At 40.3% G+C, this 127,988-nt stretch overlaps 9 protein-coding genes and 2 long non-coding RNA genes across 37 annotated transcripts; 7 read left to right on the top strand and 4 right to left on the bottom strand.

The window, feature by feature from the left end:
* Positions 1-6: 6 nt before the first annotated feature.
* On the bottom strand, positions 7-15,637 carry LOC111246567 (uncharacterized). 8 transcript variants are annotated; one of them, XM_086984672.1, is made up of 8 exons: positions 15,354-15,398; positions 9,694-10,823; positions 7,340-8,210; positions 6,809-7,068; positions 6,149-6,447; positions 3,500-3,689; positions 2,570-2,926; positions 7-2,309 (listed from the first exon to the last, which is right to left on the bottom strand). In XM_086984672.1, the coding sequence occupies exons 3-8, from the start codon at positions 8,022-8,024 to the stop codon at positions 2,178-2,180; spliced, it is 1,923 nt and encodes a 640-aa protein (XP_086840798.1). In that variant the 5' UTR covers positions 8,025-8,210; positions 9,694-10,823; positions 15,354-15,398; the 3' UTR covers positions 7-2,177. The 8 variants fall into 8 exon arrangements, with proteins under 8 accessions (XP_086840798.1, XP_086840797.1, XP_086840796.1 ...); XM_086984671.1 differs by lacking the exons at positions 9,694-10,823; positions 15,354-15,398 and adding an exon at positions 15,541-15,637; XM_086984670.1 differs by lacking the exons at positions 9,694-10,823; positions 15,354-15,398 and adding an exon at positions 15,504-15,550 and having other exon boundaries at positions 7,340-8,037.
* A 16-nt stretch (positions 15,638-15,653) lies between these two features.
* Positions 15,654-17,449, top strand: RpL4 (ribosomal protein L4). Its single transcript, XM_022796380.2, has 2 exons — positions 15,654-16,277; positions 16,683-17,449. The coding sequence occupies exons 1-2, from the start codon at positions 15,723-15,725 to the stop codon at positions 17,364-17,366; spliced, it is 1,239 nt and encodes a 412-aa protein (XP_022652115.1). The 5' UTR covers positions 15,654-15,722; the 3' UTR covers positions 17,367-17,449.
* A 2,837-nt stretch (positions 17,450-20,286) lies between these two features.
* On the top strand, positions 20,287-28,309 carry Sec3 (exocyst complex component Sec3). Its single transcript, XM_086982833.1, has 15 exons — positions 20,287-20,521; positions 20,932-21,145; positions 21,376-21,589; positions 21,881-22,097; positions 22,537-22,799; positions 22,941-23,106; positions 23,336-23,480; positions 23,641-23,754; positions 23,900-24,036; positions 24,337-24,681; positions 24,958-25,128; positions 25,462-25,653; positions 25,950-26,123; positions 26,425-26,621; positions 26,881-28,309. The coding sequence occupies exons 1-15, from the start codon at positions 20,486-20,488 to the stop codon at positions 27,074-27,076; spliced, it is 2,781 nt and encodes a 926-aa protein (XP_086838959.1). The 5' UTR covers positions 20,287-20,485; the 3' UTR covers positions 27,077-28,309.
* On the bottom strand, positions 28,287-33,047 carry RagC-D (Ras-related GTP binding C/D). Of its 6 annotated transcripts, XM_022795481.2 has the most exons (7): positions 32,628-32,872; positions 32,373-32,425; positions 30,820-31,102; positions 30,461-30,605; positions 29,986-30,235; positions 29,249-29,528; positions 28,287-28,941 (listed from the first exon to the last, which is right to left on the bottom strand). In XM_022795481.2, exons 2-7 carry the CDS (start codon positions 32,388-32,390, stop codon positions 28,769-28,771), a joined length of 1,149 nt encoding a protein of 382 aa, XP_022651216.1. In that variant the 5' UTR covers positions 32,391-32,425; positions 32,628-32,872; the 3' UTR covers positions 28,287-28,768. The 6 variants fall into 6 exon arrangements, with proteins under 6 accessions (XP_022651216.1, XP_086840800.1, XP_022651217.1 ...); XM_086984674.1 differs by lacking the exons at positions 32,373-32,425; positions 32,628-32,872 and adding an exon at positions 32,879-33,047; XM_022795482.2 differs by lacking the exon at positions 32,373-32,425.
* A 15,051-nt stretch (positions 33,048-48,098) lies between these two features.
* Positions 48,099-62,020, bottom strand: LOC111246227 (uncharacterized). 6 transcript variants are annotated; one of them, XR_015324530.1, is made up of 8 exons: positions 61,880-62,020; positions 55,938-58,591; positions 55,670-55,821; positions 54,730-55,066; positions 54,440-54,616; positions 52,986-53,114; positions 50,704-51,757; positions 48,099-49,899 (listed from the first exon to the last, which is right to left on the bottom strand). XR_015324530.1 is itself a non-coding variant. In XM_022795488.2 (7 exons), the coding sequence occupies exons 4-7, from the start codon at positions 54,833-54,835 to the stop codon at positions 49,789-49,791; spliced, it is 465 nt and encodes a 154-aa protein (XP_022651223.1). In that variant the 5' UTR covers positions 54,836-55,066; positions 55,670-55,821; positions 55,938-58,591; positions 61,880-62,020; the 3' UTR covers positions 48,099-49,788. The 6 variants fall into 6 exon arrangements, 2 of the variants coding, with proteins under 2 accessions (XP_022651223.1, XP_022651222.1); XR_015324531.1 differs by having other exon boundaries at positions 51,395-51,757; XR_015324532.1 differs by having other exon boundaries at positions 48,099-49,841; positions 51,395-51,757.
* A 92-nt stretch (positions 62,021-62,112) lies between these two features.
* LOC111246228 (ATPase inhibitor mai-2, mitochondrial-like) lies at positions 62,113-66,823 on the bottom strand. Its single transcript, XM_086984676.1, has 2 exons — positions 64,821-66,823; positions 62,113-64,297 (listed from the first exon to the last, which is right to left on the bottom strand). The coding sequence occupies exon 1, from the start codon at positions 65,754-65,756 to the stop codon at positions 65,370-65,372; it is 387 nt and encodes a 128-aa protein (XP_086840802.1). The 5' UTR covers positions 65,757-66,823; the 3' UTR covers positions 62,113-64,297; positions 64,821-65,369.
* Zw (glucose-6-phosphate 1-dehydrogenase Zw) lies at positions 63,189-97,506 on the top strand. 9 transcript variants are annotated; one of them, XM_086984668.1, is made up of 13 exons: positions 63,415-63,467; positions 75,890-75,927; positions 84,168-84,336; positions 89,038-89,146; positions 89,984-90,016; positions 91,571-91,794; positions 92,016-92,210; positions 92,547-92,736; positions 93,300-93,510; positions 94,055-94,260; positions 94,489-94,658; positions 95,152-95,987; positions 96,721-97,506. In XM_086984668.1, exons 1-12 carry the CDS (start codon positions 63,430-63,432, stop codon positions 95,804-95,806), a joined length of 2,238 nt encoding a protein of 745 aa, XP_086840794.1. In that variant the 5' UTR covers positions 63,415-63,429; the 3' UTR covers positions 95,807-95,987; positions 96,721-97,506. The 9 variants fall into 9 exon arrangements, with proteins under 9 accessions (XP_022651209.1, XP_022651204.1, XP_022651211.1 ...); XM_022795474.2 differs by lacking the exon at positions 84,168-84,336 and having other exon boundaries at positions 63,189-63,467; positions 91,574-91,794; XM_022795469.2 differs by lacking the exon at positions 84,168-84,336 and having other exon boundaries at positions 63,189-63,467.
* On the top strand, positions 84,343-86,066 carry LOC147756701 (uncharacterized). Its single transcript, XR_015324533.1, has 2 exons — positions 84,343-85,321; positions 85,686-86,066. It is a non-coding gene; the product is annotated as an uncharacterized LOC147756701 (long non-coding RNA).
* An 8,360-nt stretch (positions 97,507-105,866) lies between the features above and the next one.
* Positions 105,867-108,285, top strand: LOC111246924 (uncharacterized). The gene is made up of 3 exons (XM_022797318.2): positions 105,867-106,006; positions 106,530-106,724; positions 107,006-108,285. The coding sequence occupies exons 2-3, from the start codon at positions 106,576-106,578 to the stop codon at positions 107,181-107,183; spliced, it is 327 nt and encodes a 108-aa protein (XP_022653053.1). The 5' UTR covers positions 105,867-106,006; positions 106,530-106,575; the 3' UTR covers positions 107,184-108,285.
* Positions 108,286-118,991: 10,706 nt separating this feature from the next.
* On the top strand, positions 118,992-121,582 carry LOC111247214 (uncharacterized). The gene is made up of 3 exons (XR_002672012.2): positions 118,992-119,139; positions 120,241-120,409; positions 120,583-121,582. It is a non-coding gene; the product is annotated as an uncharacterized LOC111247214 (long non-coding RNA).
* Positions 121,583-124,745: 3,163 nt separating this feature from the next.
* Positions 124,746-126,580, top strand: LOC111247233 (uncharacterized). 2 transcript variants are annotated; one of them, XM_086983611.1, is made up of 3 exons: positions 124,746-124,818; positions 125,326-125,523; positions 125,878-126,580. In XM_086983611.1, the coding sequence occupies exons 2-3, from the start codon at positions 125,366-125,368 to the stop codon at positions 125,969-125,971; spliced, it is 252 nt and encodes an 83-aa protein (XP_086839737.1). In that variant the 5' UTR covers positions 124,746-124,818; positions 125,326-125,365; the 3' UTR covers positions 125,972-126,580. The 2 variants fall into 2 exon arrangements, with proteins under 2 accessions (XP_086839737.1, XP_086839738.1); XM_086983612.1 differs by lacking the exon at positions 124,746-124,818 and adding an exon at positions 124,833-124,992.
* The last annotated feature ends 1,408 nt before the right edge of the window (positions 126,581-127,988 follow it).

The raw sequence follows: 127,988 nt of genomic DNA, 5'->3' as shown, positions 1-127,988 counted from the left end.
TTGCTAGTTTTATGTACACATGTGCACATGAGCAAGTAAATTCTAATGCTTAGTATTACAAATAATAATAATCTTCTTTGTATAGCGCGAATGGTCGCTCCACATACTCAAGCGACATTATAAATTGTTAATGCGAAAACTAGTTGAATGAAGGTAGCCGATATCATCTAACTTGCCCTAGAGAGTGGCTACTTGCAGCCACACGATCTGTTTATAATCTGCTCACAGATGAAATGCTACAACTCGAGAGTAAGGGTCAGCTTGTACAGACTACTTGCCTAATCTTTACAGCTGCTCAAGCAACAGGATCATAAATAATGTTGATTTGTATACAAATTCATGACTGGCGTATTCGTCTTTATACTGGCGTTTTCTTCTGGCCTTTTTACAGTAAACATTCGTTTTAATGCGATTTGGCAGCTGAGTTGCGTTATTTTTCGCCAAGTTGCACTTTTCGTTATAGGACCTATCATTGACAATCTCTAGGTGTTCGCCACCGGACAATTTGAATTGCGTTCAGTAAGTCTTTTGGCTTTGACTAGGCAATAATTATTTATTAACATGATAAAAAGCCGTGTACGACGAGAAATAGGCTAGGGCATATCTCTCATCGTCTCACAAGCTTGCTTTTATTCCCTAGCGCTGCTATATGGGTTTCCTTTATCTTTTCGGTGACATGAGCAGCATCTAACACATTAAGCAAAAATTATGACTACTAATTCTTCTGGGTCCCCTGGAGGCAGTGTGCACGATTCATATGTCCAGGCATTACTCAGCTATTGCTTCTCGGCATTTCTGACTTTTCGTTTTTCTTCTACATTTATCCGAAGTGTACATGTACTGTGGATCGTCTGGTTATGAATTAATTTGATCAAATATATTTGGTCGTTTGTTCCGGCTTTTTGAGGCGGTCAAATGTTAGTGCCACAACCAAAATTGGGCGAAAAAAAAGCGGTTACTCACTATCACGGTAGGCCGGTCTTTCGGCTCTCTTCTGGCGCCATGCTGGACTCGATTGCACACTTTAGTTGAGTTGCACGAGCCGTCACATGCCACACAATGGACATGCCAAAAGTATGTTGAAAGTCGATCTTGAAGTTTTGTTTTTGGAAAATGCTAAACGCGACCCGGAGCTGTGACGAAGCTTGTGGGGTATATGGACCCAACACTATAACGCTCCGATCGAACGGTCAAGCAGTGGTTCGCTCATATACGAAGTGACGATCCTAGCATTATGTCAGCGCATGTGCAGGTCGACTAATTGGCTACAATGGACGCTGAAATTCTAATTATACGCGATCGGTATCTACGTATAAGGCTTAGCCAAATTGCAAAAGATACAGGAACATCTAAGTAGATATCTCTAGCCATCAACAATCACGTCAACCGGGCAGACACCTGGGTCACGAGTGTGTGCACAACCAAATTGAACTAGGACAACCGCTTTCTTGTAAAATGGTAACAGGTAATAAAAGTGGGCAACTTACGTTCAGGACAGATCAAATATGAGTTTAAATGTTTTATAGGTCTTATAGCCTCAACCTTGGTCATTCTGTTAATCAACTTTTCCAATCCTTACAGATCTATCTTAATGGGGAAATTTCGTATTTTTAAAGGGTTTGAAAAACCATATTGACCAGTTGATCACAATGAAAAATGTTTGCTTTTAAAAAAGAGAAAACTGCCTGAAAGATAAGCAAGAATAAATAACGGCCAGTATACCACTCCCTGAAGTAGTCTGCGCAAAGAATCGTTTTCACCTAAAGTTAAATGCAGTTACGAAGCCAACTTATGGGACGACCTAATATTATAATAAATTAATTATAATGGAGCATTCTGACAACAAATTCCAGCACGAATGCTGATGCTGCAAAAGCCATTCGAAAGCTTTCTTCTATTCACTCATTATTATTACTGGAAGAAAAGCGCTTTAACCTTACGCTATTAGAAAACACCAAGTGGGGTCTCATTCAGCGCAGGAATGTACTACACAATTAGTTTGACTCACCATCGTCAGCGTTTTCCATTTACTAATCCCGTTTACTATTGCCTATTATCACTTTTCTCTGTATTTTTATAGACTATATTATCGGAATTCGCAACTAGGAGCCTGCATTCGTTGTTTCTTAGATTTCTTTCTATAGTTTTGGCTATTATTATGAATGCATATGAGATTATTAGTCACGTATATAAATAGCAAGATCTGCTCGGGCAAGCTTTGGGTGGTTGAGTACGGCCACTACCCCAACTCCTTTCGTTGAGTGCCACACCATCGAGCGTCCTGTTGATGAAAGAGGAGTCTCGCTATTCTGTAATTGTGATTTGAAAAACATACCAATTTGCCAACTATCAGTTACTAACAAAGTACAAAATTTATTATGCATCGCTTAATTACCATTCGTTAGACTGAAACACAGTAGGTTCACATTCGCTAGTGATGGAAGCAAAAATAGATCATTATCTTTAAAAAAATATACATTTTAGGTTGCTTAGATGTTGCAAACCGTTCACTGAATAGAAGTAAATTACATTGTATGTATATAGATTTTCCTTTATCAACAGCACTTACTAGCACAGTTTCGTAAACGCTTCGCATCCAAGGTCGTGAATGCTGGTAGGCTTTCCAAAGAAAATCGACGAGACCCTTATCCCACTCATCTTCAGCGTCCATTCGGATATCTTGCATACGAAGTAGAGTTTCAATAGAACTATTGCCAAAATAGCCGTCTCGTAAAAGTTCGTAAGCTGGGCTCCCTGGTTGCACGTGAGGCATATGGCCAGCCACGACAAAGGCGTGAGGTCGCGAGTCCAGCTGCCGCATCAAGCAGCCAACAAGTAGCGCCGCCACGGAGGGGTTTTTCGTTTCCATCTGTACGTTGACCAAAGTAAATGACTTGCCCCTCGCAGACAAGGTGGCCACCATAAACTGTAATAATGAATAAATATTAGAAATCGCACCCTAGCGAATGTGTACTGCTATACAGAATTACTAATTAAACCAGAAAAACATTTCTGTATATAAAAGCGCTTTCAAACCTGTTTAGACTTCGGACAAAACATCAGAACTTTATTTAATCGACGTTTTTGTTCTTCGAAAACATCCGATAAATTATTAAAATAGTAATATTGTCACGACTAAATTATAGCTGCAGTATAAACAGGTGGAATGCATCTATCCGCGCAATAAGTAGTTTCAGCACCAAATGGAAAACAAGTAATAAAACACAAAAAATCTTTCACAACCATACTTGATAAGTAAATAAACGCATGTATTACTACTTATTACATTTACTACTTATAACAAAAAAACAGCATCGATCGCATTGTTACAATAGAATTTCTGTGAGAGGACTGCTGTCAAACAAGAACTTCCGTTAAATCCCTAAAATTCCGTCATACAAAAAACTTAAGCATCATCTAAACGTTTATATGAATCCACACAGAATACTCCGTCTAATAGCATGAAAAACGCGACGAAATAAAATATAGAATTAGGTACCTCGTCTGTCGCACAGCAGTGAGTAGCTAAATAAGCTTCAACATTGGCGCGATATGCCTGCGAGGAGAGGCCGTCGAGCTCCCGATGAGTAAGCGCCCCCAAAGATCCCGTTTCTACAGCACCGATCAGCTTGACATTTGAGTCCGGCTTGAGCAGCAGACGCGTTGCGCCCGAACCAACTGCTTTGAAACTGTGACACGATAGACAAACATGAGCAAGAAAGACAAAAACCAAAAGACAAAAGAAAAACGCGTCCCGCCTGTAGCTTAGCTGTGCTTCACCAAAGTGTTTAATGTAGGATCGGTTTACCGACCATAAATGGTTCCGAGCCTTTACCGATTAAATATATTTACCTACTAATCTTAAATAAAATGTGAGGCGTCGTTTCAACGCCTTGTCGAGTGCTTTCTTCAAAAGGTAACAGCTCACATAATGTGGCAAATCAGACCACAACTTTCCGTATCTGCTGCGCTTGCAGAAAAAAAATATATCTCTAATCATCTTGTCGTACCCTTGAAGCTATCCCACCACGACAAAGACCACGGACGTTATATCGTCAACCCTTGCGCCGATGCACAATGAACAAACACTATCATAACCTTATTAATCTTACCCGTGACCGGGCCACGCAATAAGTCACATTTTTGGCCTCAAGTCCCGGTCTGCATCCAACGATTTCTGCCCTGCCCACCTAGGGTTTTGATCCTACCTAGGACAGGTACCTAAATCAGGACACCGGCGTTTTGTTTATTTACGTTTTCCCAGTTTATTTTTTCATCATCTTACTTCATCTTCCTCACCATCACTCACTTCGTTTTTCATATTTCCGTTTTTCTTCATTATTATCATCTTATTTCTCCTTCTTATTTAAATGACCCTCTGTTCGCTTACTGCGTCACGCTTGCTTTACTTTTATATACGACTGTATATATATTTATATATATATATATTTATATATCCATCTCTTGGTCGCACAGGCCGTTTTATGTGCTCAATATAGTTTTTTGCCGTACTAATCCGCTCGTTTGACGGTTTTAGTTGTTGTTACTTATTTTGTTGTTACAGACGACATTCCTCGCCTTAACTTTTTCGTTCGCGTTGTAATCGCCATCTCCCCCTACACAGAAGCCGTTTGTCTTCATGGCTTCTCACTCGCTCTGTGCACTCACTTCTCCGATAGATATCTATAACCTGTATTAATATTATGTACTACTATTTATCGACTGTGTTTACGTTTCCTTTCACACATTTGCTAGCTTTCGTTAAATCACCTGTTTCCTTTCTCTTGCTGTCCAAGTTTTTGCTGTTGTCAATGCCGTGTATATGTTGTCTATTGTGGCTTATTCGTGTATGGTTCGTCTCGTATATGTGTATCTGTTATGAGATGATGACAAATAATGAAGCTGGTATCACCACTCATCTAACTGGTAACCGGCGATCGCTCTACAACATAACGGCGATACGCCACAGCTTGTACAGTACCACATCCCGTATAAGCCCTAAGAATTGGCAGGTATTGGATGTGGGAAATAGATTTGGTTAACCAGCCGTACGCGGCGGGTGTGGTTGCTTGTACCTATTTGTAGACGTGTATACCTGTAAATGTGCTAATTTAAATTCGTTGGTGATGCTGTGTTTATGCTGCAACTATATGTTGTTGGTATTGTTTATTTTGTTACTCGTTTCATGATTTTCAGTTTTATTACATTGCTGCGTATGCACTCCATATACTCATCAGTATTATTATTATCATTATTAATATAATTATTTTCAAAGGTGCCCGGAACAATACAGAAGCTTTGCCGCATTGAATCCCGATAATAATATTAGTTTATTCGTCCCTATTCTTTAAGGACGCCTTTGCCCTTCCCACATCAATGAATAAACGAATCAACGCGCTTAATGTAAATTACTACTGCTGTTGCTGTTCTTGACAGGAGTAATTCCCTGTCAACGCAGGCGTCTGGCGCAGCTTCGCCATGCCAAATATGTTTTATAATCATAATATTTTTTTTCAATAGATTTTTACGCAGCTTCTTCTTGAATTAACACCAAACTCCTGTTGGTTACTTTTTCCCGGGCACTTTTATCGCGCTCTGCCATCTCTGGCTCTGCCCTTTTCACGTTAACACAAATACGTACCTATTACCATTTTACCTGCAGTCGGTTTTGTTGCAGGACACGTGATTCGGTTGATCCCCTTGTTTCCTTAACCCAAACCTCCTACCTGCCACCCTTAATTAGTCAATAGAAAATGCACCGTTTCCGCAGTGCATACTCTATCAACTAATAATAATTAATAACCTTGATCGTAATAACTCACAGAAGATTCAACCCATAAGAGGAGGCCAAGCTACCATGTACCAACAGAGGATCAAGCTCCCCCCCTCCCCCCCCCCGCTGTTATGGTCTGTAATTTTGTCGAGGTGGTTGCTTATTGGGTAGTAGTTTAGCGTAGTAGTACATCATCATTCGACATCAATATTATCATTATAATCGTCATCGTGTTCTTGGGCTCTGCGTTTAACCTCTTTCTCCCTTTCACTCGTTTTATCTCTTTCTCTCTCTCTCGGTCTATCCGTTCTCATCTATTCTGCTGGCCGACGAGTTCATTGGCGGATGACTGACTGATTTACTCTGACTACCTACCCACAGGACTCGGCCGCCTCGGCCGCTGCCGGCGTCGCCTTCTGCACGGCGATTACTTCTGCTCCATCCGCTTTCTCCAGGATCTCCCGTGTCTCCTTGGCGACATCCCCAGATGCCCCAGATGAGGCCGTCGGTGCTACTACAGAGGCGACCGATAGATCCTTCTCCGTTGGGGCATCGGCCTTTGCATTGGGCTCGTAACCTGTCGACTCCTTTAATTCCGTTGAGCCCGATAATCCATTCTCTTTGGTCTTTTCTTTCGACCCAGGTTCTGTCGTCGGCGCCGACCCAGTTGTCTCCTAAAAAACAAAACAGACGCAAAGCGAACTCAATTAGCTTAGAGAGCGTTTTAAACTTGTAAGTTATTGACTTATGATAGAATGATTCGTTACTGATTATAAAAAGCGTGTACTCGTGAAATATATTATGATAATAAATCGAATATGTTTCTTGAAATTGTGACATAAAAGGTTACTCTTATATTAACGGAAACTATTCAAAGGTGTTAACGTGAATCTTATGTGAATTGAAATAAATAGAGAGACCAATTTAACGGGATCATGCAGTGATCATGAGGTGCTCATTACCTGGGTAGAAGACCACTTGAGGCCTAATTTCTCATCACTTGAATAAGCATTCCTTTGGTTAATCTTTGCGTACCTTAGGGACTTCAAGCTCTGAAACTGGAATCGGTGCAGCTGCAAGAGGTAGCTCTGGTTTCATCTCTTCTTTCGCTGCTGCTAAAGTAGTGGTAGGATCCTCTTTAGCAGGAGTAATCTCGGTCGTGGGCTTCTCAAGCTGGGCAACGGGTTTCTTCTCCTCAAATTTCAGTGTATCGGTACTGCTTGCCTTACCCAATTCCGTAGGCTTTTCTTCTCGAACTTTTTCAAGTACTGCTACTTCATCCTCTTTTTTCTCTCCTACAAAGAAAAGTATTGAAGCATAAACATAAAGTAAATACAATTAACTAATTGTCGGTTAATTTCGCAACAAAGCTACATCATTGCGCGTAAGCTCATAAGGGATTTTGTAGTGGTTTTTGTCATCATCTAAAATATAATATAAGCGTGTTAACAGTCGGGTTTCGAAGTTTCAAGATATCCGCTTGGCATCGATAAGCCTTATATATAATTATGTCGTTCAACGTCCGTTTTTGAATTTTGGCAATAATCCGGAACGTGGTTAACTTACCCGCAGATGAAGGCTTTTGTTCTTCTAACTCTGTTTTATCCAAAGCTCCCGTTTTTTTCTCGGTAACCGCTGCCGTCGTTTTTGCTACAGCAGCAGACGTCATCGTCACAGCGGTATCAGATGCTGCTGCTGTTGTTACTTTTGTTTCCGCCGCTCTTTTCTCGCTCGACTTCGCCCCTTCGTCAGCATCCTCAAACTTCTGTTTCTTCGAGGTCTTGCTATCTGAATCTTCAGTCAGGTGTTCGCGGGTCTTTTCACTGTGCTTGTCAGTGTTATCGTCTTGTTCATCGTCATGCTCTCTGACATCTTCATTTGCAGGAGCCAGCCGTTTTCGACCCCGTCCTCGTCCAGCAGGCTTTGGAGCAGGTGTGTCTTTGTGTTCGGCGGGCCTTCTTCCCCGACCGCGACCCCTCGCTGGTGTCTTCGGTTTGTCTTCTTCGTCGTCCACATCATCATTCGGATCGAATTCGTCATCCTTTGACGAGTCCTTTGACGGTTCATTGCTATTCTCCTCTTCCTCGTATGAGACCTTCGTGGCTGACGTACGCTTTCCGCGCGGCCTCTTTCGCGCCGGCTCAAGTTCAACCTCGTCTGGATCTATAACTGATTTACGCGTCCGCGTAGACCGTCTTGGCGGAGGTGCATCGGCCGCATCCTCAGCGGCCTTTTTCGACCTGCGTGGCATCCTCAAGCCTGTCCTGTAGTCAGGGGTTAAACAGCCCCAGAATGATTAGGTCGTTTCGATGGTCAACGGTAGTAGACAATTAAAGAGAGGCCGGCGTCCGTTAGCAAAACAATGCAATTATGTGGCAGAGCTGTTGCTCGCACTAAATCAAAGCGGGTCTTTTTTAAGATCACTTGTTGTATCAGCCTAAAATACATGATAAAAGGTACATTATTGCAACGTTATTCAAAAACTACAAATGTAATGTTTGTATATACTTCGACAATAAAAAAATATCGCTGGTTATTCGTTGGGTACTTTTCTTAGCGAGGAATGTCGAAAGCGAGATCAAATATGCTAGTGCATATGCTCGATATTAAAATCGTGGTTGAATTTCGATAAACATTTCAGTTAAACTGTCAGAAAAACAGATAGTACCTTTGGTGACCTGCACTTTTACTTGATACAGTAGGTAATTCGGAAAGGTTTCGTACGAATTTCAAATGTTGGCATGACGCATACACTGCTCAAATTATCAAGCTTCTCATCATAATTTACAACACCGTTTCATAGCGTAAGCAAAACGTTGTGCTTTGTTGACAACATGTGCGTACTTCAGTGTGATCTCCTTTATGATGACAAACATGAATGTGTCAATGTGTTAGCAACCGACGTCTGTTTTATCCTGCTTTTCCCTTGCATTGCGACTATGGCTATCTGTTTTTTAGCATGTCTGTTCCCGAACACTTTAGCCTCTTTAAATCCCCGGATGTTTTCGAGAGACTCTGTCGTTGTAATACTCTTAAACGGGTTATGGAAACCCGCAACTTCTCTAAACTTCTCCGTTTTTTTGTTAAAACGCCTCATCAGTTTACTACACACGAAACTTATAGTTATCTCAACATTACGAGCAGAAAAATAACACCTGAAGTAAAAGCTGGTGGTTGACGTTAGGCCTTGAGTGCACTTGCAAAAACGTTTAAATGCAAGCGTGAGTACGAAAATCACTCCAACCAGCTTATCTAAATAAATGTTTTGGCTAAAATGAGTGAAACTAAATACTAAAGATTTAAATACGTCATGAAATATATTCACATCTAATAATCACAATTCGAAATACCAAACATTTCAAACACCTTTTGCACAAATTCGTAGTTTTGCAAAAAAATCGTGTGATTTGACCAAATATTCAGAAAAATGAATGCTTATTGATAAATACGAGTACCCAGTCAGCGCTTTACTTCCATACAAAATTATAATAATTGCTCTCAAGGGTAGATCTCAGGACATCAATCTAGCTTCAATCAGTCAACAATATTCACCTTCGAACTCTGTTTTTATCTATCTGTACTTAATATAGTTCACGATTTTATGTCATCGAAAAAAACATCATGTTCCACGTCGAATCAACTTTTAACGAAATTGCACAAAAATCTTCGATCGCCTGAACACACTATACAGACGATAGGCGATTCGTGTTGCTGGCTCGGCGCCAAAATCGCTCCGCGCGCCAAAAGTGGAACACCGTCATCAACCGCCTTCAACTGGCTGATCGGCACCAACAGCAAGACCACTAGCAGAACAGAACCACAAATTCTCCTCCGCAGAAACACCCGCCTACACCGCTTTTGTCTATGGTTGACCCTCAACAGTGCACGCAACGGATATGGAACTCTCTATCGATACTTGCCTGCTCAACTACTACTTGCTTTTTGACTGCTACCTCTACTACCACCATTACAAAAGAAGAGCAAATCATCTCTCCGCAGAAACGCAAACACACAAGATTCAAAACACCGTTGATTTCTCTTTCTCATGCTACCTCTTTCTGGGGCTATCCACACCACAAAAGTCGAAACGGCTGTAAATATCAGCAGCAGTAACTGTAGTGCTAAGTTCCTGCGCTAGAAACCGCTCGAAAAACGCGCCATTTCTACCCGCATTTTGAGTCTTAGCGCCTTAACACAAACTCGCTCTCCGGCGCTTTCCCATGGTCTGAGTGGCCGAACGATGGCGACCGCTACGGTAGAGCGAATTGTTTATTAAACGACTTTCATATTCCTTGTTGTTGCCGCTGTCGTCAAAATCAATATTAGCAATAGCAAAACAGTCGTTCATTTTTCACCAAATCTTATAGAAATTGAAAAAGCATCAAACACGTTGTTGCTCGAGCCAGACAAACAGCTAATATGGCTGAGATTGCTAATTAACGCTGAGCAAAAACCATCGATTAGCAGCTAATCCCCGCTTCCATTAACGAATGAGTGTATGATAGAGAATTGCGAGCAGCAAAAAGTAATTCCACAATATCAACAAACAGTCTTTAAGAAAATTTGAGTAGAAAAATAACAAACGTTTAATACAAGCTTTCTTACAGGCATGGCTTAATACTAAAACCCGTGTGTCTATACACGAAGTGAATAGACACTTACATATGACTTATGACAACAAGATACTTTGCTTTATTCCTATTATATTGAAAAAACCTGCTATTTCGTTTTTTCAATAGTATCAAGACTTCGCTCGTTTATTTCTTATCGATATTATGATTACAGATCAAATTACTTCCTTGCGTATCCATTACCATGAACACGGTTACTTGGCCAATTCCTCGCTAAATTAAAGAGTCATTGTCGTCATCATCATCATCATCATCATCGATTAATGGCGATCATCTCAGTACGGTAGTTCTACGAGTGGCTGCTTCCTTGAGTCAGGGCGCAGCAGAGATAGCGCAGAGTGTCTACCGCCAGTCCCAAAATGTTTGTTAGAGAAGACGGTTGGCTGGCAACATTATGGAGCTCGTGTGCGGAAAGCGCGCTTAAGGAACGGACGGATAAACAGCTCTATCAGACAGACAGATCTTTGAAGAAATGGTTGTATGGCAAAACTTGGCGTACTATAACAACAAACGTATTTAGTTGTAACGAGATTATACGTCGTCAGCGTCATCACAGCGACAGGATACAACACGATGCTGTTGCTGATCATTGTTTGGCTATAATCAATTACAAACCACATTTTTTGGAAAGAACGTCAAGCTTGTCTAACAAACTGCGTGTCAAACTTTTACTTTATGATAATATCAAGTTAACAAAAAATGTGTAATCACTTGCCGTGTACGACCAGTGATATAGCAGGCAATAGCAACTTGTTTCAACAGATTATTCCGTTATTTTCAATTAAGAAACGCTCGATACTTGGCTAGTTCTACATAATGACCCATTGCGCTAAGACAACTAATTAAAACTATTGTTTTAATTAGCAGTTCAACTCTAAGTCATCAAACAAAGCTGATACAAAGCCTGAAAACATCGAGACAATCATGTGCGGCAACATGAACTAATATAGTTTTAGTATAAATCATTGTCAGAGTTGGCATAAACGTTAATACAATGGCCAGCACAATGGCCAAAACTTAGTGTAATTGCCTCAATTTTTGTTTTCCCCTCACTGGTCAATGGCCAAAATCGAACGCGTTATGTGGTGCATTGGTGTGCGTTTTACGACACCTTTAATTGAACCTCGTGATATAATGCCTGTAATTCGTATCTGCAATCTACTCTTAAAACGCATAATAAAGGGCATTAGTAGTTGGCGCCTTCTTCTGCATCAGCCGTATTCCGGGGCATCGGATCCGCCGAGACTGATGAACACAATATTCAGGAAAAGCATGATAAGCACTACTATAGTTACATACAAGCAAACGCCCGCACGCGCGCTGCAATAACAGTAACAGATCGGTGCGCAACCATAATGTCCTCTCGTTCTCGCCCGTGTTATGATGTAGACGGTCACAAAAACAAATACAAAATACGCGATGTTCGGTATAAGATACGGCAAATCACTTTCGCCTATTATTATTATTATATTATTATCATTATAACGATTACTACCTATGGAGACACTGCAACCGCTTTCATTTCACAGGCAGTTCCTAGCGTTGCAACCATTGACGTTATAGATCTTGACAAGTATGCACTATAAATACGTTAATCGGCCTACAAGCCACCAATCATCGCCCGTCTTCCAGCCACCGCTGTTATGTTAATAGCCCCTTGGGAGTCTGTGTGGATGGTAATGGAACAAACAACGCGCGCCAAACAGAGAAAGTAAACGCGTACCCACGCACGTTTACTCTGTTGTATCAGACAAGTGGCGCTTCTCTGTCGCATGTCCTTTGTACATTACTGGTCATATGACCTTCCGTTTAGGTTTATTCTGAACTACAGGACATACATTCATAGCGTATCATTTATTTAATTATATTATTAATAATTTATTTAATTATATTATTAATAATACTTCTGTTAAACTACATCCGAATGAAAACGTATACTTTGCTCAAGGCAGAAACATCGCGTCTCTTAATCGAACACTATATTTCTTATTCGCTTATGTAACTAACGGGAAGGTGCTTTGCTCACGGCTTTTACTCGCGACTCCAGCCAACTTCTACGGCGGCATCAAATAATTGCTGTTATCTACATCTTCACTGTGTACGAGCCAAAATTTACCAGGTTTTTATCAAATTCTCTAATTAAATATTTGTCACAAAACGTTCACATGCTCAGCACATGATTTGACCATTCGTTACCGTTTTAGCACACTTTTTAGAATATCAAATGAAACACCTTTTCGTTAATGACAACAACTTTCTGATGCATGTATAACAGTACTGAGTCCTATTGACCGCGCACAATACTTCGAACGCAGATACTAGCCGAAAACTTCGTTTTACCGACAATGACATTATATTCTGTATCTCGGTCATTCGCACGATTCATTTCTTTAGAGAAGGTAACTAATCTGGTTCTATCTTTTCACCAGCAGTCTGGAAATACGACAACAGCTGCTGATCTTCTAATATCTGTCGAAGATTCAATGACGAGCTTGTAATCTCACTCTAAAAGATATCTTACTAGCAGTAATAGTAACTGGCTCATTCTAGCGATAACAAATTTCGTCTAAATGGGTTCTATGGGTAATGTAGTTGTTTACAGTGAAGCCTGTTTCCCCGAAACGATATGACCGGCGTTGCTAATCTATAAAGCAACAGGATGTAAACGTTTCGAGAACATTTTCCCGCTACTACACATTTTCGTCTCACAACATTTGTGTCATGAGATTCTTCCTACTATAGGAAAAAAGAAAAAAAGCAAATCAACTCATAATATTTCACCACTCCAATATTGCTTGTTTTCCTTCAGAGTCGTAACACACTTAATGTTGCAAAAAAAAACCGGTGTTGGAAGAGGTATGTTGGATTCTGAGTTTCGGCGAGGGAGGACGCTGCAGCGACTACTGAACTAGATCATTATTGTGCCAGACACGCTTACATTAGTGTTTATATATGTACGCTGTGTTAGCTTTATTATTTTGCTACCAGCACGAGCAATATGCGACTCCAAAATCCTCAGTCAAATTTTATGTACTGGGGACGCAACAGAAGCAACCACAAAAGGGAACCCCGTCGAAGTAGCTCCAGCCGCCATCATCTTCCCGCCGATGCACCTCGCCAACAGCACTGTCTGGGGCATTGCCCATAGCACAGCCGCGCGCTACGGATGGCTTCAATACGACACCGATCTCATCGCTTTCGGATAATCACGAGCGGCTCCTCGGTTTTCTACTTACTCGGTTCGAACTGCTACTGCAGCCGTGGTACTGCTGCATCCACTCTACTGGGGCATGGACTGACCATTTATTTGCCCTGCACTTCTTGCACCGGCAGTTATTTCACTGTCATGTCACCAGTATAATTGCGATGGTGCCGCAGCTAGCTCCCGGTACTGTGCCATTGACTGCAGCAACGATGGCCGTTACGGCGGCCATAGTAGAGATAATAGTAATAGCTGCGATGCTCGTTTTTGCTACCGAGAGCAGATCATCACTATGCCTGTGCATGGCGCTATCGTGCATGCGGCAACAGCAATGGCTCGCGCCGCCTGCATCTATAAGCGATGCCCTTACTGTTCTCGCACTGCTGCTGTTACTGTCGGCGTTACTGTTGCCAGAGGCAACTAGAACAGATACTGAACTGAGTAAGAGGAGTCGGGCGCGGGGAGACTATTGCGCCTTTTAGGAAATCAACGGATACTCATGGAAATATCTGCTGTTGACTCCGCAGAAAACTGCCACAGCACTGTAAAACAACAGGTAGACAGCCAGTAAGTTCAATATAGAAGTATGCACACACACAGTGGCCAATGTTACCAGGATTGTTAATACACACGCCGAGAGGCGGATTTCGACAACTGCATCACCCCCATCGTATGAGTACAGGTGGCGGCGCTCATACTCGTCACACTCGTTCATGTTTACTTCACGCAACGACCACACAAACATTCACACTCGGCAAGCGCCAAGCCACGGCTCACATCCGACCTCACCACGCACAGCGACACAATCACAGAGGCTGCAGCGATAACCGCGACCACAACGGCCCCAACAACTATCGCCAGGAAACGATGGCGTTGCCCGATTGCCCCCAGTGGCACCGACAGCGACTGCCGCAGTGGTTCCATATGACACAGACACTGCAATCTGCTGGCTTGCGTGCCTGCTAGCTGTCCATGGCCCATCCACCAGCTTAAATTTACCGAAATGGTAGTAGAGCAGCGCACACAACATAAGGAGATGTCGTTGTTCTCTAATATATAAAACCACCCCAGACACCTTCTCTCCAAACGACATCTCCGGAGGGCTTATGATCCTCGTCAACACATATCCCTCCTATTAGTAGCCACTCCAGTACTGACATGGATCGCCACTATTTCTAGACGTTATTGTTATTATGCCGACGATATGTGCAGTTGCGATAGAATAAATACACACACAGTCACAGAGCTAGTAGCAAGTCTTCTATTGTTGCTAAATTGGTACACTTTTTGTATTTGTCGCTGTTTGTATTGCGTTGTCCCGTCGGAACGGCTAACGCCACAAGAGGTTTCAACAAAACATCGAGGGTAGCAGTAACAGCAACATAGCCAAACCATCGACAGCTAAAGCTATTCACCACTATGGTAAATGGCAGGCGGACACTAGATGAATGACCGTTGCGCGCCAACCGATTTCGCAATGATATGCATCTAGGGGCAACTAACTTCGGCCAGCGGCGCGCTCGACGCGTCGTTTGATCGACTCACGTTGCCGCTGCGAGTTGACACAATAGCCAAAAACTCGTAAAATAACGAAATTTCACTTGCCCCGTAGGCCTAACGAGGGCTACTCGAGACGCTAGTATATTCTTACATAATTTCATCTAGCGTTCACTAATCTACGTGAGACGAGTCGATGCACTGTAGACTGAACTTCCTTTCAAGGAAGAACTTGCACAGAAATACTCACTTTTAACGCGGAAACTGAGTAAAATCGTTAACCGCCGGCGGGAGACCACTGCCGAAGCGGGCATAAACAAGCCAATGAGTAACAAGCACAATTTATAAAAACCGCTCACATTATCAAGTGTGTTTTTCTCTACGTTCTCATTTGTCGTACCTGATTTTACAGTGGATTTCTATCCTAGCCATATTACCTTAGCACAATCACCGTAGCATATGTAATTTGATAATTCCTTTAGTCAAATTTCATTTACCAAATCGACTCAGGTACGCGATCAACACAAACCGAACGAGTGGTTTCGAAATCCGATGATGGGTCTTTTCCATCCCAGCCTCGTGGTGTGTCGACGTGTGCTGCGGGGTTCAAGTTGCTACCATGGGTGATTGTGTATGTATTAGGCCTTTGGCTACGGTTTACGCTGAAGATAATGAGCAATCGGGAACGAACGTTAGTATGCCTGCTGTTTTCCGGGTTCCGATTCGTCCGGACCTTATTTCGTTTGTGCACCATCAACTGTTGAAAAATAAACGCACCCCATACGCTGTGTCTAAGGAAGCCGGCCACCAGACTTCAGCCGAGTCATGGGGAACCGGTCGTGCTGTTGCCCGTATCCCGCGTGTCCGTGGCGGAGGTACCCACCGTGCGGGCCAAGGTGCGTTCGGCAACATGTGCCGTGGAGGCCGGATGTTCGCCCCCACCAAGACCTGGCGCCGTTGGCACCGTCGTGTCAACGTGACCCAACGCCGTCATGCCGCTGCATCGGCTATCTCGGCTTCCGGAGTCACCGCTCTGGTTATGGCAAAGGGACACGCTATCGAGCGCGTCAACGAGGTTCCCCTTGTTGTGTCGGACAAGGTCCAAGAGTATAAGAAGACCAAGCAGGCCGTCGCCTTGCTCAAATCCGTTAAGGCCTGGGACGATGTGGAGAAGGTGTGGTTAATGTGCTGTGATCGTATATATAGTCTAGTATTTGAGTGGTATGCCAGATGTGGACTAGTATTCTAAGGTCTAAACCATATAACAGTGAACATATTCGAATTTGTGTGTGTTGTAAGGGGAAGTTTCTATAGCGCTCGATTAATACACGTTTGTTGCCTAAATTTATTCAAAAGATCAAAAAAAAAAAAAAATTGAAAGTGGTTCTCAGAATGCAGGACTTGCTTCAATCGTTGCTGGGTTCTGGTAATCGTAAATCTAAGATCAGGGCTTCTTATGTTATTCAACAGGTTCTGTGAAAATATATCCACCTGCAGTGCGACGCCTAACCAACAGTAAAAAAGTAGAACATTCATGTTAACATTAACGCTAAGGATCACTTATCGACTGCCGTTTTAGGTTTACAAGTCAAAGCGCCAAAGGCCTGGAAAGGGTAAAAAGAGGAACCGCCGTTACAAAAAGAAATGCGGACCACTCGTCATCTACGAGAAGGATAACGGTATTGTTCGTGCTTTCCGCAACATCCCCGGTGTTGATACCTGCGACGTAAACGCGCTGTCACTGTTCAAGCTTGCGCCCGGAGGTCACGCTGGGCGTTTTATAGTATGGACTGAGTCTGCCTTCCGTAAGCTAAATGACATCTTTGGCACATTCACAAAGACATCAAAGGTGAAGAAGGGTTACAAGTTGCCGCGGCCAATGATGACCATCACCGATCTGGGTCGCCTCTTCAAATCTGAAGAGATCCGTGGCGCGCTCCGAAGAGCCCCGAAAAAATCGATTATTATCTCGAAGAAAAACAAGCCAAACCCTTTGAAGAAGATCCATCTCCTGGGTCGCCTTAACCCTTACGCTTTGGTCGAGAAAAGGAAGACTATCCTTGCTCAACAGGAGCAGAAGTCCCAGAGAGCCGAAATTCAAAAAAAAGCGGCTCTAGAGAAGGTGGCGGCTTTGAAGAAGGTTTATAAGCTTATGAACGAAACGGAAAAAAAGAAGCTGAAAAGGTTGCAAAGCCCCTTCCCTAAGAACCGAGGAGCCAAATCTAAGAAGGGAGGCAAAAAGGCTGCCGCAACCAAGAAGTAATCGTGAATCATTGGTAAACCTGCAACTGCCGCCTCTTTCCAGGTCTTCAGGTTTTCAATAAACTAATTGATTACACCTGTGAATTTAAGTTGTTGTTTGTGTAGCTATATCAATAGATTACTGCTTCAAGTTCTTCCCTGATTGATTTTTGACAGCGTAGTATCACATAAACTATAATGCCTGTATCAGTTACCTCTTCTAAAAAAGGACATTAAATTAATAACCTCGTCATATTTGGAAATATACGAACGTAATTGCCATATTGAGTTGTTGACATCTTTTCAATTCGTTTGAATAGTTACCGAAGGGAGATTGTTCAACAGGTCTTCAAACTATGATTAAACTGAATAGTTGAAACTAACATAACATAAAACAGTTTTGTGGAAAATCTTAGCTGAAAAAGTAATTTTTGGATGACTAGTATCCTATGTCAATGTATATTCAAAACGTCGATATCTTTTGGCATGCGCGCATTGTCCGACCTTGTGAGCTTTATTGGGCTCCATAGACGCAAATTCGCCACGATACTGCCACGTACTGACGTTTGTTACGCGTATGTGGTATTATTATTAGTAAAACCAATGCAACCTTTGTCGAATATACCGTGTGGCTAAAGGAAATTTTTTGATTCCTAAAGTTCGTCAATTTGATAATTCCATAAAAACGTACATATATATGCTTATAAAACATTTTCAAACGAACCAGAAATCTTTTATAAATAAACGTATATGTACATGAACTATATGAGTTCTCTTCGGTTGTTTGAAAATGCCCGAAAGATAGTCGCAGCTTTCACTCATAGTTAAAAGTTGCAAATATTGTTTCAACTATGAATACGCCTATAGCATAAAACACTTTCAAGATTTGACAGGGTCGAATACTTATAAAGTAGCATAGTTAAGCATGAGTATTGTTCTTAAACATTTTGAAAGGTCCAGCGTATTACAAAACAAAGGTCTGGAGTAATGTCAATTCGAAAATACATAAAGCCTATTATAGAAGCAAAGAAATGAGGCTGAAAAGAGAAATGAAAAGAGGCGAACAATGGTATATCTCATGTGCATTCATATAAAAAGTTATTTTCAAGTATTAGCAATAGTTTTATGATCATCTATTTGATGGCCGCAGATTGATTGAACATCAGTGACATCAGTATAATGCATAGTCGGGCAATTTTAAAGTCGATGATGTATTTTTGGAAAAATTTGTGCAACAAAAAATCAGGGAATAAATATCGATTACTGATATTGGTTAAGCCGCATATGATATTGAGAAATTGACTCATCGAAAGGAAACATCTACAGGAAAGATAAGGTTTGGTAAAGTATGATAAAGCCTGCACTATCTGACCTCTATTTGACTCAGTTTAATTTCATTAATCATTTAATTCAAAAGTTACCGGCAAATAATTATAATAACAGAGGTTGAAAACGTTAAGTGTTCATTTATAGGTCTACTGAAATTACGATTTAAAACAACTAGATGTGCTCTCTGTAAACTTCATTGTATAGTCTCTACAATTTTTGATCATTTGATTTAATAGGATTTTAATTCAACTTATATCTCATTCACAACGAAATACGAAAAACGAAAAGAAGTAGCTGGTTATCATTACAATAAATTTTAGGAAACTCTCGGAGGTCTTAAGAATAAAGGAAGATATCGGTCTGCTTATACCAGTACTTCGACTAGTAATCCTTGTTTATAATGCGTTAATATTTTTAATAATAACTTTAAAAAAAAATCCTGTTTTAGTATACACGTAGCCTTTTGTCAAGTACCTGAGTTGATACCTTTTACAATTAACAGTTAGGTACCACATGTACATTGTGTTTAGAAAGTTGTGTGACCCTATAGGAAATTAACCATTAACGAAAGCTATGAGGCGAGTGCGCATATTTAAGGACTTTAGCAGTAGTGAAACCCAGAGAATTCCAGAGCCGCTCGCTATGTGGCATTTCAAGCTTAGAAGGGTCCGCCTGAAATGACATAATAAAGGACTAACCAAAGTCTGATCGCTTGAAAGGTAACTTTCGGTACAATTTTTTTCACTTTTTGTCTGGTACAAAGTACATTCAGAAAAAAGAAAAGGAAAACATCTAGGCCAATGTATCTTGGAGACGCTTAAACTTCGATCAAAATAATACCGTTCATTTATTGTCGTTGAAGATAATTTGTCCGGATTGTCATCCTTCTTCTTTTATTTTTAAATGAACGTTATTATAAAAATACATATTTCAGAATAAAGTACAAATTACACGAAAGGTCACTCTTGAAACTGTTAAACTTTAGTTAATTTGCCATGAGTATTTCAATCATCCTTCACGTGTAACATTGTATTGCACTAATGCGTATCCTATTTATAGTTGGTTCGAAAATATTTTAAAATAGAAATATCCTTTGTATTCTTATTCATGTTGAGTTGATATATGTCATGATAAAAAAAAATTTGAATAAGATGTACCATAGCTTAATAAATGAACCGTTATCCCTAAAAGTAGCTTTAACTTGTCGTTCTATTATCTGCTACTTCTAATTATTACGTGAAGGATAAGCAAAACTCCCAAAAATTCTTCAAATATGAGTGACATTATTGCTATTGCTAGCTCTTATTTTTATTGCTAACACTTTTGAACGCTTTCAGTTATTAGGACAGCTTTTGCCGCTTTGGAAGAAGACTGCGATATTGATGATGCCCGGCGAATCTGCACAGCGATACGTAACAAAGCGTTGTATTTACTCCACATCCACCATGCAGCTTGTACACCATACCAAAAGAATACATTTCTATAAAATATCAACCGGTACTCGGCTCCACCACCCTGTATAGTATTGCGCGTTGGCGGGCGTCCCCCTCGATGATAATTGCCAACAACCCTCTCATTGATGATCTTTGTTTGAGCAAACTGAACGAAGGATATCGTCTGCTGATCGTTCTGTGTGTAGATCGAATCAATCGCATGAGTAGCCTTCGGATGACAACTCCCGTTGGAGTGTTTCAGAGGGTGCTGTGACCAGTAATGGTGTATTTAGTTCGGGCTCTCAGGATTATGGGTGTATAAGATAGAATCTGTTATCACTAACTCAGTGGCTTTCGTAGACAGTGAGCTTTGCCAAAAATGACAACTCACAGTAAACAGGAGCTTCAGACTCATGTAAGATGAACAAGTTGGAGAAATTCATTGCGGAATTTTTTCCCACACTGGCAGTGACAAATATGTAAAAAAAATTAATAAATATTAAATAAAAACTAGCCCGTAAATTGTGAAGCTATTGATATATAGTATTGCTAATTAGAGTGGAGGACACTACAAAACGAGTAATTTGAACCGTTTTTTTCACGAACGGAGCCATTCTTTCTAATATTCATACAACTTTATAAAATTAAATATATTATTTAATGCCCCTTTTTACTTTCATTAACTCTTCGTGGCGTAATGGGGTGTACTTAAGTGTGCATGTTGATATTCATCGTAACAGCAGCACCGGCCAGTACCCATTACTATTTTATTAATTATTTAGTTGCTAGGCCCCTAACCTAAGTGCTCAAGGTTACCTTTTGAAGGTCTTTACGGACGGAGACAAGTGTCGTCTGATCGACTGCGTTAAAGTTGAGGAGACAAAAAATCGGAGGAAGAAGTTTTCATGGCTCGCGTTAAGTATCGATGCTAGTTCAAAAGTCCACATCACTTGGATTAAAGGAAAAGATTATACGAAGAAACATAAATGGAAATTGCAAGAGGTAAAGACAGTTGACCTATGCCACAAGGATGGTAAAGGTGAGTAATGAAACTGGTTAATTATTTGATTTTTAAACCAGAGTTATTTGAAATTCCTTACGGTAACTTTTTGGTTAGGTAGTTGTACTTCTCTATTGGTCACTTAATGCCAGTTGTAGCTATATCGGATATAAGATGTTGGAGAAGCTCACTTCATCTTCTTCTAAATATAGCACTTTTTCCATCCAACACAACTTTATCAATTTCGTTTACCGGTAATTCACACGCAGATACGCCAGAGTTTGAAATGCATCTTGACAGTCTGTACAAGTGGTCAGCAGTAAGTATTGCTGAAAGAGATTCCTTCGTTCGAAGTCTTTACCGCTATGCTAGAAAACTGCTTCCGGCTAATGACCCAATACGATTCAAAAATTACCGAAGTGATCTCTTCGAAGATCTCCAGATGAGTGCAGAACTAGCAGCGAAACTGCAAGCTACCGATGGGTTTGTATATTGCTATGTTTCATTGTGGATGGAGATTTGCATCAAAGTGTCTCGGTGCGCATATCGATGCAAATACACACATAGTTGCATGAACATACCACCAACTGATATAAAATATAATAGCGCAAAATTACAATATTCTTTTGAGGTGATAGGCATTTTCGGCGATATTTTAAACAAATGGTGTGAAATCTTGCTGTTTGCTGTAGTAATCAGATTGATTGAAGGCCGTTTCAGCAGCAGGCCACTGCTGATACAACCATTATTAATATTTGATATTTTTGAACCTAGTGGCCGTGATCTGGATGTGGCTACCGAGTACCAGGCGCTTTCCGCGAAAGAAGAATCCGATTTAGAGACATTAATGATTAAATATGAATTTGCCATCTCAAACGCTGAGGCGTTCACAGAACAGTTAAACCGCGAACTCTCTAACCTTGACGCAGCAAACGTACACGCAATTATGGAGAGCGAACGAAAGGTCCAGAGCTTGATGGATATGTTCGATGTAAGGGATTCGACGATTAGCTTGAGGTTCTTTACTCTTGTACACTCCGAAAAAATACGCATTATTTTGAATCCTAAAAAGTGATGATCTAATTTTCTATCGCTATAATTTTCGATTGCATGGTTTGACTGGTTGATTTATAATATGTTCGACTTATTATATAATTGCGCTTCAAATCTTTTTTTCAAATTTGATCTTTATTTACATTAAACCTTGTAAACTACTTTCATATTGAAAGCGCACTAACGGTTATTTCTTCGTATATCGGTGATTGGTTACTGAACGAATCAACCTACACACTCATTAACTAAATCTTGGTAAAGCTGATTTGTGTAAAGCGATTCTTAGGTCTACGCAGATTAGCGTATGCGGATTTTTATCAACGCTATCGCGTAGACATTATTGTAACGTGTTGTTTCTGCATTGTGGGTACATCTAGACCGTTATTGGTGAGGTAACCCACTTAGAGGATCGGCTAGATGCGTATGATGCTCTCCTTCGAGAGGTTCGTGACTCCGTCCTTCGGATGGAAGAGAAGGATGCTGTCATCCACGTGCAAAACGACAATATTGAAAGATTGCGCCAACTTCTCGAAGGCATCGTCACTCGAAGGGATCTTATCCACGAACATGAGATGACTTTGCTGGGACCGAAAGACCTCGACACCGAAGAGGGCCTGGCTAGATGTTTTGAGGCAGCCATGTGAGTCTTACTAAAAAAAAAAACTTTGCGAAATAATGTTGTCTGCAGCATGACGATTCAAACAAAGGTCACTTGTCATATTTCTAGAGGTCTGATGTGGACATCTGTATTATTCATGTTGAGTGAATTTCTGAATTACAGGGCCTTAGAGGAAGCCATGTCCGTTCCAATGCATCCCGCCCTTAGTGAAATGACGGCGGTAAAAGACCGCAACAACTCGCTCGAAAATCTCAAAAAATGTGTTACGAGATGTCTGTCTCACTATATAAACGACCAACTGATTAAAATTAGCGTCGACTATGGATCGGTGAGAACCATTGAGTATGCTTACTACTAACTGCAAGTAATGTCTTACGATATACGGTTCGTCTACCTTCGTCGCGAGACAGCATAAGTACGAAGATGCATTTCATAATATAGTTTAATAATTAGCATTGTTCTTCTACTCTGTAAAACGTCTATTTGTTTGCTTACCTATGAGTCTCATCCATACGTTGTCTTTTCTCCTGTAATTTTGTGCGCATTTCTATAAATAGGGCCGGCGTACAATAGCGGCCGGGGAGCCTGTTCTGCGAAAGCACGAATTTGTGCATAATTCGTTGAAACCATTCTCCCCATTGATGGCATGGCTGAAACGAAATGATGACGTCACATATCAATTTATTAAGAATAATTATCTCGGTGAGTTCGCTTTCATTAAAAGGGTGTTCGTTTAAATCACTGAATTATTTTGACGAGTATAGATATTAGCATTCTGGATGAAAAAGTACACGCCGCAATACTTAAGCGTAATTTCCAATAACAATCATAATTGTTGGACATTCGGCGGCTGCAATTTCAGATCGCTTTGGACAAATCTACCAACAGGAAATCATTATATTTTTTGAGCAAGCTAATGCCAAACTTCGCTTTGAAGAATCGCGCAGCGCTAGCGGTATCCTTGACACCAAGAAGGGTATGATAGATTCATTTATATATGGTGTTTTTCCGTCCAAAAATGTTCAGTATTTTTCATTTACTACGTCAAGGTATATCTGAAGGTGCCGAATTTTTTTATAAGGTAGTAGTTGATTAAATAAAATCTTGCTTTATTTTTTTAGGGACGCTCGTTTTAAATGCTCAGGAAGGTGTCGTGAGCACGCCGACGAAACAACGAACCACTTGTCTCTTGGGGAAGTTTCACACAAACCTACGTTATTGCAAGATTGAACAGAATTACTTTGAACTCAACTCAATTTGAAATTTAAACACTGACGTCAATTTCTAATCTGGTTCCTCCATATTAAGGAGGCGTTTTTTTTATCCATAATGCTTCAAGTAACCTAGAATACTCGGTTTGGGCTTAATAAGGCCAAGTGAAATAGTTATTATGTGGTCTAAATGAATAGAAACTTGGCCTAGTCGTGAGCCCCAATAAATATAGTAGCAACAGAAAAATCTTTATCGAACACTTGTCAGCTATTCGCTCAAACCGAAGCATCAATTCAGGGACAAAGTAGATGCATGTTTAAATTAATTCGCAACTTCTGTTGTTTAACCTGCCATTACAACAGGTATGGCCAGCGAGTTGTTCTGCGCAGGAGAGGATGAAGTGGCTCGCCAAATGTTTGACTTATTTCTTGAACGTATTTTGACGTCTCTAGAACCAGCATACCTAGCTGAACAGCACTTTTGCATCCAATTCCTTGATCTAACAACCCAGAAGGGTACCAGGCTCTATGGTGCAGAGGGATTGGGCGTTTTAGATGGAAGTGCGATGTCTTCTGGTTCAAGGACGCCGTCGAAAAGTACGTCTGTCGATGAACTCGATTCAGTGTCCCGCACATCAAGTGACGAGATACTTTCCAGACTCAAGAAACGTGACAGAGATATTGGGCAAGAGGTAACAAGAGCTTTTTGTGGTTCATATATGTATATATAATCGGTCAATAAATTATTATGCTACCCGCGATGATTTCTTTACCTTGAAAACAAAAAATCCTATATCCTGCGCCACAACTGTGGACAGACGATTTGCTTTTTAAATGTATCTTATAAAAAGTAAAACGAACAGTTACTTATATATATATATATATATATATATATATATATAACATAATGTATAACGTAATATATATATATATATATATTTAAATGTAATACTAATTAACTTTTTCAGGTGAGAGATGTTATGGCTAAACTATTTGGATCGCTTGAGGATGAGCTAAACAAATTCGTGGCCGCGTATGACCAAGTCTACTCGATGTATCTATTGGTCCGGCTTTGTCATCATACGATTCAGACCCAAGACGCGGGGTCGTACCTCTGTAAACTTTATGGCATGGCTCTGGTAAAAATTTAACAGATATTTTTACGTTGTAGCCTAGTCTAACGACCGTGTAAAGTGGGATACAGTGAATACCATTTGTTCTCAATCATGCTTACTTAAAACATTTGTTTATTCAAGATTTAGATTTCATCCTGTTATTGTTTTATGTCTTACATCATGCCCATAGATGTACGAATCTATGGCAGTGCTAATGCTGCAATCATACATAAGGTCATATATTTTATCAGTTCACTTATATTTAGTATTTTGGAAGCCACTGTATTAGGGCGGGAATATGACTTGTGCTTTCTTGTATTTGAAATATGGTTAACGCCATTATCCACCTCGCCATAGGTGAACGCTAAGCGAAATTTTGACCACTACATGAGCTCACACATAACCAGTATCGCTGAGGCAAAACCTCCTCGAAGGAACAAATGCGGTATAATTTCATTTGTCTCAAACTTTGAAGAGTTCGCTAATCAGTGTGAAGCTGTCTTTAAAGGGAGCGACAGGAAAGGCGATTTGCAGAAGTGGTACTCGAAGGTTTGTATACCCAGTTAACGAAGATTATGTATCACCTCTGTTCGTAATAATTCGACACTCAAGTTATTACAAAGAGTACTACTTTGAGCTATCAAAAGATCCTGATAAATCCCATATGGCATACTGTACTTGTGATTAAACAGTTTTGAGAGGAGACCAAGTGGAGTTGTGTTAAGAGTCGTATATGCCGTATTAATTACTTCTTATGAATTGGATTTACTAATTACATGAAATGACAATCGATTTCTACATTTTGGTTTGAATAGGAGACACGACTAACCAAAAACCGATTTCAGATTGTTCACGCAATTTTCGATGGGATTGTTCGTATATCTGTAGAACATGGTCGAACACCACCCGAAGTAGTTCGTATGGAGAATTATCACCACATGCACGACAGTCTGTATAAGCTGAAAATACTTGAAGATGATAGAAAAGAGGCTAAAGAAAGATACAACAAAGCACTCAAGGTATACTAGCTCATTAATGAACAACGCGTGTCATAATTTAGTCATCCAGTAGTAGACACATGGAGAGCATTAGTACGTTATGCATTGCAGCACTACAGTACATATATTTGAAAATATATATAGAATCAAAATCATAAATCGTTTGTACTTATTGGACAACACGATTTTATTGCTATAATGGCCTTGCTCAGTTTTAGAAAGCAAATATAACGCAGTTACACCTACTAAGATGTAGTACTATAGTAAGCAGCCTTTACCTGGGTTCATATTTTTTTTTTTTTAATAATATTTGCGTTTGCAGTCCTATGTGACGAACTACTTTGGGCGTCCCCTCGAGAAGTTGAACGTATTCTTTGATGGCGTTCAGGCTCGACTGGATACCGGAACGAAAAAATCTGATGTTTGCTTCATACATCAATATTCGAAATCTGAACTACGAAAAGTTATACACGAGTTTCCCGGCAAGGAAGTAAAGAAAGGACTCGAAGCTTTGTACAAGTGAGTATGACGTAACAAAAACTACTGATAACCTGCAACATGTTCGCATGAAGGCAGCCGGTGGATCACAATGAGGTAGTGTAAAATATATTGGTGCTAAATATGTTATGAATAAGACAATGATTGAAAACGTTAATATCTCTTTGGTACGAGCTTTTTTGTGAAGTGTTGGTAACTACGGCACCTTTTGGTCATCCCATGTGAAAACAGCAACAACAACCTATGTCTCTAAATGGTCATCATGTGTATGGTCTTGCAGGAAAGTAGAAAAGCATTTGTCACCTGAAGAAAACCTGCTACAGGTGGTGTGGCGAGACATGCAGGATGAATTCATCCGGCAGTACAAAGCTATCCAGACGTTGCTTGATAGTTGTTATTCGGGATCTATGATTCAACTCGAGTTCTCCATCACAGACCTTCTCGAATACTTTTCCGATATAGCGAAACAGCATTAGTGTTTGGTAGTGAATAGTTCAGTCAAGTTCACACTACTTGATTTCTCCAGTGAAAACTTATTTATTGTTTACTTAGAACCTTAGTTGTAATACCCTCAATATTCAGACAAAAAACTAAGGGACAATTAGTCTGACGTTACAGTACGACCTTAAAAATGTAAGCATAATCTATAATGCCTGTGATAAGGTATTATATGATGAACTGTTAAATTGAGAGTCGCACCTTGTTTTTCACTCAAAAATTGATTACTCAACAAAATATGTTATAGGTAACGTCAGATACATATAGCAGGTTCTAGTACATAGGTAAATGCAAATGGTGGTTCAATATTACAGAACCAAAAGATGGAATCTACAAACGCTTTTAAAAAATATTGCTTCGGCATGAACGGCGATCTGGTTGTGAGCCGATAAAACAGTAGCTCCATTATGGACAGGCGTACAATATGGCTTAACAAGGCCTACTCAATATGCGTTTATAGAGAATATTACTATGCGTTAAATGGTACTACTCTGTTGTTTGCAACACTTCTCTGTATTTTATTTAACACCTTCGAATAATAACTAGCGATAACTAACACAGATACCTACTATATGGTTTGAGTTCATGAAAAATGTGTAGTTGTTGCAGGGAAAATGTAGGCACAAAACAAGCAAATGATGGCCATACGGTGATCATGCTGTACACTTGAACAACTCGCATATACAAAACCGTTTGTGAAAAAAGACTCTTTGTAACTTCTAATGTACCTATTAGGCTAGCTAGCATTTTTCCGAGGCTAGCTAGCATTTTTCCGTTACTTAAATAAGCTGTAATCAGCGTTAAGTCACACAGCGCAAACTGTTATATGCTACTCTAAAAATACAAAATCTGACTAGAAATATAGATACATATACAAATATTCTATGACCGACGGCGGTATACTAGCTAAGAATAAACTAATGTTAGTATAGTCAACTGAAAAATGTAAATTAAATAAGAAAAATGCAAATGAAGTATTTCCATATATATATAATAATTTTCAAGACTGCCTGGTTATGGGTAGTGTACATGGTGTTTTTGAAGACGATCGAGTTTTACTTTCGAACGTACTATTCGCAGCATACTGTGAGGTAAATTGAGTTGCTATTCACCCACCTGAATAAAAATATTCATCTTTTGAGTAACACGTAAATTACAAGATTTATAGATGTGAGAAAAGAGTGAATATTTTCATAAATATTTGCATAAAATTCGTGTCTTTATTTTCAGCATGTAGCTCTCTATGTTAGTATCAGAATTAAAGTTTTTACTATTATTAACATTATTAATACAAATTGACTTACAAGTATCGATCCATGCTGGTACCCCGCGTTTTCCTTTGACTTTTCGATTGTGCAAAGGCCAACACATGCCTCACTTGACCGCTATATATATATATATATATATATATATATATATATATATATATATATATTATAGGCCACGTTACTCTACAGAAACGTAACATGTCCAACAACGATAGGTTATACAATTGCTTGTTATGGTTCTCTTCGCCGAACGGTTGCAGGTATGGAGAAGCGAGCAGTTTGACACAAGTAACGTAATAACATCTTTCCCTAGAGTTGCGTGTAACAATACGCTGATATTCTGAAGCGTAGTGTCTTGGTGCTCGCGTGCTACATTAATTTTATGAACGTGACTCTAAAAATTTAGGCGACTGTATTAGGCGGCGTAGCAGGAGACAGGTAGACATTGTTACTCGTTTCGAGGTTATTAGAGAGATTGGAAGTATCTGGAGTCGCTGTTGAGTTCTCCTTACTGCGCAATCGAAACAGCTGCGTGACTCCTTGCTTGAAGCCATCAAAGTTGTAGTCGATCAGCCCTGCATGTTGGTATTGGGCAGGGCCAAGAAAACAGAAATGGTTAGTTTTACACAACGCCTTCCTGCAGCTCAATATAAGTGTTTCAATAATCACGTTTCACTACACCATTGGAGCTACGGTCGCAATGAGGTAAAATTTTCGTTTAGCGTCATTACTGAAACGTTAAACACCTGTAATTTGTAGAAAAAGAGAAGTTTTCTAAAAAAAAAAAAAATGACCTAATTTTTTTTTAAAAGTAAAGCACACTGGCCTCTGGTTCATAAACTATAGTACTTGATAGAATCATATCATAACGTTTATACGAACCATGATTTTTGAAGTTGTCCATTCGTATTATACAGACAAGAGCTAAGTCCTGACCCACTTCTCGAAGATATAGAACTGTCTCATTACTGAGCCGAACCAGTGATCCTGCTTGCTGGTCGAATTGACTACCAGGCCGACCATAAATGGTCGAGATGTCTGTTGCTAAGTCAAGCATGTCACAGCATAATTCGTAAAGCTGCATATCTACAGGGAAGACATCCGTTGCGATATAGATTTTTGACGGTAGGTCGAACAGGAAGCCTCGCTCGACTAGAGAATTCTGCGAAGAAGAACAGAGAAAATCGTACGAAAGATGAATATATAATCTTAAATAATAAATTAGGATATATTGCAACTGCGTTAACAACTAAACTTGCGTAGTCTTGAATTATAACTAGCTATGGCATTATACATTCTCTTATGTATAAGGCTTGAGAAATGTGCAGTTACGTCTGTGATAAAGATGTAACAAGATTTAACTTTGGCTATGAGAATAAATAAGGGGATGACATTTTACAGTTTTCGTAACTGTGGATTTAAAGCTGTCGTGAGTAAATAATAACGCAAAAATATTTTAAATTTTCAGTCCGGTGCTGGCGTTAAGCAAGCGGCTGGTCCCTTCCATCACGAAACGAAATGTCTCAATGCCTTGATTCGAACCCGGCTGTGACCTACGCCATTGCCTAAGTGTAACAGAAAAATGCAACTTTGCGGGAACAAATTTAAGTGTTTCCTACCGATATGAAGACGTTGAGTAGGTTTTCAAGCATTGGCAGCTGAGGTATCAATCGCTGGACGCATTTGGAGAAGGCCTCAAAGACTGAGTGGTCATAAATTGAGGTAAGATTAAGGGCTACCTGGGCGCTCAAGTTATCAGTGGCGGACTCGATCTGTGACTGAACTTCGCGTTGCGTTTCAATTTTTTGGTCATCCGAAAGACCGTCCACTTTATGGATGAATACATCTATGTTGACATTCGGATTTAGTCTGTAATGCAGATAGAAGTTAAAGCCTTATATTTCATTGATCTGAGATGACTCATTACCTTACATATCTTATGCGTATATGACATACTACAAACATAATCCAATCTCATCACGTTGATAGGTTTAGGCAATTACATGTCTCGACTGTTGCCAAGCTTTAAATCGGTATCACCTAATAAATTCTTCACGAGCTTTATAAGTTTATTGACATAATTACAACACAAACCTGTGCGCTTTATCGACTGCGAGAAGCATGGTATTTACAGCCTCTTTGACTTCGGACAGTTCGTTTTGTGCATCAATGACGAATACGATCCCATCGCAATCCTCGAATAGGCTTGCATTTTTCTCATCCTTGAGATCGATAGCACCTAAGCAATGTGTCGGGCAGGGCCCGTAAGAATTACACGGGCGAACGCAATTTTCAAACTGTGATGCTAATATCCTAGCATAATATTATCTAAAGACGTCAAACAGGCTTCAACGATAAATGGCAGTGGTCAAGTAGTTTACTAGCTGGGCACGAAAAACATAGTTAATTCACATTAGTGATATACAGTTATAGTGATCCGTGTTACATCTTACCGAAGATATCCCAGATTTCGAGCTGGACGAAGGGCGAGTTTTTTATGAACTCCTTTTTTATATCATTGTTGCTCTCGAGATAAAGAGTCTCTGTTGAGTTCATCTTATGAAATACTACTTCAATGATTGAGCTTTTGCCGCTACGTGTGTGCCCCATAAGCAGAATTTTAGGTTGACCCGATCCGCTACCCCGTTCTCCACCCCGTGCATCCGCTTCCGTATCACCATATTGAAAATCACGGGGAAACGAACCCGCGATTGAGAGATCTTCAGCTTGATATGACTGCAAGGACGATTATTGTTGAACGTATTTAACATTAGTCAAATGAGATACTAAACAGAACTTCAAATCGTCTGTAACGGTCAACAATTATATATTAATTGCACGCAAAAGCTGTATACACATTTCACAGTGATCTACAAGGGAACAAGGACTCACTGGCTAGAATCGAGGATAAACATTCCGAGTAAAAATTTTTCTTAGTAAATACGGCAATCTATGGAAAATGCGTATTTTCCGTTCATAACGTTAGTCACTTGAAGTCAGCGTCACCTTTTAATACTGTCAGTTACTAGAATACAAGTTCAATTTAACTGGGGAACTTCACGATTGCTTGAAAAAAACACGCGTCTTTACATTTTCGAACGAAACACCTTAACGAGAAATTAATTCACCAAATATCGATTTCATCAAGTGCAGTTCGGAGGCTGCTAATTAGATAGGGTAGAAGAGTTTCCGATTATTGCATTGCGTTAAGTCGATCTCTCGCTTTGTCGGTACGATTCAAACTTTTCATTCGAATCACGCCCCACTTAACGGGATATACCATACAACAATACAAGATATCACGAGGTTATACATTGATGAAATCTTACAAACACGTTTTCCATAGGGAAGTCATCGAACGCTTCCCAGAAACTTTATCACGCCGCTATATTGCCGTGCCAGATAGATAAAAAGGATAGTCGTGACTTGTCTCTAATCGACAAGCGTGAAAGAGAGATTCGGATTATCGGGTGACAGGTTGACATCGGAATACGCATAGCCCAAAAAATAACATCTTTACAAAATATTAAAGAGACTAACCTCTAAAATTGTTTAAGAAACATGAGCATTAAGCTCTCTTTGAATGCTGATTAAAAGACAAATCACCGTTTCCACAGTAATCTACACAATGTCCAGTCGGATAGTGGACGATGCTAATTGAATTATTACACATTTCTTTTATGCACATGTTACGACGAGTCAACGACATCTGAGACTAGAACTATGGGCGACACAATCCATTATATTGAGAACACCATTTGTACTACAATCAGAAATGATGTATGGGATAGGCTCGTAACTCATATTTAGGGCTTCCCGCTGTAAGTCAGTCCTGTTACATTCTCGTTACACCTTAATCGTTGATAATAATAACATGCAGTAGACAATAGTGTAAGACCGTGGGCATATTCTTACAAAACGAATAAATGAGCCGATATATTCGCAATAATAGAAGACACCAATTATTGTTTAAATAACCAGTAATTTTCCCCTACAAGAAAGCTACCTTGTACACCCGCCGCATCGTAACTTGGCACCGTTCCGCGGCAACAGGCAACTCTGCACTCATATAAAAAAAAAAAAAGATAATAGAACCGATCATGAAAATACAGTACACTATTTGAATATTTTTCTTAAACAAGAGATGACAGTAGTAATAACTCAATGATGGAAAGCGACTCGAATATCCCACAGCACTGACAAATTTAAGGAATGGCTGTTTTGAATCAAGCTTTGGCAGGCGCTGTATGTTCTATCATACCATGCCCTTTCTACATTGGTGATTACAGGATGAATTATCGCTACTAAGCGGCGCCTCTCAGCTAGATCAACAAGAGTCAATTTTCGATCCGCTGCAGCAACGCTTCGTCCATTGAGTTAACACTAAATCAGATGAAATCCGTTTGACTCGTCGCGCCGGACATCGTATTAATACACACTCCACCACAAGCTAATCCCCACTGCTAATGCTACTTTTCCATGCTGAAACAGACAGAATGTTCTATGACGCACCGGACACCTGGTGTTGTTGGCATTCGCTGAGCAGACGCCCAATGCGGTAAACGCGAGTCCATTGTGTAAAATGGCGCAGATTTCAAATCAGCTAGAGTACCGTAAAGCTGACGACTCAGTTGATACAAACCATAAATACAGGTTCGAATCCAAACTTAGACACACTCCATTTCATGCTGAGAGCCAGCCTACCCAACGTGAAACACGTAAAACGTTTCAGCAGACATTTACAGCCTATTTAAACAGCTAGAATAAAATCGAGGGCGAGTGCGGGCGCGCATCATGCGCGCGACTAGAGCGCCAGTAAGAGGTATTGCCTGTTTCTCGGGTACCGCCTCTGGCCTTTTTCGTGAGGTGACATAACATTCATTTAATGCATCGTTAACGGCCATTTAGTAATCCCCTTCAAATGGTGCCATATACCATTGTTTTAATAAATCATAATATATAGCGTAAATGATTTGATTCACTTGCGTAGCAAGGTTCATAAATTAATAAATTACTAAAACCTTATTGATCTTTAAACCGTGTAAAGCAACGTTTTCTTCACTATGCTTTCCATTCTATCTGCATATATAGCGTCCAGCTGATGCTTAGCAAACCGTCAATAATCGCTAGTGGTCAAATGGTTATTGGGTGATTCACCAAACATCCATTGACTGCTGGCACCCGTGGAGTCGACAATGCGATCGTCAAATTCCACAGTTATTTCCATTCAAAAACCCTTGTACCTCTATAATTTTTTCTCTCGCTCTCTCTTACTGTGCTTCACGTCAGTTTTTTCCTCTGGGTTCCCCTCTGCGGCCACTGGGAGCTCCCCAATCAGGTCTGTCCCTTTCTCACGAAAGCGAGGTCTGTTATGTTTGCGCCGGTGTTTTGTGCCCCTTCGTAGATGCCCTCTCCTCCTGAAGCAATCGGATTGCCCGTTACTTATGCTAGTCGCTGGCTGTCTGCCCTTTCATCGCCCGTGTCAGCCAGCTGCTTGCAGCTGCTGTACGAGGGGACTGTTACAGCCGTGGCGGCAGCACTTATAGCTGTGATGGCGAGGATTCGAAGATCGAAGTCGGTGAGAGGGCCGTTATTGTTGCTGGCAAATACGACAGGTCTCCCTTCTTCTCGTGCTCGTCGATAATAGAATTAGTAGCAGCGGCAACAACGAGTCAGCAAGCAAAACGAGCTGCTGTTACCAGCTAGCTGTTTGCCGGTCACGAAGAGTGGACACTTGTGGTTGCGTTCCAGCAGTTATAGGTTGTACGGCGAAAAATCTTCACGCAGTCAGTAGTGGCCAGACGATACAGTGCATAATGGTGTGTCCTCGTCTGTGCATCTAGTGCACACACTACTTTAACTACAGTGATCTATCGAGAGAGAAAAGAGTAAGGCATAAACGTAACTAAGTGTATTGAGCTGAACGCTGCTTTTCCGCTACTACTGTTCTTTTTTTAGCTTGCGCTAGCGAGAGAGAGCAAGTTCTTTCGGACAATCCTGTTACGTGCTACAGCAGATGTGACACCCGCTCTAGCATTTTGACACGACGGAACTCATGCGGCAGCTGTTCTAAATTGTGCGAGCAGTGCGCGAGCATATGAGATACGTTTCAGGTACAACGTTGTTCGTCTTTATTGGACTATCATTTACTGCCATGTTGTAGCAGATTATCTCAGACCAAGCAGCAACTGATGCATAGTACGTTATAACTTAGATGTTGTTTTTATCTTTGCTACTGTATTCTACGGTATAACGTGTTGATTGCAGAATCGTTTCTACTGGCTTCTTGTCCCACTGTCCATGCGACCCATTCTTATAATCTACTTTTCTACTGTTCGGCTAACAGTTGCTAATCACTGCAAGTCTTGCACTAAGAAGTTCATGTGAGCGCGGGAGTGACCGCGTTTGCCGGTTCTTTCGCCGTGAGCGTGTTTACTGCTCAACGTAATATATTAGAGCTCAGTCTGGTTTGTTATAGCCACTATTGTCACCGGAGGCTGAGCTTATGCTGCTGACGTACGACATGTTGTACGATCGGTTGATGGTTCCATTGGTTCATTTACTTATCCGCTGTCCGTACAAAGTAATATAGACTTTGACGTGTGCCGTCTTTTCTTGAATAGTAAAATAAAAAAGAATTCGGTAAATGTTGCGCCGTCAGTATACGCTACTACGACTGTTGCTGCGAGCTGAGTAGTACCATTTTGCCCTGATCGATGCCTATTACTATCTATTACATCGGAAATAACACAAGTGCTAAGAACGCATGGGCAATGCGCGCTCCACTAACCTTTAATATTAACAGATATATAGATTATCAAGGTTTGCAGAGATATGTAGGTGGAAATAATAACTTAATGGTTTTCTATATAAACGTAAAAGAGAAACGTACTGCCTAAATACAAATTCATAAGCAGTAAGCGTTAATGCAGAATTACTTAATATCAGTCAGTGTACTAGAGGTTCGATGCGAATCTTACGTTCGCCTGCAATCAACTTTCAAGTGATTAACGGCTGTTAATGAATAAAGGGCGTATAGACGATATATTTAATAGGGGCAATAATATTCAACTAAGAAATCAAAAAAGGATAAGAAACATATTGTAGTACGTGGTTATGGATAGCCAGTTTATTGGAACAATGCTTCTATATGAATCAAGTGTTTGTAACTAACTTGACATGTGTTAGTTACTAAATTATCGGTCAGATATATTGAAGTAACCTAAATAGCATATTAGTTATCAGTGCCATTGCTTTGCCATTTGGGCGATCTGTTTTGGAAGACGCATTTTTGCAGCGGGTTTGGATTTCTCGACGGACGTGTATTAGAGCTCTTTGTTTACGTTTACGAATAACAAAAATTAGGTAATAGTTGATAAAATTGTTCACTTTTGACTTATCATTGAATCGCCGTTCCGAACAACTAATTGTATCTAGTTTACAGAGTGTCGTTTAGTAGTGACAGGTACAATTTTTAGGCTCATAGTGTCGTTTGCAGGTATTAGCCAGATATTGAGAGACTTCAGGACCCGTTTTATGGCATAAAGTGCGCATTTTTATGGGGACACCATTCTAGTGGAGCAACTGCTCTAACGTTAATTACATGACCATATATATATATATATATATATATATATATATATATACATATATATATATATAGGGAGTAGTTTTGTGAAAACAGTTTTTCAACTTATGAATCATTTTTACTGTACTACTTTCTTAAGATTACTATATCCTGTTACGTGAAAAAACAATCGTTGATACCCTGGAGGCCTGTTGAGCACTGTTTGAGGGCAGAACCAGTAAATGAAATAAAATTTTTGGGGTGGAGTCCTCGGCTTCTTACATGGTAAATGAATATATTGAGTCACCACATACACACACACTCACCGAAACGAGAAAATTGGCTTAGACGAAATTTTAATTAATTTATTTGTTAGATATGGAAGACCATTCTAGAACTAAATCTTTACTTAACGGTGCTATAAGTAGTTTCTTAACAGTTTAAGGGTCATCATTTTCCATATGTATAATATATATGCCAAGTAGGTTTTTCTAGATTATTGCAAGACTTTGGTCGCGCGCTGTATATAAGCAAACAAAGATGGTGCAGCGAACAAACAAAAAACCCAAGAAAAAAGAAATCTATTCGAATTTTATTAGCATGTATGTCGAAACACGTTTTTCCAACGATATTTAAAAACGGATCTCCCCAGGGCTTTAAACAGCCCTAATGAAACCTGTGACTAAGAAGAATTCGCTCAAAGGACCGAAGCATAAAGGCGTTATTGATACTTACATCCTTTGGTTCATCCAAGTTATCTTTGAGACACGCGAGCAAGACGACTGTTTTAGCTGGATGTCTAAACAAACGGGTAAATTAGGTCCTTAGTTTAAAAGGGAACTTCTGTCGCGGGCGATTGTCGAACGAAAAGATCCATAGAGTAGCTGATGTCCTGTTTTTTTTGAAGGGAGCTAATTGACCCGCAAACAAATAGTATGATTTTCCTGCGCTGTAATTGGCCGAACAGGCCATCTATAGGTATAATACGAAAAGATCTAAAAAAGTTATAATGCTCTCTGGACTTGTCATATCACTCAGTTCAGCTCTTTAGGCGTTTGCCGTTTCGGTAGCAACCTTTTCATCTTTCAGTGGACCATTTCTGTTCTTTTCATTAAAACTTCGACTTATCTCACTTTAACTGAAAATGATAATCTGCATAACACATTTACGGCAAATCACTCCAAAGTTTTCATGGGTTATTAGTAGTTGCACTGAGATTGCGTTCAAGTGAAGTGCGACTCGCCTATCAGAGTGTTTTATGTTATTTAATCATTCAGTAATTTAATGAAGCCTCTGTAGGAGTGTTACTCTTAATACCCAAACGTAAATGGCCGCGTCTGTGCAATTGTTGATAAATAAATTCTATATAGAGCATTTTTGTCTATGTCCACCAGTGAGAGGAAAGAAATTAACGTTAGTATATATGTTGTTGAACCATACAACCTAATTTCAGTTTGTTGTTTGTTCTTACGCAAAGGCTTTTCTTGTTGCTGTTGTTGTCTGCTAGCTCCATTAGCCTTAATGTATTGCTTTCGGCCTAATAATCACCAATAAAAAGTCGACTTGGCGATGGTTAGCACAAATTTCGTTATTATTATTATTCGTTGTTTATATTACTATTGTTTGTATCGTAAATGTCGTGCTATTGTTTCTCGTCCTTATTCCTTACGATATAAAAATGAACAAACTTCAACAATGGACACAACAAAAAGCTGTCTCTCTAAGAGAGTAGAATTATTGCTGCCCCAGATATTACTTCCAATGATACAATATATTATCATTGTATGCCATATTGTACTTTAGTGGACTGCTAATGGAACTATCAGGACGACAAGTAAAGAATCAATAAAAATGACGATGGCCACATCATTATTATATAATAGACAGTCTGTAACATTAGTACAGGGGGTGCATGCACACATAGATACACGACAACTAATACCAAACTTATATAAGAATAGGAAGTGTTTTTTATTTATCAAATGAAAATGACTGTAACCGTTCCGTAACCCTTGAAAGATGCCCGATTGTCCAATGACTATTTAGTATTGGAAGATATCGTATTGTGGTGATAATAATAATAATAACAACTGGCTAGCTATAGTAAATAATCATTGATATAACCTTCGCTAACTAACCAAAAGGGTTTAGTTGCAGTTCTCAAACAGTATAATTGTCTTTTTTTTAATTAAGTTACACATTTTATGGAGGGAGTACAACTTTATTGGGAGCGTATTGATTCGGTCAGTTTGAGATCGACATCAGTTGCGCATGTTGCAACTTTCTGTCCTATCCGAAAACTCGTAGTTGCGTTTCACCCAGCAGCGCCGTAAATCTGTTTGGTCGATGCTAACATGGCCTATTCAGTTCTGTGCGGTATCGTGTCCTAGCGTCACCTTGTCTTGGCATAGGAAGTAGTAGATGCCGATCTCTTCGATCTACTACTATACGCAATGTCCGTTTTGTAATGTGTAAAAAGTGTTTACTTGCTCCAGTTCTAATCGTGGGTCTAATAACTTTACCTCTTAAGGAGTGAATAGGATCTATGCTTCTGGTACAACTGAACTCGAGGGGTGATGCGGTTCCGTGATCTGTGTTCCTCCCAACATTACCAGCCACTATTTTCCGTTCGTTACATATGTTCCATTTTCATATCCAGTGTATTTTTCACCTTTCTCTTCTGCCCTTGAAGAGTCTCTAGTTAAGGGGCGTGCCGTTAATGAAGTACAAGGTGGGCTTTTGCTAGTGAAATTACTGACAAATAGGCAACTGGAATAGCTATTTTAAACCCGTACTAGAAAGATCGGTAGCTCTGTTATGTGCAAACGTTTGTTCTAGTGTCATAAAGCACAGAAGCCATTCGCAAGTTGAGAATGGGTGAAGATCAGGTATCAGGCATGATTTGGCCGCCTTTTGCTATTGAAGTACTGATTAAAACGAGACAACCATCCCGTAGAGGAAGCCATCTCGGAAAATACCTTGCAACTACATGAGAGAAGTTATGCTCACCAAATTAACTGTTGTTCACGATGATTCTACTGAAGAGCTTGTTGCACTATTGGTTATTAATCGTGGTAACTAGAAGCCGCCATGTCTTGAAACCTTACGAAGACATGGTTAAGTTTCTTTCTTCTACTTTTCAGACGTTCCAGTAACGCGTCTGAATTGTATAACGTGAAAAAAAAACATGGAATTTCCATTTATAGAGCTGGATCGGCGCACTGAATTTTCTTGGTGTTGTTAAATGTTAAAATTGGTTTGGTGCCGTAATTAGGGTCAGACCCTATTAACCTAATATCTAATGGCACAACAAAGAAACTAATAGAAATAAGAAAATAAATAAACCATAAATTCTTATGATTTGGTATAGGATCTATTTCGAGATACTTATTCTGTTGTTTTCGTAAAAGTTTGATAACGAAAAGCAACGATTGTATGTAATTGAAGTTTCGTTCACTAACTGATATATGGTCGCGCCATCTCAGGTCTGTTCGGTTCTTATGTTAGTTTAGCGAATAACGAGTTACAATGAATATAGCTTATGCATCATCAGGTTATGCAATAGCTTTGCTAATCGTGTTCAATGCGGGTATATTTTTAGATACATGCATTCTTGTCCAAGGTTTCAAAACTTTTACAGATTTCTTTTCAAAAACACTCGATCAAATCGATGCGGCCCGCCAAGTGGCCTTAGTTTTCCACTTGTCGTTTTAATATTGGTAAGGCCGAAATCAAAAAGGAAAAATTAGAACTGAGCGCCACAAAGCGAAAATCAACTAGTTCTTTCTAATTCTATAATAACGAAGCATTCGAAAAATGTCAATATTTTAGTAACTAGTAATCATGAAAATAACAATGATTATAATAAATCGGCAATAGCTTCACTATCACCGCCATTGTGGTATCGGCAGACTGACTAGCGTCCGTTATGTCCAGTGCAACGGTAGCCATCATCTGGTGCGCAATACAATGCACAGGAGCTCGGGCTTTAAGACGTTGTCCAATTGGATACTGAACATAGTGTTTCTGACGGCTGCCGCCGCCGCTGCAATTATGACGGTGCCAAAAGGATCTTGGCAAGGTTATTTATGTCGCTGGAATCCAGATACAAACGACACTGCCCTGTGATAGTGTTAGCAGTGGCAAACATGGACGCACGACAACTATTCGCGGCGGCGGCGGCGGCGGCGGCTGCTGCTGCTGCTGCTGCTGCTGCCGCCGCCGCCGCCGCCACCGCATTAATAGTCCCCATTATCACCATTGCCACCCCCGTCATTGCAGCTGCTATTTTTGTAGTAGTTTATAGGCCAGCCAGGTACAGAGGTTCATCGACGAATTTCAACTTCGTCGTTTTTTTTTTCGTTGACTGTTGTTGTCATTGTTGCTGTCGTTGGTAGTTTCACTATGGGTAACTGTCGTGAAGAAACAACGTGGCTGACGCAAAACTGCGCTTGCTATAGCGGCAGCTGTTGTTGTTGTTATTGCAAACGTTACAGCCGTCATCAGACAGTTATCGTCTGAATAGGCCGAACGGCACTAACGCATTGGGTGACTGCTTTAGATTGGTTATAACAATCCAATGCGGTGCGTCTGCTCGCTTCATTGCTCCACTGCTACGTGCTATTGCTTCTGTTTTGCTGGGAGCCTCCTTGCGCTAATAGCAACTGCCCAGTTACTTGCCGGTTACCCTACTGTTACCGACAGTGAGGCTACCATAGGATAATAACGAGTGGACTTCTACGTGACGGTCTAAAGCAGCAATCGTTAGTAGACACCCGGACTAGTCGCTGGCACTAGTTTTGTCCGCTGTGGTGCCGCACCATGATTCAAGCGCAGGCCGGCTAAACAGTACGAGAGCTGGCCATACACAAAGTACTTCTGTCGATGGCCAGCTCTGTAGCCCAACAACCGATCCCATATATCACTATAGATACACACACACAGAATATAAACACGTGGAGTGCGAAGCAATTAATAGCGACGATCGGACAGCGAGTAAGGAGATTGCGCAAGATCAAGAAAAAAAAACAGGCGTTTGTCGTGTACATGCTTGCACATACATGCATAAATGCGTACATACATAGACATCTATTTGCTAATGTTATAAAGTGTCGAACAGAATCTGTGTGTTTTCTCTGTTTATATCTTATGGCGTGTCTGGGCCCAATTGGCTGCCGCTACCATTGGTGCAGTTCGTGCTGGAAATGCTGTTACTATAGTTTTACTGGCCAAGCTGGTTTTGGCGTTCGTACATCAAGCAAATCGCTCGCAATACGGCAAGTGTTTCAACAAGTCCCTCTGCGATATTCTGACCTAACTGGTAGCCCTCTCGGCGCTACAGGTGATAATGATAATAATTGCCCTAATGGAACTGCCCACGATAGCAAAAATTTGCTACCGGATATCGGAGAGCGATTAAACACTGTGTGGTTAACGTTGATAATACACAAAATAATAGATCGGTGAATGGTGAATTCAAGCTTATATATATATATGTAATTATCTACTCATGTCAGTACTGTATATATGTACGGAACGAGTAGGCTAAGTGTCGTTCGATAAGACTGTGGTGGACGTAGAGAACTAAAGAGTTTTTAAAGACGTGTGTAAGCCGAAAGCTCTAGATGTAAAGTATCGTTTTTTGATTTGAGTACAGCCACTTAGGAACTCTGTTTGGTCGTTTGGCGTCAAACATTATGTTTTAAATACTTTATTTATGAAAGTCAAGTTCAACATAATGCTGAAATTTTATTAATTCTACTATTAAAAAGTAGTCGAAAAGTAATGTCTGGATAGCCTGCGGGGAAGTGGAGCGTCGTCATACGATAAAAGCGCGGTTTACCTCTGCTCACTAATCGTTGGCTATTTAATACAAAGGTTTTTCATCATCATTTTTAACGGTTGAGAATACACATCAATCTTAATTGACGACGATCGATTGTAATATAAAATCAGATTCTTTTATAAGTCATGCAGGTATTTAACTGATTTTGTTTTTTTTTTTAATTTCCTTCGTTAATTTCTTTAAGATGAACAGTTATGGAATTCTATATGGTATAAGTCGGGCCTGATTGCGATGCATCTACTATGAGATGAGTCGGTGTCCACTGCAACTCTTAACTCTTCGTTACTCATCTTCGCAGGAATTTCCCACAAGATCTATTTTCGAATTCCGTTCTGGAATTTTTTACACCAATGACTCACGGTGTTTCAGTAAAGGCCCTCACTGAATACAAGGTTTATATTGCAAACTGTTTATGTCGCTGCAGCTTCTAAATGTAGCTCATACTCGTAAACCATTCAAATTTTATGTTGGCTAAGAACTTGAGTGGTGACATACGAGTAAAATGTCCTAGAATGTAAAAAATACAACCGTGTCTCGAAGATAGCGTCATCTTAAAATATGAAAGACTGCCTCATACTAACAGATCTAGTAGTTTTGAAATTTAGTTGATACAGGTACATAAGATATCGAGTAAATATTGATGTGAGAACCCGTATTCCTGATAGGCGGTGACAAATACTTGTTGTTGAGTGGACGTAAGAAAAACCTTATAGGTAGATGGTGCACATCATAATATTGTCTTGGGGACAGAGTTATCTGTATTTCATTTATTCCGAGAGTGTCTCTCGTACGATTTGGTCTTTTTTTCTGCAGGGGATGCTAATATGTTAATTGGTTTTATGACAGAGGAGAACATTGGCAAAGATCCAGGCGCCGTTTGGCACCAGATAGGTATGAGTATGCGAAAGTCTATAATGCTGACTAAATCATTCGTGCAGGTCACACATGTACATAGATTTATGGGCGGTTTATATTAATAAGAAAAGATGGTCTGAGCGATTAAGAGATCTAAAAAAAACGTGGGAATGATACTTGCTTGGACAACGAATGAATGAATCCACTCGAATAAAAAGAATAATATTTCACCCACAATAATAAGTATATCGTACACTTACGACTAGGTAAACTATGAAACACTAACAGAAAAATTGACCACGCTCTTAGTGTTCTATTTAAGTTGTAAAAAAGAGGAGCTGAAAGCTGAAGCGGTAAATGAAGAACTTGAGGTAAAAGTAGTCGTCTGTTCGTTGATAAAGCCCCCTGAGTAAATAGCACAGCAAATGATTTCCGTTTCCTTACGTGTGAAACCGTTCGGCTTTCGTTTTTCGCCAATGTTAGTGGATTTCTATCAATAGTTTTAGCACGCTCACCGATTAGTTGACGCATCACCAGTTTTGCGCCCACAAGCTGATTTTGCTCGGCCATTGGTACAAGGTTTGGCCACGATAATGTAGCATGATCAATACCCAATAGTATCGTCATGGGTGCGGAGATATGTAGTGTCTTTAACGAGCGGCTTTAGACTACAATAGCGACAGACTCTGTGTGCACCTCACGCAGTAAACATAGCCCAGGATCAGACTCTACGCGATGATTTACAGACATCACCGCTCGTCAGTTCATGGTCTGTGGACCATAAACATGGTCGTTAAACAACGGCAAGTCAGCAACATAAACTATAGGGCACTCTTTAACATAGGGCACTTTTTGGTGAGACGTCGAATGAAGTCGCGTAGACGGAGATTGCGAGAGAGAAGCAAGCGAGAGCAGATCTTTGCTAGCACCACTAACATCAAAAGTAACATTGGGGATCAGGGACTTCTGCTGCGGCTACTGCGATGGCCAGTGCTGCTGCCCGAAGCGCTGCGTAGCTGCCCAATTTGCTTTTTTTGGGGGCGGGGGTTAATACTGTTATTTGTTGTTGATTTTTCATTTGGTTGCTACCTTCATGGCTGTTGCCGCGTGCTGATCCGGTATCGCAAACGAATCCGACAGGCAAGACAGAGCGGTATTCGACGAGCAAATAGTGTCAGACCAACTGGCTACTACTGGCGATCTGCCATGCGAATCGATGCTGTCAAAGATCTGCACCCCAGCGCCAAACGCGTTGCTACGGTTTCTTTTTTTGGCCATGTAAAACTGCCTTCTCGATGGAATACGGTCGTGAGTGGCTGGTGTTAAAGCAAAACTTGAAGACTCTTTTTCGATTGACTTAATAGCAAGATACAACAATCCATCTGCTAAATGAATTTCTATTATTTGATCGACAGAGGTTCAACCACAATCGATCGTACAGTTCGGGTTTATAATCTCATCGCAGCAGGTGAAACATTTCCGGCAAAACAAACATTACTAAACACAAAACGTTGAAAGATAATGGAAGTCGCAGCAATTAACATTCTTCGTGCTGCTATTTAAAACAACAAAGGTCCCGCAGTGTGGTCAAAATGTCGTTGTAGTTGTGATCTCATGCGTAAGTTTGAAGTAACCCAATTGATCGTGTTCATTATCCACGACTAATAGCGATCGATCAAATGTGCAATGCCAACCGTAACTTTTACTGCGGCAGGCGGGGGTAGACCTTTGGAAATTCGGGAAGTTGATTCCGAAGTAGAAGGTAGAGTGATTGCTACTATACATCTTGTCGCTGTTGCGCTTGGCCCTAACAGCAAAAAGTCAAGGTGAAGGACATACGAGGGTGCAGGGACAAACAGGTATCGTTATGTAGACGTAATGTTTCTGCCCCTGCTAACGGTCCGATTGGTTGTGTCAATGAACACCGATGACGGCTGTTTATTCGAGCAGTGAGCTAGCGTGTGTTTGTGTCGTGAAAGCTTAGAAACTACGCCTTTCCTGGTATAGCCGCAAATGAAAACCGCCGGCTTTTCTGTGTGGAGCTGAAAACTACTAGAGTTGTCGATGGGCTGACTCATGTCTTCGTAATATGGATGACATGTGATGATGTCCAATATGAACCCTTTGGGAATTTTCATCTAAGCTGTATCGTAATTGCGATACACGGTACGATTCCTACGGCGTTGTTTTCTCTACGCGGTAGTGATACTAATGTAATTTGTTTGACCGTCGTACTAAAAAAAGTACGACGATTGATTACAAATCAATTTGGAAATTGCTCAAACAAACATGGATAAAGCAACTAAGCTTTGGAAATGTCAATATCAAGTAATACTCCTCTTTTTCTAAGGTCGACGTTATATATATATATATATATATATATATATAGATATATTAATTTATTCACGTTGTTTTTACATCTCGTTCTATGAACGGCTCCCCGACAGTCTACTAAAAATAATCTACAGCGCTCTATAAGGATTAAATCTTTGCAGGCAAAATCGCTTGCATTTATTGTGCCTTTCTTGTCTTTTTTTTTTTGTTTGTGAGACAACGGTCTCATGTCCTCCATGTCTCCATTACACTGGAGATAAAAAGCTAACGAGTTGTATCAAGTCGGTTGAGCTTTAGCCTATTAGTATTTAAAACCTTAAAAAGTGCAAGAATTCTATTTTGGACTTGCTTTTCTGTTGTGACGCTATCCGATACTCACGTTGAGTGGCAATGATAAGGGTCGCGCGATGGGATGCGCGTACGAGCTGGATCGCCCGATTACCCAGTCTTATATAGTCCAGATTGATAGTCTAAGAGGGGTGACTGGTGTTAACCCATTGCATAGAGATAGGCTAAAGCCTACGTTTGTTGGTAGAGGAAACGGATCTAAGCATTAGAGCTACTCGATACTTTACATATTTTCTGTCACGGGTCTGCTTTGCACGTTCTACTATGTACGTGTGTAAATAAACAGTTTACCATATAACGGATAGCAAGTCAAAGAGTGGAACATGCATACTTGTTGGGCGATCATCTGTCGTGTTGAAACTGAGAACATTGAAACGTGCATTAAATCGAGTCGAAGAAGGTACGGAGCCAAAGCATAGGTAAAAAACCAAAAGACATAACCTCAATTTTTTTTTGCTATTTGAAATATTGTTATAGTAGAGATAGAGAAATTGACTTAGCAAACGTTGAAAAAGACTCAAAGAGATCCTACCTACATTAGTTTGAAAAGCACATCTGTATTTGTGTGTGTCCAAATGTACCTACGGGATAGTTTGACTTTTTGTAGCGTCTGTTTTTGCCTCATGCGGGGTCATTATTGAATACTTCACTAGGCCCTGCAGATTACGAAAAAAGAATCTGCTATCGTTACGATCACCAGCTCATGACGGGTTCTTCCATTTCGTAACGTGGAGATATTTCATTATAGAAATGGATGCTTCGATAACTTTGTGGAGCGTCTCCATTTGACCGAATATTCCCGTTCATTGTGAGGGACGAATTAAATGCCTAAAAAAAAGAAATAAACAGCAGCAGCAAGAATCGAACTGATACACGGCAACGATACAAGCAAAATCCGAAGAAAAAACATACATTAAATGAAATACTTGCTGATATAAAAAAAAAAAGAAGAAAAAAAGGAAAAACTTGGTCGAAATCTTAAACACAAATTGCTTATATCAATACGCCTGTCGCTATGAACTGAATAATCAATGTTCATCGATCGGATTCAGCTGACAATGCGATCGAATAGAAAAAAAAAAGCTTAGGACACACGTTACATTCAAAGTAACAAGCAGAACATCCACGAGAGTAGAGACAATCAATCGTCCCCGCCCCATATGCGAGTTTCGGACTTTGTCAGATATTTTAACTTGGGTGAAATTGCCCTTTGGCGATTAATTTTTTTATGCGGCACGCTACACGGCATTTGTGAGGTGGTGGGCTTAACTGTGTCGGAGACGAAACTTCCGGTCGGGGAACAAGCGCCGATTAAAAAGTGCTTTGTACCAAGTTGACTGAATCAAATGGGGAGAGAAATAGGCGGTTAATTTTTTACCAATTAAAGAATTACCATTGTGAGTGCATGTTGGCATGGGGCGAAAATTTTCCAGATGGTTATTTTCTTCATATGAGTATTGCTTCACAATCTAGGCCGTTGTAGTATAGGTCGCACGTGAAACAGAACAGACTAATCAGAATTGAGACAGTAAGGACTCGTTTGACGGTTGTTTCTATAACAGGTGTCAACAATCATTTGACACATTTCAGAATATGGTGTAGATTTATAGCTTCCAGGCTTAAATTATTGGCAAATACCATACGTTATATTAGTAATTTACTTTCGGACATTTTCGTGCCTCATGAAACAAGGCGTTTACTTTTTATGTTATTTATTGCAAGCTAGCTGATTTCGGTATAGCCTTTACACCAGTAATAATTTAAAAAATTTCTCCAATATATCAAGTAGCTATAATGAAGAGCGATCAACATTTTTCGATTTACGAGAGTCATTGTGTACGTATCACACAGTATACGTGTGTGCATATATATATATATATATGGGTGCGCGAAATAGGACAGACAGCCCCTTCTCAAGTTCGTCAGTGGCATGTCTTAACTTTTTGCTTTAGTTTGTTTGTTTGTTTGTTTGCAAAGTAGAATCGGCAACTGCAATTATATTGATCCCGCAGTAGCGTCAACGGGTACGAGCTGGAACTGTTCTATTTACGTGTGTTAGCTTTGATGTTGATGAGAAGCTGTAGACTTATAGGATAACGTGTTAATATCATATAACTTTGTTGTCTGGACAAGTTACTCTTGGTACGAATAAGTTATCTGGCGACAAGCCAATCACCCGTGTACTAGGACAGATTTTTTCGATTTTCTTTTTGGCTCGAATAGTTGGCTGTATATTAACCCCTTATCATTTGGGTATGATCTCTTCCGATGTTTATCACGAAGATATATTGTATAAACAGACAGACAAGCGAGTATATATATATAGATACATGGCTGCCCAGCTGTTTCGTGTTTGCAATAGTCAGTTTAGGGACATGGCTATTCTAGTAAAGCTCGCGGTAAAGCAGAAATTGAGCAGAGCTAACGTAATTGTTCTAATTCGTTTTTCTCCACTATATATTATACTGGTCAACGTGTAGCAACATGTGCGTGGTTTTATTATCGAAAATCCCCGTTTCTTATATACGTCGTAGCAACAAGTGTGCGCTCTACATGAAAAGCATATGATTCGTCTAGGTTGCTGTGTCTGCTATGAAAAATGGTCCACGTTTCAGCTACGTTGGATCGATTGTACCTCTTCGGAGTTTCAGATTATAGCGCCGTGAGCTCGGCACCTTTAGCATCGCTGGAACAGAGTGAGATAAACTGATGAGATCGTTAGTATTCTTTAATATCTCTGAAATCGGAAGTAATAACAGATATGAAAAGACCACTCTTGTAAATAGTTTGTTTTCATGCAATTTATTTAATAGAAAATGTGCGGTATTTGCAAGTATTTTGAAGACAAAGTGTCACTGAATTATTTGTATTTTGCATTGGAGCTAACATGTTACAAGAATGCTCTCCCACAAGGTTTACTGATGCCGTGACGGATGATGAGCGTAAGTGTGCAAGTATCAACCTGGCGGCCCGGATTTTGTCTTAATTTTGGCGTTTCGTTAGCGCAACAAATGACACTCTCAGACGATGTCTCCCTGGGTATAAGTCTACTGGTCCATTCTGTACGTGAATGAACGTAGTAAAATAGAATATTTTCCTCTTTAATGAAACGTAAAAATAATAACAGCGCTAACTAATAAATTATTTCCGCAGTGATCGGGAGGTGCTGAGACCATGGCAAAACAGGGACGAAGGGGTCTCAGAGATGAAAATCTGTGATAACTTTAGCTTAGACGGAGGACGTTGGCTGCACGATTGAAATGTAGCGGCAAATCAACCGTCATCGATCTTATTTCTGTCGAGCATACTACTGATGAAGTAACAATTAGCAGAAGATACGGTAACACACCACTGGTGCTAGATATGCCCCAGCTGTTAGTCCAGCCGATGGGCAGCGTTGGTAATAATATAGCATTGTATTAAACCGGATACTGTCGTGTCTGTCTACTTCATTCAAGTGCTTTTTTTAAATCTATATTTTTTTCATAACGATGATTTGGTTAACTCGTTGAAGACAATAATAGTTTGCGTCTACGCGTGATTGAAGACCACTGCAGACAGTCGAGTGTTGCATTCTAGCGGTGGTATAAATATGGGAAGTGATTATTCTTATTCTGGTGTTAAAGGAAAGTTTCTCAACATCGTCGCCATAACTCTCTTGCATTCTATTTCGAATTAATACTGACTATCTTCATATATTTAATGAAAAAAATACACAATGGGAAGAATTTGCTATATAGAACTTCGTTTAAACACTGCAAACGATCAACTAGAATCAATCTTACTGTTTAAAGCCAAGTAAACGTGATTGCTATCATATATACATATATATATGATATCATATAAATAATCGATACAACGGTTTGTGCCTGGCTTTTTGTGGAATTGACTGTGTGCCTTCTAATCAGTGCCGATAGATGACAAAGGCTAGGTCGCCGCCTTTTCATACGTTGCTGCGTCTGTTTATTAAAACGGTTCTAATAATCGGATTCTATTGTGTTTCTCACAATACGATTGTCTACTGCTGGACAGATGAACGAACAGACCAAGTGATCAAGCGCAAGCTTTGCGGAGAAGCAGGAAATCGAAACCGTTAGGCCATGTGCTCCTTCAGTGAATAGTACTCTATATAAATGCTTGAAGTGGTACGTTTCATGCTGCCGTAAAGAAGACTGCTTCCCAGTACGGAACGAAATGCGTTTTCAGCCGGCTTCGTGCAGTCCTCTGGTTCTTGTGCGAATTAACAAAGGAGTTTCACGTATAAGCTAGCTCCATAGCTCTAAATTGGTGATCCGATATGCATCCAATTGGCGGGGCTCGAGGAGTCACAAAGGATTTGTGTTCTAGAGTCTCATTTGATCGGCAGTTACAACGCATACAGAATGATGAATCTACAGATGTACGTAGAATATTAACAGAAGAATCTCTCGACGCTCAGCAATAAATCCAATAATAATTGTAATGGGCTATTTGTCAGGGTTGTTTGGAGGCGCCTGTATTTTCATGGAGGTGAGCACTGCTGTCACCTGGTGCACAAAAATGAACGCACGCCTCGTTGAAGCTTAACTATTACTGCGATTATTTCTGAAAGGTTAATATATAAAGGGGGTCAGATAATAACATCACGATAATCTCTCTTAGTTATTATGTGCTTAGGTTTTTTTTATTGCTTAGCAGATTACCCTTTTCATAACAGATTCGTTAATACCCTCCAGACATTTGTTATAGCAAGCTTCGCACGGCATACGATGCTATCTATCGTGCCATTATCTAGAATACAGGCAAATTTATTACAATCAAATTGTGCCTAGCCATAACTATCACTGTCGTTTCCATGACCGATTCTAACATCCCGGCTAGAACAACCGTTTCATACAGAATAATCGTAGCGTACCGATGTTGTCGAATTTGTCGGCATTTCTAGTTGAAACTGTTGTAAAGAGATAAACCTTGAAACATCGTAGTGCTAGACTGATCATCAATTATATCTTGACACGGGCCCTCAGTTATATATATAATGACTATGGTAGAATTTTCATTCTCATTCTGTCAAAACAAAGTGCACTTAGCACCGGCTTCACGTGTATCGTCGTTTTTCACACAGTATTTTACGTTAAAAATAAACGATTACGTGATTTTGAGACAAATGCTACGTTTTTGTTATTCTGCCAATTTGTGGTGCCGAAGTCTCATCGTGATTAACGGTCGGAACGACGGAATGTATTGATGACAGCTTACGCACAGTTTCCTACCACGATTTGGGTATATTGTTACTTGTTACCGTTCAGCTTATGACGAGATGTTACGAGCAAACCTTATGCGGAGCGGAAAATTGACAACTCTTTTATGGCGAAACTTCATGCAAATATGTGTAGATACCTGACATACTTTTTTAAGCTCGATGTTTGTTAGCTGAGGTTACATGGTTTTACGGACAATGGAACTTTCAGTAACATTCGTCAAATGTGCATGTCATTGCGAAGTGAAACCCAAACGTGTTTGCTGCTCTCATTGGGCATAGCCGACTTGTATACCGTTACCTGTTATAGATACACAGTGCAGCGAGACAATTCACGACCAGGGTCTGATATTACTAAAGTAAATCATAAGTTTGTTAAATCTCATGTTATCGTCTTGGTAGTAGATTCTGTTCCAAATATCACAAAGTAATACTAACATATGGATACGACGATGGAGAAATAATGGCACCGAATCCGACTGCTTTTTGATCTCCATCATGACATTTATGCGTGATATCTTTTTGCCCTACGATATTCTCTACACCTACTCTGTTTATTGCATATGCCCAAGAAAATATTCGAGCCTAGGTCACACTTTCCAAGCGAAAACTATGTGTGCCTGTGCGCATTGATTGCAAAAACAAGATCATTTTTGGTAACAAAAGCTCACTATTTGCCTGTCATTGTCTACGCCATTCCGGGCAAATTTCAACTATGAGCAGCTATGTCCACCCGGCGCTACGAGCAGCAACTTGAATCAAAAGCGGAAAAATGAATAAGTGTACGAACTCTTTCAAAGTAGAACGAGACGTCTTATAAGGATTTACAACTGGACTTACGATCAGCAGGCGCTGGGTATAGTGCTTCCTATGGCTAGCAGGATAGACTGACTGTTCATGTTGGTAACGTTAGCGGAGTTGACTCTCAGTTTCATCGTGTATCATCGCACGTTATTTGTATTCGAATGAAAAGTTTGGCTTGCGGTAAACGGCGGCAAGGTAGTGCTGCTCCGTCAGACGGATCATGTTTGCTAACGCTGCGTATATATGGAGGAAAGGACTCGCGTTTTTCCTGCGGGCAGTCTCATTGTGGGTTTTCTATCCATATGGTGTAAGTGAGACATGGTTGCTTCTTGCTTCTAGCCCTGTTTTTCATGTTCACCATTAGTACGCGACGACAACAGTACCTTTGAGGACTACGCTCTGAAAGCGGGACAGGAATTATAGCGACTTCTTCTAAAAAAAGAACCTGCTTAATACGTCTAAAGTTTTTAGCTCAAAGTCAAAGTGAGCAATGCGTGATGCAAGCTGATGTGGAGGCGAACATTAGGCACATCATTATAGTTTCAATATTCTATATTACATATGATGGAACATAACTAGCGTTGCATCAATCACTTCATGTTTATATGACGGCCATCTTTAAGCGGGTCCTGCAACGGAGAAAACGAAATGCTGATGGAAGCAGAATAGAACAGATAGAAACTTGTTTTTTTATATGCTTAAACATTTTAGTTCAATTTGTTTAATAAAGATATAATGATTTTCGTTAATGAAGGCAAATAATTTACTGGCCTGTAAAAAATACACGTTCGTTGTTAACATGAATTTTTCCGAAAATGTCGTTAGCTCTAAACTCGTACGGAAGTTTTAAGCCAAGCTAAATCTAGTTATTTAGGACATATTAAATTGAGCACATAATAGATTAAAAAAAAACTAGCATAGGAGCCTTATTAGTCTAATCAGAACAGTTATAAACAGAGTACTAAGTTACATATTTTCAGGTATATAAGCTTAGATACAAACAATCTGCGGCATTATTGTAACACTGGTTTCGAAATGTCTGAATTTTATTTCCTGAATTTTTTGTGGTCACCAACATTTTTTTTTCGATGAAATTTACATTATTTTCGATAGTGTAAATGAAAAACGGGTGAAAACACATTATAAGAGTGAGTGCATACAACTCAGAGTTTTTACACTGTTATTATAGTAGAATCATTGTGATTGCCGTAAAGTGCGCGAAGGAACCAGTTTTGTAGACAACCAAAAAAAAAACAAATGCCTGACTGCGTTGAAACCTTGATTAAAAACAAACAGAATTTTGAACATTGATCCAATCGGCCAAGGCACTGTTCTTGTTCCAGCTCAGGTAGATTCCGTTTTGGGTCCATCAGTAGACAGATGAGTAAAATTTAGTCGAAAATAGCTACTATAAGAGGGAGTTAAACTGTTTTTGCGTGTGTTCAGTCATCGAAACTGGTCGGTCTTGACTGTCTGATGCCGAAGCATGACCCTCTTAAAGTGTCGGCCTTTTGGACAAGCCCATAGTAAAGGTTAATGTTGCTCAAGTTAGTAGTCGGCTTATAGATGTGGGTTCACTGCTCTATTATAGGTAAGTTGCTTAGTAATTATCTATGTTGTCTCTAACCGTATTCGTTTGGCTTCCCTGAGGGCCGCGTTTTAGTGGGCTCGTAACGGATCAAGAGATCTACAGTGGGTGCTTCGTCTTGCGTAACCGTGAGCAGTCGTGTCCGCTCCCGCCGGCCAGTCGTTACCGCTGGAATGAATTTGATGGGCGACAGCATAAGCTCGATAGTTTTTTTTCGCTGGGCTATTCAACTTCAAAGTGCTCGTACAATCTTTGACGACTCAGATATTTCCGAATTAAAGCCAAACCCTAGAAAAAAAAAACAAAAAACTTCTTCTAAGTCTACCCACAGCAAAAACAGTTGGATGAAAAGTTTCGGAGGACCGATTAGTTTACGTGACGTAATTGGTCCTGCGCAACTTGTGAACGAAATGTAACATGTTCTTGTTTGTGTGCAATAGTATTGTCTTCTGTTTACTAAACACTTAGTTTAACGACAACCGTGTCGAATAGTTCATGTCACCATATTACTGCTTTTTTCAGTTGACGTTCAACTTAACCTAACAGGAGTCTAATGAAATCACTTGTACACGTGCCTCAGCTTACCGAACTATGAAAACGCATACGTCTCATAAATACGCTGCGCTTATATAATATTTGTTATTGTACGAAGCGCCATGTTGGAGTCTCTCTTGCATGTTCAGCAAAACGGACGACTCAGAGGCCGACCAAGACGCGCAGCAATGCCACGAAGTAGCAAGTAAACGTTTTTATCTTAAAGACCGTAGTCTCTAAGCCATGACTGTTTTTTTTTTCAGATACAATACATCGTTGTTACATATCGTTTCAATACATCGTTGGCAATACATATTTGTTGATGACGCTACAGAAAAATTTCGCTTTTAGATGATGGTCTAACAAAGAAGGGACGAAGAGTAATTATAATAACTATTACAGTCACTTCTTTACCTCAGCAGGACTTCGTGCGTACGTTCGTCTAATGGGCATACATTTGTTTTGATCACAAAACGACATCTTGGCCGTACAAACGCATATATATGTTGCTTCTTTTTCTTACCAAGATGAATATTATGATAAAGCTTTTCGTGTTAATACACGCGCGCATAAACCAAAATACACGTTTGCTTGCATAGACTAGGCGTCAGTGGAGCTCTATTCCTGCTAGCTTGCTACGCGCTAATTGTCAATTGATTCTATTAAACAAATCAAGTGCTAAAAATCCAATAATAACAACAGCAGCAGCAGTGGTAACCGAAATCACCAAAACGCCAGCACCGAGGCCCCAATGGCGTCAACCGCAGTCGCTATCAGTACCATGAAACAACAACAACACCTCCAAAAACGTTAACAATAGTGACTAATAATGTTACATGATAGTGGCACAACCCAATCAGAAAAACCTGATAGGTAAAAGTCAGCAGCAGCTGTGCCTGGTCAGACGTACAGCTGGTGGCAACAATACCGTTGCCGTAATTCAGTGCCTATCTACTTACATTGCTGCATGCACTTAAAGTAAGAACTAGTGAATGGCCGCACGTGTTGTTGCCTTGGGCTGTGACTGCTGTTACTGACGACGATGTTACCCATGGTGACATGGAAAGACGGACAAGTGTACCACCGCCTGCTTGATATGGATCGCACGCCTGTGCCAGTAATAATCAGAACCTCCGCTGTTCGCACAGAAAAAAAAATGCTAGTTACTAGACTCTGTACGTGCCTAATGCTATATGATATGCGCAGTATGTTGTCTCAACTATATAGCGACTCCATAAGTTACACTTACTATCCCACTGCAGTGGTCGGCAGACAGCGAAGCCGCGTTGACAACCAGGCGAACCATTTACACCGTAGCCGTTTGCTTGTCTCACTGACACAGTATCTCTGCCCATATATTGATCTTTGGATATTACATTGTCTTTGATTTTGTTTACTTGTTCTCCTGTTATTTTTGAAGATCGCCGCCTACATTGAAGGAGCTGGATTTGGTCACGTTTGCCTTACTAATCAGCATTTCTATGTGCTGACCGTGTTCGTTCAGCCCAATTTTCGTATAGCACATCAGCAGACCGTACTAATCTTTACCATACGTTTATGAGGTCACTAGCAGCGCTCCTCTGTACCTGCGAATGGACGATAAGGATAAAAGAAACGCTGAAACGAGTCGAGCAATCTAACTGACGATGAGTGCAACAAATTCCGAGAAAAGAAACCAGCGCGTACTCGCATCTACCTGTTTTTTTCTTTATAGTGTATGTGGCTCGTCCATGACAATTGCACATACGAGGATGGCATTTTACTGGATAGAGAGGCCACAAATTATTATGATATCTTTGATACGATTTATTTAAACAGAAACAGCAATAGTCGTCATTCAGTGCCGGCTGCTTATGCAAAGTACGTTGCGGCGGCAGGATGAAATCGGCCAAGGAGCAGACGGCATCGATCCTGGCTGACACCTGCTAAGACAACGTTAATGACGGCAGAGTGCATACGCGAGAAAGGAAGTTGCACATTGCCATATAATTAAATAAAATTTATGAGTAGACGAGTAAACAAACGTTAATTCTAGTTTTCCTTGTTGCCACAGTCGGTTACTAAGGTAAATACGTGGTATATGATACATAATTTATGTAGTTATAATAAGCTTTTTTATCTATTCGGATATTTAGTGCGCGTTGGGATCGTTCTTAGATGGTTTGGAAAACTTGCAACAATAGCATTACTGTCAATCTCTGCTTGATGCCAATGGTGTCCAAGAAGGCCATAAAGGTAGGCCAAATCCGATAACCTCCAAAAAAATTGAGTGATCGTCGACATTCGAGTGTCGTCCGACGTCAACGTCAGTCGTGGAATACTGCGTCCGTTGTGTACCGTACTGGAAATACATAGACACAAACATATAGAACACGCAGTAAAATATAACATTGTCATCGTTCTCAACAGCAAGAACATTTCAGTAGCAGTAACGACTTACTGAAGATAATCTGTTACCTGTAGATATTATTGTACACACGCATTGTCTAATAGTCGTGTGCTCTGATCGTCGCCCTGCAGATATCGTTATCGCTGCATGACTGTTAGGTGGAGAGTTCGCCGTTTACTTCTATAGATGACTAGGTATTTTTGCTTGCTCTATATGGGTGCAGGTACTGCATTTTGATTTTGATCGACTGGCATCTCATCGCTGATATATATCCAATATATACCATTACGCTTCATTAAATAGAGGTAGAGATAAACAGGGAATAAATAACCATTTCCATTGCATTTGTAAATGTGTGCCAGTGTCCAGATAGTCGAATGGGCAGAAAATTGTTTTTAGCGTTTCCGTCTCCGTTCAGCGTAGTGACTATTCCTAAGTGTATTACTGACACACATTCCCAATCTCATTTACCATTTTAAATATTTCAACGCTTCTCAACCGATTGTAGGTATGTACAATCTTCAGCAGATTCGAAATTTAGATAAAGTTGACAAAGTTACAAGCTAGAAACGTATCGGTAATTGCTGCGCATGTCCTTAGCTTTGCCACGTTTTGGAGTGAGACCAATTATTAATAAAAGAGGGACAATTCCGTGTGGGAGATGAAGTCGCGCATCTGCTGGACTCTCAATTGCTCTGAGGTAGACAATGACAAATGTGGAGCGAACCAAGTGCTTGTCTAGTCAACTTAGAAGAATTAGTGATAGCGGATGCTGTCTGATTGAATCATTTCGCGTTCTAGTTGTGGTCACATTTGAGCCCTCCGCTTAAATTCGTTAGTTAGTACTATGGTCGAAACGTACCTTGTGTCTCTTGTTCTTAGACATAGATCTATAGCTAGTAAAGTCTTTAAATTGGTCGTCTCCCTACAATAGCCGACGTTGGGCGTCACGAGGTGGGCAGCACCGAAACGTAATGTTCAGTAGTTTTTGTGAATCAAACGAGATTAGAGTGAGACACGTACCGTATCGTTTCGTTCATATGATTCGTGTGTTGGCTCAGTAGCTAAATCTCTAATTCAAAAAGAGTCATTGCTTCAAGCCGTACATCGCAGACGCATCAACTTCGTATAAAATCGAAAAAGTCCAGTGATTCATTATTGTATATCGAGCATGAACGATCTGTATGTAATTAGTTGTTGGGTCCAATAATGGATCCAAGTAGTTTGTTGAAGGGACAGCATTATTCTAACGGTCCCCCAAATCGCCTATTTTCGATGCATGGCTCGTGCGATCTTCGTGAATCAAACTGATCTTTTTTTCGTACGGTCGATTAGCGATTCTCTGTGTATAACAATAGAACTAGTCATTAGTATTTTGAATAGAACACGACTGATCGCCGAATGTTGATCGAAGATCGGTAGATGATGAATCGATGATTAATTTGTGTGATTTGCCTTAATTACAACAACGGCAGGAGTAATGCTGACGACTTTTTTCATCTTGAACTCTTCTCATCCGGCCATCTCATGGCCTCCATTATCTAACTATTCGTGCTGCTGACCTAGATTTATTTTTACCTCTATCTATTCAGTATATAGCAGAATCGTGAACGCAGAATTAGTTATAAAACTTTAATTAACAGCTGATGGGATTGGATAGGTTTGCAACAGGCTGTCTGAGTAGGGTACGCGTTGCCTCAAGCGTACCTTCTAGCGCTTTGAGGAGGTTTATGCTACGACATTTGCTTCAGAGTTTTTAGCACTGATATTTTATTATTTATTTATATTATTATTTATTTTATTGAAACCGATACTAAATCATAGCATATAAGCTTGACAATGTTTGATGACTACTCACATATTATTATAACGAACAAACCCTTTGTTGTAGAGTTGTAGCGTATATTATCGTTGGCGATATATGGTGTTACATTAAATATATTTAAACGTACGACGATAAAAACCACACATCTGAGACGCATTCAGGACATCTGTAGCTGAGGGTTGTTTCTCACGATTGCTGCGATCCAGTACCCATATTGTGCTATTATCCACCACATGTTACGGTAGCAATCAAGGGTCGCATTTTGATTTTCGTAGACAAAGGTGAACAATGACAGATAAACCGATACGTCAAAATATTTGAAGACTTCTTCGACACTTATCGAAAAACAGGGAGCACACTGAACGCCAAAAAAAAAACACCATTATGGTACTTGTAATAAAACTACTCGCATACAGTTTATTTACGCCGGTACCACGCCGACCGTTGGCAACATCAGGCCCGCCAGCCAGTGCATGCAAATATACAACGTTTTGCCATTTATTCGTCCGTGTCTGTCCAAAGGATGGGGCACATCCTTCTTTTTGCTTCATAGTAGGACTGCTTTTTCTTTTGTGAACCGAAGGCGCGTATCTACATTTATTTATATAGGCGTATATTTATTATTTTTCCCCGGACTTTTCTCAGCCCTCGGGAGGGGATCACCGCTTATCGTTGGCCCCATCTACATTTACATGTCGTTTATTGTTACAACACCCCCCTCGGCTAGACATACGAGGGAACGGCAGATCTAGCGGTGCCGAAGCCGTTGTAGATACCGTCCAGTCCGTTGTACGGCTGAATTTACCGTCCCCGGCCCGACTAAGCTTGATCAAGCAGCTGGCCAGTTAGCTTCTGCTGTGAGGCCGCATAGACGAACATTAATAAACTAGGGTCCTCCTGTGAAAATCAAAATCGAATGACACAAGAAAAAAGAGAACGGGCCATACGGGTCCCGGCGATAAAATTTAACTTTCTTCATAGAAATTTAGTAGACGCTGTTCTAGTAGAAGAATCATTGTAGAATACTTGGCCGATCGCTTCCCGCCTTCGTTCGATCATGATAATTTCATATCGCTTTATACACACACACACACACACATATGTATGACAAGGCTATGAAGATTTTAAGCCAGTGTTTTGAAAAAGGTAATTTGCATTTATTCACGATCCAAATCGTTTAAATGTATGACGTGCCTATTTGGCAGAAAACAATGTCCCAGCTGGTCAGGTTGACACTGACGGATGTGTTGAACCGATACTGTCATAAAAGTGAAGAACATCGTAAAATTGAAGTACGCACGTGGCTGTTTAGCGTAAGTGTTAGAATTATCTTTTGTCAAATTTCGGCTTTTCTAATTTGACGCGGAGCCGATACGGGCAAAGCTAGCAATTTGTTGTTAGTCTTTTGCCATTAGCCATTTCTATGACGTAAGCCTATTTCTGAAAAAATTGAGCGTTATTCGTTTTAAGGAAAGGACTCAGCTGGTTCGTTTTCAAATGCCTTATCACATATAATGTATTCTGGGACAGAATAACTAACTGGCTGTATTCTAAATTGAGACTCTGTTGAATCGAAAGTTGGGAACTGAGCGGCACTTCCAAATGTAACATTTGCCGTTTGTTCCGCCCTTACAAGGCCGCCGCCATCATGGTGATCATTCACGTTAGAGGTAACATCACCGTTGGTAATTGACGCTGCCGTGCTTGTGATGATATTAGCAAGTAATTTTTCCTAATGGCTCAGCTATTCGCCAGACGGAATGCACATTTGTAAATAGCATCCGTTTGCAGCACTGACTCACTTCTAAAGACATCGGCACAGATAATATCCTGCTAAAAGCATATCATACTGTTTCGTCCCTCGCTTGTTTATCTCTTTCTGGTCCTTTTGCTTGCTCTTTTCTAGTTCGTTTTTTGTGTAGGTGTAATTGTTCAGTGAATAAGAAAAGTCTCGATGTCACTGATTTTCAGTGAACGCTTATCCTCCTAATAAATCTAGCAAAAACTAAAACGTAAAAGAAGCCCGAACCTCGCGTGTAAGGGGGAAGCGTTTTCCCCAAAAAGTCAGCCATATACTTTCTATTTGTTGCTGCAGAATTGTTCTGCTTAGCTGATAACAAGTTTAGCTCGTCAGTAGCTGACAAAAGGCACGCAATCGACGATTCGGTTTATTTCAATGATCACTGCTTTTAGTAGATGCAATTTTTTCATAACTTTATATGCAAGAGGCTGTCTTGACATTTGCGCCAAAACTGACGATTTCATCGTTGTAGGCCATCAAAGTGAGCCAAACTTCACGGCAAAATTATAGCTGTTTTGTGTGTAATACGTTTGACTAGGGGGAAAAGGCTGAACCGTCTCCTCCTGGATTATTTTACAGATTTTTCGACATTGTCAAAGAAGCAGTTGTCACGCACATAGATGCTCCATTTGCCGCTCTTGCCATAAGCTAGTCTTTGCCGGCTATTACATGAGTTGATTTAGATGTACCTCTTTAGAAGATTGATAGATTTGTAAATCTGCCTTCAAAGTTTCAAAACTTCATTATGGAAAAAGGTCTCGCTTCAGATCGCGCTGTATGCCCGTGTGTTTGAGGCGACGTATATAGCATATGTATGTTTACATAAGATGTATGGCAAATCACCTAAAGATCGCTTCAAAAACTTTTGAAATTTTTTTGAGAAAGATACGAGTCAGCGAGTCGATCATTCAATCGATTTATTAGTGATGGCTTCTGCATAAAAAATTGTCGTTGATTTTTGAGCAGAAACTATGAGTATTGGCGTTCACTTGATGATACCTTTAAATAATAAAAAAATAATAGGTAACCTAAATAAATTATTGCAGGCGGGATATATTAAATATGCAGGCGTTTGTTATCTAGCATGTAGTACAATATACTTTTGCTGCTAATCATGGCCGTATTGACCAATCATTTAAGATTTTTCCACCACCCGAATTTAATATGTGACAATTCTAGTTTTATTGGGACCGGTAAAAGTCCTTAGGACGGGGCTCGCTTCGTTTCGGCCGGTATCTGAAGGCGCGAAAAACGCTATTCTGATTAGACCCTTACCGTATGTTGACGCTGGCATAATACGGAATTTGCAACAAAAACCCGTTTGTGGACTTATCATCATACATGTGCACGTAAACATGCCTGCACGTGCCGTGTCATTATGACGACGCCTTCGATATTTGTGTGAGCACCGTTGCATGAATATGCGCGGACATCGAATTATTTCCAATCGGTGTGTCAAAATAGATTTCCCGCATGGCGTTGATCCGAGATGGAGAGAAACCGCCAAAATATCGAATATGATAAAAGCAGCGTTGTCGAACAATTACTATGATAGCTATAATTTGTCAAACGCGGCTAGATAATTTGGATCGAATCGTAAGAGCATCGTACATTAAAGGTGTCACCATTGAGTATAGCACCGATACAAAATGCATCGAATACAGCTAGGTATATCTATTCCTCTAGGTATTCGATCATGAAGCAGCACAAACTATTCGGTCTGTCGAGTTAGCTACGCTAAGCCTTAAACAACCCTAAAGTACTACTTATACGGGGCATGAATCATCATCAAAATCTAAAATTATTTACCACATATTTTATTACCGTTTTATTAACGTATCTCTCTAGGCCACAGAGAAAAACCGTTTTAGAGCTGTTACAACGATTAAAACTGGAAAAGTTTTAACATCCCGTTCATTGTGGAACCGACCAAATGCTTTCACACGAAGGCCGTCAAACACACATGAAATCTTTCGAGTAACATGAGCAATGTCAGTAGATCTACTGCACTGAGGGCAATAGTAGTTTCTAAGCAGCTAATAAAAACCGCAAGAACTCGGTTAGTTAGAGATTTGGTCGAATGTTGTCCGAATGATGTCTCGCGCGTAGTCCGTCAGCCGGTAGCAGCTAGCAACCATCAATATGAAAACCACCAATATGTAACTTAACGATACAATTGTTGTCTAATTATTGCGAATAAAATGTATAGCAAAAGTGTTTCTGTTGTACTGGAGTACTACGTTTCTACAACGGTCCATTAAGCAAGCACGCAGGTTGACGTTACGTCATCAAAAACTCTATTACGAACTGACAATACTTTCTAATTCAAGCAATCTAACCTGGTACTCGGCTGAACTTTGAAACCCGTAGTAGGCTTCTCTTACCATGTGGCTTATGTTGAGATCAACTGGTATTTCGGCGATGTGCGGAACTGTAACGCGCTATAACGACAAATGTGGAATTGTATTTGGCTTTTTTTTTTTATCAGTTTTATACGTATCACACTTCTCGTCTCCCGTCTGTCCGATCGGCATTATTAACGTTGACGGGAGACCTATATAAACGTATCCGCTCGTATTATTCTGCACACGTGTCACATAATCATAACACCTCAAGCTAGGCCATATCCACGTTTGTATTTATTACCGTGTTCACTGGGTGGGGTTTGTTGACTGCACATTGCTCCCCCGTGACACCAGCTGCTCTAATATGTAGTAGTATATTTCCACCCAGCAGGTGGTTAACACAGACACGAGTTAATGGTCACCATTGAATCTGTGAACTACCTACGCACGACGAATATGTGATGCGCATAGAGGACATTCCTCCTCACACCGTCCACATCTGCTGTGCCTGTCGGGCCAATGCGGTAGGCCGCACTTGTCCACCGCTGTGAAAAATTCCACTTTTTCCGCTACAAACATGCTAGCGGGCTAGCGACGGGTAGCAAGCATTTACGATAACGCCCTTATTCAGTAGGTCCTGAGTGTCACGGCGCGCTCCGTCGGACCAGAGAATCGTCCGCTCTTGTGAGCCTTTGTCTGAGAGGGGGGCCGATTTGTGCTTTTGGAGCGTGCATTTTTTGATTGCAGTGTCGGCACCAACAAGTGTTTAGCTCGAACAGACAAAAACAAAACCATCCGATTAGTTGACGTGCGTGTTAATGTGACCGCTTCTCCGCAGCTGTGGGTACCATCATTTCGTCAGCTCGTACCTGCGCGTTGAGCGCAATACAGAGAATGATTACTAACATATTTCGGACTATTAAGATGGCGCGTCAAATGCTGTTAAGTACGTATGCATGTGTGTAACTTTTCTTTTGTTTTTGCCCTCCGTGAAAGTTAATATTAGGCAGTCCTTTGTTTTAGTCACGCTAAATGCTTAATGTTTTTCGTTCTTTTTCTGTCTGTCTTCTCGGAACTCACAGGGAAATCCGCCTCAGGATGATATAATTATCTCGACAGATATCAGGAAGAACAGAACAACAAGGATAATTCGACGACAGTAAGGAACTCTTCACATAATCTGAATAGATTTCACCGGCGACAGCAGTTTATGTCGCCATCGCTGGTGTAGACGATCGACGACGAATCGACAGAGGATACCACATCTAAAACAACGAGGAAAGCGCTAATCCAACTGATACCCATAAGTCAGTCTAATAGTGAAGTAACTTTCTCGCAGCAGAGACACATGGGGGAGAGAAATACTGAAAGTGTCAGTGGAGAGGTAACATTAGGTGCGTCAACACAATTATTGGCATCAACAGCAGCGGCAGCAGCATCAAAAGGAGCAATGGCAGCCTACTTAAATGGCGCTCAGAATGGAAGCAGTGATGGTGGAAGCCTTGAGGCAGTCGTCGGCGCCCCCCTGTGTCCGCAGATGCTCGCACTCTTCCGTGAGGCCATGCGCTTCGACTCGTGTAAGAACAAGGATGTACCAGCTCACTCATTTGTTGTATTTGGAGCGTCTGTAAGTAAAATCAGTGTATTTATGGTTTATTGTTAAGGTTATCGTGACCGAGCGAGGAATAGACTTGGAACAGCTGTTAACATGCCTACCTCAGCGCTGTGCTGGTGATGCTTATCTAGATATCGTGTGAAATGAAAGCGACTTGTATTCGTTCGAAAAGTACCGTGAAAAGACCACGCTTCTACCTGAATTTTCTTACATCTTTATACCACCGTGGTTCAGCAACAATTCATCCGATAACCGTTAGAGTAAATGCTTTGGCGCTTGCTCAATATTTTCATGAAATATTACTTTGAATATACGATTCAAACACAACTTTACAGAAGAATAAACTTTTGTCCGATTCATATTCTTCACTTCTGTTCAGTACTTCAGATTGTGATCAAATTCGTTTAATTCTAAAGAACGCGAGTAAGCTGTTTTTTCGAACGAACACTTTTCACTGCATCTTTGTCGTCCAGTTCTGGGTGCTCACAATGATGTATGGGTCAAGCAGTTCGAGCCATCAATAGAGCTTAGTAGCTAAACACATAAGCACATAAAACCGATTTTTATTGTGGGTATTCGGAATTCACAATATTTAAAGAGTTTCCTTCAATCATCGTTATTGTCAAGCTGAAATTTGCGCTGAGCTGTTGTTTATGAAGACCCAGTCTACATTCGAAACTCCCTTCGGGCCTGGCTTGAACTGTGTTGGCAGAGCTGAAACTTGCAAAGCCGTATCCATCCGTCTGTCCTATATTCGCCTGAGTAGTTGTGACGCACAGAGGCTCTATACAACAACGAGCCTAGTACGGCTCTGATGAGCCACGCTTTACGGTAAACAGTCACTTGCGGGAATTTTTGAAAAGTGACAAAGATATGGGTCAATATTACTACATATATGAAATCTAACCGGGAAGCCAGAAATTCTCTATTCACAAAGACAGTATGTCAAAGATTCGGAGTTCAACACGAAAAATAACCTCCGTAATGGATAGGCTCCCTGTTATGTCAAGCACGCTTGCTCACAGTTACCTAGCATGGGTTGGGATTTTGACTTCGTACTTGCTAAGTGGATCCTTTGATTTATACCTAAATTTCACTAGCATAGATTAGCTAATTGTTATATTTCTACCCTTATTCCAGTTATTGCAAACTCGAATTTATTTCTGAATTGTGTTTTTAGACTACAAATATTTAAAAGGCAGTGCACTCCTATTGTTCTCGGTATTTTTTAAGGTTTAAATAGAACCGCTTCGATCAATATACCATTTAAAAAATTTCGTTCTTGACACTTGTTATTGACATGTTCGCTGACGAGATAAACATTCATAGTGTGTATTCTGACAAAGAAAACGACTTGATACATACCCAATTTCATTCAGATTTAGCCCGCATCGACCGCAAACGGAATGTTTGTGGGTTACCTTTCTCTTGTCCTTCGGTAGGCTTGCTTCACTCTTCAGGCGCCATATTGTCTTTTTTGTACATAAGAGTGATGCCTCGTTTCAATTCTCTGAGCTATTCAACAGAAACATTGCTAGCTGAACTTTCGGGATTAACGCAGTTACACACCGAAAATGTCAACCTTGGAAGCAAATTTAGTTTTAAATTCTGCTTCTATAACGATTAAGTATGAAATTCTCAGATAACTGTAAGCCATACGTGACAATCATAGTGCATAGTGAAAGTTACCAGCTAAGTGCAGTCACTCTCCAGTGCTACATTTTAATCCAGACGATGGATAAATGAACTTAAATTCTCTGAACTTTTGCTCCGACTTTCTCCAATGTGAAACTTGTAATATACATGAGCATTGCATTCAATTCAATCACCATCATTGCATATTAGAGTACGTACTAATTCAATCAAATTACGCTGTGTTATAGTCAACCTCATGCCTTCATTTCATCCAAGTCACTATCTGGTGCTGGTCTTCCTGAGCGAGTTGATTTTCATCTGAAGCCGTTTGACCGCTTCCTCGTGACATCGTACTTGCTTCCAAAGTTCGCGAATCTCGTCTTGAATGTGATCGTGCAACTGGCTCAGTTGTTCGGCCTGTTTTTTCCTAAAATATTGCTCCTCATGAGCAGCCTCACGTTTGCCGAACGCTCCGCCCGCCTCACGAATCGCGCCACCTGAGCCGCCCCCTCGGCCGGCGCCATTGCCTAAACCATCCGATGAAATCAGACGCGTGGTCGAAACGCCTGTGATTTGAGGAAGGGTTCGACTGATGGACACTAGCAAAGCCCCAGCAACGACTTTATCAAAACCTGCAAGTGCACCGGCTGCTGGCAGCCTAAGCATTTTTTGCTCAGCTAGACGAACGTGTATGTTCGTGGAAACTGGATGAACTGTGAAATTAATGTTTCTAGCTGCAAAAATAGTAACGACCTTGGTCTGATCGCAGGTATTTCTCAGAGCTTTGTATCGTTTGACTGATCCATCTGAGCATTGGCTGTAGCAAGCCTACTGGTTGTCTGCTCTAAATGCCTGCGTTTCTAGCGTATGATCAGAGCTGTGCGTTGCAATGTATTTCTCTTAATCTTTAGATATTTGAGATTATTATGGTAGAATAGATGTTAGGTGAATTCGAACGACGAGTCCATCGTTAGTTGTACGAGTCCAACGATTGTAGGATTGGGGATATGGGTAAGGGGAAGACACTTATTATTGGCAGCTTTTAACAGTTGTTTAGTTATGGGAAACTTTTTCTGAGACTTAATTGAATATTTACGTACAGGCGTAGAACTATTATTTACTCCAAGTAAAAAATTGTAAAGTATTTACGAATTGAAATTCATTACGCAATGATTAGTTGAACAAACATTGCGCCCGATCAAATGAGTTTTCTAAGAACTTTCTAGCATAGTATCGACTCTCCGAGCGAATATTTATCCTATTTCAATTGTCTTACGACGAAAACCATTTTCTATTATGGCGGCTAAATGTAAATGTAAATGCTAGAGGAGGGTACGCCATGGAAAAGATGGTAGAAAACAGGTGGCAGAGCGCCAACGCTCGAGTCTAATAACGTGTGCAGGGCAAGCAAAAACGATGTTACTATCAAACGCGCAGGAAGGACTTAAGGGCGTAAATGTGGCATGTAGATAATATAGTTCTTTTCATGTAAGCAAAGATAGCGGTTATGTAGCGAAATGTCTGCTCTTACAGCATTAGCGGTGTTATGTTATGGCATCCGTCTATTGATACTCGTAAACCACAGTCAAAAAATGGTTGTGGTTATTCAATTCTCTCTCTGTTTTTGGTGGTGGTCATCGATTGTGCGACCAGCCTTATCCACTTGGGCGTGTCTATAATATCTGGTGCGTCCATTTGTGCCGGCTACTGCGGTAACGTCAATCGGTAAGGGTGAAAGCGATCTGGTCGCGTTAAAGAGTTACCAAAAAATTGGGATGACAGCGGGTTTTTTTGTCGCGACCGCTCCTCTAGCAACGCCACACCAGATATGCGACCAACGACAGTAAATTACAGGCAAAGCAGAAACGTATTCGACCTTTAACTCCTGTGAAGTTGAACATGGAGAACTTCTATGCAAGTCACAACGTTGTTGTAGCGAAGGCGTCTACATTTTTTTCTAATATGCTATCTTAATTTAAAATGTAAACATTCTGCCGAGCGAGTGGAATGTTGTTTCGATGTTTAGCCTAAAAGAAGCGGAACTTTTTTGTACGGTTATTTGTTTTCATCGGAGTTTAGCTACCCGCCTCGTTTTCGTTCTTTCTCAGCATTCATTCGTTGCTAAGCAGCTGAAAGTAAATCGCAGCAGAAGACAAAGATGAAGGACAGACATCGAAGTGCAAAGAACAGGTTTTGTGTTTGAGGAAAAAAGGCTTATCTCTGAATGTGCCTGACGCCAATCGCACCGCTGTGGAGCACAGCACAGCAGTGCTAGTGTAGGCAGGGAACCGTTCTTCGACAAGAATAAGTATTTGACGAAACGTGTTGGTGTCTAACTACGTTTAACAAATGAGTTCCGATAACAAAGTATCTTCGGGACGCATGTGGAACGCCTCATGCACCTTAACCCTCTTTGGCGCCTCGGTAAGGATTCCAATACATATCATTTTCGTTAATTGGCTTGCCAGAATCAGCTAATTTATTGATGCAACCTTTTGGGCGAGGAATTTGCTTCACAAAAAATACGGTAATTGTTACGATCTTTCATCGACCACTGGAGGATCTAAGTTAGTCTACCATGAAGCGCACGGCAATGTTCTGCCAGATTAAAAAGAGGCCCACTTTATCCAATCGATTAATATGTATATATAAACTTGTATAACAAAAAAGTTAACACTAAACTATTGCAAAGCGGGTCAAGTTTTAAGAGTTAAAAAATATTGGTTGATTTTTAGTGAGGCGCTCCGAGTCTGGGTAAAATGACTCACTTATTTATGCCAATCAAATCTATAGATTACTCCAAAGGTAAAGAGGCATTTTAGCTAAATTATTGGCTACAGATTTTTTGAAATTTTACTATTTTCCATAAATTATTATAACATAATTAGAGATTATTGTTATTATATAATTATAGTTTAGGATTTGAAATATGGGTACCAATAGATCCAAATTCAAATGATCGCAAAGTAAGATGATTCAGCTAAAGCGAACGACGTTTCTTTAAGGAATCGGCTACGTAGTATCAATTAGAGCATACCTGATGAACTTTCTGGTCTTTCATTTCCGACTTGGAATTTATTGATTTCACCCAGATCTGTCAGATGCCAGCGTTTTTCATCATTGATCCTACTTGGGGCGCAAATAGACGTCAACTGGAATGAAATGTTTTTTCAAAATAGTTGCTTTATAGCGTAAGTTAAATTTCCTTTTTTATGTATGACTGTAATATATTGCATTTATTTTTCTATAATTTTCTGTATATAATAGGATTGGTTGTCAGTGTTTGTTCTGAACTTTTGAACGAAGCTTCATACAAGCCGCAACATTGGCCAATCGATTTATCATATCATGGAAGTGTTTAATGTTATGCCGGATCTTAGCAAATTTCCGGAGGGGATATATTTCTGACTAATATCGGTTGGGTCAAAGTCTTTTATGGGACTATCACAGAGTATGAAAATACCTGATTTACTCGAGCGACTGTAAGATATCTATTTAGCACATATGGCCATTGTTTAACTCCATAACTCAGGTCAACTGAAGAAAATGATATTTTATGGAAAATTTATTCAAATGCATGTGTTACTGTCATTTCTGGTCGTTAAAACATGTTGCGGTCTCAGTCAAATTTGTCTTGCCTTAGAGTTTCTTGATCACCTCATAGCTTCTTTATCTCAGGCGTTTCTTGAGTTTTGGGAAGGGAAAAGGTCACACAAGATACAGAAATTGCAGTTTTTTTTGCAAAGCTGCGGTGAAAAACCCGTGACTTGTTCTTTCAAACTTCAAATCAGAACATTTTGGTAAATGTTCTGATTTGAAAAAAACCCTGACTATAGGTACCCGACAAGAATTCATAACATAAAGTCCCCCGAAGGTTGAAAAGTACCGTGAAAGCTTGGTTTTTGACCTAGGTTCATCAGTTCCGTCTGGTTTGGGCTCGCCTATGAAACGATACACAAACGATTATGCTTTTAAGCCCATGTTATATTCTATACGTTGATTGTGTCTATCGCGAAGCCGTATCTGCCTGGTCCTCAAAAACCTTGTGCAGTATTGTGAGCGTATGATGTAGTTGTTAGCAGCGAAAATAAAGCACGTCCGTTAATGCTCCATTTGCACCTTTCGAAGAAAATTAAAGCTGGACAATATTCTTATATATATATAGCAGTACGACTAGTAAGGCTATAACGGACATGACTAAGATGGATGCAGACAAATAAAAGACCTATATAACAGTTATTCAGAGAGTTGTCGAAACAGCATGCGGTCCAAATATAGACAAGTATATCGTGTTAAAATCACATAGTGTACTAATCATGATGACGCCGTACTACCCCCGAGGTAGTACCCATGCATCGGAGAGTCAACGTCGCCTTGTCCGCTAGAGCAAACATTTAACGAAGGGAGTAAATTAGTTATTAATTAACTAATTTACGCTCTTCGTGTGAAGCGGTGTTACTTTAGCCTTGGCAAGTATTGTTATTTCACTATATCGTATAGTACTGCGTAGTAGAGTCCGTTTAATTTGTAGAATGGCATTGTATGGGTCAGATTTTATAATACTCGCTTAGAATATCCAGCCTGGGGTGGCCCTGTCGTTTTATCACAGTGTCAAACAAGATAGGTAGTTTATTTAAAAAAAAAAAGTTATTTGTCGATTTTTCGTTGAGAGATCTTAGTTGGGCTGACTGTAAATCGATCGACTTAATTGGGTCAGTGCGGAATTGACTAGCGTGTCCTGCTAATTATTCCGCAATAGGTCAGTCAACGGCCACGTTGATCGCTAGCCCACAAGATTTTGTTCATTTTGTTTTTATTCTCTTAGTCGCAATGTATTAGGTAATTCTACGGGTTGTATTATGGCAATGTGGCTTCGTGCTTAACACGTTATCGCGTTCGCAAAACGATTCATTCTGACCTGTATTGATTTAGCCAAATATAGGTACTGGTCTTCGATTATTCTGATAAATCTTGCCGTCGTGCACCTACGTAAAGTAGACGAAAATTACGTAAACACCTACAACGGAATATGGTTGAATTTTCGATATCTCATTGCAATAAAAAGCGCTATCGTTTATGTATGGGGTAAAATCTATGGTAGTATAGATTTAGTTAACCCAGAATGGCTAACTTCGGTGGACTGCCCCACGTACCCGATTTACCATTGGTCCACTCGTTTGTGGCCATTGCGTGCTGTAGGAAGTTATTCTATCAGCTATTGGGTGAGACCCTTAATGCGGATTACACGGAAAGGTTTTATGAGAATGCTTTTCTACTTTATATTGATTACTAATATTATATTTCACGACCATCTACTCTTATCGCAAGGGGCATTGAATAGACGCTATATAGAAAGGTTACCGTCGTATGTGACGGCACCAAGAACAGCTCCAGCAGTATTATTCAGAAACAATAGCGGGATAAAAGGCGGGCTCAGAGTTTAAAGCACTTCATCGACGCCGGCTTGATGTAAATCGAAGCGGATTGTTTATCGGCTATTGCTTTCTGCTGATTTTACTGATTAGCTGACACGACATTGGCCATTTCGTTCAAATCTTTTCGTTATTATAAATCGGGTAGGTGGGAAATTCGGCGGCTGTACCACAAGGGTAAAAAATATACCGACAGTTATCTATTATCAGAGCCAATTTTGCTCCTCTTGTGTAGACGAGTGAGTTTGCGAGCATCAGCCCAACGTATGTGGGGGGATCAACGACAAAGCATTAGTCGTCAGTTAGAGAAATGATACACTAATATATCACAGTATTATCAAGGTGCGCGAAATGGTCAGGCGATACAGGTGTCGTGGTTTCTTTTAGCGCCTTGCTAGCAGCAGGCTAACGGGTAAAATGTAATGGTACATTTAAGCAACGAGAAAATAGTGTGCCATTTTTATGTTATTGTAGGCTGCGTTTAGTCATACTGTCTATGATAAGCCGAAAAGCCTCGTAGAAATACACGAGTTCGCTGAACGTGCATTTAGCTTGTCGGCGTGAAAGCCGGTTAGCTCAAACCGGGTCACAACGGAGGTTCAGTAATAAACAAGTTTCAGCTTAGATAAATTTCTGATTCTTCGAAAATTCAAGGTAATCGCAGTGCCACAAGGGAACAGCACAATGATGACGCTAGTCAAATTTTAAGACGGAAATCACGTTATCGGATAAAGCGGGAGTCTAACGTTAGTTTTCAACGTGTTAGAGGCCTCGCATGGTGATTTATGATACCAGCTATACAATTACTCGAGGCTACACTCACCTTGAGGTTATTTTCAACCCCTTTATTGAAAACGAGTAATTATTCTGGAAGACTGTGGGCGATGAATGCAGCCTACGCTGCACGCATTCAACATGAGTCGACTGATTAGGCAAAAGAGCCTCTGAACTTGCAAGATTGTTAATGGATGTATGTGAAACATAGACACATCATAGATGTTCAATGATTCGTAAAAAGTACAACAAGGATGTGTGACCGTAACCTCTTGGTCTCATTACTATATTTTCAATGCAGCTGTTGTCGATTGCGCACTGAAGTGTGAGATAGTAGAAAACTAATTTGGTTCTGGTCGCATGTGGTTGTTCAGGACGAAGTCTTAGTAGTATCGTTTCTTGGCATATACGACACTGTTTAGAATTGCTTCTTCTGTTTCTGCCGTCTTTGTTTTTATAGAAAAACAAACAAGTTCCTTTCCGCGCTTCGATGATCAAGTTGTCATGTTAAAGATGATCAATGGTAACACAGGTGACACGAACAATTAGTTACCTGCGCCGGTCTTGCATCTACTTCTATCTCGTACGTATTGAGCAGTACCGCGTCGAATTCAAACAAACTGATTGGCTCACTGAATACGTCCATATTCCAGTTGAATGCTACCATTGTGTTGTCAAATATGGAAACATCTGCGTACAGCGCATCGTATGTGTACATGGTGTGTACATAAAATGTTCATCTATGGGTATAATAGTGTTTGAATTACAATCCAAAGTTATTTTCATCATTATTACTGTGTTCAACAAGCCGATCTTTTATGTGTTCCACGTCACGATGCTGCCGTCGCCGTGTACAATGTTTCTATTAGGTCTTCGTATATGAAGTTTCATGAGACGCTTGAAGTATTCTGATTCAGCGGTGAAATTTTACCACTGTTCGATGCGAATTTACAACGTTAAGGTGGAACAGTAGAGCTACTTCACTTACCATTGGCTGACCGACCATGATCATCGACAGGTAGTTAACCACCGCGAGTTCAAGATCCTACATGTCGCATCAGAGCTGGATACGGAATAATGCGGCCATCAATAAATAATCAAACTGAACGAGGAAGTTTGTAGATGTCACCGTTGACGGCGTCACCGCTGTGAGCCATCGTGCAGTATTTCGGTTCTTTCGTCAGCAGAAAAGAACACACTCAGTTTATCCATCTATCTTGCTTATTCGGCCAAAAAAGCAAACAGGACAAACCGAAGCAGTACACGTGCGCAAGGCCGAACGTCAGTGGCTGTGGCCAACAAACGTATGTACACAATCGGAATTGGAGAAACTCTATGTAGGTGCACAAAGCGAAGTGCAACAAAAGGCGATAACGCTTTCAATTTAATTATTTTAAAACTAGACGAGGATGTGTAAGAAGGCCGTGGGTTATTTCTTGCCCAGTCTAATGACGCTCTCTCTGCTTCTTTGTTTTGACTACAGTATAGTGCTCAGGTATCCTGATGCATCATTAACTTCGTCCTCTTAGCACTACACCGTCTGATATTCGCGCGGTGCGCGACTCGAGTGAGCAGCATAATTAGCTAAGCAGATTGACACTCGCCTGACCCCCAGTCGACTGTGCCCCTATAACAGCTACGTAGTAACCTGTGTTGCCTGATGCTGGACACTGTTACAGTGTGTACTTAGCACATGCTAAATCTTTACATCAGTAATGCCAAACTAGGTGATTCAGCATTTTTTACTTTGCGTAGAGCATTGTCCTTAGCATATCAGGCGAAGCCCCGATTCCCTAAGTCCTTAGTTGTAGTTGACGCTGTCGACAAGTGCCAATAAACGCTTCATTAATATGGGAACATTAGCGGCTACTTATGTCCTCTACTAATAACTTCAGACATGACGGCATCAGCAGATTATAGTCATCGTTGCGACAATCGGGTTTGCACCTGCCCGCACGAGAAGACTGAGACAGAAGAAAGGAAAAACATAGCGGTACCAGCAGCAAATACGATTTGATGCATCATCTTTTTGCCGTCCTCTATGGTGACGACGGAAAATGTACGACAAAGGTCGCATGATTTTCGCCGTTAGATTAATTGAAAGCGAACGTCGGGCCGATTCGATGCTAGACGCCTGATAATGCGACCACTGTTGATCCGTGCCATTGCCACTGTTAGGCCGTCAATGAAGCGGGGAAAATGATGAACTTCTTTCAGCTTTGTCAATAAATCTTACTTTTTGCCTCCTTCCCGTGTGTTGCATTGCATTGCCTTGCCTGGATTGGCCTGGCGTCACCTTGAACTTCCTCCCGATCCTTTTCATCGTATAACAGTTCTTACAACAACGGCACACGTGAGCAGCCGAGCGTGCTTGGCAGGCCAATTGGACAAATGAGCGAACCAATGACGGCGGATGCCGGTTGAAGCTTCTTATTTTTTTTATAGATCTCACACCATATCGACATGCAGCCACAGCAGTAGTTGTGCAGAAATCCACATGTCTTTTTGCTACCGGTGGTCCATACTACAAACATTATTGTTACCACTAGAAATGTCTCAACGCATATCGGATATGTGTGATGCGACTTACGTGGCAATACAGTTCAACACGCGTCGGGTGGCTTGGCTGTGTGCGATGTCATCGATGCCCTCCTCTCAATTCTGTCGTCTGTTTTGGTGCCCCTTCGTGCTCTTTGTCGAGCGAGGCGAAACGAAAGCAAACGGCATGGGAAGAGCAGAAGAAGAGCGCTGCTGAAGTGGCAAATGAAAAGAACGTAGCACTTTATCATTTGATGACGATGACGACAAATGTGAGTCGAAGGCCGTATGATCTTCATCGTTGAAGTAATTGAAACAACGTTGGTTCGAGCCGATACTAGACCTCCGGTAATGTAGCTACTAGCAATCTTTTGCGTTGTCGCTAAATTGCTGGACAACGATTTACAAAAAATGGCTGCAGGTAATCAACGATTTCGTTACGCTGCTGTGTGTACGGATGCACATTTACCATCATCACTCATAAAACTGTGCCGGCAACGTAGCAATTTACATTCAAAGTCCTATTAAAGTTTAGGGTTCTGTTTGGACCCTGTTCTACTCGGTAATATTTTGTTCTTTTCGTTTGTGTTCTATGCTTTCCATCTTGAATATAGTGCATTTCGAAAGAAAATAACTACTAATATCGATGAATAGTTAAATTTTTATCTCATCCGTAAGCTGATCGACGTGACCATGAAGAAAGTCTGAAGATTCATTGATAGCAATGTTTCGATGTTTAACGAGCGTGTCTCTATTAGGGGTATATGTGTAAGCAATAACTTATATAGTGTAGAGGCTCACTTATTTCTGTCAATCTACCAGGTCTACATGTTTAGCCTCCGTAACGAAGTATGTGAAACCGGAATTGGATTACTAATTATAATCCAAAATGCTCATATATGATTCGAATAGTTGCTTGGGGTAAACGGTTCAACATGAACCGCTTCGATAAATGAAGAACTTCCCCATTAGACTATGGGGTATCATTGATTGTATGTCTATCCTACTTAGAGCTTTGCTTTTATTAGGTTATGCATTTGGTTCAATAACCAAGATGACGACGCCACGGCTCCAGTATATTCATGTCTACTATCAGTAAAAGCGCATGCGCATGAACGAGTAGGTGGCTGCTTATGGAACGAAAACCCGACATGTTTCTGACAGGGACGATGCCTGCACTAGAATAAGGAAGGACCTTTAAGCGGCCTATTTCACTTGAGTCTGTTTAATGAACATAAGGCACACCGTAGCGTAGCGACATTGAACAACAGTTCATGACAAAGCCAATAAATCATCGACAATTGCGATGTATTTCTTAGCTTAGTGCATGCAAAGGCTTTCCGTGATGATGCTAGTACCTGAACAAGGTGCGACCGTAGACGTTTCGAACGGAATGCAGTAACTGTACTAACTTAAGAAGACAACTTACTCGTGTGTTTTGTTCGATGATTAGTTCTCAGAGGTATCTGACGATGAGGGATTTCACTCTGATTTTGATTGGCAAGCAAGCTTTATCGCCCGAAAGCAAATTGATTGCTAATCGTGCCATTATAATTTAATTTAGTTCTATATAGTAGTGTTATTTTTCTGAATATAGATTTATGTGGGCTTGTTCTTTGATGTGTCGCACAACTTTGCATGTTCATCACCAGGTTTTACGATGTACTACTTCTTACAGCTGTATAGTATTTGCCTTATTAACACACTCGGGACACTACTATACGGTTTTATTTAAATAGGTACATTATTAAAGTATAGGCATTATCTACTTTAAACTGCTGATAGGTTTCCTGACAGTGATCGTATCGCCGGTGGGCACTGTAATACCAACGTCTGAGACAGCCGTATAACTTCCGACGAGTATAGTAAACAAACCAAATAATTAAACACTCTTTATGGGCTGTATAAAAAATCCAATTATTATTTTATGAATGAACGGAAGTTTCCAATTTCAAATATCTTCATTAGCGCTATTCGATTTTAGTTAGATCTTGTGAAGCTTTATATTTGATTGGGAATGACTAACCGGGCTGATATTTCGTGTCTCAATTACAGGGTGACCTCGCGAAGAAAAAAATCTATCCAACTTTATGGTGAGTATCTGATGTACATTACCGGTAAATCGTATTCAATTGTATGGATCGCTCTATTCTGAGCTGTATGTGCACAGTGCTGATTGAGTTGGTTATATATATATATATGTATATAATATATATATGTAAAGGATGTATGCCGAGAATGCTAGCTAAAGAGGTCACTGACGACACAATTACAATTCTTAATGAAATTTTCCGCGCGAAACAAGTCGGTCTTATTTCGCTGGAGAAAATGGTCACTTTACCAATGTTGCGAACTCCGACAGGATGATATAAAACAAGGACTGAATCAGAATTCGTTTCTTCATTTATCGCTTGAGTCTCTTCCAAGTTGACACATTAATAACTGGTTCAGGTGATATTTAATCGTCGTTCGTGTATCTAATTGCAGAATTCGTGGCTTAAGGGGGCGATTATGTTCCAGGTTTGTCTCACAGGTAGTGTTGTGATGTGTTACTTGGGGTTTCTTCTCTGTCAAGTATGGGGCTTTTTCTAAAAAAAAAAATAATAATAAAAAAAAAAACAATTTATGGGCTTAATTTCTGCCTGCGCGTCATTCCAAACAGAATTACGTACGTCTACGTATCTAGTCAAGGTCATGTGCGCCATTCCGTTGGCGCGTGCCTGTACTTCAACGTATGGCCGTGTATGTGTGTGTGTGTGTGTCACACTTAACAAATATCATACCTGGGGCCATAGCTCGTGGTGAGCGCCGATGCTATCAGTTACCGACCACTTCTGCCGCTGCTGCTGCTGCCGGTGCTTTTACGGCCGGACAGCGTGTAGTCTGAGTAGTCATGTTGTTCCCGTTCGTTGATGTTGTCTGTCATCAAGGCCTGCTCTGGCCTCAGTCGAACGGAACTGAACTGTACGCCGTCAAGGTGTCACTAACGGCATGGTATTGCGATGTCGCTGCGTAATATGGGATAATGTCTTGATAATTTCAATGTCAAGTAACCTCTTGTCATCGCTGTCGATTACGGCGCTGCTACAAGCATTACTGCCAACAGCAACGGCCGCCATCATCCCGGTGATGTCGATCGCGATCTCCTGCCAATAGATCTTCGCCAATGTAAAGACGTAATCGTTGTTGGAGCCTGCAGATTTATTATTATTATAGCATTGCGTTACGATAGAGACAGTCAGGGGGAGATGCTGCTGTTCAGCCGCAGTCACAGACATGGTCGTTGTCACGCCTAATGGTGGTAACGGAAGTTTCGGGAATATGGCTTGGACAGAGTGCGGTAAGCAGGACTATTATATAATTATTATTGAGAAAGAGCTGCAGTCATGGTAGCGTGTCAAGCGGTGTGTTTAAAGATATCTTAGTTGGCGTGGTAACGAGGTGGATTGAATGGAGGTCACCATCTAGACCCTTCCCCGCCACTCTGTCCTGCTCACTTGACGTTTCTTGCAGATGGTTCTTGCAGACGATGATTCAATTGTAGCGCTCACAACAGCGGAATCGTCTGAATGATTGATTCATAGTGTTATTAGCTCTGGCTTTGGCTCGAGTATCCGATGTTAGTTGTGGCAGTGGGCTCCTGGTCACCGATGGTCCTGTGCCTTTCGTCCACTTAGGGCCCATTACGCTGGAATCTGTCATAAGTGTTCGGTGGAAAATGGGCTTCACCGTTATTTCTAAGCTCTCCTATGACGACAATGATAACAGCTTATGGCGATGAAAGCGTGGATCGTTTGTATATTGTAGTCTGTTGGTTAGCCAAAACGAATGTGACGCAAACTGAAAATGATAAAAACTTGTCAAGACATGGAAAGCATGGCCGAGAAAGCCGAGAATTAGGTTACATTTTAACGCTCTTCTGTTGAAGTTTGTAAAAAATTAACGTATAAAAAAATCAACATAGTATAGGTTTGCTGACATGATAAGGTATAGATAGAAAAACTACATGCGTATATTTATCAATTTAACATACTTTGACTCGTAAATAGTTGCTGATCGTTGTTTAACTGATTGACTTACTTATCGCTTCATTCAACCTTTCGTATCTACTAAACATTTAAATAGAGGCGTTCATTCGAAGTTGCCGTAAGGATTGTTTCGCGCAATTTACGCACGGTCATCTATACATGGAAATTTATTATAATCATTATTACGAAGATATCCGGGTGTAGCATTGCGTCGTCTTGTCGAGCGGGTCTAGGCTAAAATGTTTTAGTGAAATATAATGGCATTGTTTTAGAATTTCCGGTCACTGCGGAGATATCGTAATTCTCTTTGTCAGATTCGCGCTGCAGCTGAAACAGCACTAACAGTGAGAGAAGGTTACATTGAGCGAAAAATAGCCAAGTTTATAACGCTATATATATATATACACATAAATCAGATCATGCTTTTTTAGAGTTTGTGGGGACAGTATCAGCAATCGCTGTTTTGTAGTCCTTGTTGGAATCCGTACCGATTATCTGGGTGTACTCAAAATCCTCGGTGTTGTAAGACTGATTTCACAAAGTGAAAATGAGTGACTCAGATGGTCTAAGTAAAAGACTAACGAGCCGGCACCGATATTAGTAGACAACGAAAAGATTCCCGACAAGATACCCAAAGCGTGTCTATGGCACACATCGCATTGTTCCCATTGTCGTTGCCGCCGCCGCCGATTACTTCAGTGACGGCGGCCCTCACAATGCTTCGAAATCACACAGAGAGCTAAAACAATAACTATGTCGAACAAAATGTTTGATTTTATCGATTAACTCAATGTCACCTTGAATTTGACAGCCGTTTGAGCGAGACTATGAAAGAGAGTGACAGAGAAATCCGAACCGACTGAAACGAAAACAAGGAAATCATCTTATTTCAAAAATGTTTCTATTTGATAATAGTAAAACACTTTGTTGCGAAGCCTTGCACACCTGCACATAATTGCACAGTCACTGTAAAGCCCTTGCGAGAACAAATAAAGGTACATATTTAGCGATTTCCTTCTATTTATCATTTTTATTTATATTCATATGAGGTTAGGTGTTAAAAATAACTCGATTCCAAGTTTTTGCTATAGTTTCAAATAGGCTCGAACTGCGATGATGAAAATGTTTGTAAACGTAAAAGTGGACGAAATCTAAAGATAATTCATAGTAAATGGAACCAATAAAAAAGTTTATGAGAATCGCAAGCCAGACAGAAAAAAAAGGGACGTCAGGTGCGAGCGATAGAAATTTTTGATGATTTTATGAGGTTTTTTTTATGATAAGTTCCTCAACAACTGATTGTCTCGGTCCCTTAATGTTTCATTCGCAGTTAACGTTTTTCAGTTACAAAGATGCTATGCATCGAAAACAGCTTCACGAACTGGTGCAACAGGACAAACACAAGTGAAGAAGAATACAAGTGAAAAAGCAAATGGTCAATAGTTTATTACGGTTATGTTGATAGTGATTCTAGTGTAAAAAATGGCTAATTTTCGGATGACTGTGATAACTTGACTCAAAGAGCGCTACGCATACGGGAAAAGGGGGTAGATTAAACAATAGCCTCAAATAAATCCTTAAACCACACTCACTAAGTAGTATATCAAGGAAAACTGAGTGGAGATGCCAGGAAAAGTTGAAAAGAAATATTCTTGAATTTCGTGTTTGTTTACAAATACCACGAGACTAATCTCATTAGTTATAGGTAAAGAGAGTACGAAGGATCTGTCGTGAAATGTTGATCAACAATAGCAGACGATTACTGTGTGTTGATATAGGTAACCACAATGAAAAACTGCGCGGAAGTACTTCAAACGGTTTGCAATTTGGGTTGTTAAACAAAAACCGGTTTCATTTGTTTAGCTACGTTAAAATCAATATGATACTATCCCCAAGTATTGTATCTAGCTCCAAAATACGATGGTATAGGAAATAGCTTTCGGTGGGCGTAGAGCATTTTACATTTTTTTTTCCATTCTATTAGCAGATCCAACTCCGGAGTATCTAACGTAATTTTTTTCCTTTATTTACTCGACGTTATGTTGAACGTTCTATTAAGTCTACAGTAAATTAAATGCAAGTACTTCGAATTACGCGAATACCTTCGGCTTTATAAATTTACAAAAAAATTTGTCGTCATATTAAGCTCATGTGTGTTCAAGCTACCTTCACAGAAACGGTACAAGGAAATACTTTCAGAGTGAGCCCAGTAACAATCTTTCTCGTTTCGAAATTATTGTAGCTGCTGAGTCAAGCCTTTATCAAGCAAATTAAATGTGGTATCATTTCGAAACTACAATTAAATGGGCCAAATTTGAGCCCGGTTTTTTCAACGAGTTGTTGTACCCGTCTTGAAGGGACTGCGTCACTGATTTTTCTCTCAGTGATTATCTCTTACGATTCATCTGTAGAAGAGCAATGTATGTACAGCGAAGACATGTGAACGGCCGATAAAAGGGATACACCGCAAAGGTTCTAGCGTAGCGATTACCAGCGGCAATTTATACTGGGAAATTAAGAAAATTTATCCGCTTTTCAACTCTCCTTCGGACCCCCCCCCCCCCGCCCTTTTTCGACCGCTGCTTCTACGCCGGACGCCAACTATCGCTTTGACGGGAGGCACGTGAATCGAAAGAAGACGATAATATTAAGAATGCGAATTGTTGCACTGTAGATTTATATGTGACGACAAAGGCTCGTTTACCGCGACTAACAATCACTGGGAAAATCGTATTTCGACAATAAGAGATCGATTTGCAACTATATGCTAAGTTTACTAAGGTAATGAGAGTAGTATCAAGCCGATGAATTTATCGAGAATTCCCTAATGCAATGATCGGGGTCTGCGTTAAGAGATATGCAAAAGATGCTTTAATTCACACAATATGGATGGGTTTTTGGTGTCCCTGTATCGGAACGACGGCGCCCTAACGAGAAGGCCAATAATTATGCCTCTTCTGGTTGATCTTCTACAACTAATTTGTATATTATTATTGTACACGGTTTATCGCTGTTCATGTCAACGGGATCAGGTTCATAGCGCATAGCGGCATGCATCTCTATATGAGACCAGCAGTTTGCTTGTGTTTACGAGATCAAACACTTGCGAGACAAGGGAATCGACTTCCTTCGCAAGGCATTATCGCTTTATTTTGTTGACGTGTTTATATTGATTGCATTCATTCGCGGGCGTCTTGTCTGAACCTCAGGGGGTTTCCGGTTTATAGTAGCCGTACATTTACACAACAGCAAGAACATTAAATTATATATATATATATATATCATACCTATAAACCTCTACGAAATCGTCAGAATAACTCAAAACCATTGATTGTGCCAGTAGATGAACACCTCACTTCCGAGCGATTATAGTCCCATCGAATTCTCCGTGATCCGCATTTACATCATTACATTGGTCGGCAATGTATGGCATATTGCTGTTATTGGGGCACGTGATTGCATAGTGACTATGGGTGGGGTTCTCATATATATTACGCAACGATCAATTATTTTTATTAGTGATAAAAGTAAAAATAACTGTAATGACAAATAATCAACAACAGTGGCGATGGACAACCTAGACATTCTCAATGAATCCACACTTTGCCATTTGGCTATCTGGAATGGCATCATACAGCCGCCCATAGACGGTCCTGGTTTTTCGCGCCCGTTTGCAAAACGCTTCATTAGCGTCGCGCCTTCGTACGCATAACCACTGTGGTTATTGTCATTACTAATGAAATGATTGCTTTACAATAAGGATCCTAGCGGGAACAATTTATTCCGGAACCTAATAGACAACTTAGCAAATCAGCGGATAGTAACGGCGATATTGCAACCTTCGCCAGCGGCGATAATTTTGCTCTTTCTTAAGTTCCGATGGACCTTATGTACGTCGTCCCGTAATGCGTTTGTGCTATCTCGAATGTTGGCTGAAATATTATGGTACGGGGATGCCAGCGAACGGACAGCTCGAGCGCCCGGAGTGGTTCATTATCGTCGAAAGATAAGCACTAAACAAACGGATTTTACGTAAAAAATTAATTATCTTTTTTGATGACTTTCTTCATTGATTTGGTTTGTCTTTCTGCGAAAATAGATTTTTGGTAGTCATTTAAATAATCGCGATTTCAGCTGTCATCATCAATCGTTATGCACCAGCAAACTATCAATTATCTTGCCGTCCCGCTTCTTGACAGGATTTTTCCAACCCGTACGTTTCATTTTTTTTTATCACTGTCTTCCAACTCATCAGCCTAGCGACAATGCTGGCCAATTTAGAAATGAAAAAGCATCAAACATAATTGCTACACTCGATATTTGGTTTCTTAAATCTTTTTTTATCGTTTTAGGAAATATTACGACGTTTTTATTTCGAACTCACGTTGGCTACGTTAGTACGGGCTCATTATGCATTACTAAACGAATAACGCAGACATCTACGTATGTATGTTTGTCCAAATTTCTTTGCACCAGCAACGGCCACAAAGGAAAATTTTGCTTTTGTTTGTTTGAAATGAAAACAGGGAGTATAGCCAAATCCGTTATCTAACAATTAGGAATAACTATACCGTTTTTCGCGTTTTCGTCATGCAACATACATTGTATGCAAGATGGGTGTATGTACATAGATTCTTTTCATGTCTGTGTACTTTTGCCTATGGATCATCATGCAATTACACTAAAACGTGTGATAACGGCAACATTTCTATTTATCTTTTTCGTGTCGCTGTATGTAAATGTTATTGCCGTTATTCTTGCGGGGCGATATTAACTGTTGTTATAATTAGCGATCCACAATTTTCTACCCCCTGTACACCACACGTAACGGCTGAAATCGTCGAACTGGTCTGAATAGCGATAGGTTATTATCTTATGATTTTCGTTTTGATCATTATCTATTAAACTGTGTATAGTGGGATCTAACACAGCAGAGTTTGTTCGTCGGTGGTGAAATGATGATGTCAAGCAAAAAGCATCCTCGACCTCCTGTAGAAAGAATACGCAGGTAGACAATCGCGTTTCTGTTATCGTTACTATTACTATCAGCGCAACCACAAACAGTAGGGTGGGCAGTATAATAGCTTATAGTCTTTTGAATCACGCGTGTTCCGTGTAGCTAGCATCGTTCTTGGCACTATAGACAAAAGATCGAGCCTTAAAATTTACTCATCAAAAGTATGAAGTAGGCATCCGATTCCGTACATCTTCTGTCCTTAAGCCGTTTCAAAATTCTCTAAATTCATTCAAGCCATGCCCACTAGCTGTGGCATAGTTGCTTCGACCTGGCCTGTCTTTAAAACTCGTTGACGTTAGTAACAAAAGACCATTGGTAGCGATAAATGGGTGGTGATGATTAAGTTCCCGTATTTTGATCCCATGATTCCGTTCGCCCATAGTCGCGTTTCTTCAGTGTTTCGCTGAACCATTGTTATACAAAAGATTCGCGATTGTTGCCACAGTTGATATGCGCTGAAGAAACCCGTATCTTACGGCTTTACTGTCTCCAACGGCAAGATACTGAATCGGCAGTGATTTCAGAAACGTGAATAAGTGTAGCAAGACATTGGTTTTAAGCATGTCGATGAGTCAAAGCACATCACTACCTGTATTCTATGGAATAAAAATCCACGTTGCTCATTAACAACAACGTCGTAGAAACGCCGATAGTCGAGACTAGCTAAACTTCTATCCAAGAGAATCTAATATAATATAATAATAATATAATAATGTCGGATGCTTATACTTTAAATGTTGTTAAATAGTGATCGATTCAGCTTATTCAGGCATCATTAGAACCTTGTTCGTACTTACTTCGAACCCGATTAAAACTAACGCCATATAATTTTTCGTCGTGCCCATCTTCATGGCTCCAGTCATACAGCTGAGCATGTTTGAAAAACAAAATCTAACTACACATAGTGGAATCGTTATCACTTTTCGACGATTCAAAAATTACTCTCGTTTTTTTTGTTTTTTTTTTTTGTAGACTTTCGACCAGTCTTAGTCGCGATTGCTACACAATTTTCAGCTTCTGTATACCGTGTACGGTACATTAGTCGTCAAATTGTTGGTCGAACTAGGACACTTGGCTACCGCTAGTCATAGTTACAATAGCTGGTCATCTAAATGCATGTTTTAGCATTTATTAAGGAAGACCTTCAAAGTCTTGATAAGGGACCAATTGCCTCTAACGAAAAGTAATTCGAATTTCGTAATATCGAATCGGCCAATCATGAATCAGGATAAAACTGCCAGTAGCCTGATTAGAAATCGATTTTATATCCGAGTTCTTGTAAAAACAGGTGATAAAGGCACTTGTTCGAGTGGAAAGTTAGTAAGCTGGGATCGTCGTTTAAGCGATGCGATGGATGCCTTCTGCAACTATCCAGACATAACCAGACTGTTATTAAGTAGTAACAGCTGTTTGTCTGATAAATCAGGAGCACAAACGGAGAGAGCAAAACGACAAACGTATGTTGATCATCAGCTAAAGAACAGCTGCTTGAATTGTTTAACATCCATCATAGGAGCAAGTGTAATAATAATCTCAACCATAATAGTTGAATAAAACAGCCACGAATTTTTTCTGTTTTTTTATGATTGATCATTGTGACATGTAACGAAGTGGGTAGAATGAACTGAAGCATAATCTTCGTTTCGTCCGATCTTTGGGGTACGATCATTCTTCCACTTGTATATAAAAGCAAGATCTAATCCATATACTAAGAAGCTAATCTAAAACTTGAAAGCTAAGATACGTACACACTGACGTATTGTTTCGGTTGCTTGGTTCTTCGCAACATAGTCAGTGTTACGGTATCGTATGGATAGAAACAATGTTTGCGAACGGCTAATATGCAAACAACTGATATTGTCTGTCTGAGTTTTTCTTAAATTACTTTGTCATTGATCGATGTTATAATATAACGGGGAACCCCTGTCCTATCGTTGTTGTTGTTGTACCGGGCTCCGGAAACTAAAAAGGCAGTCACAGTTGTTACTTTGCCTGATCTTTAGAAAGCTGACACGTCAACTTTTTCTACAGCAATGAAAGCTAGAATATACATAAGATATCCATGGGCCTGTATTTAACGAACATTTCCGACTCTTTAGCGCAGAGGCAAAACTAGGTGTTTGTCTGTACTTATTGCGTCTATTGTGAAGTTGTTGTTGGAGTAGAAAAAAAAATCCAATGAGCCAAGCTACAAACAAATACCGTTGTTTATATGTTGTTACTGCGGATGTATGAGTGTTGTATGTGGTCTTATAGTTAGAATGTAAAACATGTACTAGTTAATTGCTTACGTACCTATGTTTTTAGCCGATTTCTCGCGTTTATTAGTCTCAGACTAGGGCAATTTTTACTATAGACCTCTTCTTATTTCATGCACGAATTACGCAGCCAGGCCATCTACTGATTAGATACATCAAGTCTGATCCTGATTTTTTACTATCGGTTAGTATCGCTCGGTTTTTATATAGATGTGGAGGTTCGTTCCATTTCAAACTTGCGTTTTATAGACATCTGTGCCGGTCGTTGTTCGCATAACATTAACTAATATCACATCAACTGCATAGTATCTCACTTGGAAAAAACGTGTCACCCAAAAAGGCCATCTGGTTGTGTTGATCGTCCATATTGATTGTTAAAAATGATAAGCTAATTGAAATTTCTGCATGTCTGATAAGGAGTAGGATGGCAATATACATTCAAAGATAAGATTTATCTCACTTTTTCGTCCATGATCACACTTGCGCCTTTAACGTCATTCAAAATTCTAGGCTTCTCGAGTCTTGTCGAATTTCTCGTTCTCGAACAGGCGCCGAGCATTGAACAGCAGCAGCAGCGGCGGCGGCGGCGGCGGCGGCAAATTTCGAACAAAAGTAGACCAAGGTCCAGCGGGAGTCCATTGACGGCAGCCGCGCTGCGTAGGAGCACACAACTTGCCTGCCGTTGTTGGTTCAGACCGTCTCAGATTAGATACTCGATATTATGGAACGTGTGACAGCGGCAGGCCGTAGCGAATTTGTCAAATTGCAGTGGTTTGTGTTGTACGGGGCACCGATCTCAGCATTCCGAGACGAAAAGTTCCAATGCGTTACAGACAACACAGGAATCCGAAAGATGATGCCAATAAGTTATCGAAGTACAATAATAATTACATAATACGACCTCATAAAAATAGTAGGTCGCGCTAAAATTTTTCTGTTTTTATTTGATTTGAGGTTTGTTTGGGGTGGCATTACGCTTATACGTCAGCAGCAACAACAACGGTCATAGTATCTGTATTAGTGTCGGGATGTTAGATATCTAGCCATAGTATATCGACAGGTAGAAACTTACCTAGCCCTGCGTTCTCTGAGAGATCGTATTCGGCGTATTTTAATATCTTAATAGCAAACAATAGGGAGTGGAGCTGATTTCACAGAAGCGTGAGTAATAAACTTTAGAACAATGCACCCAGGTACGTTAAAGCTTTTGACCAATTTTTAATTGCAAGTATATTTTTGATGGAAACATGTTTCTTTGTAACATCATTACAAAAAAAAAGAAAGAAAGAAACGTACGCTGGCGTACCGTCTTATGTATAGGCCACTTTTATTTAGTTTCTCATGTTGTGTAGTACGTGCCGATGATGGGCTCGACCCAAGTGCCCCCAGCTTCTTCAATATGTATATGCATAATAGACAGTTATTAATATCTTATTAACTTGTGGACACACAACACAGCGTTAGTTCCCCGATATTGTGTTAGTTATAGTTTGTATAGTGACGATCAGCCCGCAAGTCATTACCATATGGCTTGTTGGTACTTTTATTAGTCTTCTGCTAGCCACTTCAGTGCCACAAAGGACTCTATCGACTATGAGTGATCAGGGCAGCTCTTGATTTGATTGCCAATAAGCGCCATTCTGATGAAGATACACACACACACACGATCATTCATCATATCCGATCATTCGGAGATAGGAGCCTCTGCCATTGCTGTTCATGCCTTCCTTCTGAAGCAAATAGTGTTCATTGGTATAATCATTATAATTATTTATGACACAAAACAACGTAAGATCAATAATTATGACAAGGTCTGATGCCTAAAAAAACCCGGACGAAGATTTTGGCGGGATAGAGGAACAAGAATTGGGTGAGGCAATAGATAATGAAAACCACAAGAAGACTAATTAGCTTTAAAGGTTTTCACCAAACTGTGATCGTTGGAACGTTATAAAGATACGTATACACATGTGAGATACGGAGAACGATACATTTAGTTCGTTAGGGGTAATTCCGGTGCCAAGCCAGGACGAGTGCATCGTAAGGCGGCATCCATTATCGCATCGCATCCCGCGTCATGAATATTGTGAAGATAATGACTGGTTTTTGTTATTAGTGCGAACGCATTTCATATTAGCGCAATATATATAATCCCCAATTATGATATCATATACATTGATAATGAATCGATGTAGTCTCAATCAGCCCGTGAGGAATCGTCTTTCCAGAAGACTCATGCGCCACTTTTGCTTAGTAGTTCTGAATCTTCATGTTGTCGTAGAACTTCCAATATTTTCGTGTTTACTCTGGCGGCAGAGGTGTTAATGAAGTCTTCTTATTACAGGGCTACCCGGGCCCATTTTCATCTAATTTTGGGTCCCTCGAAGATACTGCGTTCTTTTTCGCAGTTGTTCGCCTATAACTGAAAACTATATATATATATATATATATATATATATATATATATATAGATTGATTGATTGTATGTATGTTTGTTGAGTAGAACTAAAACAGAATTTATACTAAGTAAAGTATTGGTTTAATGGCTTGGTAGCAAAGGAAAAGGTTTTTCTACGTCAGATTGATACGCTTGTATCAGCCCGTTTTGTGAAAGTATAATACATTTGCGTCTGTACACAGTATAAAAGCGACTCTGTCTAATCCTACGGAACGTATCTAGGCAACTGTTATAAGATGTAGGAGTAAAAACTAATTTAAATATTTTCACGGCCATAACAGGGCTGTCACCGTACGGTACATATTTTTATGAAGAAACAGTTAGCCAGTTTTACGGCTCCATAGTCGTCACAAAACCGAAAAGCGAGACAAGGTCATTACTACTGACGACATTATTATCAAAAGTTTTTTTATTTTAAAGTTGATAGGAGGTCCCGGGCCGCCAAGTATCGTTGCTTCCTTATTGATGCCGCGTCAGACCTTCCCGGCTACAGTGCATAGTTAAATGCATTGTATTCCCTCCATGACGGAGTCTTGATATCAATAGAAAAAGCAGTCGCTAAGACTTTGTCTAGCTTTTTTCTCGTGTTAGTAGTAGTAATAATAATAATAATAACAGTAGATCGATGTACATAAATCCTTTCTCACTTTCATAACGGTAGAAGCTTGGCAGACAGACCCGATAAACAAAACCATAGGGCGGTGCCCGTACATCCATAGAGTAAGGATACGGTCGCAATGACAGCGGTGTTAAACAAGGGGGTGTAGTGATGCACGTTTTAAACGTCTGCGGATCAGCTGATGTTGGCCAGACGGGAGTGGACACAGCCGGGCCTGGGCCAAAGGTCAATTGTCTTGTCCTTAAAGTAAAGCCGCTTTTTTGTATATGAATAAAAATGCATCGATGTTATACTGCGGTCGCATATACCTAAGAACGCTGCTCGCTCAAGGACAAAGACACAAAGCGAATAATTAGCACGAAGTTTCAGATAATTAAACATTTTTAACCCGTTCCTTTGTTTCTCTATCGACACTCAATGAACCGCGACGTTCTTTGAAAATGTTTGTACTTTCAGCTTAAACAATTACTAATGATATGTTATGAATATATACTATATATTTTTTCTATTATATATATATGTTTTTCTATTTGGTTTCTGTTGGAAAAATACAATAGGTATATAATGCATTGTTACTATCGAAATTTCATATAATGAATTAAACATTATATGGTGTTTCAGGTAGGTCATCTAACTTATTCATGATTCTCCATATAGGGTGCGGTGCATGGATATTGAATGATATACTACAAATCAATTATTTATTCATGGATGTACCTATTTTCAGCCTCTCAATATTTGGGAATAGTGAAGCAAGACCTCATTTTCACAAAAAGGAGTTTATCTTCAACAGATACGTTGTCTTTATTACTTGTCTTTCCAGGGCTCTATTCCGTGACGACCTTCTACCCAAAGGCACGAAAATTATCGGCTACGGAAGATCACCGCTAACGATCGAACAGCTAGAAGAAAGGATTCGACCATACATCAGGGTATGGAGATAGCAGAATGATCATACTTAGCAAAACCTTTATCTGAACCTTTTATTATTACATACCGACTTAAAGCGTTGCGTACCATCGTTCTGTAGCCCGTACTTATACTATTAATTATATTAGAAGGTTATATCAAATCCCATTTGTGTACAAAGATAATCCAATTAGTATAGAAAAACAGTGCTTAGAAGAATTGCATATCACGAGTTATTGAAGTATCCGATATGTCTAATACGTTGAGCATGAACAAGAAGTTTTGATTGAAAAATCGAAATAGTCCTTAGTAATGGCAAAAGGAGGTTAAATTCTCTTGAACCAGACAGGCTTGAGTGGTAATCGTCAGAACTGTGAGGTATTTTTTTGCATCACGAGAAAAGGCACCCTTATGCAACTGCTGTGTTGTTAAGACGCACATTTAAGAAATCTCGCGGCACTATTTGAATTGTTAAAGAATGGTTCAATTAAAAAATTTCCATAGGTGCTAGAACGGGTTTACACAGGAATAGTTATACGTTTTGTGCATTTTTAATACGTTATGCATCACGACATGTTATTTCATACTATTTCTTCGATCCGTTTAAGACGTATTCCATAACGGGGTACAAATTTTAAACTACTACGCCATGGATTGAAGGTCCCTATTAGACGAGTTACTACTATACCAACTAATACACTATGGATAAAAACGACACTCACACATGCGCGCACAGTCTCACATAACTTACGTGTACAAAAAAAACATACGCAAAACAATCAAATACAAGCTGGACGTGAATGATAATGACGGAATATTCTGTGTATCCCTCGTGTGCTCTTGCTGGCGCCATGCAACAGTTTCGTGATACAAATGAAGACGGTCGAGCTCAGGTATGAACGAAAAAGGATTTCTTCAAATCACGATCATGTCCCACATTTTCGTACTACTTTTCTACGTTTTCGTGTTTTCCTGGCAGAACTATGTCTCTCAGCGCTATTTGCACGTGGCGCGTTTCTATGCACATCTGTGACCTGTTCTTGTATCTTGCAACAGTGGCTCAAACTGATCGGTTCAGCCGTAAGCTGTAACTAACAATAGATGGCAAACAGTAAGCAGATCTGGTCCTCGCCTAATCTAGTTGATTAAGCGAAGAGAGACAGAGAGTCTAAGGCAAGATGTTATTTTGACAACAAACGTATACGCTTCTAATGTATTAGCAGGAAACATTGCTTAAACCAATTTGTCATGCATGATTCTGCTCTGCTGGATATGTTAATATTTAATCTAACCGAAATGCAATGGTCGTATGTGTTCGATATTAACTACTTTGTTCCAGTATCGACACTTTCCATGGACATCCTGTCCAATGTCTGGGGATGCGTGGCTTTTACTATGAAATTCTAGCTCATGTTTTCCATTCAGACTATTCACTAAAATTCACTAAAATATTCCGCTGTTTATACGGAATCGTCTTAACCGTTGTTTTTAAATTCTGGTTATAGCGGGTGCCGAAAAGCCGATGGTGATCAGCAAATCGTACTTTTGTCTTCTCTATAAGCGAGTACGAGTTGCATCTTGAGACCTGTATCGGCAATTTGTATTGAACAGCACCCAGATCGTAATCTCAGAATCAGTGTATGTACGTACTGCAGGCATGTCTTGACAAAAATATCAACATGTCTCTGGAACCGTCCAATGTATGCACATTATTAGATCTGTCGAGTTATTAAGCAACACATCAACAACAAGTATCTATGTAAGCGGATGTCAATGTGTTAGATTTTTTTAGCATATAAATTAGTCCTTCCAGCTGCTTATTCGTGCTGTTATACTATTGTCACTATTGTTGTCTACTATTGTTACTACCTGTCATCTTTGTCATGTCTTGCGTTCGCTTTTTATCTTCTGCACTCAAACTGTGTGAATATAACGAATATTCCTTCTAACTATGCGTGCCAGTTTTACGTGTAAGCCACTGCTTTTCTCCGTTCCGTTTTTACTTTTAAGGGTAATCAATAAATTGATGACAATGTTCTATTTAAGTACAGGTGAAGCCTTGCACTATTGTGACGAGAAATCATTGGCCTATCCACAGTTTCCGCAAGGACTAAATTCTATTCGATCCCATTTTATCTCTCATTATCTTAATACTTTTGTCTAAGATTTTGGTTAGCACTGCGGGCAGAAACGATCGTAGAGGCCAATCTGATAATGTTCGGCAGTTTGAGGTTATTAGAGGCTGAGACTGCATGTGTTTAAGCGTAATGCTAAATACTTTCATGCTATGTATAACGAGTTGCTTACAATCGAATGCAGCCGTCGTATTAAACAGTTACTGGTAAACTGGTCTGATAAAAAAGATCCGGGATTCAGTAGCCGCCTGGATATTTGAAAAGACCGATTATTCATTCGTGACTAATTGTTCCCCTCTAATGTGTTAACAGCAGCTACGAGAATCGGATGAAGTTCTCTTTAAAGAGTTCTTCACTGCTAACAGCTACGTCACCGGCAGCTATGACGAAGCGTCGGCCTTCGAAAATCTCCAGGCCCATTTATTGGGCCTTGAAGAGGGCAGCATGGTTGCAAACAGGCTTTTCTATCTCGCTTTACCGCCAACTGTCTTCCAGTCCGTTTCCAAGATGGTTAAGCAGTACTGCATGAGCTCGAGGTAATGCAGTCCACATCGAATTTTTGCAGATATTCTGTAGTCAGTTTTTTCAGTAATGTATACGAACTCATTACCTTTACGTGCTCTACTTTGACGTTATAATTCACTGTTTTAATGTGCATTTATTTGGAATGATCCCTATATGACGAATTTTCACTGAAGTACAACAGGGAATCAGCGTTATTATTTCGTGAGCGCATATTGTTTGTAAACGATTTCAGTGGATGGTCCCGACTAATTATCGAGAAACCGTTCGGGCGCGATCTGAAATCCTCTGCTGAGTTATCTCGTCATCTTGCGTCAGTCTTCAAAGAAGAACAGATCTATCGTATAGATCATTACTTAGGAAAAGAGATGGTCCAAAACCTCATTACCCTTCGATTTGCTAATAGGATCTTTGGACCGACTTGGAATAGGTGAGTGTTTCTGTACAACCCTAAGCTACAACAAAAGTTCACGAGCTATTTGTCTCTGTACATACGCTTTCCTCATCGACCTTTGACTCGTGGGTCAGATAAAGACATAATAGATGTGTATTACTGAAAGACGGTTATTTTGAAGCTGTCGACAATTCATTGATGCAACGAATAAAGCCCTTTTAATGCCTGTTACAGATGATCTGCAATTCGGTTTTCGACAATCTAAAACATCAATATAGACGTTCAGCGTTTTTAAAATGTCGTTGTTATCGTGTAAAATATCACTGTTTTTTGCATTTCTTTTGTATACACGTGTTTTCCTCATGCTTACAGGGACAACATAGCCTGCATTGTGATCACCTTTAAGGAAGATATTGGCACACAGGGTCGCGGTGGTTACTTCGATCAGTTTGGAATCATTCGTGATGTCATGCAGAATCACTTATGTCAGATTCTCAGCATTGTGGCAATGGAGAAACCCGTATCCACGAAGGCCGATGATATTCGAGATGAGAAAGTTAAGGTAACAACATTAGAGTCCCCTTCCATTGTTACTCTATGACGATTCAAGACCGCAGATGCTGTCAGTTTCTCAAAGCAATTAGTATGTATTAATTCTAAATAAGGAATATTGCATTTATCAGGATGAGCTTCTCACTGTAGCGTACAAATTTTCAATTAAATCGCGTAAAATTTAGTTCGTATTAAACAAACTTATTTATATGATAATTTTCGCTAGCTAAAAATAACGGACTGCTCAGGAGCAGCTCCTCCAGGTTCCTCTATTTCTCATCGAGAGTTTTTTGGGCCTTTTAACTTTGTGCGCTCTAAACACTGCGCAGCACCTCAAATAATCATATATTTCAGAAACGGAGTCCAGGAGTTAAATAACACTGTCTATACGATACGCTTCCAACGCTCTCAATGTATTTTTATGTTCTACTAAAGGACATCGCATACGGCTATATGTATCTTTATCTAATCTGGTTGTATCCTTATGTGCAATGTTGAACTTTAAAATATGTTTTACACACCTTTTACAATTAAAAACAAGCTTGTAATACTTCTATAATTTTGCATTATTAGGTTCTGAAGTGCGTGTCCCCGATTCGGCTAGAAAATGTAGTTCTCGGTCAATATGTGGGTAATCCATCGGGCACTGCAGAGCAGACGCAAGGCTATCTTGACGATCAGACAGTGCCTCGTGGTTCCATTACTCCCACGTTCGCTACAGCCGTATGTTATATTAACAATGAGCGTTGGGATGGTGTTCCATTTATTCTGCGATGCGGAAAGGGTATTTATTGTTCGATAAAAAAGTATTTATTTGTTATAATAAACATAACGATTATTAATTATGCTCGAGTGTGGGTTAACACCCTCGGGATTCTCATTGAGAATATTCTTGTCTTGATAATGCATAAAAACCAAACCCAAGATTATCTTGACCATGTGGTTCCCTCACTCTCAAGTTTGCTATAGCGCTATTTTATATTAACAAGGAACGCTGAGAGAGTTACAATAAAGTTACTCAAGTCATATAAAATTATATATAAATCATCATGTCACACCTTAAAACTTAACAAACTATGCGTCTTTCACTCAATGGCTGCAATACATTCATTGTGGGTATGTAGAGTGGACATCCGCCTGGGCGTATTGGGTACTTTAATACATTTATAGCTCGCGTATAAATATGAACTATTAACATTAGAATGGTTTAAAAATCCTCGACGAGACGAATAAAAATTCATTTTCACACACCGGTTCGTTGGGGTTGGTTCGTGTGCAGTCCGAACACGCGTTTAATCCATTATCTTTTTAACCCGTTTCTACTCTAGCACTGAACGAACGCAAGGCCGAGGTGCGTATTCAGTATCGCGATGTTCCTGGTGACATCTTTGATGGACAAACAAAACGTAATGAGCTTGTAATGCGCGTACAACCCGGGGAAGCCGTCTACGTGAAACTGATGAACAAGAAGCCAGGAATGTCGTTCGGAATCGAGGAAACCGAACTAGACCTCTCGTACAATAGCCGATACAAAGTAAGATCAGCAAAAGCATTCAGGCTGGGTAATAGTTCCATGAATGTCTTCCGCTTCTCGGGATAGAGGACAAAGAGTATTCCATTCTCGTTAGCCCAGAACCTTCCCTAGTAGTAAAATTGTATAAGCCAAATATTGCTAAAATACATGAAATTTATTGCATCTGTTATAAAATGTTACTGGCAAGGTAGTTATTGATTTTCTTCCCTCTACATGTGGCAACATTAGGGTATGGTGCTTCCGGATGCTTACGAACGACTTATCCTTGACGTCTTCCTTGGTAGTCAGACCAACTTTGTACGTAGCGATGAGTTGGCCGAAGCCTGGCGTATCTTCACGCCGTTGTTAAAACGAATTGAAGACGATCGCGCTAAACCAATTCGATATGTTTTCGGAAGGTGAGTAATACTTGTACATTAAAAGCTCCATCAGGCGATTGAAAAGCTTCGTGTTCGCCCGACTTCCTCTTCTGAATTGTCTGGCTATCGATATCTCAGTTATTGGGGGCTTTAATTAGTTGCTGTCACATTCAGCGTGCGTATCGTCATTTCGGTTCGGCTGCAATGAAAGATTATACAATTTAGAATGGACACGACTGAATGGTGGGCGCGGGAACTTTTTGTTTCTGTTTCTCTCTCTGTCTCTTTTTAGATATATGTATATATTATGTAAGTGGCAGTTTTTTTTTGATGGGGCTGGCGCGAGTAGAGGTGGGTTTCTCTATTTCATTTTGTGTTTTCTTCTGTTGTCCGGTGGTCTGGCTCGTCACACACCTCATTGTCGATTGCCGGTTATCCTTTCTCTGCTGCATGCCACCTTCTTTTTCCGTTATGTTCTTGGTTGCTGTTGTTGTTGTTCTTGTTGTTGTGATTTGTTCGTTCCGTTTTGCAGACCTAACTTTAGTCTGCGACCAGATCCCCCTCCCATGGCCTCTTCTTCTTCTGTCCACGCAGCGCAGCGATTGTCACACTCAAGTCCTCAGTCCTTCAGCCTTCCCTCAGTGCACTCCCCCAACTATGCTGCGACATCCTCGCCTCGTTCGTCTTCCACCTCCACCACCGCCTCTTACTTCTCTACCACAACCTCGTTCCACCGCTCACCGACGCTTCCTGCTATTATACCCGTCCTTCACGAGGAACATGTCGTACATCAGCAGCAACAACGCAGTATAGATGCAGTCGAAGCATACTCGAACTCAGCGTCAAGCCAACAACAACAGCCCTCAGGCTCCTCACAGACTGTCGCGTTAGGCGCAGTCCAAAAGCAGCAGAAGAAAGTCCGCCTCATTCAGGTCCCCGCGTCTGAACTACCATCGGGGGGTATCAACGGACCGTTGAGGCCGCTCCGATCGACTCGACTAAGGCCTCGGCCACCCCGGCACCCGCCGTTCTCGCCGATTTACCAGCTGCATAAGGAGGTTAAGCATTTGTCGTTCCTTTTGCTCATGGTTATTCTGGCGATCGTCATCTGCGTTCTGCTTTATTTTATGCTTAAGCAACGCCGCGAGCTGACGCGCAGGTTAATAAAGGACCGCTACTTTACTTGAACGTCCGATCGAAGGAGGTCACACATATGGGACAGAACCACGTTGTTGAAGAGATGGAAAATTTCTACCTTCCGTTGACCGACTATGAGTTCGTGTCTGGTGGATCGGAACATGCTGATCATATACGGGCCGTGTAATGTCTATGTGTGTGGCAAGTAGCGAACCCAACTTGTCCAATGAGGTACTAGCCTTTCCCCCGTTCAATCTCATTGACGATATTGTGTTTCTCGCCCGACAAAAGTCAGCACGATAGTATGCATTCGACGATTGGGCGATTATGGGTTTCGATCGGTTACACGGCATATATACAAAATATACTGACGAACGGCTGACGATTAAGGAGTTGGTGGAAGTTGCATTAAGCGATTTTTGAATCAATCGTCAGTGTCGCTTGTTTCGCGTATGTTGCTTGACTTATTGTCACGACACCGGGATGCCTTGTAGAAAAGGCGTATGATTCAGCTGAGTCACTTTTGCGGATGAAGCAAACATAAAAAGCCTTCAGGACGTGTCTGAATAGGTTCTTAAAGGCATTATAGTTTATCATTTCTATATCTATTTGGTGTGCATGGTTGAGGTGTTGTGACTTGCTTTATATTAAGGATTGATTCTGCTAAGAGCCTCAGGACGGCTTGCTTCTGGTTTATCTTGTCTTTACCTTTGGGAATGCGTTATGCTGTCTGCGTGCGATGTGTCTGTGCTGTATTGTTTGAAGGCATTAACCTGTATTAATCGCGTACCTCCATGCATTTTAAATATACTTATTGAATAAGAATTTGGAAATTATCTCGGCTCATTATCCTAAATTAGTTAGGAGTTATCGTTGATAAGTTGATGAGTTCGTTATTAGCACATCTGTATCGACCAAACCAGGCTTGACTCTTCTAATTGATGAATGCCAAATGACGTTTCAGTCGCGGTCCCAAGGAGTCCGATCTGCTGATGAACTCGAAGGGCTTCAATTACTACGGAACCTACCGTTGGGACAGGAACTCCAAGATATAAATCCGTCTACAGAGGCACGGTCACAAGAGCGTCTAGTCGACTGACGGGGTACGTCCAAACAACATCTACTGGCGTCAGACCGCACGTGTCTTCGAGTAGCTTTAGAGCACTTACCACATCACCACGTTGTGGTTGCGTCGCGAAAGCGCACCTGACGTTTCGGAAGGCGTCGTTTGTCAACTTTAGGATTGCTCTTCACGTTGGACGGCACCCTCTTCGCGCCCTGGTCACAAGTAAACCCTGAGGCAGCGGTAATAAACTACGTGTCTCGTTGCCCGAAGTGCCCTGCTCACACCGAACCTCCCCTCATCTGAAGTGGGAAAAAATTATTGATACTATTTTAAACACAGTTTACTACAGAGCGTCATCAGGCAAACTATGCTTTTTTTGTCCGTCGGGTTTACTTCAAATGTTCGTGTAGTTACATTCTCGTTACGTCAACTTTTTGTTTTTAAATGGTAACTGCTTGTCTAAGTGGAACCTTAATACACCACCTGGCAGAAAAGGGGTTGTCGACGTACAGCGTTCTTTTAATCGGTTATTACGTCTTCTGAATCATTAACCTAGATGAGTATGATATGATAACAAGTTCTTGTAACAAACTTATTCACGATTCCAAGACAAGAGATAAACGGTTTAAAGTGGTCATGTTTATCGATCTCTGAATAAACTGAATAATAATGTCACTGTTATAACAGTATGTGTTGTCAGTCAAATCGATAGTGTGTCAATACGTGTAGATAGATACATGTACGTCCAAAGCGTATCGATAAGTTGTATAGTCCGAAACGAAATGCCCATTTCTATTCGGCAGTACGATTGTACTGGAAGATGAGCTAAAACACTTTTCCGAGTTTCCCGAAAAAACTGCGATATTCAATAATTGATATTTCAAGTTCCAGTTACCAAATATCTTTCTTACAGAGTTTTACGAAGCTCTAACAAATCTCGACTTCTCCTTTAAAATATGGAGGCTTTTTTAGTTTGGTTAGCAAGGTCACTCTGTCCCCTGTTCGAAGATGCGTAAATGATAAGATACCATTCATTATAGTTACGGATGCGGTAGTTTGAACCGCTTAATATTAACATCCGTTATTAACCTATATACGTTTTGAAGTAAATCCAAAGTTGTATACCGTAACTTGCGTACAGATATGCATATAACGTACCGTATGGACCGTAGAAATGAACGAACTGGAAAGACATTGCTTCTTAGCATTAGTCTTATTTAGGCTGAATTAAGTCTTATCTCAAGTTCACCTTATGCTCCGCAATATATTACTTACTATTCCTGCTTTTTTAGAATAGCTGCTTTTATAGGGATGCATGCGTATCACTAGCATGATAAGGGAAGATCGCACATATACTTTTCCCTCGGTACTCAGAAAGAACGCTTTGGAGGTACCGTATAACATCGTGGATTTAAGCTTCTACTCATAACAGCAACGCAATCGATGTATTTTTATGATTTGTTGTCAGCTTTAAAGGAAAAGATGGCACAGGTTTAGGTAAGGTATAAACATGGCTTAATAAGCTCTTTCTGATGACCTACACACCCAAACGGCATCAACAAAGCGACGTTCGCACAACGCTACACAGCCAGTGGTCCTTAAATGTGTGTGTGCTTTACGGATAAAGCTATACGACAGAACCTTCAGACGGAACTTTGCTAGAGACCAAAAAGAACAATAGAAGAAACGCACAATAAGAGGCAGACGTGAGACGTTTGACAGGCTGGATTCACATCTATGAACCAGCACACGTAAAGGTAAAGAGCGCGTATCTTCGGATCCTGCCTGTTCATGAGCTTCATACAATTCAGAGGCAACAGGGCATTTATCCGTCCAATATCGCTTACGAAATCTGCTTTTTGTGTTTAGTTTACTAGGACATTAAAAAAAATGTTTAGTGATTTCAGATTAGCGTAACTTATCTACCTGACACGTTTCAATGCAACTATCTAAAATGTTGACTGAGATAAAATCGACAAGCAGACAACAAAGCATCATGCCTGTTGAAAATACTACTGTGTTAAATGAACGTCGATTTCCATCGGCCATAGAAAGGAAAAGACAGACGAAAATCTAGATACAGATAAAATTGTGCATTGATTCCCAAGACTACCGATAACCCCTGGTAGTGTAGCACAACCGTTCGATAATATCTCCTCTCATTCTTTGATTTATTTTTGTAAATAGAACTAGTTTTACCGTGATATAGAGGATATTACCGTTCATCAAAGATGCTTCACTATAAATACTCTTCTACTTTCGATTTTAAGGTATACATGCACTCGGTTACAAGTTACGGTACTACAACTTCGCTGATATTTTTGGAATTATATTTACAAACGCAAATGATTGCGATAAGGGCTTTATTACCATTGTATATACAATTTATATAGGTAAGTAGATGATTTGTTTCAACCTGGACAGAATCGATAATTTCACTACGTAGAATAACTGTCGTCAGTTTTCGTTGTCGTCTGCTACAGCCGGCACTTGATCCTTATTACAGTCGTGAGACGGGCTGCCTACTGCGACGTTCTACGTTTTTTCTGGCTGATTTGCCCAGGTTGCACTCGTCAGATTTGCTCAGAGAGAAAACTGGTCGCAAAGGCCGTAGGGGATCACGCCGCTATTTTCGAAGAAGAGAATCGCCAACCTACCAATGGTCTTTCATAAATGCTCGTTCTATGGCTTGGCCTCTTATTCGCTCAGTGGCTTGCTGCCGAGACGAGCAGCTACCTTTTAGTGAGCGTTTATTAAGTATCCATTAGAATACATTAATCAGAGTGCATTATTCAGATACGTCATTTTACCTTACGTTTGGATAAGCAGCGCGAAAACAAATCATACAATTGCCTATATGTGATTGGCCTTTTTTTTGTCTTCATGTAAAAAAAACATCACACAAAAACTGGTCGGAACTACAGACCGACAGCTGAAAATAGCCTACGATAATTCACATCTTTTTGAAGTTGTGCTGTGACTATATCAATAACAGAGTTATCTGGGTTATACAAATTTCCTGAGTAGTAATGGTTGTTTTCTGTACCGGATTCACTGTTACTGAAAAATTATATGCTCATTGACCAGCGGCACACGGTCCATAATCTAAGGTATTAATCAATTCATTTGTCGAATCGAGTACGTCATGGTATCTAGATAATACCTTTGTATGATACTGGGGAACGTTCAGCATTTACTGAGTAGTACATAGAAAAAGAATCAAATTATCACTGATTTCGGTGCCTTGTTCCTATATATTTGTCTGTTATGATTTATAAATAATTGATGTGCAGCGTTACGTCATGTACTTTGGGCGCCAGATGTGACATTTAGTAGCGGGATTAATCTGACTCCAGTGGGAAATCCGATGAAGTCTATTTGAAGTATTATGCGGATATTGATCGAAAATGATCGCCAGATCATCGACACAAAGGCATCGAATAGGCGATCAATATTGTTTACGAGAACGTCTCAATGTGTACACAAAATTTGATAGCCTTTATCAGGCTATAGACGCCACTCCAGGGAAGTAAGGAACGGCTCATTTTAACGCACAATGTATTTTATAGATCTGCTGTAAGTAAACAAACGCCAAACACACGAAACGTAATAGAATCTCCTGGTAAATATTCTAGGTTAGTGTTGTTTGTGGAGGTTTTATCCAAACAAAGAGAAAAAGATATTTCGATGGAACTTCTCGCAAGTGCTAAAAATTACATTTCCTGTCATGTACATTCGACGTAGGCACCATCAACCGCAAGAACTTCAACTTAGGACCTATACCGCTCACATTTCCAAAATATTCTTTTCTTCATTCCGCAAATCAGTTTTCTATAATAACGATATGTCAACGATATATGTAAGCGGAAACTCGGCAAAACATCGCTCAAACACGCTACATAAAAGATTCAAGCGGCATTAAGTTTTGACCAAAGGACATGATACGAAAATTTTAAAGGCTTCAAAAATTCTCGAGTGAATAAATGAAAAAAGGTGCGAAAAGTCGTAAAAACATTGCTTGTACGAGCTTATCTGGACGACCCTATTGGTAATCCATATTCTGTTCTTACAAACGACCGCTCATATTTATACAAAATATTCAGGTGTATTAGCACTGGCTTTTGGGCTATTTTGATGAATTTTCAAATCCTTTAAATATACACTCTGTTGAGGATTTGCCCCCTTAGAAATCCTTCTGGATTTTTCAGAAAGCACATGAAAGCAACCAACAACGCAGATTATTGATTTTGGCCAAAAAAAGAAGTTCGTCGGCTCAGTAGGTTTCGTCCTATGTAAACACATCATATAATGGCTGATCTTTGGTTAAATTCTGAAAACGACATATTTTTCCCATAATAAATCTGCTCGGTGGTCGAGGAAAGAAATTTTCTTCTGGTACCAATAATAGCGAGTATACGCATGCCCGTTACAATATCATAATTTGTCCGAATTTAGGTGCTCCCTAGTGCATATATAGTTCTGGTTGTTTTTTGCAATGCTAGCTATATATAAAAAACATTTCCCTGTTACATGGCTTGCTTCTTGTTCTCTCCCGTTTACTAACCTATTATAGATTTATTTATCTATAATTTTCAAAGTCTCATTATGCAGGCGGCGTGCTAAGGGCTAAGCTGTCAGTGAATGTGTTATCGTTGCCAACATGTTGTTCGTCTGTGTTGCCTTAAAGACTATTTAGGCATTGAAATGTCAATTACTATACATTTCGGTCCTTCTACTCCTCTAGCTAAATGGGAATAGATGCTTCTCTCCTTTTTTATGAATCGAATTGACATTGACGGTCGATGCTGATAATGCTATTGCGGTTGTTGTTGCCCTGCTCATTAGAAAAATTCTGCCGACGGCAGCATTACCTGGCATCGGTCGTTACTGAGTGTTTGGCTATCGTCCGTTTCGTTCATGTGCAACGTCGTAACTACCACAGCGACAGCTAACTTTGGTGGGTTTGTTTTTTACGAGTGTTTACGGGGTGTGGCCGACCATCACAACTTTCCTTCTTTCCAGGTTTCATTCCTTCCCCCGCAATGGCCACACTACCGTCCGGTGCTGTGATTACCGGACACCCGGCGGTACACGAAAGCAATAATAATAATAATGTTACGTAATCAAAGAGAACGCACTAATGCGGTAGGCCCGACAATTTTACTCTTGACTTATCAATCGATTGTGTCTGATGGATCCGTTAGACTAGTTACTGTCTCGCCATAACCCAGACATATTCAGCGCCCCTGGCGAACGGAACAAGAAGCACAACGGGAACAACAATAACACGATCATTAGGCACATTCACAAGTGCGCTTTCTCTTACATATATAGATCACAGGTATCGCATAATTTCTATTTCAGTTTATCATTGATATTATTCAAATAACTGGATGTGTCGTTTTCTGCCATGTAAGCACAGATTGCTTACACACAAATGTTCTACAAAGGGCTGGCAAGCTAGCGCGGTATTGGGACTCGAGGAGTAGAATTAGAGCTTTTTCCCGCACATTCTATATGTGTTTCTCTCTATTCTTGAAATTTATTTGGATTGATTCTGTATGAGGGCTGCCACCAAATAAAATTCGATTTATCAAATCGGACTTTTCAGGGAAATCGTACAAGTGTGAAGGAAGGTATACGTCTAATAAGGACATATTATTTCACATTGCTCCTTCGATGTCGATACAAGCCAAAGGCCATCTTAGGTTGTTCTTAGCATTGTTTTGCAACAATTTTTTTGTTCTAGTCTATATATGCTAGAAAAGCGACAACCGCTTTGTGATAAGGCTAAATAAACAAGTAACTGACTGTTTATGTTCGACGAGATCCTATTCCCTAGTTCATTACATTGCTAGAGCGTATGGGGGGGGGGGGAAGCAACCTTAAAAAGCACCTGTTAGAAAGCCTAATATGACGCCCCGCGTATATCTATATTTTCGATATGCTATTTCCAAATCAATGAAGTGCTCTCAGCATCGAGTCGATCGGTTCCAGTGAATGCTACTGAAGTTATCGTGTAGAAGCAAACTCCTCTATGTCATCACTTTCCCAACGCGTTTGTATTAGATAGGTGAAATAAGTTGTGAAAGAAGGAACAGTCGACCTTTCGGATCAGCTACTGTCTTTTTGAGTTCTACTCCACTACTTCTATTTATGTGCTTATCTGCAACAGCCTAAAGTAATTAAATTGTGAATAGCAAGTCACTAACGTATATGTGCGTTATTCGAATTAAGACGGCGTAATATTTCGCCTATATATGAGCAAATTCAACAGTCAACCACTGTTTTCTCTACTGCTCGGTTGAGAAGTTATGTAAGTTATAGAAGTTGACTTTTTTGGAAAAACATGTTGGACAAACACAACTTGAGTAATCGGGTAACGGTCAGATTGCAGAATGGAACCTTGCTTATCAAACGCGCTGTCCGTCTTTCAAGGGAAGCCACAAAACGTCGGGAAATTTTTCCTCACCTCTAGCTTAAAAGCAAACCTACGTGTCGTTTTTAATCATCATACTTACGGACCACCGCTAATATCTAGATAGAGTAAATATAGATCTCCATCGACTCTGATTGTTTTTATTACTGTTGTTCAAGTTGGCTGTGGCCAAGACCTTCGCAATGTCTGCTCTATTTACCCTTTTGTCTTAGGCAGAGCGGCCGCACTGGGAATGTTGTCGATTTGATGGACTTCGGCCTGTCTAGCTGACTGAACTGCACGTGAATGATACCTGCAGCCTGTAAGCATAAGAGGATCGGCTGCCGTTTCTTTACTACGCATCGAAAGCCCACCAAATTATAAATGGATAATAATATCATTTTGCTTCACTGGTAAGAAGTACAATACTACACTAGAGTGCACTTTCTGACCCAACCTTTCTGTTATAGGGTTTAGATAGTCCAAACATACGCACTAGCCGTTGCCTTTGAGATTAAATATGGCATCAAAGTGCCTTCTAGACATTTGAGGGTGAATGCGTATACTCACAAGAGTGCATTATTAGAGCCACATTGAACGAATGGAAAATCGTCGTGCAGTGTATGGGGTAATGCCCGTTTTATACTTCAATTAGGTTAGAGTATCTCGTGTCGCTCGAAAGATTAAACACCATTTCGAAGGGCGGGCCTATTTTCTACCAGTTTTACGAAGATCGCAGATTGTTCTTGGTGGAAAACTCACCTTCTTATAGCAAGCCCAAATTTCCAACTATTTTTGGAAAACCTACCTTCTGGTAGTAAGCCTAGATTTCAAACTGCTTTTCGATCGAGCACTTAACTTGCTGATTTTCTATTGTTTCGTGGGAAAGTAAAGTTAGAGAAATATAATTGATTTCAAACTACAATTGCTTAAACGGTTTAAGATACTGACACATTGTTAAATATGGTCTGAAATATAAAACAGTTCGTTCTGCGCACGATAGAAATATTTTTCCTTTAATAGTGATTACTAGTACTGTGAACAATTCGTCTTCCGGTTCTTATGGTACTAGCTCTTTATGTCCTTTATATACATTTCCTTTACCATATAGCCGTAACCTTTATGAGTCATATTCCACGTCAGAATATGTGTGTATATTTGTGAATCTGTGAAAATCATTCATGGATAACGCATTCTATCTAGGCGTGATACAGCAGGCTTTCTCATTTCCTTTCCCGTATCGTTGCGTAAAGTCTTAGTAGCTTCTCAATGGTCCTCTAGTTGTTCCTGTGCATCCCTAAAAAGCAAATCAAACATCAACACGTTTTCGTCCTGTAAAAACAGCGTCCCTGCTAAAGCAGGTACCATAACGGTATCAACGATTTCACATGTTTTATGTTGCACCAGCGTTCTTTACTTTGATGCCTCACACTCTCGCGCCAGCTTGTTCTGATCTTCTCTACTCGTCGTTGGTGTATCACCATTCCCATCCTTGATCATGTCGTCGGCGGCATACTGAGGAAATTCCTGTGGCGCGCCGCTTTGAATCAAGCACGGCTTATCTGTTCAGAGTTCTGTTCACTGGAAAATCCGTTTCTTTAAAAAAATATAGCTCTCGCGATATTTTTTGCTCGGCTTACCATTGCGGCTCAGGTAGCGCTTACGACGATCGCAATCGCGATTCAATGACCGAAATGAAGGCTACGGACTTATTGATGTACTGAAGGCTCGTAGTGAACCTGTCGCCAGCGACGGACACCCGCTAAGGTATGGCTGGCCAGTACTAACCAGTGCTTGGCAGTGTCCTGTCGTATGAATACGTCTTCAGCTGCTGCTACTGCCGATCCCTCTTTTACATAAAATCCCAGCAGCTTCAGCCGCCGGCCGCATAGTGGGGTAATCATATTGCTGGTGTAGAGAAGTGGGTGAGCAGTACGAAGCAATCCAAACTTGTCCGGGGCAATAATAATGATATGTCATTGCACCGTAGGAGCCGCAGCTCCACAGTGCCGTTACCAGGACTCAGGAGAGTTCCCAGGGTTTAAACATAGCGTCTACGAGCGAATAGCAATTGGCAACGTAAAGCAATATATACAGCTGACGTAGTGCTTAGCGCTGTCGGCAATGGTAAACTAATACATATATTGTCCAGCAGCATCTGTATTTGTATCTATATGTGTATGCGGCTGATATGGGGGGCACGTACCGCCTGCGACTGTCGTACCGTCCACCCGTGCCGGTTCATCATCGCCGTCATAATTTTTTCGACAATAATCTGCTAACAGCTACAACAATCGCAGCTGGTACGATTCAATGACGATGCTTGAGCGTCTCTTATGTATTGCAAGCGATAGTGAAAGAGGCGGTAGACGAAATAGTGAAAGCGACGGCACACGGTAACAATTGCCACCGTATGTTGCACCGATACGTTGCTAGTACGTGGGTAAGCACAGCTGCTACTTCTCTGTTGAGGGCTAATGGAATATACATTTACTACTGCTAACAACGCATTACGATCGCCGTATAATGCTGACACAGCGGTTGAGCTAGAAAGGAAAAACGACAGCAGGCAGCATGGGCCAATCGGAGGATCTGAATGACGCGCCAATTTGCCGGTACGTTCATTCGATCAGACGCAATGATCCCCCCTGCCCACCCCGTATTGTCGAGGGTGGGGGAGAACGTGACGTTTCAGGGCATGGTCAAACCGTTAAAAACGTCCCAACAGTTGTAACCGCCTGTCAGTATCCACTCTACCTCCGTCCGGTAAGGATGCTTGCTTACTACTTGTGCTGAACGCTGTTGATATCAGATCGAAATGGACAACTCAGTGTGTACGCCATAGTACTGCTATGGAGTATTGAGGAATCTTAATGGGAGCCGATTAGTATTAATAGTATAGGTACGCTAGGGAAGCAGGTGACTTAGAGAGGAGGTGCCGGTCAAGTCGAGCGTAGAAAAAAACGCTATCATTGTGTACCAATTAGTGTATTTGAAGTTAAGTGGAATTAGGATTTTCGAAGGGCAGTTTCTTTCGTTTTGACCCTGTGCTGTGTCTCAAGTCAGTGGCGATTGTATCGTAATAACTTCCGAATTATACGTCTACCTAAGTAGTTGTTAGTAGCATTGTAGGAACTTACAAATAGCAATATTAAACGTGAGCCAATTTAACGACGAATAAAGAGGAATCGCTCAAAAAGCATCTCAGAATCACCTCTGATGAGTAGTTTTGTCTACCATAGACTTTAACAGGTTTAAATCTCCGTTCTTATCTACTGCGATATTTCAGTGTGACTTAGAGCAGAGTATAACTAGGGAGCTTTTACAAGGACGTCATGAAGCTCCGGCGATCATTTCTTCTTCTACTTTCAGCGACCTTATGCCTTGTGTTTCCAGTTTGTGCAGGCTTTAGGTTAAAAAAACTCGCCAAGGCGGCCCTTCTTGGAGCAGCAATTGCCCCGCGATTCGTCCCAATACCCATCCCGTAAGCATCTCTGAACGGTCTTTAAACAAATGTTATCAAAATACTGTATGTATGAGGAAGGTTGCCTTGTACATATGTGTTCGTACACGATTCCAAACCTATTGTCTAGAAGCAAACAAATTTAACAGAGCTTTGCACACTTGCAGTAATTTTTCTAATGATCTACTATGTAAAATTAGCCGTTTGATTTTCTCGAATTGCAAGAATATCTTGTCATTGTTATATTGCATTTTACGCGCTCGTCTTATACGCAATTTGTTGTTTTCTAACCATGTTTTCAGGCATCACGTGCATAAGAAAGAGCATCATGGATGGAATAATCATGGCTGGGATCAGGGATGGGACCACGGAGGCTGGAATAGTCACGGCCATGGACCTCTGCCAATCACATTCACCAAAGGTGGCTGGGAGAAGCATCATTCTGTGCACGACGCCTCCTTGGCGAGTCACGGCTGGTAGATGGCGTGGTAGATAAAAAACTAGAGACACTGAGAGTGTGCGACAAACGAACGCAAAAAAATATCACGCGATGCGTCGTTTCGATGTTTCAAACTTGGCATAAATGTTAAAGTGTCTCCAGTCGTCGTATCACGTAGGCATTTTTCAGTATTTCAAAATTTTTATCGAAATCGTTGTGTGAAGTCACAGGTCTATATGGAGAAAATGCAGAACAGTCCAAATAAGTACGTTTTACTTATTTAGTCGATTCCTAAATGAAACGATTCGCCGTTGTACGACCGACGCACACAGAGAACCTAAACGTGCTGCATGATTCCAGCATGTAGCCGCCATGCACAGTGCCTGACCGACTGGTACTTGTGCATTCTTATCAATAGTCCTATATAAACCAATTTGTAATATTAATGTAGCAGCATATTTATAAAGGTTCATAACATCAAATCAAGAGGTGGTTATAGCACAATAGCCCCCGCAGCTAAAGCAAACAGCCACCGTAGAAATAATCTTCCTATGTTATAAAATGAGCGTGAAGATCTCTCGCTGTGTGTGTGTGTATGAGCGAGAGCTTGCTTGTCTTGTTTGTTACCTTGTTAAGACTGCTGTGAATGTGTCGGGGCTGGGGGATGTTTGTTACATGTCCACGGCTTACGCCGACTATTGATGACCGTCGACTTTTAGTCACCCGTTGTATGCTTGTTTTATGATTCAGAGAAATTTGAGGTTCATGTGAATCGTCCTGCCCGTTATGGCAAGACAGAAAACAATGTGCACTTTGGCGAGTAACACTGGAGGTCGTCAACGGCTTCCGTGTTTATATGCCAACGTCTGCTAATTGTTCATGCACTGTTTATCGTACAGAACCTCCCAAGAGGACTCTCCATTTCAACAGCATTGTATTTATTTTCGTTGATGTCTCGTCAACGTGTTTTATTAACTACTACTATTATATGTAAGAACGTACGTACATTATGTTTAATATTAAGTTATTGTACAATGTAGCATTAGGGTAAACGTAGGATTGTCAAATAAATGTTACTGTATTTGTAAATTAAAGAAACTTTTTATTCCTGAATAAATTCCTTTATAAATGGAAGTGTCGTTAGTGGGCAAGCTTATATTTATTTAGTCCTAGAAGCAGTATCGCATTTTCAGTGAGTAATGAACTTTCTTTGTAACTGAGCGAACGGCTTTAAAAAGTTCAATTGAAATATGAACATAAAACCTCTGTGTTCAGGGACGGGGCGCTTTTTGTATGTGTTATTTCCACCTAAGCTATCGGCACTTCACACCTGGATCCTTTGAAAGTATACTAATGTAAAACATTAAATTATCTTAGCATTGAATTAAAATGGGAAATTATAAATAACTGATGCCCATATTTTAGTTTTTATCAGAAATCTGTATCCTTCCATTTCTATTCCCGGTTAATCTAAGCCTGAGCAAGTATATGTATGGATAATAATAGTACTATTATGCGATTCGTATTTCAAGACAGGAGAGGTTTTTGTTAAGAGAATTTGTCACAAAGCGCAACGAATGTCCTGCTTGTAATAAAGATATGCTCCTTGAAGAGCCTTTTTTTAGTTATTTTTTCGAATTTATGAGATGTTAAGTTTTTTTCTAAAAAAGATATTTGTAAAATCCATCCGAGTGCTCTTTTGCAGCGGTTCATCACTCTGCTTCGGGGGATCGTGAACGTTTATATTATATGATAAGCCCGTGCATTCGACAATAGTATGAAGTCTGGTCTTAGCTTCGACGCGATAGCCCTTCGTGTACGGTAAGGATTTACTACATTATTGGAAATGTTGAGATTGTACGTACTTCTTTGATCCCTAATGTTTTTTTGCGTCTACGACTGAATTAAATAGATATTCGTCGATTTTTGACACTATAGCAAAGTTGTACATCCTCGATTGCGAAAAAAAAGCACAGAAGTGTGCCAGTGTTTCAGACTATCGTGGGTCTGTTTTCAGCGGACTGACGGCGCTTCATTTGGACAACCTACGCAATAGACCTTGAGTAGTCTCGCGTCAGTTTACGGGTCAAAAGTCGTAAGGGTCAGTTACTGGAAAGGTGAAAAGTCTAGCGTAATACTGTTCAACCGAAGTCGTCATTTCCGGTCCGTATGACCTTAACATTGATTCATATGAATGCAAACGACCTGACGACCAGTAACACAGTGCCGGGAGGCATAGGGCGAGTGGTCTTCCCATAGCGTGATCTGCATATGCACAAAGAATATAATCGGATCCAATTAGCGTGGACTGTGTCGCAAAACAATTGCTAGGTTTATGGAAATTTAAGCAAAGAACAATGCACTATTTAATAATTCTATGCCAACCGGGTTTATTAAATTTCCCTGGTCCTCGTTTACAATAGAATGTTGGTAGTCTTTCATAACACTTTTCTAGAACAGTTTCAATATCATTTGTTCAAAATGAGATTAAATCATGGGTTGAAATGCTATATACAAAGGAATTATCGTCGTCTAATTGGTTTATCCTGTAGTATCGGCTCTTGCCGTCTGTGTGTGGCAAAGATATCACACGATGTTTAGCCTGAAGATGAAACATGTCAATCTTCGTAGCCATTTCGACGACCTAAAATCTACTCGGTGTAAATAGTCGAGTAAAATCCGTAAAAGGTTAGGACTTGGTATAGGTTGGCAGTCCTCGGAAATGGATTATGACCGTGACTGAGTTATAGAAATTTCTGCTAATAATATGAGACCGATACACCGATCGAGACAAGGTCTGTTTCGGCTTAACATTACGTTCCGTAACTTAAAATAGTAAATTTTAATTCTTTCGCACTACTGTTTTTATCATAAAACTATTGTTTTAATCCCGTTTAAAAAGTTTCGACTTGATACCGTGCTCAATGTGCCTGAAATTTCCTCCGCATCCAGGGATTTATGACTCTTCAAGGTAGTTTATAAAGTGCTTAATCAGTTACCTATATTCACATTATCATTATCGATTGCACCTGATAGGGTCCGATCATATCTTTCATATAGCTAGGATAACCTTTTCTCTATGAAGGGACAGACTTTTAGCATGCGCCTAAAACTGTAAGCGCACATCTCAAAGCTAGAAAGCGAGATTTGATAGGCCTGGCATTTAAACCTTGCTTGGGCATTTTGCACACTGTTATAGCAGTATAGATGATATCACCATCAGCACGACCTGTTAACAAGCGCTTGTGAAAAGAACTCTTTGTGTCGACTTTTTACCTTCAAAACAATCGCCTTTATTTCTCCTCTTCTGTCATTCAAGTGTCGACTTTATTTCACTGCTAAGTGAAAAGCCGCTAACAATATGGGAACAGCGTATTCGGAGACGTCTCTACTAGAGACAAGGGTTTTTCTGTGCATACGAAAAGTGTACGAACACCTACTATTTTCTCATATACATATACATAACTCATATACTTCAAAATAAGAAAAGTATCTTTCAAATCAGATTCACTCTGTATCAATGAAAAGTAGCTTATCTTTCTATATGTCAATAAAGTAATTCTTGCGAAATCCTCAACCCCTTTACCTCCTTTCTAGTGGCTGGTATCGACACAATGCTGAACCATGAATATCTGATAGGGTAGATATTTGGACACCCTCCCGAACTAACATAATAATCTGACTCCGTAACATCATAGCCGTATCGATTTTTGTATATTATGGATCTTTCTAATAGGCCGCTCATTCGCTAATTTTGCGTCGTCCCTCTCGACATATGGGGCGCAGTTAAAGTTCGAAGCAAGCGCGCATCTCGTGATGACAAGGGGATGTTTCTGAGACCTAAGCACTTAAGTATCCTTATACAGTTTACGTAGTATCTTATCTCGAATGTATGGATATTTTTTGTAGGAACTGCACTTGTCGTGTCTCTAACTGTTCTATAAGAAGGGTGCATTTTTAACGGATAATTTCCAGGCATCAAGTTCTCGAATCGGCGTTGATTACTTTCGTTACAACTTTCTGTTCAAGTCCTATCTATTTTTACAGGATAACTAAAGATGTATGTGGTCTGGCATCGTCGTGGCAAAGGACGACGCCTCTTCTATTTATTCGTTTCGGCCGATTTTTCATAACAGTCTCATTTATTGTTGGCAATAGATGATCAATTAATTGTCTTGCCAGGCAGCAACAGCTTATAATGCATGATTTCACCAATTACATAGTATTTATTACATTTTTTGCAGTTTGCCACAGATCGTAGAAGTTTTTTACTTTACACATCATCGTTATGTATGATTTATTTTTTATCATCTGTGGCCAACTGTTTTAAAAGTGACTCGATTTCGTTTTAGTTATAAGTATAAGTTTAGTAAATAGTTTTGTAGATGAACGTACGACCAAATATTTTTTCCAAACATCGAGCTTGTTTTCGTACCTAACATTCTTCGAACGGTTCAGAACTGTGCGGCAATGGTAAATGCTTAGCTTTTTGGCGATATCATGGTTATTTACACATCCTGCTCGACTTTCGCAATAATTCTATAAACTTTTTTCGTAATTGATCGACTACTACGAGAAGCATCTTTCTTCCTATAACGCACCTCGACCACAAATGGCAGCCATTTTTTTTTCATGGGTCTGAGCAGCATTTGCGCCTTTTTATCGTGATCTAACTGTAACAAATAGCAAATTTTAAAAAAAAATTTCATTCGGCTTCAAGACATCTTATCTGAGGTCTGAATAAAGGCAATTCCATCACTATTTCTAAATCTCTACTTCAAAATGGCATTCATATTGCCTGAACCATGTGACTTCAAAGTCGTCTAGATAGGAAAACCATGAGCGCTTTTTTGATAACCTATTGAAATTGTTCTATAGATAAAATCAGCCCTTGAAAATACAAATCTATTTTGGAATTTTTATGTTGCTTTTGAATATAGTCTATGTTCAAGATGCAATAGATTGAAACTTCAATGAATTCAATGAAAAATCAATTGCTACTTCCAGCTTATTGTGTTCGAAAACGTGCAAGTAGTGGCCGATGCCTGATAGATCACATATTCATCAGTATAAAAAGCTGGGTCTTGGAAGTTAAGCAAGGGCTTTCGTCTGAACATTCCTATGGATTCATCTCGTTTTCTATAAACATGGAAGTTGGCAAAGTAATAAAGATAGAAACCTGTAAATATTTTGCTAAATCAACACGTATTATGAGGTAGATGTTGCATTAAATCCTTTCCCGTAAACAAGTGACAGTCCATAAAAGTTATTTTATTTACTTAAATAGTTACCTTAACAGTAATGTGTGTCTGAAGAAGCTAAAATATGCTTAGTTTGTTCTAGTATTATGTTGAAAGGTTTAAGTTTGGGAAAATTCATGCATATGTAAGGTTAATTCACACAATATATGTTATGGATAAATATTGACCATCTATTTATTTTTTCTCTTAGATTACGTTGCGCCAATACGGACGTGACAAAAAAAAAAAATAGAAACTGCTGTTTTTGGTACGTTCTTGAGACGATTCCTAAGAAAAAATGTCAGCGGTAAGCTCACGAGCCAAGAAGCCACATAGGTGCACGCAGCTTCTTAATACCACTTAAATGTGTACCATAACGGTAAACACATGTTACTATTGACGGCCTGTATTTTCCACGTGCAAATAACATGTACGCACAATGTGTACTTTATTTACTACCCACGTACTTTTGCGTGACATTAATTACAACATTAAGTGAATATTGCCGTAAAAATGACACAGAGCAGGTATTGAAGAGAAAATTATTTTGAGTTACGAACTTATTCCTACAACTGAGCCTGTTTTTGTTAAACATCTAGATAACAAATGCCGCTACAGCCGCCCTTACTATCGTGACTGTGTTTCACGCTAAGTAAATGTAATAGCAAGCATCTACCCAGATTTCGTATTTTCTATAACGTGCGTCAATTTTATTCGTATCACAGGGTCCGCAATACACAGTTTAACACGTCTATATAGAATAATCCTTTCAGGCTTGTGAAACCGGCACCGGTAAATCTTGAAACACGTTGGCTGTGATGTTGGTCATCGTCGTTGATTCAATTACGATATATTTTAGTAAAGAGTCGAGAACAACTCAGGCTAGTATCACGTAGTAAGTATGGAGCAGCTAAAGCCACCTTAGTATTCCTAAGATCAACCAGTTTTTTTTTCCTTCGTACCAACGACCTGCTCAACAACTAACGTAATAATCACAACAACAGCAACAACAATGGCTGCTACTACTACTACTATCTAGTAGCAATCATGACTGTAACAATTTTATGTGTAAATATGTTGTTCTTTAAATCACCCTATATATATATATATATATATATACTTTACATATATACATATAATCTGGCCCAAATTTATCTATAACTCAACTAGCAACGACGGTAGGACGGGTTTAATTGGGAGACTTGAAGGCTATGAAGCATAGCCATTGTCGCGTCGCCTTTTGCTCTGGGTATGACCAATTTAACGAAAGCCAGCACCGACAGACGCATTTGTGCCGCTATTCGAGTCATTCCAACGCCTGCCAAGCTTGCTGGTAACGGCAGCAGCGACTTGAAGAATTGAAGTTCGTCAGCGGTGGTCTATATAGTTAGCCGCATGGCCAACGATGCCAGCCCAGGTAGTTTATTAGACCCGATGCGTTTCAACTGTCATTTTACTTTATCGCAGCACCATCGTCGTTGTTAGCAACGCCGCCTAAGCTATACTCCTATCGCACGTTACAATCCCTAGTCGATAACAGCGGCAGCAAGACATATAGATACATACGAATACGCACTAGGCAGACGGGCAAACGAACCCGATGGAGTATGAAAAACAGAGGGGACTGTGGGAAAGCCATTAAAAGGTCCAACCAGAGAGCCGTCTATGAAAGCCCAGCAATGTCGATTTGGACAACGATAGCCGCCAACCCACACTAGATCGAACTTCGGACCGCCTGGAGCTCTGACTGTTTGTCGCCATTGCAGCGTCATCCGCCGCGCTTAAGTAGGCAGCTTATTACTGGAATGGGTCGACAAATGGCTGCTTCGTTACGCCGAAGGTTCTCGATGATCAAACAAGCACAGACAGATATAGTCTCGCGCGCATGTAGGAACGCTCGTAAGAGTTCTACGCGAACGATCCAAATGATGGACGGACGGAAGACCAGCACAAAGTCGAACAAAACTATCACTAGAAACTACGAGAAGGTTCGTAGTACTATGGTGACGGCGTCAGCCACTGTGCAGCCGACATCAATGAATCAATACACGTATTGCCACTACGTATAACTGGTTTTTGTCGTATATCATCGACCGTTATGACAACGGCAGCAACTGTATCGCAGCCGTATTCAGAGCCATGGTCAGCTTACTCCGACAAATTTGCTGTTGCCATTAGAAATACGGCAACAGACCTAGCTTCTACGTTTCGATAGCGGTCTGTGACGATGTGCACCGCCGCTGATGATAGTTGTTCGCAACCATTAATATTATACAATGCACACACAGACGGGTATGCTTCAGCAGACAGAGACGAACCGTAGTAATAAGAGTCATAATAACGGTTCGGGCCAGTGTCTAGCGGCTGCTTGCACCGTTCCCAATGACCTCGACATCGTAGGGCGCTTTGCACCTTCGCGCTGGCGAATCAAAGAATGGCTAGAAATGGCGGTTCTCATGAGGCATGTGGCGTCTGTAGGGCGACCAATGGCTGTACTGGATCAGCAGTAGCAAGCGGCAACGCTCGACACGTTCTTCGGGTCACACTGTACGAACGTAATGAAACGGAGCAGAGCGAACGTTCCGGCGGATGTTTAAACTGTCGTTTGATGGGTGAAATTACGTCGGGACTGGCCGTGGTGGCACATTAAGCCAAGAGAAGACAGCTCGGGGGTTATTGCCTCCGGGCCACTATGTTCGTCCACATTATCATCTTCGTCAATTTCGTTTCTTGGCAGTGGCCGATCTGCCACTGCTCGTCAACGACTCCGTTGATTTGATCGTGCAGCTAAACATGCACAGGTCTCGATTGAACAAATGATCCTAGATGTGTGTACATAGAAGCATGTATGGGATGGGCGGTAGTGGTGCAGAATAATAAAGGATCGAAAAATATGTATCTCCCCCACTACGGATCGCTTCATGTTATCGTCGTACTGCTAGTAGAAAGCATATACACACGATGTGACTGACTATATAGCTTCACTACCAACGGCATAAAGAGGGGTTTTGGTTTTGTTGCTCAGTCGTTTGTACTATGAATTACTAGCCAATTAATCCACTGGTACGTCGCCTTTGGACATTGACGGTCAGCTGCAGAATCGCAACGCGCCTTCTCTTCGCCATTATCCTTCACATTACCGATATTTAATGAAGAATGACGAGTTACGCAGCGAAAGGAAGCGTAACCGTTAGTAGGCCATAATTGGAGCTTAGATACACAATTCATGCATGTACAATCTATATAACTGCGAAAACTATAAACTAAAGCCAAATACTCGATTCCAACAAAACCGACCTTCGTACCTCACTCCGAGTTCAAATACAATTGTACACTTTAAAGCAACAGCTAATAAAGGAGTCGAAATGCCTTCATTTTACGAAGCGTCCCTATCAGCTGTGCAGCAAATTCAGATCCCATAGATAGATCATATTATACTGTCATCAAATACCGTATTTCGGATAGGTGGCTTTATCTCGTTTCCCAAATTACAAAGCAGAGCAAGATAAAACTAGACTTTGAAGCTATACGTAGCTTTTGTCCCTAGTTCTAAGTGAGACATAAATGCTCGTCGTTTATAAAGATCGTTGAATTTTGCTGCCAGCAATCAGGCAAAGCAGAATGTGCTTTTCGGCATTTTAGCAATTGAGAGAATGCGGAAGCAAAAAAAAAACAATGGTTAATGCAACGTTACAACTTGCCGCAAATGCCAACTGGGAAGACTAATCAGGGCTGAACCTCTGAAAACCTAAATGAAGGTCTATGTACGCGTGTCTGGCTACTAATAGAAGGCACAGGAATAACAAGCGGGCGCCTAACGATAACAAAAAAATAGTTTTCAACTTTTCGAGGGTAAATTAAACTGTCGATTAGTTGTTTCTTTTTTTAACACACAGAGCCGACGGCCTAGATTTAACGGTATGGATGATGAACTTATTGATTAAAATGAAAAATGTCTCATTTTTGAAGGACTTATACCTTGAGAACTTTGTAAAAGGTCTCTTATCGGAAAGATAACCTGTGAGTGCATCTGCTCTGAATTGGTGAGACTCCTCCGACTTATATATTTCTTACGCAAAAGAGATTCTGTGACAAAAATTATAGATACAATGTAAGTATATTTACATGTATTCTGGGGAAATTTAACAGCATGCTCCGCGATTTCGATCACTGACGTAACTTTTGGAGTTATGAAAAAACAGCGGATTCGACTGAGATTCTATTTTCAGTGAAATGAACGGGTACTGAAGACTTGCAGTATCTTCTCCAAACCCTTTCCATGAGGTTACCTCAATACCTTTATTTGTTTCTCACTCATAAAGACAAGATGGCTATCTTCAAGTATTTGCAAATGTCTCAACCTGTATGAGCTCTAATGGATGCAGTACAACTGGCTCTAAACGTATTTATGGCTGTCCTTATGCCGCACCATCGCGCATCTTGATCGCTAGCTTTTCTTCGGTCGCTTTTAAGCAGATTTCGAGAAATTTACAAATCAAGCCTATGATTGTCTTGAACTTATTATACTATGAACAGGTACCCAGGTTACACGTTCTTCTAACACATACTGTTTTCAAATATCAGCTGTTCGCCCTTCTATTACATTGAACACAGTTTTCATATGCGGAGGCAATCGCCGTCTTCTCCGATAATTTGCCTCCTAAAGTTCAAAAACAAACTGTTAGTTGTTCTAGTTATCGGTTTGTCTATCCTCCAGCTCTACTGTAATTGTGAATACGGGATAGACGGGAATAAGGAGACGGTATGCGCACAATGGGGCATATGAAAGGAAAAACCAATTCTAGAGCAAATATTAGAGATAAATTGTAAAAAGGTTAATTACTCGTGATTTTTCATCGGTTAAACTGTAAGCACAGTGTTCTTTCAATAGCATAAACAGTGAATTTTTTCAAACTCAGAGACGCACAGTGAGCCATCGTCAACGATTACCTTTATTCAAGGACCGTGTAGATACTATAAGATTCAGCTGGTAATTGCGTAACAATATAATAAATAAACTTTAAAGTCTAAGTTTACTAAAATTACGCCGAAACGACTAGTTCAATCTTTTTCCACACGGTTCTTCGAGACTGCAGCTCGTCCGTGACGATAAGTCTACCAAGCAGCATAAACACGGCTTTGCCATCGTTATTGAACTTGTCTATTTTACTCTAACATGGTATTCAACAATGCTTACAATGACAGAATGAAAAGTGATAGCGTATGTGGTGGATGGCTTACCACTTTGCCAGACTACGTTATATGCTGCGTAGTGCAAACAATAAAAAAAAAAAAACTAAGAAAAGGTCAGAATAATAATAATAATAACACTAGTTCGAATGAGCGTTCTGAAAGCCATTTGCTAATTACTAACCAAGTTGAAATTCTTCCAAACTTTATTGCCTATACGTCGTAATAATGAAATAGGAAATTCTTTTAGGTGTGCTTCATCACTACTTTGAAATGAGTACCCCTTGCGCTGCGTACGGTCATAGCATAGCGTGGCCAAATGTATGTAGTCTGTATATAATAGTCAACGAAGTAATTTTGACTAAACAGATTTGTGTATGCTTACCCGAACTACTACACGGACACGCAAACATCTACACACGTATAATACAAATCACGCGACATTTTGACATACGAATTTGTCTCTGCTATTCTATCTATAAGGAAAACTTTCATTGTTATCATAAGACGCGTCCACTTGTTTCAATTACAAGAGCAACCCGAGAGACATTTCCGACAATCATCTGCATACATCCAAAGTAAAATCGATGTTTTTATTTGAAGGTTATCCCCATTGTGGTCTCATTCAACAAAAGCACAAATCCAGATATGCAATGCTGTCTCTGTCTATCTTAGTCGACGCCGCGTTGCACGATAAACTATCGTTTCATTGCGTCTGCCTAATGGCTGAATGCGTGCGACTAATTATATAACCATTTAGACAATCTAAAAAGTTTATGTTACGTGGTAAGCTACCAACCATAGAAAGCTTAGTGCCGACGCAACTACAAAAACCATCGTGTAAGACAAGCACTGCTAAGGTTCCATTGTGTCACGACGGACAATATCGGCAAACAATCTTCGAACAAATCGACGCTTGTCTCTGTGGCTGTATGGACGTTTGCTAATCGCTCGATATGTATTGAATTGTTGGCATTGTCCAAATCGCTTCAGATTACTGGCATCTGCATCGACGCAGCTGCGGATCCCGTGGGTGGCGCCATAGATTATGGACTGAGAAATTAGGGAAGTCCACCGGGGGCGCACACCTCGTGGAAATCTTCAGCGCCTGTAGTAAAAGTAGTACTACGGCTACTGCTGGCTACATCCTGTCAGATTCTTGGTTAGCAACGGCAGCAGAAGTAGCGGCAGCGTAGGGATCGTAACAGAAGTCGTCGCCGGCCGGGGACTGGAACTCGCCGCGTCAATATCGGCTAACGGTATTTCCCTAATACAAATAACATCGAAGCGCCTATCCTCCTCTCTAAAGCTGTCTGATCCGGTGCTCTGATGGCAACACTCCATTGCAATCCCTCTCGATGGTTGATGGTCATCAATAATGAAAACAAACCGGAGGAAAGTAAATGGAATGACAATAAAGTGATCGCAGCCTGCGACGGGACACATATTTCCATTTCCCAGCAGTGTAACGCCTTTCCATTTGGCCTCGTCGGTATATGGTTATAAACACTCGGCGAAATACTGAACATTCACCGATATTGCACACGGGATTACAGCGTACGAAGTGGTAAGCCTGATATAGGGTTGTTTGTCTGGAATCGCTGATTCCGATACTCGAACATGCTATTGCCCCTTGATGTGTACTTTGCACTGCAAGCGGCAGCAGCACTGAGAAGCAAGATTTTGCGTACTCTGTCAACTCTGCACGTTTGCTTCGAGGAGATGATGCTGTTCTAGTGTTTTCTTGTTGGCTTGCTTTATTTATGGGCTCATAGGTCAGGAGTGATTTTTGTCTTCATCTTTGGATTACGCCTCAATGTGCGCATGTTGTCAACGTGAAACGGGTCGCAACGGAGTGAAAACGCACGCAACTGCTGTGCTCAATACCGAGTTCTGCGCAGATTAGCCATATTTGTTGTTTGTCGCATACTTTTGATTCGTCGTTGACTTTTGTCGATGCACTCTTGAATATTACCATATATGATACCTATTAGAGGTTATTTTGACGATCTTTCACAAAATAAATCTCCTGACCTTCCTACAGCCAGCTGTGCCGTTGGTAACGGCTGTACTACACTTACCCAAATACGAAGCTACAAGTCTAGGATTTCACTATTAATGTTCGTATATGATGTAGAACTCCATCTAAGCGGCGTAATTCCGGTAAATTATCGTCTTACAATCTGCGCTTATTAGCGTGTAGAACCCAGATGCACGGTCTTGATTGGCTCTATCTATCTATCTATCTATCTACGAACGACGTTGTTTTGCCAGTACTTTAGTCAACGTTAAATTCACCTAGAGGATCTCAAAACTGCACTTTATGAACTACGTAAATCAATGACTCCGGAAGTACCTTCTGTAACGCGAGAGATTTTTTAGAACGTGCGGGCCCGAACGAAAGTTACACGTAAAAGTATCCTCTACTGTTCGCAATGGCAAATTTCTGACGGCCTAAAACCGGTGCCAGATGGTTTCGTTGTTATCATCCAAGCTTTTTTTCCTAAAAAGCACGTTATTTCATGCAGTTGTCAACACACCCAAGTAACAGACATGATTAACATAAACATCGATAGATTTTACTTGATAACAACTCAGTCAGCTCAACAATAACATAATAGCGTATTTCTTCACTTTTTCGGTCTATATGAAATGGTTATCTTCACAGAAGGCTAATTCATCATGATCCGTCGAAACATCATTCAGATGACCTTTGTAATCATTGTTGTTCTTCTCGCGTCGCTGAATACAGCTGAGGCAGGAAGGCTTAAGAATCTTGCAAGGGCCGCGCTACTCGGAGCCGCTATCGCTCCACGATTCGTGCCTGTACCTATCCCGTAAGTAATTAACCAGCTAAGCCACTATCAGTACTTCTAAGCATTTTCCGCATTCGACTTGCATATGTTTTTAATTAGTCATTAATTATTTTGCAGTAGTGTCAGTTTGTATCATGCTGAGCCTTATGTACCATAAATGTTCATACAGCCTTTTTGACAATGCATTTTTTCAGACATCATGTATACCCTAAGCAAGATGACGGCTGGAATCACGGTTGGGAACAGCACGACCAAGAACACTCTCAAAGATGGGACCACTATGACAACGGATGGAATTAAATTTGAAAGAATTACATTGCGCTTCCGGAGATTCTCAACAGGTTTGTGTGTACCCTCGAAACAAGGCTGCGATCATATTTGAGCACCGGCTACTGAGCAAAATTACTGGGAATCGGGATTCAACTCAACTGATTGGCATTCACACGATTGCTCTTATTTTCCAACTAAAGACGTATACCTGTCGAGGTGTACAGGGAAACAATCCAGCTGACAGCATGTGTATAATATCTCCAACGAAAACGGACTGTGTATCAAGGTCATAGAAGATATTCAACGTTTGCGAGCCCTAATTGCAACACAATCATCGTACGGCCGTAATAAGGCATAGCTCATTTATTCCCGCCCACACAACTACTGGTCACGATCCACTGAGCACCCCAGGAGATCCCGTAGGCTTGATACCCATTTCAATGAAACGATAACCATTGTCGTTCATCTTGTATATATATTTGTTTAGAGTCTGTCACCTTAATTTCGTGTTGACGTGCCATGTTTATATCACCTTCTATTGTGTATGTCGTGGGAAAAAAAGGCTTTTGTAAATATTTATTAAATGTTTGTGCCAATTGCGTATCGTTCGGGGAAATGAAACCAGAACAATGTGAATGATTTTGTCACGTTTTATACGATATGAACATAGCTTGTATTTATCGTATGTGCTTGTATGTGTGTTTCGTATATAAATGTATATATGTGTATAGGTTTTCCACAAACTGTGTCTTCGCACGATGGGATACTAATGAGAGGTAACCAAATCGGTTGAATGTTAAGTCCCTATTGTTCAAAAAATGGCAGTGGTTCAGGAAGACAATAACATGTGTTTGTATATAAATGCTTGTAAAAAAACGTCGCAGAATGTTGCCAATAAACGTACACGTTAAATCGAACAAACAATATGATATTATTTGTCTATTAGGGAGAACGAATATGAACGTTACGAATGAGTAGTAATGAAGTGTGCCGTAAATAATATATAAGGTTTTTATATTATAAGTATTTGTAATTCAATGACCCGTTTGCTTGTGTACATGCCTCAACTGGTGACGGCAAATAGGACAACTGAGAAGCAAGCTAAGTAACTAAAAGGTGTTTGTTGCGTGGATCCGATCTTTGTCCACACACTGAAGAAAGACACCACAATGTTACGGTTTAGAGTAAAGTAATAGAATATGTGCATTATACATAGCACTAAATTTGCCCTGTGTTCTCTTCCGCCGAATATGTACTCTTATCCTGTGAACGCAGCAAATCCGCTACGCCCTATTTTTTCATTTTGTCCATAAATGCAGTAGTCCGTAGTAGTACCTACTGCAGGGACCCGATTGCGCCGAACCATCCAAACTTTTGGGATCAAGCTAAAAACCTGGAACATAGTGGCGTCCTATGGAACCCTTATATGGGCTGGTCTAAAAGACTGACGGTTGTTTTGGGAAAAAAATTTATATTGCTTGTTTGTAAATTGGAGCTAAATGAAAACAGATACCAAAAACAAAAAAAAACGTATGGGCCATTTATTTTAATCACTACTTTAACTCGGGCCCTTAACCGCGAGTGAGCGTAGGCTTCCCCTTGGGATATTCCCAATCAGAAACGCCTTACGTTTCTGGCTCTTAGATTCTTAAGACACTTACGGGAGTCATGGGGTGCGCGCACTCGGCCTCGTATCCATATATTTTCTATATGAGCCTTTTCGGCTTGAAATTGGTAACATTCTTCCTTTTCTAAGGAGTAACCCTTGGTATTCCATGATTTAGACTTGCTAAAGTCTCCTTTAATGATGCCACGAATAAAATCTCGATTTAATGAATCTAAACCTTGGGCCAGCAATGGAATGAAAATCCCAAAAGTTTTACAGCTCAGAAAGGCAAAAAAGTCCGAAAGGTGCACTAAAATGTAAAAGGTTAGAAAAAGGCAAGTAGTTGTAGCCTACATAGACAATCTTATAGTAAATTATGAATCTCTACGTGCTACTTGTAACAATCTCACCCGCCAAACCACTTACCAACCAATACTTGAAAAGGGACTACGAAGTCGTGAAAAAAGGCTTAACAAATCAAACAACCCCCTTGGGTTAATCTCGATTGCTATATTTTCCGTAATGGCATATGGAACGCCTTCTCGGCTTCATAAGTAACTGCATAATAAACCAGATATGGCGGGCACTGTTTGTTTTTATAAACTTATAATTTCGATAGGGTGGCAAAGTACAGTTTATTTCAACGCGACGAAATGCTGAAAAAATTAGCGCGTTTGCACCACAGATGCCCCTTTGAGGTCATGATAACCGCTGCCACACCTTGTTATCGCTATTATCTAGGCTGAGTGGCGACACTCGCACGGTCGCGCTATAAATATTTTATCGAATATTGTATATACAATTATATAATAATAATAATAATACATCATTATAGCTTGGCGACACAAAATTGACCAACAAATAGATTTGTTAAACGAAATAATTGTTATGTACGTGGAAACCGCTACTAGAATTGGTTTTAAATAACGATTGTGCACCAGAAGGTATGTTTTCTTTTGTAGCCACATTAAAAAGAAAAGCGTGGACAAATATAACATTGCAAAGTATAAGATTAGGTGGAATAAGCTCGAATATCTATCTATCTGACTGATTTATGGCGGTGTTTTGATAATAGTATCCGCGCTTGTTTCAAAGATATGTGGATTTTTTTAGCAAAATCAATAATGATTATATCTTTTTGAAAATAACGCTAAGTCACTTCGAAGATATTTGGTACCAACCGACGTACTTTCACATAGATTGAGTAAAGATAGAACCAGAATGAAACTAACTGAATGAGAAAGAATCATTTCATGAAATCTCAATTTTTTCTCACATGAGTTGCTAATTGCCACTTACCGGTCGATCGTACTACGATTCATGGTTACCCCTTTTGAGCCCCGTCGGTTTCCCATAGATCTCGATACAATACAGTTAACTCTTTGCACTATTAAGATGGGCCTAATCTCAAGTTGATTTTCTACGCTGTAAACCTTTTAAATTTATTCTTATACATTTTACTATCCGTCGTTTTTCAAGAGGAATAGCTTATTATCCAATTGAAGACACATTTATTGTAGCTTTTCATGGCCTTCCAGAACTCCTATGGGCCATGTCCACTCAGTGCAGACCACATTATTCCATGGGGTTCTTTTGATGTCGGTACCATCCGCGTTGTACAGAACTTGTACTTACTGACACGTTATTGTTATCCACTAGTTCATAGATTTGACAATGCCTTTTTGCAACAAGCTCTGATTTGCCCATATACCTTGACGGCATGGTAATCGGTTAGAACCAGTGAGTTAAAGCTCAACCGATAATTGCCCCCATCCCCCCTCCGGATAAATTTCGGCAGATTTAACCCGGTGGGGACGGCGACTGCTTAGCCCCTGGTCGGCAACAATCTGTAAGCAGCGACGCGCGACGACACCAAAATGAAAACACTTCAATGGTGCACACACGTCGGCAACAAGCGAAACAACGGCTATTTCAGCAGCGGTGGCAGCAGCCCCACAGCAATAAAAAAAGGATGTTATTCCACTCCAGCCGTGTGAAATCGCCTATCGACGTCGGCCAACTCAGGCCTTCGATGTGGACGGTTTACGAACATTTTGCTCGGCTACGCTCGAATTTGTCTTCGGCTGATCAAATTGGCATTGTTACCTGCAGCAGTTGGCGCAGCTATTCGGTTGCTGGTAATGCTTATCGTAGTAGACTTAGCAGCTGGATTCTTTCGCCGTGTCATATCCATTAGCACTCACGGGACTGAGCTGCTTGCCGATGACGAAGCAATTGCTATTACTGTCTGAAGTTGGGGGTGACGGTTTTCTCTCTCTTCCTTTCTCGACTTTCTATCATGTTCGGTGCATATAGTAAAATTCTAGGTGAATGGACAAGTATGCCGACATTTTGGGGGATTAGACGATCTATCAGGGGCTGCCTTCGACGTGGGTTGCGCTGTCACGACACCATTGCTTCCACCTTCCCCTGCGAGGCTTTTCTCTAATTTTCCCTTTGCCTCCCCATTAAATGTGGTGCCAGAACGCCGGATAGTTAAAAGAGCCAACAGCACCCATATGCTTGTCAGTATCGACGCAGATTCAGTCCTGCGGTAAGATCAGCGTGCTTGACGTATGATAACAATCAAGAATCGCCTATAAACCCACAGAGAATCTTTACTCACTTGCGACAAATCAACGTCGTATTTCAACTCTAACAAACTGGAATACTGGATGAATATTCTGGATAGATGTCCTGTGCACGTTTACGTAGCCGAAGATTCCTTGTAAGCTACTGACAAATTTGTTATGCCTCCGAGTGTTGGTGCGATATTATTTTGGCCCTTGGTAGCAACCCTGTGAGCTTACAGACCCATTCGTTGGTCGTGTATTTCCACAAATGCCGCTTGTCTGAGGATTACGAGCCCCACACTTTCTACGAAGAGTCCAAACTGTGACCAACTCAATGTTGTGCAGGGCATTGTTGTTGTTGTTATCCATACGAGTTAGCGTTTTTCGGCCAAACTGCTGCATACATAGTCATAGATCATCAATGTCATAATTGTTCTTTTCGTTAATTATCTTAAACACGACTCGAATCTCGTTGCCCCTTTTTGCAGATACCTGTTTTGATAGTGTCTTTGTCAGTTTGTCGTCGTCATGAGCCATCGTCTCGCTTTGTTATTGTTGTCGTTCGTCGTTGTGTTCCTATCGCTCGTCCCAGATCCAACAAACGCAGGCTTCAGGTTGAAAAAACTGGCAAAGGTCGCCCTTCTCGGTGCAGCAATCGCACCTCGATTTGTTCCAATTCCCATCCCGTAAGGATTAAATAAGTAATTTGCCATACAGCTTTATTTTTGTGTGGGTTTTTTTTAGATACTATCGCATTTATAGAACTATCTCGAATTTCTAAACTCAAGGAAAACATTTCGTCAAAATTGTACACTGGAATCATGCAGTCTAGACGGCTTCGAATATATATATATATATTAATAAGTAGCAGCTGGTCGCAGAACATCACCCGCATAGAAAATATATCTTTAGGCTGACGTTAGCTTTCATTTCATGTGTTATTATTAGGCCATTGGTTCTGTTTGAAATTATTAAGCATCATTTCGATATACGCAACGCGGTGTTAACAGAGTCGGCCATTTTTGCGATTTTACGATCAGGCATCATATCGTTCATTATAACGAAGGCTATGAAGAGGAGCATCACCACGGCGAGGGATACGACGTAGGTCATGACGAATATGATCATGCATGACACCAATAGGCCTTGAGCAACAGCTGCTATCGTCCATCCGACACCGCATCTATTACCAACGTGTAATTGTCCCTGCGTTCCAGGACCGTCCGATGTATTAATACGTATTCAACTAGTAATACTACAAATTTCCCTTCGTTGAAGAAATAATAGTATACAAACGGATCATTTCTGGCAATCTACCACTGTCAACCAAATCAGCCGATAGCACATTTATTGTCGATTGATTAAATTTACCGAATGGGTGTACATATGTGATTTTTTTCGAGTTGTATCTGTGTTTGTGTGTACGTGTGCATGTGTTTGTGATAGCCAATCGTCAGGAATAATGACTTTTATTTAAATTTGTGTCGTACGATGATCTATTGTAGACTGTGTCCGTCACGACCTAAGCTGCATCGTTTTTAGCTCTGCACAGATCGTGCATGTACGCACTTTATAGTGTTAGAGAATGCTCGTACTGGTTTTTGTTGTTCGTGATGAGAGTGCAGAATGAAAGGTTTATCCAACTGACGAAAGAAGAAATCAACAGGTAATTATCATGTATCATTGAAACGATAAACCACATTGAAATCAATAAATGCTATTGTTATTTCTATTGTTTGTGATTAACAACTGAGTGTTTTTAGTGTCGGCCGAATCGTTTTCTACAAAGGTACTTTTATCTCATAGAGCCGGATAGCGCCCAGCTGATAGATTTGTTAAGTGAGAGTTTAATTATGTGGAATTTGGGGCACGTTTGTTAAATTTAAAAAGCATTTGTAGTACGTCATCGAACGACAAAAGATTCTCAAACTAGGTTAGCTTTACTTCGTTATGTTGTTGAATTGTTGCACAATCTGGCCCGTGTTGGAAAATGTTGAATATTAAATAATTTAGAATGAAACAATCCTTTGAATTTATAAGTGCGCAATCTGCCTGCTATATTACCTACGCTAACAGGTGGAAAAATCAGAAATATTAAACACGTACCCATATATATATATATATATATATATATATAGAATTTTATCGGTATCAGTTTAGATGATAACAGTTGACAAACAGCTTGTGGAAGCTAAATTGTTGGCAAAAATTTGTTGAAGCTTTTAAAAAGAGAAAATTACTATCTACATCAAAAATTGGAAGCGTACATCACATCAATCAATTGTTTACCATAGCTGGCAAGGACGCTTTTGCCACTTGGCGCATCTAGTGAATCTGCGCGAAGGTAACTGACACAGTACCTATACAAATTACACATATAAGTTCATCGAGCTCATAATTGGAACTTCGGTTCATGGCATGACGATTGTTCTGAATATGCATTTACATTCCCTGTTATTTACCACAAACATAGACTATGTCCCGCTCAATCAAACGTTCCATCTTGTATCACTATAACAAATTGTAAAATCTATTGAAATCAATACGGATTTCGCCCTGTATCGTCTGTCTAGTGAATTATTTTAATAACTGGTATCGAATTTGTTAACTTTCTGCTTTTTCGACCTGATGATGCGTGTGGCACTTACCGTGCTCTCATTGCGTTTCCTTCGGCTGGCATGGCTTAATGAGTCTACTTTCGTTTGGTAATAGCACTTCGTGACTATCGGTATCGTTGGTTTAGATACAAGTCTAAACGTCGATTGTATCTCGAACATCAACAAACTTATTTAACAAAGTTAAAAATTACTGTTTGTTGTCGTGGCAAGTTATGCGTTTGCACCGCAATTTTCTAGAACAGAAAAATGAGACTCTAAAAAGGCGCGAAAGTTTCTGTGCAGCCCGTGGCCGAGAGAAAAAACAAGCGATTGCTGTCAAGGTTAATGAGATGATAACGGAACGGGTCAACGTTTCATTGGCAAGGGTAAGGTATTTTAGATAGGACAAGAATTGTTCTCCGCGATAAGTCGACATGGTGCCTACAATTGCGTACATAAACGCTGAAATTATTTACATATTACACAAATATATGAATATTAGATGCGTGTATCATTCTAGAATGTTACCGTTACAACACCGTTGATTTATAGCT

This window comes from Varroa destructor, unplaced genomic scaffold (genome assembly GCF_002443255.2).
Source record: "Varroa destructor unplaced genomic scaffold, Vdes_3.0 BEIS01000003.1, whole genome shotgun sequence".
NCBI lineage: Eukaryota > Metazoa > Arthropoda > Arachnida > Mesostigmata > Varroidae > Varroa > Varroa destructor.
This window is presented reverse-complemented; position numbering and strand designations above follow the sequence as displayed.

Coding starts and splice junctions, on each gene's coding strand:
- LOC111247233 (XM_086983611.1), top strand. CDS start 125,366: ATGAGCCATCGTCTCGCTTTGTTATTGTTGTCGTTCGTCGTTGTGTTC. Junction 125,524..125,877: donor TTTGTTCCAATTCCCATCCC/GTAAGGATTAAA, acceptor TTTTACGATCAG/GCATCATATCGTTCATTATA.
- LOC111246227 (XM_022795487.2), bottom strand. CDS start 54,835: ATGGGCAGAGATACTGTGTCAGTGAGACAAGCAAACGGCTACGGTGTA. Junction 54,617..54,729: donor CCGACCACTGCAGTGGGATA/GTAAGTGTAACT, acceptor CTGTGCGAACAG/CGGAGGTTCTGATTATTACT. Junction 51,758..52,985: donor AGGGAAGCCAAACGAATACG/GTTAGAGACAAC, acceptor TCCCGCTTTCAG/AGCGTAGTCCTCAAAGGTAC.
- LOC111246228 (XM_086984676.1), bottom strand. CDS start 65,756: ATGCTTAGGCTGCCAGCAGCCGGTGCACTTGCAGGTTTTGATAAAGTC.
- LOC111246567 (XM_086984670.1), bottom strand. CDS start 15,535: ATGGCTAGGATAGAAATCCACTGTAAAATCAG. Junction 6,448..6,808: donor CAGAGCTTGAAGTCCCTAAG/GTACGCAAAGAT, acceptor TTTGTTTTTTAG/GAGACAACTGGGTCGGCGCC. Junction 3,690..6,148: donor GAGGCGGCCGAGTCCTGTGG/GTAGGTAGTCAG, acceptor ATCGTGTCACAG/TTTCAAAGCAGTTGGTTCGG.
- RagC-D (XM_022795480.2), bottom strand. CDS start 32,468: ATGATCGGTTCTATTATCTTTTTTTTTTTTTATATGAGTGCAGAGTTG. Junction 29,529..29,985: donor TACTCAACGTCTTCATATCG/GTAGGAAACACT, acceptor TCTTCTTCGCAG/AATTCTCTAGTCGAGCGAGG. Junction 28,942..29,248: donor GGACAACTTCAAAAATCATG/GTTCGTATAAAC, acceptor ACCAACATGCAG/GGCTGATCGACTACAACTTT.
- RpL4 (XM_022796380.2), top strand. CDS start 15,723: ATGGGTGATTGTGTATGTATTAGGCCTTTGGCTACGGTTTACGCTGAA. Junction 16,278..16,682: donor CCTGGGACGATGTGGAGAAG/GTGTGGTTAATG, acceptor CTGCCGTTTTAG/GTTTACAAGTCAAAGCGCCA.
- LOC111246924 (XM_022797318.2), top strand. CDS start 106,576: ATGAAGCTCCGGCGATCATTTCTTCTTCTACTTTCAGCGACCTTATGC. Junction 106,725..107,005: donor TTCGTCCCAATACCCATCCC/GTAAGCATCTCT, acceptor CCATGTTTTCAG/GCATCACGTGCATAAGAAAG.
- Sec3 (XM_086982833.1), top strand. CDS start 20,486: ATGACAACTCACAGTAAACAGGAGCTTCAGACTCAT. Junction 21,590..21,880: donor AAACTGCAAGCTACCGATGG/GTTTGTATATTG, acceptor TTTTGAACCTAG/TGGCCGTGATCTGGATGTGG. Junction 25,129..25,461: donor AACTTTATGGCATGGCTCTG/GTAAAAATTTAA, acceptor ACCTCGCCATAG/GTGAACGCTAAGCGAAATTT.
- Zw (XM_022795469.2), top strand. CDS start 63,189: ATGGGGGAGAGAAATACTGAAAGTGTCAGTGGAGAGGTAACATTAGGT. Junction 90,017..91,570: donor ATGAAGACGGTCGAGCTCAG/GTATGAACGAAA, acceptor ATGTGTTAACAG/CAGCTACGAGAATCGGATGA. Junction 92,211..92,546: donor TTTGGACCGACTTGGAATAG/GTGAGTGTTTCT, acceptor TCATGCTTACAG/GGACAACATAGCCTGCATTG.